Genomic DNA, 144,179 nt, shown 5'->3' on the forward strand with positions numbered 1-144,179 from the left:
CTTCCCACAGATGGGCTGAAATGTGTGATGGAGTGTTGAGAGGTGCGGTAGTGACAAAGTGTGAACAGGCAGGTGTAAAATCACAGAAAGGCCTCCTGAGAACTTGGAAGTGCTAACACAACAGCACAACCCACCCGCTTCCACAGCTGGGACAGAGCACCTGCCCACACATAGACAGACAAAGACACACACACTCACTCTCTCATATGTTGTCGGTTTAAATAGGATTTGCCAGTGTCATACCTCCACAACCTGTAGAGTAACAGCCAAGCATTTGCTGCCCTCTAGTGGTGGTTCAGTCTCCACTATGAAGGTCCATGTGTTTCCATTTGAAAGGTATCTTATGAAATACCTTTATTTGACTGATTATATTTTGGACCATGGAATTTGTCAATATAAAATTATTGTAATGATGTGTTGTTAAGGATTAACATCACAAGGGAGGATGCCAACAGGTTGAACAAAATTATAAAGAAAGCTGGTTCTTCCATCAGCACCCACATGGACAATCTAGAACCCATTCTGAATAAGCCGATCGTCAAGCAGCTCAAGAGCATAGAGACCAACACTAGCCACGCCCTCCACAGTATCTGTTTGGACCATTCAGTGTAATGTTAGACAGATTTATTTTACCTAGGAGTCAAACAGAATGTTTCCACGGATCTTTTTTTACCTTATCCTATGAGGGTTATTAACATGAACACTTACAGTACCAGTCAAAAGTTTGGACACACCTACTCATTCAAGGGTTTTTCTTTATTTTTACTATTTTCTACATTGTAGAATAATAGTGAAGACATCAAAACGATGAAATGACACATATGGAATCATGTAGTAACCAAAAAAGTGTAAAAACAAATCAAAATATATTTTATTTTTGATATTTTTCAAAGTAGCAAGCCTTGCACACTCTTGGCCTTCTCTCAACCAGCTTCATGAGTTAGTCACCTGGAATGCATTTCAATTAACATGTGTGCCTTGTTAAAAGTTCATTTGTGGAATTGATTTCCCTAAAGCGTTTGAGCCAATCAGTTGTGTTGTGACAAGGTAAGGGTGGTATACAGAAGACAGCCCTATTTGGTAAAAGACCAAGTCCATATTATGGCAAGAACAGACCAAATAAGCAAAGAGAAACAGCAGTCTATCATTACTTTAAGACATGAAGGTCAGTCAGAAAACAACAACAACAAGCGTTATGATGAAACTGGCTCTCACGAGGACCGCCATAGGAAAGGAAGACCCAGAGTTACTTCTGCTGCAGAGGATAAATTCATTAGAGTTAACTGCACCTCAGATTGCAGCCCAAATAAACGCTTCACAGAGTTCGGTAACAGACACATCTCAACATCAACTGTTCAGAGGAGACTGCACGATTCAGGCCTTCATTGTCCTAATTGCTGCAAACAAACCACTACTAAAGGACACCAATAAGAAGAAGAGACTTGCTTGGGCCAAGAAACGCGAGCAATGGACATTAGACCGGTATAAATCTGTCCTTTGGTCAGATGACTCCAAATGAGAGATTTTTGGTTCCAACCGCCGTGTCTTTGTGAGACACAGAGTAGATACACGGATGATTTCCGTATGTGTGGCTCCCACAGTGAACCATGGAGGATAAGGTATGATGGTGTGGGGTTGCTTGATGGTGACACTGTCAGTGATTTATTTAGAGTTCAAGACAACATAGCTACCACAGCATTGCAGCGATCCGCCATCCCATCTGATTTGCGCTTAGTGGGACTATAATTTGTTTTTCAACAGGACAATGACTCAAAACCTGGTCTCCACAATGAGATGAGATGAGATGGCTTGGGATGAGTTGGACTTTAGAGTGAAGGAAAAGCAGCCAACAAGTGCTCAGCATATGTGGGAACTCCTTCAAGACTGCTGGAAAAGCATTCCTCATGAATTTGGTTGAGATAATGCCAAGAGTATGCAAAGCTGCCATCAAGGCAAAGGGTGGATACTTTGAAGAATCTAAAATATAACCCTTTTTCTGTTACTACATGATTCCATGTGTTATTTTATAGTTTGGAAAAATAGTAAAAATAAAGAAAAACCCTTGAATGAGTAGGTGTGTCTAACCTTTTGACTGGTACTGTATGTGCTGCTTTTAGTGTGTTTTTAGTTGTGTTTTATTGTGTATTTATTGGCGTTCTCTGTATTGGCTGGTGTAATCAACATATCCCTTCTGGGGGATTAATAAAGTACTATCTTATCTGTAATGACCCTATAGGTGCCTTACGATCTCTCATCATACAATAAAGTATCTACAGCAACAATGGCTAATCACCCAACAACAATATCCTTATAATACATGTTTTGTTTCCCTGTAACACAGGATTTGGTCAAGTAATGGATTTTGCAAACGGATGTTTTTATTTTGAACACTATCTTATGTGATGAAACAAAGCACTTGCACTCCTTTACATTCATACCCAAAGTCAGAGCAAACATCTTGTGTCTTTAAACAGGAAGTGAACTTCAAGATTATAGGCCTATGGCAGACGATTTGCCTCAGTAACTACTGTAGGGAAAATACTATTTAACAATCTACATTTAATACATCTTACTACCTGACTCCATTTAATATAGTGAAACCATGTGCAATAAGATTAAGAAATGGTAATGAGAAGAGAATCCAAGGTATTAATTAGTTCTTCTCAATGAACAACTTTCAAATAGATAACAAACATGAATGCTATAGTATTATTCTCACACATTCCAATAGTCAGTCCGCTGGATACTGTAGAGAGAGAGAGATACATTTTAGGGGGGAAGGGCTGTTTTAGGGCAAATTGCCATGCAGCCCCAGGTGACGGAGAGCACGTAAGTTTGAGGCAGGGCCTACACTATCACTCTGCTGAAGTCATCTGTCCCCTCATCTGGACGTTCAATAGAAGTCAGCAGGTTGAGCATGCCTCTATTTCTGGTGTCATTTTCTGCACACCCATGGTCCATTTCTGGCCACCGCAAATGCTCTGTCCAAGTCACTGTCCTCAGCAGCATCTTTAAGCGACTGCATCACAAGGGCATTTCTCCTCCTTGTATCCTCCATTCTCACTGGGTTAGCTTCAGGGAAATGTTGAATTAATTCCTTCTTTCTTTCTTCTCCTGGGGAAATCACTGAAAACATTGTATATCCAACAACTAGTGCACCGACCAGCGCTGTGGATGCCAGGATAGTGACTCTGCTCATAGTGTTACTTGGTCCGCTCGGTTTTGCATATGACACAACTACTTAGACTTTTTTTTAAATGTTTTGTTTTCTGTTATCAATCACTGTTGTGTTTTTCCTTCAGCAGTGCACAATGTCCACCCAGAGGTTTTGTAAGTGGCTTTATTTTGGTCTGTTGACAGTCACAATGCATTCTGGGATGGGAACAGTACGGAAGCTGCCTCGCACAAAAAGCATCCACTGTCAGCCGTGTGATCCAAGCAAGAGTAAGAAGAACAAGAACGTGATCGCTGTGATTCCCTTTCAAAATAAAAGTCCCGCGATGAAACTGGTACATATTGTCAAAATTCGTACCAAAGATGTAGTAGTAAACGGGATATGCTTAACAGAGTTGGAATATTCTTAAACATGATCAACAAAGTAATTATTTAATTAATTTTACAATTATTATTATGGTAATGGTTCTCCATGTTCCATATGCATATCAGTGAGTAATAAACATAAGAGGATCTGAAATATGTAGATGTTTTTCAATCTGTAGGGAGGTTAAATGCCGGTAATGTAATAAAAGATTCTCCAGTACTTTTGCATACTTTTTAGCCAGTAGTTCTGAAAGTAGTGCTCACGAGTCAAAAGTGATCCCCGAAAATCGCGTACTATGTCACATGCAGATATGTGCACCCCATCCTTGGTCTCTCTCTCACTGCTGTGTGTGCATCTTGCTAGCTGTCGCTCTAATGTCGGGGAGCTAAGCTCATTGGCTATGAACACAAATTGTTAGGGGGCTGGCCCAGGTGGGGAAGAATGTTGGGAAAATGGCGCAGCAAAGCTTCCAGAAAAATAGTCGCTTTCAAAATAGAGATTCCGTGGCTAATTGAGGTAATACAATAATTGTGCTCATAGATTATGCATATATGAACTGCACATTGACACATCCAGCCTAAAGCGGGAGGTTTACTGGACCCATCTTGCACACATAATTTATGGTAATTAGGTTTGACATTTCACTCAAGAGCCTCAAAACCCCTTTTTAACATGGTAACCGGGGTACCATTAATGTGTGGCGGACCTCTCCAAATGCCTTTCTGATAAGCAAAGAGAGACTGAAAGGAAAGGCTGCTTTTCAAGGCTACTTTTCAAGCATGTCCATATTCACGTCCATTCTTTATGTGTGAGAGCAGCCCATGTACATTCTATTGTATTCACTGCAGATTCTACAGTATATGCCACCTAAACCTGCTTTTCCACTGAGCAAGCAAGGTCTTATACGTTGCTGTGGTTTATTATGTTTAAGTTCAATAACCACTGACAAGCAACGTCCCACCACACGCCTACGTACACTGAGTGTACAAAACATTAAGAACACCAGCTCTTTCCATGACATAGACTGGCCAGGTGAAAGCTTTGATCCCTGTTAAATCCCCTTCAATCAGTGTAGATGAAGGGGAGGAGACAGGCTAAAGACGGATTTTTAATCCTTGAGACAATTGAGACGTGGATTGTGTATGTGTGCCATTCAAAGGGTGAATAGGCAAGACAAACGATTTAAGTGCCTTTGAACAGGGTATGGTAGTAGGTGCCAGGCGCACCGGTTTGAGTGAATCAAGAACTTCAACACTGCAGGGTTTTTCGTGCTCAACAATTTCCCGTGTGTATCATGAATGGTCCACCACCCGAAGGACATCCAGCCAACTTGACACAGCTGTGGGAAGCATTTGCGTCAACATTGGGGCCAGTATCCCTGTGGAACGCTTTCAACACCTTGTAGAGTCCATGCCCCGACGAATTGAAGCTGTTCAGAGCGCAAAAGGTGCAACTCAATATTAGGAAGGTGTTCCTAATGTTTTGTACACTTAGTGTACATAGAGTATACGACACATAAGATGTAAAAGATACATCTGATGAGTCTGTGGACTGTAGAAAGAAGTTCAAGGCATGCTTGATCTAGACTTTTCTGGCACATTGTTCCAGGGGATAAAAATATTTCTTAGATTATTGTGATTATTTTTTCTCTTTTCTCTGGTGATGAACCTACTCATTGGATTGCTGAGCCTTAATGAGTGGTTCTGGCAGCCGTCCTTGAGCGTCATTCCTGCATAACAACTCCACGGCCCTCCCAGCATCATCTTGACTTTTTCAATCATCATCTTCAGATACTGTTATTGGCACATGAACAATGAGGCACACAGGGATATAACAACCACCTGTGGCTGTCCAAATAGGAGAACTGTTTTTTGGTTCCAGCTAGAACCCTTTGGGTTCCATGTAGAACTCTCTGTGGAAAGGGTTCTACATGGAACCCAAAAGGGTTCTACCTGGATCCAAAGGGATTGATTCTACCAGAAACCAAAAAAGGTTCTTCAAAGGGTTCTCTTATGAGGACAGCCAAAGAACCCTTTTAGTCCTTACAGAAAAACCACATGAACACGTTTTCATGTGATCACATGTGGCCTTATATGATAACATGTGACATGTAAAGCAACGGGATAACATGAAACTACACATGTGAAAACGTGATCACGTGAAGTGTTCAGAAATAAATTTTTTCATGTGATTTTCCACATGTGAAATCATGTTTTTTTCTGTAAGATACAGTAGGTTCTAGATATCACATTTTTTTCTAAGAGTGCATTGTCTATTTGAAGAAGCATAACCCAGGGGTGAATCGTGCCCTGTTCTGTGTTTACCAAAGGAGGCAGGAGAGGAAGAGGAGGAGAGCGTTCAGGAAGAGTAGACCGTTCAAGAGGAGGAGAGCGAGGGCTGGAAATGATACCACTGGGAGAGAGAGAGGAGGACCACAGGGGGATTTGGTGGGATGGGATAGGAGCAGGAGACCACACCCGTCACCTCTGTCTCACATCCTTATCTCCTCCTCCAGTTTCTTGGGATCTTTTTCAATACCGGTTCAATTTTATCTCGCAAAACATTGTATTTTGAGCCTGTGTATATGTAAATGACTGATTGAACAAGTTAAATAGTTCATGCAACATAGGCCTATTTAGGAAGGATAGTTTATCAACTGTGTTTGATGGTAATGTGCAGCTGTGTGTCTGCTGTTATCTTTGTCTGCTACTTTAAAAAATAAATGTTATTCTTATATGTACAATAGCATGCTTCCATCAGCTCTCTCTTATGCTAACAGATGTATAATACACCCTCTTTTATTGAGACACAATGTACAGGACATGTTCTACAGTGAAATGTAACATGCCGCAGCTTCTATCATGTTTTAGGGAAGACCCAGATGCAGACAGTGTCGAAGTAACACAAGTTGTTTTACTATAACAATGGGCAGGCAAAATGACAGGTCAGGGGCAGGCAGAGGTCAGTAATCCAGATCAGAGTCCAAAAGGTGCAGAAAAGCAGGTAGTTTCAGGGTAGGCAGAGGTCAATAATCCAGTGTGGTGGGGCAAGGTACAGGACAGCAGGCAGGCTCAAGGTTAGTGCAGGCAGAATGGACAAAACAGGAACTAAAAACAGCAAGGGGAAAAACGCTGGTAGGCTTGACGAAAACAAAACTAACTGGCAGACAAACAGAGAACACAGGTATAAATACTGTATGTGTGGGGTACAGAGATTAGGTAGGGGGTCAAAAATCTTGTTAAACACCATTATTAAACACAACTAGTCCATGCAACGTATTATGTGACTTGTTAACTCCTGAACAGTGCATTCAGAAAGTATTCAGACCCCTTGGCTTTTTCCACATTTTGTTACATTACAGCCTTATTCTAAAATTGATTAAATAAATACAAAATCTCATCATTCTACGCACAATACCCCATAATGACAAAGTGAAAACAGGTTTTTAGATTTTTTGCAAATGTATAAATGTAAAAAAATATATATATACTTTATTTATATAAGGAATCTCATATCTACAAATAACATTTTCTGGTCTGATGAAACCAAAATTGAACTCTTTGGCCTGAATGCCAAGCGGCACATCTGGAGGAAATCTGGCACCATCCCTACGGTGAAGCATGATGGTGGCAGCATCATGCTGTGGGATTGTTTTTAAGCGGGGGGGACTGGGAGACTAGTCAGGATCGAGGGAAAGATGAACTGAGCAAAGTACAGAGAGATCCTTGATGAAAACACGTTCCAGGGCACTCAGGACCTCACCGTCCAACAGGACAAAGCCCCTAAGCACACAGCCAAGAAAACACAGGATTGGCTTCGGGACAAGTCTCTGAATGTCCTTGAGTGGCCCAGTCGGAGCCTGGACTTGACCCCGATCTAACATCTCTGGAGAGACCTGAAAATAGCTGTGCAGCGACGCTCCCCATCCAACCTGAGAGGATCTGCAGAGAAGAATGGGAGAAACTCCCCAAATACAGGTGTGCCAAACTTGTAGTGTACCCAAGAAGACTTGAGGCTGTAATTGCTGTCAAATGTGCCTCAACAAAGTACTGAGTAAAGGGTCTGAATACTTATGTAAATATGATATTTCAGTTTTGGTATTTTTAATACATTTGCAAAAAATTCCCCAAAACCTTTTTTGCTTTGTCATTGTGGGGTATTGTGTGTAGATTGATGAACGGAAAACAACTTTTTAATCCATTTTAGAATAAGACTGTAATGTAACAAAATGTGGAAGAAGTCAAGGGGTCTTAATACTTTCCGAATGCACCGTGTTTAAGTTTGCCATAACAAAGGGGTTGAATACTTATTGACTCCAGACATTTCAGCTTTTCAGTTTTAATTAATTTGTAAACATAATTCCACTTTATGTTTATGTTATTTCATAGTTTTGATGTCTTCATTATTATTCTACAATGTAGAAAATAGTAAAAATAAAGAAAAACCCTTGAATTAGAAGGTGTTCTAAGACTTTTGACTGGTAGTGTATGTCCACAAGCTTACCTCAACATTCAAGACTGAGAACACACTTCTCAAGATGTCACCAAGGCAGGTTCCCGCCTTTCTAGGGCGTTTTTCCTAGCCACCGTCATACTACATCTGCATTGCTTGCTGTTTGGGGTATTAGGCTGGGTTTCTGTATAGCACTTTGTAACATCGGCTGATGTAAAAAAGGCTTTATAAATAAATTTGATTGATTGATTGAGAAAGGGACCAGTGGAAAATACTACTAAGCTATGTTTTAGGGAATCGTCTCAAAGCCCAATGTATGATTATGTGCTTATGTTCAGTGTCAGGAGAATTTTCCCAAATAGAACACGATAAGTCCACTCTGTCAAATGTCAAAGGCTTCCCATGTCCTTCATCCAGCCAATACTAGCATATGTTATATGGTTGTGCAGCCTTAAAACTCATTCTATAACACCAAGACACAAGTGGTTTTTGAGCAAAGAACAAAATGCATGTTTCATCATTTTTTGTGACGTATTGTAGGATAGGATTTACAAGAGTTAAGTATTTATTCAAATAGCTGCAGTTCATTCAAAGTATTTCCACCTCTACTTTGTGATAATAGTTTTTCTTAGGATACAAATCCAGTCTCCTAAAGTTAATATAAATTAAGTAATTGAGAAAAATAGAAAATGGTTATACAGTATATACAGTATATAGTGAAAAATATAGTTCTCATGTAATCAAACAAATATCATGGTTACAAATAGAAAAATACACACATTGACCCAACAAATGTCACCATCTACCAGCCGATAGAAATACTGACTCAGAAGAATACCTTAAGGCATAGCGTGGTTAATGGAAAGAACTATGATCTTTTCGGCAGGTTAAATATATGCTTTCTTGTAGGCTTGTAGGTTATCTTGTAGGTTTCTGGAGGAAATATCCCTAGCCAGCAGCATTCTTGTCATGACTTCCGCCGAAGTTGGTGCCTCTCCTTGTTCGGGCGGCATTCGGCGGTAAACGTCACCAGCATTCTAGCCTCCACCGATCTACGTTTCTTTTTCCATTTGTTTTGTCTTGATTGTACACACCTGGTTTCCATTACATTATCATTTATTCCCTATTTAACCCTCTGGTTCCCACATGGTTTTGTGCGTGTTTGTTCTTTGTTAAGTAGTCGCTCTGTTGTGTCGAGCTAGAATATTTTTCCCTGTATGGAATTTGTTTGTGATTTTCCGAGTAAAGTACGTTGTTACTCACTTCTGTGTCCTGCGCCTGACTCCGTCCTACCTGCTGCACACTGACTCTTGACAATTCTAAAGAAACAAGAATCAACACTGTGTCTGCACTTTAAGCAGATGTAAAGCTATATGGTTACATGGACATTGTTTACTGCGAGAAACTAAGCAAAACAATGTTACCCAGACCATGAGGTGAGACTACCAAAGGAAAGGTTTCCAAAACGGGTATTTAGTGTTATAAAGTTCTGTTTTTACGCTGAAATTTGCTGCTCTCAATAGCACATTATTATGCATTACTGCTACAGCACTATTGATCTATTTACATTTACATTTAGGTAACCATTTGTTCTTTCAGATTTCTCTTTCACAACAATATTGAAAGTGTTAAATCAACTCTAAAATTATAAAAATGTACACTGTCTATTGCCCCACAATACATGTTCATGCCTTCGAAAGTGTAAGCTTTTTAAAAATGGCAATATGTAACTTTTTGGGCGACTCAACCTAATTCACATAGAATTGGGAGTTACTGTGTCTGTAATTTCATTGAAAGCAAGTCTAAGAAGCAGTATATCTGTTTTATGTGCACTATTTCTATGCTTCCGGTTAAGTTTAGCTTTTGCATCTTTCACTTTCAGCTTTGTACAAACTTCAAACATCTGAAAATACAATATTGTTGGATATGGAAAATATGTTTCGCAGCGGTTTAGATGGTACAATGATTCTCTACACTATAAATGCTTGTTTTTTCACAAACTGAAATTAGGTGTAGTATTAGAATTTTAACAACCAGAAAATGCCATAGTGCACTTTTAACATTTTCACAGAGTTTATGTAACTCTGTAAAGTTTGGTCAACACTGGTTATTATTGCCTTCACTCTACATTGGTGTTAAGTGTTAAATCGATTTCATCTTAGTATTATTTTTTTATTTTTTTACTTACTACCATTTAACACGAGGGTGTAAACACTTCTTATTTAAATGATATGTCATTCAAGGGACCAGAGTGGCCCTGGTCCAGACGGTGAAGGGTAAAGTTGTCCCTAGAAGCTGATCTTGGGTCAGTTTTGCGTTTCCCCAACTAATGGTTAAGGTTATGATTGGCAGAGAGGAAGCCTAGATCAAGAGAAACTTCACCCCGGAGTGGTCTAGACATTGTTTGGCAGGGACACTTTGACAGTCTTTATTTCTGAGATGTGGGAGGACTTTTGGATGATGCAGCTGGTCGTGGTAATCCCTATGGCGCAGCACTGCCCCTGGGCCAAGTTAGTCAGAGCCATGGCAGCGTGGATCTCTCTCCACTCTGCCTCCTCCCTCCTCTGGCCTCTCTCACTCTTCCCCTCACTGCGAACGACGTAAAGGAGAGATTTAGAGATTTAGAGCCTACACCGTATCATTAATGCACACTCCCCAAGATGAAATCATCATTCACAACAGGGAGACTTCCTACTGACAGACAACAGCAGGGATCAATAGAAATGCATCATCCTAGACTGCCATTGTTTGCTCATCCCAATGTGGGTGTGCTACAGCGAAATGTTGCATTAGTACATGTTTATGAATAATACTACATCTTTATGCTGGACTGTGAATTGAATATGTCTTCTTTCTTATGCATCTGGAGCGCTTCTACTCGATATAAAGAATGGTACACTGGATAGAAGGGGTCCACAAACAAACATACTCTTACCTGTCACATCTAGTTGATGCATAGTTCACTGTGTCTGAAAACATGGAGAGAAAAAAAGCCCGAATTACATTTATTGTACAGGAAAGGCCAATTAATGATAAAGTATGGAGTTTCTGGAACCTATACTTCGCATATATTTATTTACATACAGTACCAGTCAAAAGTTTGCACACATTGTAGAATAATAGTGAAGACATCATAACTATGAAATAACACATATGGAATGATGTAGTAACCAATGAGTAGGTGTGTCCAAACTTTTGACTGGTACTGTGTATGAGTGTGTGTTGGCATTGTGTTTTCTATTCATAATTTTCAGTTTCTGTGTGCATTACAGTGTTTGCATATGTGTTCTCTCTCTCTCTGTGTGTGTGTGTGTGTGTGTGTGTGTGTGTGTGTGTGTGTGTGTGTGTGTGTGTGTGTGTGTGTGTGTGTGTGTGTGTGTGTGTGTGTGTGTGTGTGTGTGTGTGTGTGTGTGTACATGTGCACTTTAACTGCGCCAGAGGGCCTTAACTCACTGAAGTACTCCAGTCTGGCTGCTCATAAGCACTCCGGCCAAAACAAATGCAATTATGTTTCTCCTGTGCCTTTTCAGATGGAAAAATACAATATCTGTGCAGTGTCATGAACGCAGACACTCTGTTTCCAGGTCTCCAGAGCTCGTTTGCATCCAGAAAGTTTTTAGAACTGTTTTTCAATCCACCCTCTGCCCTCTCTCCCTTTATGTTTGGCTGAGTACTGCAGATCATCATACATCATAGAAATGTGTATGGGAGTATTGTGTGAATGAGCGACATGTACTGTAATACTCCCTCTGTGGATCTTTAGTGGGCAATGTCTCACCTTCTGGGTGTCTTTGGTTCCACTAAACGTATTGGGTTGAGCTCAAATGTTGGTTTATCAATCTACAAAAATGCACTTTGTTTATAGTTTGGGTGTTATCATCCTTTTTTTATGATTCGGTTTATGAATGAGTAAGAAATAGTGTGTTCATTTGCATGTTTGCGCACATGTTTTTCATGTGAACACAGCAGTAGGGCTATCTTTTTTGTTGAGACAAGTCAGAAAAGTCAAGTATATTTATCTTCAGGGAGCTGTGAGCAGGAGAATTAGAGGCCAATTGCGAGCATACAAAATGCCGCTTTCAATATTCACTGCCTGAAACATCTCAGACTCCTATTTCTATAACAAGGCCCAGGCCAAGAGCAACTATAGGCAGACAATAAATCATTTGACGCCTCTCACATTTTGCTACTGAATGTCTCTACTCGTTCTTGGTGGTTCTGACATTTATGTTTAAAAAAATAAAACAGTACTTTCTGGAAACCTATCACTAAATACAAATGCACATGTAAATCATTATGGGGAAATTGGACTCTGCTGTGTTTATCCCTGCGTCATTTATGTTTTACAAGAATTCTCCATTCATTTGACTGAAATAGTGTTTTGTACAAGACCTTAACAATCATGTTAGCGTCTCTCAGACCAAGTCTGACCTGGGACATCAACTACAACAAATATGAAATTCCTTGGCTTACTCTGAAAATAACATTTCCATTCTGATCATAGAAGTCATGAACTCATACTGTAGTGTTGCACAAGGGGATGCAGGGCAGATAGTTTTCACTTGCCCTCAAAAGTTAGTCAGAGCTGGATTGGCACTACAGATTCGAAATCAGTTGCTAATTGAGAGACAGGTTGAAACCAAGCTACCAAGAATTAGAACTGCTCATCTAGGGTATCAGAAAACGAGGAACTTCTGTCTCAGCATGAATGTTTTCATTTTGCAACAAACTAGTTTAAAAAAAAGTGTGCAGTGTCCTCACTCCATATAAAACATGAATCCAGTAAGATTTATTCGTCTCTGGCTCCTCGAAGGGAAAGACCACTTGTTATAGTTTAACAGCATATTTCAACGTCAAGATCCCCAGTGTGTAGACGCTTTCTGAAGACTTTCACTTGGCAGGCAGATTTAGTGTTTGATGACCTGTCGTTATATTGGACATCCAAGAAACAACACTAATTAGCATGTCCCAGATAGGCGTAGTGACTCTTTTACCCCTCCCTAGTGCAGTATAAAAAAGCGTTAACGTTCTGAGTTCTTTCGAGACTGCATCAAGGTTCAGCACTGCTCTCCACTCCCATTCCAGAGAAGCTCTAAGAACCCTCTAAATAGTCCAGGGACACACCAAAAAAATTGCTGTGTGCCTGTATAGAAAACCCGAAATGTTTCTTGATATCTGAATGTAATGTTCTGTTTTACCAATGTTCTGTTGGTAGCCTACCCTAAAACGAGTTATTTTGTGAAATAGGCTAATGAGGTAAGAAATTAATGTGATATATACTGTAATGTGTTTATAAACCAATTTGAGAAACTATACTTGCAACTTTGAGTGTGGATATAGTTATTTGAACTTCCAGAAGCAAGTCTGTGGTGCTTTAGTATTAGGGTCTAAGCAAAAATCCACATTGAAACGCCATTTGTACCAGAAACTTTGGCAAATGTCCTTATGTCTCACCTTGGGGACAATAAAATCTTAGACATTCTGTAATTGACCCTGAGATCTGCTATTTTCCACCATGGCAAGGAAACAACGCACTCTAGAATATGGATCATGGAAATCATAGGACCGATGAAGTAGTCTACTACTTTGTCTTTGGCTAAACAAGATCAAGGATTTTATAAGCATTGGATTTAGATGTCAGCACAAGTTCTTATTAGCTGTTGCTTTTGTTCCAGGACCTTCCTGGAGTTTAGAATTGTCAACCTGTGTCACGATCGTCTTCTGGTGAAAGAGTGGACCAAGGCGCAGCGTGATACGAATACATCTTCCTTTTTATTGACGAAGATGAACACGAAACACTTTTACAAACTAACAAAAAAAACGTGAAGCTACAAAACGAAAGTGCAGACACACGCTACTAACGTTTAGACATAGACAATTACCCACAACCTGTCTAATGCCTATGGCTGCCTTAAATATGGCTCCCAATCAGAGACAACGATAGACAGCTATCTCTGATTGAAAACCACTCAGGCAACCATAGACATACCTAAACACCTACACTGAACACAACCCCATAAACTCTACCAAAACCCCCTAGACACTACAAACACCCTCGACTAGACAAAAACACACAAACAACCCCCATGTCACACCCTGACCTAACTAAAATAATAAAGAAAACAAAGATAACTAAGGCCAGGGCGTGACAACCTAATTCAGGGCAGTGCTCCTAACTTCAGGTCCTGAAGTGCACCCAAGTGTCAAACATATCTCCCTCTAACCTAGTTGTGTCTTGTTAAAGCTTTCAACACTGACAGATAAGACCAACTGAATGAACAGAATTTCTGCAAACCTAAAGCGGCAAATCTTAAATCTGCAATATAACTTTTTGGACGACACGACCAAATGCACATAGAAATGTGAGTTATAGATCTGCCATTTGCATTAAAAGCAAGTCTATGATGCGGTAGATCTGTTCTATGTATGCTATATCTATGCTTTTTGTTTCTCAAAGCTTGCGAACTTGCAACATTATATCAACTAGCCTATTCCGGGCCCTAAGAGTTTCCACACCAGTGAGCCCCGGACAGACACAGCTGTTTATGCGCAAAATGAAACATGTTCAGGTAGGCAAATTTATAAGGTTTCCACTGGATATATGGGATACTCGGAGCATGACATTTTGCTCTTTCACACCGAAGCCTGGTGATTATCGAGGGGGAGAGTGTTGGAAAGATTTTTCAAATACGGTGAGGAAATATTGTTCACAATGGATTTTTTTTAAATTAACTAACTTGATTGAAAAAATTACTAAGAAGCTTAGCTTATTAGTGGTGGTGAGTTAAGACAATCAGAAATCAGACATCCAGTTAGCCTATGTGTGCTAATGCTCGCACGCTCCATCAACATTAAGAGGACAGAAAAATCAGACACGTGCTCATTGCTCACATGGAGCGCTTCAAACAAAATACAATGAAAACATTGACAAAACTCGGAAATGATGGTATGAAATAAACCAAAACGTGTTTCTCACAAGTGTAGCAGGTTGTGACGCTTTCACTCCAACTTCACAGTAAATGACTGTAGGCCTAATTAATCCACGCATTAACAGAAATGAATGTAACCAAATGACGGGGATTAACGATAAATTTACTACTGGTAACGTGTAATGGGGAATTTATGAAAATTAACAATCAAAGGGCAAACAATTAACACAAAACAATAATGTGCAAGAACTGGCAGGAGACAGCTGAGCCATTCTGGAGGGAGACTTGCCTATATCTTTGCCACACACACCCCTCCCCTTCTTCTTGTCTCAACATTTCAAATTATACTGAAGACACATAATCTTCACATATTTTAGATGTATTGCGGTTCACTGACAGCCACACCTTAATAATCAGCTAGACCTGTTGCCATTGGCGCTGCCCAAATTGAGGGCCTCCCAACTAGGCATAGGCCTACACGCTTGAGGTTTGAAACAATAAAACTTTAAAATAAGCTAATAAAGTCATGCTCTCTGGTGAAGTATTTTGAATAATTTTATTTCTGTATACAGTAGACAGGAGTAATTATATATTTTTGGCAAATGTATTTCCAATTTGTTATAACATTGCTAAATCTTCTCTCCGCCCCATAGCAAAATGTGTAGAAATGCAGCAAGCTTGCTGTAAAACAGCAAAATGTTCTCTAAATGCCATGGCAAATTGTGCAGAATTGCAGAAAATTAACTCTAAAATGTAACTTTGTGGCCCCCTGTCACGACTCCTACCGAAGGTGGCTCCTCTTCCTGTTCGGGCGGTGCTCGGCGGGGTCTACTAGCTGCCACCGATCCCTTTTCCCTTTTCTGTTGGTTATGTCTTATTAGTTACACCTGTTTCTTGTTTACGTTTAGTTGGGCTATTTAAGCTGGTCGGCCCGCCTGCTCTTTGTGCGGGCTTAATTTTTCCACTGTGTTTTGAGTGTGGTAGCGTGTTTCGTTTTGGGATTTCCCTCTGGACTATTTAGGTCCTGGTTTTGGGTATCGTGTTTGTTGCGCCCATGAGTGTTGGCACGCACAATTTTTTCCCTGTGCCTAATTAAAACACTACTCAGTACTTTCTGCCTCATGCGCCTGACTCCGCACCCACTACGCTTAAGTGCGTCACACACCCCACCCCCATCAGAGTTGCCCATCCCTGGTTTAGACGATACAATGATTCTCTACATAATGACTGCTTGTTTTGTCACGTAAACTAAAATTAGGCAAACTATTCAAATTTTAGCAACCAGGAAATGGTGGAGCTATTTCTGCATATTCTACCGTTAACCCTTGAAGTAAGCTAGTTGGTTAGCGTTATGCCAAGTCACTGAGCCACAACCGAGTCCAGTCATTGTAAAGCTACAGTACGTTAGCTAGTATGTCTGCATATGACATCTCTTATATCCTGCGTATGGCAGCGTTCTGTAGACTTTGTTCAGCGTTTCAAGTAAAGTGTCTCCAAAGAAACCTCTTACCCATATGGTAGAGAGAGTTTGCCTCTGCTTCAGAGGAAGAAGGCGAGACGAGGTCGTCGTCACACTCGTTGGAGCTGAACGACTCTGAGTGGTTCCTCAGGTGGGACTTTGTGACGTCATCAGAGGTTGCCATCACGTGTCGCAGGGTGTCGTTAAGGTACCGGTTCAGCAAGCTGCTCTTGTACTTGGGGGGTGGAGAGACATAGTCGTCACTGAAGGCAGGATCAGTCCTGTTCTCCTGTTTGATGACACTCTTAAGTGAGGGCCTGGAGAGCTCTGATTGGCTAGCTGGAGTTTGTAAGTGACACTCATCATCTGCAAAAAAATGTAATAATAATAATAATGTTTGTCCTTCGTGAACTACCTTTGGTCTCCAAAAGAGGCTGAATATCTCAAACATACATTTTTAAGTTTCAACTGCAGTGTTAAAAGGTCAGCAACTCTATTAGTAAAAAAAATACACAGAGAGTAGATTTTGCATAACATAAATTCAGTGGTGTAAAGTACTTAAGTTAAAATACTTTAAAGTACTACTTAAGTATTTTTGGGGGTACCTGTACTTTACTTTACTATTTATATTTCTGGCAACTTTTACTTTTACTTCACTACATTCCGAAAGAAGATAATGTACTTTTTACATTTTCCCTGACACCCAAAAGTACTCATTACATTTTGAAAGGAAAATGGTCCAATTCACACACTTATCAAGAGAACATACCTGGTCATCCCTACAGCCTCTGATCTGGCAGACTCACTAAACACAAATGCTTCCTTTGTAAATTATGTCTGAGTGAGTGTGCCCCTGGCTATCCATCAATGGAAAAAAATGACATTGTGCTGTCTGGTTTGCTTAATATAAGGAATTTCAAATTATTTATACTTTTACTTTTGACACTTAAGTACATCTTAGCAATTCCATTTACTTTTGAGACTTAAGTATTTTTTTAAACCAAATACTTTTAGACTTTTACTCAATTAGTATTTTACTGGGTGACTTTTACTTTTACTTGAGTCATTTTCTATTAAAGGTATTTTTACTTTTACTCAAGTATGACAATTTAGTACTTTTTCCACCATTGCATAAATTCACACCCTACAGTGTTTTTGTAGCGTGAATTTTCTGTTAATGGCTGGTGTTCATTTTCTACTTTTTACAGAGTTACAGAAATTTTAAAAAGTGTAACATTAACTCTGTGTGGTGACACTATAGACACTTGGGGAGTGCTAAAATGAACACTTAGAATTTTTGAGATTACATCCCCAGCTATAACCCTGCTTAGCCTACCCCCAGTCTCTCTTACCCTCAGAGCTGGTGTCTTCACTGCTGACACTCATTCTCTCAGCGTTGCCCTGGATGTATTTATTGTAGAGTTTGATCCGTAGAGCCCAACTCAAGTCTGGCTGACTCACTGTGTTCTTCAACCTCCGCCGGGCATTGGCAAACCAGTTCGAGACCTGCAACATAAGCATAAAGAAATTAAAAAAGGAACATTAATTTGATGAATTTCAGAACTTCAACTTGTCAGCTAAAAAAATGTCCGACCGGCTTCTGCTTTTACTTCCATGGTAGTATCCATATGACCAAACCCATACCTTGCTTTGAGGGGTGTGTGGTTTGCCTCAGCTCACCTGTACTAAAGTCATGCGGGACCCCAGGGAGAGCAGGACCTTCTCTGTCTTGGTGGGGTAGGGGTTGTCCTTGTGTTTGTAGAGCCACTGCTTAAGAGGCCTCGCCATGTCCTGAAGCGCCTGGCGCTTGTGGCAAACTTTGACCCCGCCCAGACAAGACCTGTGTGTAAGGTGATATATGATAGAACTACGCTTAATCTTCTGATGGGAGAGGAGTTGTCACCATTTCATGGTTTATTACAAGGATAGGGTTGCTGATATTTCAGGAACGGACTAGGACCAAAAATCAGCCCGCGCATAGCACTAACTTTGCTGATAACTTCGTTGAAAAATGTACTTTCTACGAATGTGATATGTAGTTGTCTCTTGGCGATCTTAAGATCCATGCACTAACTGTAAATCGCTCTGGATAAAAGTGTCTGCTAAATTACTAAAATGTAAATGTTATGTAAATGTCTTTTTGGTGGGAATCCATAGATGTCACTGTTGGGTTGTGTAAGCAATCTAAAGTTTGCTCACAGTGATGGGGATGTATGGGTCAGGTTCCTTAAATATACAGATATAACCTGGTATCTCCCAATTATTTCGAACATGCCTTTTGATCATGATCATATCTGTCATCTCCTTGCAATTTGAATAAGTAATGTCTAACATACACAACACTTACAATTTATTTTCCATATGACAACATTTTTGCAGCATTACAGACAATGTTCAATATATTTCATAAAATATAAAGTGTTTTTTTGTGTGAAAAAAAATGTATAGATGCAAAAAAGAGGCTGCACTGAAGATATTTAAACGTGTAAAAATACATCTGATCAATTACCACGTTTCCATCCACAGTTATTGTGAGAGTAAAGTCAAATTGTATATAACAAATCACGACAGCTGTGATGGAAACAGGTGATGCCGGTACAATTTTATAAATGCCGACAGAGAATTTGTTTGTTCGACATGATGGGATCTTTTTGTGTCTGTAAAATGAGTTAATGTGAGAAACGGTGGTGGAAGCACCTTCATGCGCAAATATTGATATAATAACCAGAAGTAAACTTGGAGTCACTCGGGGATATGATGTATGTTCCACTAGGACTCGGGAAACCGTGCAGTTTATTAGGCTACCGATTAAATAAATTATGGTGATGGAGCTTGATGCTCCTTTACAATATATATTTAGGGTCTTATTCTGGTGACATGACGATCGATACTTGACTACCATTTGACAAATAGAAATATTCTCGCTCTTATCCATAATAATCTCATCTGTATCCGCGAGCTGTTGGCTAGAGCGCACGTGCCAAGACCAGTCTTGGCCATTTGCCATTTAACTCGGAACAGTTTTTGTGACAAAACTTTCGTTAGAGTTGAACATGCACGGGAAACATGTTGAACTTTATATTTTTATTCGGTACATGAAAACTTAAGCGGAAAAGTACATTTTGTGTGCACTACATTTAGTGGAAACCCACTACTTGTGGGAAAATGTGCATAATTGGATGGAAACCTAGCTACAGGTATTTTTTATTTTGCCCTTTGTAAATTGCAATGTATATGACAAAAAAATAGAAATTGTGCTTACCCATACCTCCTATACATAACAACAGGGTTGTCTTCTATTGACTCTTGGCATGGTTGTAAGTCTGTATGCTGTCTATCTGTTACCAGACAGTCCACACCGCTTCTCCTGCGCTCCTCCAAAATATTTTGTCCATTTGACCTCTTCACAACAATGTTGTTCATCTTTTGATTGCTCGTTTTATCCAAAACAACATCAGACGCAACTGCAGAAGTTCAAATCCGAATACATGCAGTAGCTTTCCATCCTCACTGTGACATACAAGCAGAGAAGTAACCCAGAGGTCTCGGTGCGCTCAGGATTTAAGCCACCTGTCCAAAAGACAGCTCATCTGGAGGAGCCTCTTGGAACCAGACCTTTACAAACCGGACGCTGATGCCAGTCTTGCCTTTACCAATGAGAGAGTGTTGTCTGAGTAGTTCAAGTAACCTGCTCTCCTGTGTCTAACTGGCTATGGCTCTTTCAACATCCAATTAAAGTCAGATTTCTCGGCTCTGTGGAGGTAGCTGTTCACTGTATGTCGTACCAAGACTTGGGATGAATACCATGCAACAAGAACGCCAATAGATGAACTAGCGTGTATGGATTGTGACGGGGATCGGCACATCTTGGCCACTTTACTGAGCTCTTTTGAAGTTTGTAAGCATTAAGAATGTAGGCCATCATACGTTCTTAAGTCATCTGACACATGCTCCCGATATTTCCTTCATAAGGATCATGAAACCTTGTGTTTTTCCTCAACTGCCATGTCTGCGGATAACATAGGTTTTACGAAGGGATTCTGGGAATGTATAGGTGTAATGACACGGTTTCTAATGTCCACTGAAACCCCTCAGCTGTGTTTTGTATTAGCTCAACTGGGTCTATAACTGGAGATCAACACAAATCAGCATACGAGTCATCATAAGAGTGAGAGGTAGTTATGTTGGGCACTCACGATGAAGACAGTAGAAAAGGAACCATTTGACGGAATACTTTACATTAAGTTGCCCTTACGCCTGTGTAGTAACACTGTAATTGCACTAGAAACCATTTTTAACATGTTGTTAGATAGTACCAAAGCAATTACATAGAAATAGAGTTGAGCGGTTGTTGTAAGAGTAATAGGGGATGGTTCCTAATTTCACATGTAACTAAAGTACTATGTCAGATCAGTGTTACTGTAATAACAGCATTACTACACAGGGGTAAGAGTAACTCAATGTAGTGTTACCAGACATTTGAAAAACATATATACTTTCTTTTACAACATCGGTGCGCCGACCCCACCCCAAGCAACAGTGTGTGTGCATTAGTGAGAGCGAGTGAGATAGAGAAGAGTGAGTGTAAATATAGTGGTGAGCACACTTATGTGTAAAAAAAAAAAAAAAAAAGCAGCAGTATAATTGATAGTCAGCTGTGCGGTGATGAAAACTCACTCTAACAGAGACATTTGACTGTTCATAAGTTACTTTATGACAACCTTCAGGCTCTGTGCCCAGCACAATGTTGGGCACTTAGCTTTTACAGTAATCCCTCAAGTGAAAAAGAGTCAAATAAAAGGCCTGCAAATACTCCCAACATAAGCAGAAAATGTGTTTTTTCTCAATCGCAAATCTGTATTGCAGACAGCGCATACCTTCCACTGCAGTTTGACGCTAAAATAAAGTTTTATACCCAATTGAACACCAGATTACCAAAACACTACACGGTCCCTGTCTCTGCACTAGGCTACTTGTCACACACACTTGGAATGATAGGGCAGCTTGTACCAAAGTACAGGTAGACTTCCCATGACACTCAACCACACACATAATTCAGCAACAACGGGGAAGGTTCGGTTTAAACATCTCAAAGCTGAAAAACACATGCAGCATCTCCCATCAGGTAGCATACATTTCACACATGCATTCCTTAGCGGTAGTCCGAGAATATTACATGGCATCACAGCTCATAAAGTCCTGTCCCTTAGCGATACATTAGACTGCTCTTTCTTCATTCAGTAGCTTGGAGACCTGTGGAATAAACACATTGGGAATTGACTTTGTCTCTTTTTAGGTAGCTTGGAGCTGTTATGTTCCACAGTAAAACGAAGCAATTTGGTTACCTTACTTTTTAAAACTGTCTGTATGCTTTGAGAGCGTTAAGGACCTATCCTGCTCGGACACGGTTCAGAGGGTCAGAGTCAATTCCATTGAGGGGTCAGAGTCAGAGTCAATTCCATTTCGACTCGTTCAATTCTGAAAATGTAACTAAATGTAACATGTCCAATTGCCCTCTATTCTTAGTTAGGATCCTCAAAGAAGCATGACAGCATATACTTTTAGCTTGTGAAATATTGCACGTTTACAAAATAAGAATCGATCATATCACTGTGTATATTTAACTGTACTGAAATCAATGGTTCTAATGACCAGTCTACTTTATAGAGACATTACAAAGGCTCATACACACAAGTTATAAAGCATTATACCCGGATGCTTAAAGTAAAGTATTGCCCTGGACATTCCTTTGTGCTCTAAAATAGATCATAGGTGAACTGCGAGCCACAGTAAACAAAGAATAGAAGGATTTTCCTTGGATCATTACACTCTTTTTAATAGGATTGTTATGATGTCAGAGGGTGCCTGTGGATGCTCAATACGGTTATAAAATTATATTGCCACGCTCAGATGGATCCATGGCTAGTGTCTAGCAGCAAGGCTGCCACGGACAGTGTCCAAAAGTTTGGTATTAGACGGTCGGCAAGATTAGGAACCATAAACCACTATTTCCTCATCAAATAATTTAGCCGTTGAAAACATCCAACAGTAAGCCTGTATCTTTAACTTAGCAATATTTGCATTAAATCACATGATTTCCAGTGTAATAGTTGCCTTGTAATAGTTGACTTGATGGCAAGACAACACATTTTTTCTTAATATTTCTATTTCAATGCTTTTGGACGATTCAGCCATATTTTCATCAAACAATCTTATACAATTACTAAATTCCTAACTCCTAAGTGAGCAGGACCAATTGCAGTAAGGTCCGTGATTTGGTCATCTCAGTCTAATTCTACTTGTCGAGACTCCACATCCAATAAAGTATGGCTTTTTATGTTTCTAATACCTCTTACATGCTGACCACACAGCTAGCGTTGCAAAATACATGCTATTAAATCATTGCACCAACACTGCTCGCGCAAGTCAATGAGCGTCTGCGTAGTCAGGCGCTAAAATAGAACTTGGTTATATTTGTGACGCTTGACGCGATGCGAGTCCCATCTCTTCAATCTCCTCATTGGTTTTAGGAGCATATACCCACCTGGGTGATTGAAAGATGAACTGAAGTCCACACTCCAGTCCAGTTGGTGGTTGTAATGCACCTTAAAGTTGGTTGCCAACCACCATTTAAAGTCCAAAGAAGAAGAAGAAGCCTGAAGGAGGAGCGATTACTAAAGTCAGCAAAAAAAGAAACGTCCCTTTTTCAGGACCCTGTCTTTCAAAGATAATTCATAAAAATCCAAATAACTTCACAAATCTTCACTGTAAAGGGTTTAAACACTGTTTCCCATACTTGTTCAATGAACCATAAACAATTAATGAACATGCACCTGTGGAACGGTCGTTAAGAAACTAACAGCTTACAGACGGTAGGCAATTAAGGTCACAGTTATGAAAACTTTGGACAAAAAAGAGGCCTTTCTACTGACTCTGAAAAACACCCAAAGAAAGATGCCCAGGGTCCCTGCTCATCTGTGTGAACGTGCCTTAGGCATGCTGCAAGGAGGCATGAGGACTGACGCCTAAGACAGCGCTACAGGGAGACAGGATGGACAGCTGATCGTCCTCGCAGTGGCAGACAATGTGTAACAACACCTGCACAGGATCGGTACATCCGAACATCACAACTGCTGGAAAACGTACAGGATGGCAACAACAACTGCCCAAGTTACACCAGGAACGCACAATCCCTCCATCAGTGCTCAGACTGTAGGCTTGTTGTAAGGCAGGTTTTCACCAGACATCACCGGCAACAATGTCGCACAAACCCACCATCGCTGGACCAGACAGGACTGGCAAAAAGTGCTCTTCACTGACGAGTCGCGGTTTTGTCTCACCAAGGGGTGATGGTCGGATTCGCGTTTATCGTTGAAGGAATGAGCGTTACACTGAGGCCTGTACTCTGGAGCGGGATCGATTTGGAGGTGGAGGGTCCGTCATGGTCTGGGGCGGTGTGTCACAGCATCATCGGCAATCTCAGCGCTGTGAGTTACAGGGCAGACATCCTCCTCCCTCATGTGGTACCCTTCCTGCAGGCTCATCCTGACATGACCCTCCAGCATGACAATGCCACCAGCCATACTGCTCGTTCTGTGCGTGATTTCCCGCAAGACAGGAATGTCAGTGTTCTGCCATGGCCAGCGAAGAGCCCAGATCTCAATCCCATTGAGTACGTCTGGGACCTGTTGGATCGGAGGGTGAGGGCTAGGGGCATTCCCCCCAGAAATGTCAGGGAACTTGCAGGTGCCTTGGTGGAAGAGTGGGGTAATATCTCACAGTAAGAACTGGCAAATCTGGTGCAGTCCATGAGGAGGAGATGCACTGCAGTACTTAATGCAGCTGGTGGCCACACCAGATACCGACTGTTACTTTTGATTTTGACCCCCCCTTTGTTCAGGGACACATTATTCAATTTCTGTTAGTCATGTTTGTGGAACTTGTTCAGCTTATGTCTCAGTTGTTGAATCTTGTTATGTTCATACAAATATTTACACATGTTAAGTTTGCTGAAAATAAATGCAGTTAACAGTGAGAGGGACATTTCTTTTTTTTGCTGCGTTTAGAAACAAACTCGGTTAACCGTTTATCTGTGGATTAATTGTCGGAGTACAGGACAACTTCTGGTAAAATAACAACCCAATGTTTATATGCCAGGACAAATTAGCTAGAAACAGCAAGCTAGCTAGCTAGCTAAATTGCCATAAATGTTTAATGCTTTTCAACCTGTCCCCAAACAAATATTACTTTGATATTTCAACCTGCGTGTTCTGATCGCGTCTGGTGTGGGTGGACAAAATCAAAATGCTCGCGATAGCGCACGCAGACACAAGTTCGCGTGAGTGGTGTGGTCAGCATGTTAGGCGGCTCGAGAGCCTATATCGCCGGGGAACACATAACTGACTTCACATGACGGCGGTTTCGTCTTTAAGACATGATGGACACATTTACACTCTTTCACACCCAATTGACAGCATGATCCAAAAGAGGAAGGAAATCCCCCTGTACTCACAGGAATGCATCCATTAAATGGAATTACTGAAAGATTTACTGGGCGTGTTGTGTGCTGTATGTCATTCTCCTCATTAACCATGAAATATGTCATTGTTGAATGGAAATGTTTGTCAATGATATGTCACTTATGACAATTTTCTGACATTGTCTGTAATTATGAACTCTTGACAAGTGCACACTTCACAACTTTTAAATCATATGCTTTTGCTTATTAACTTTACACATGAACAGAAACAAATTCTAATTAGTTATCTTACAACGTAATCCTTTCACATTCAATCACTCCTACCACAATGTCTGTACAATTAAATTTTTATTACCATTTCAGCAACAAAAGCAATGAATCTGCTTCATCTTGTCCATGTTCCCTTGTTAACCTTTCCCTGTCAAAATATCTTCAATTAATTTAGTTTCGCCAACACTTTCTTCATATATTTTGTTAAGTGTTGACTATGCTTGTGTGCACTGTTTCCTTGTTCTATATGCAGCATGCTGTTAGTGTTGGTGAGTGTCTGGGCCGGGTAATATTTGCTCTGGGATACATTACAGTTAATTGAGGTATTGCAGCTGTCAAAGTAATTACATGCTCGTGTTTGTAACTTGGCAGGGGGAAGGTCTGTGTGACCACAAGCTTTTGGAGGTTTTTAATGTTTCGACCCTAATTGCCAATGTAGAATTGCGAACTCGAAGACAAGAAAAGCTGGCACGTAGGCGGCAGGGACCAATAACACTGTTTTGGACATGTAAGTACTATGGTCAGACAGGAGGCGTAGGGATTTCGATTCCTATAGTTCTTTAAGAGCTGTGCTCTGTGACTAACTTAAAGTTGGGACTAGTTATTTCTCATGAAGGCCGTCTAGACTCTGTCTACATATTACACATATAAATAATGATTATAGTATTTTTGATTTAATCGAATGAATCTGAGTTTGTACATCATTTTCTCTGCCTTGAGTGGTTCCCCTTACACTTCTGTATTCCTTCAGGGGTGTGACCATGTTCCTTGACATTTTCTCTGTTTTGGCAGGAGAGTCCTTTTCTAGTTTAAAAGAGGACATCTAGGATTCAAACAACAATAAAGGGGTCACCCCACAGGTAAGGGATGGGGCTTGAGAAATGTAACCACTCTCAATGTTGACTAAAAACAGTTGACGGCCATGTGTAATCTTTCAGTTTTTTTTTATGTGCGTCAAAAGGTGAAGTGAGTTGAACTTATGAAGAAAAAATGGATGTGAAATGCTCTCTCTCTATGTTTCTTCAGTCTCTGTTGCCTGAATCACACTATAGGGCCAAGCCTAGCTATACTAGGTTGGCCTGGTTATGCATCCATCAAAGTGGCTGGAACTGTGCTGTAAAGGAAAATGTGAAAACAAAATATCTGACCCCACACAGTACGGTTTGACACTATAGTGTGAGCACAGGTGGCCGGTGGCACCTTAATTGGGGAGGACCGGCTCATAGTAATGGCTGGAACAGAATAAATGGAATGGTATTGAACATGGTTTCCGTGTATTTGATATCATTCCATTCATTCCATTCCAGCCATTATTATGAGCCATCCTCCCCTCAGCAGGGGAATGAGACATGTATGACCAGGCTCTTAGTGTGATCAGCACAAGCTCTCTGTGTTCTGTTCGGTGTGACTGGTCCACTCCACAGGAATCCACTGAGGCGCCTCCGTCTCAAGCTTTTCCAGCTCCGCCCTCAGTTTGTTGAATGCCACGGCGAAATCGCCATTGACGACGACCATCTCAAACAGGTGGCCGTATTGGCTATCCATGGCTTCTGCTGAGCTAATCATATCTTCAAAGTCCTCTTCCTGTGAGAAACAGGAAGTAAATGTGTGAGTTCATAAATTCTACAGCTGAATTCTCACCTGTAGGCCAATTGTAGGTCATGCTTTGGAAGGATGGTAGTACGGGTATTTCCATCCAAAAACATGACCTTTATCACTGTCAGGTCATTGTCAGGTGACCCTGCCTTTAGCTGCAAAGGGGATTATGTTGAAAACATCACATCACGTGGCCAATAAAGACCAGCATCACATAAGGCAGGGATGGGCAACTTTGACGGGGGTGGGGGCCACACAAAACATAACTCATCATATGAGGGGCCACAGTCTGTGTACCCACATTTCATGCAATTCTACTCATTTTGCCTTGGGGCAGAGAGAAAAATTAGCAGTGTTACAGTTAATTTCCTGCAATTCAACACATTTTGCCATAGGGTTGAGACAAATGTTTGCAGTTTTTAATATGATAACTTATGATCAAATGGGCCCTACCTCAGTCGATAATTCAACCATGCTTACTACAAGTTTAGATAGCTGGCCGCTAGACTAACTTACAAATCAAAAGAAAATGAGCTGACATGGGATAATTGAGTGACTGCTGATGAAAAACCAAATTTGGAAATTACATCTTCTAAGTTGTAAATTAATTATACACCCTTGTTTTCAGTAATCCAGCACCCTCCCCTTGCGAGGATAACAAAATAGCCTTTTTCTAAACTGTTTAATGCTATTGGAGAACACATTGGGAGGGACCTTAGACCATTCCTCCATACAGAATCATTCCAGATCCTTGATATCCTTCGTCTGTGCTTATGGACTGTCTTTTTCAATTCAAACCACAGGTATTTAATGGGGTTCAAGTCAGGAGACTGGGATGGTCAATGCAAAATGTTGATTTTGTGTCCTTGGGGTTATTGTCTTGCGGCCAAATGTCAGCGTCCTGGCAGAGGCAAACAGTTTTTTTTGGCTAAAATGTCCTACAATGTACAGTCTTTTTTGCTAATTTTTATCAAGGATTCCAATCATTTTGGACACAACTGTATATGCAGCCCACCCCGCAGCCATTTTATTTGTGACCTTTTGGCCACTGGCTACTCTTATAAAGTCAGAGGGTCAACTATGTTTAAACTAAGTTGTGTGTAACCTCACACCACCTGATGCTGCCATGTTACAAGACCTGGGACACAAACATGTTTGATCATGTGTGTGTATACGACAAGTGAGAATAGATACATTTTTTCTGTATTCCCCTCCACCTCAATGATGACGTGTAGGAAAACTGCATTGCAGCAAAAACATAAAGAAGGGTTTCCATTCAAACATATGTAATCAAAAAATAACATAAAAAAACTGGGTAAAACATTTATTATGCATTTAAACAATTTGAGCACCATTTATTAATCATCGTAAATGTTAGTAAGCTAGTTATTTACAACGACTAACGATTAGGGAAATGATTTATAAGGATCTATATTAAACATCTTATGAATGATCTTAGGAATTATTAATACATGTGTGAATAACTAGCTTTCAAAGTAAAGAGAAACCCGTACATTTACAAATGTAGGAGTAATGATTAATAAATGATGTAAACTATTTATAAATGTCTTATAAATGGTTTGTTACTGAAAGTTATTCTAAACTGTTACCAAAAACAGTTTCACCCAGCCTTGACATTACCGAAAATGTCTTTGTCAGTTTCGTCATATCTTGGGTGGAAATGAATGTAGCTTTCCTTCGGCTAAAACGTAGCTCCTGAATCGATGGTGGCTTCACAAAAACAACACATGGTTTGAACTCGGTTGTGTGTAAGCGCTGTACAGTCTGTGGTATTGAAAAGAGGGAGAAAGAGCCAGGCAGAGGGATAGAGATAGAGACAAAGAGAGATTTGAATTCAATTAGAGTTAAGAAGCACATAAATTAGGCCCCATGTCACCATTGTCATGATGTGATCATAAAAAGACCAATAAATCTAAATCAATCAAATCATTGGCTTCTTGACCTGTCATTTACTGGTCTGGGATTGTGATTGGCCTGCTGGCCTGTCACTCACATGAGGCTGCACATCCAGTAGGCACACCTTGTCCTCCCTTATGACCTTGTGCACCGACTCCAGACTGGTCCCGTAGTAGTTCCCTCTGTGATCCCCATACTCTAAAAACCTGAGACACAAAACCGTACAGAAACACTAGTTAAACTTGAGCCAAACAAATATGAACTTAATGGAATACTTCATACAGTTGAAGTCGGAAGTTTAAATACACCTTAGCCAAATACATTTAATAAAATTCCCTGTCTTAGGTCAGTTAGGATCACCACTTTATTTTAATAATGTGAAATGTCAGAATAATAATAGAGAGAATGATTTATTTCAGCTTTTATTTCTTTCATCACATCCCCAGTGGGTCAGACGTTTATATACACTCAATTAGTATTTGGTAGCATTGCCTTGAAATTGTTTAACTTGGGTCAAACGTTTTGGGTAGCCTTCCACAAGCTTCCCACAATAAGTTGGGTGAATTTTGACTCATTCTGTTGCTTCAATATATCCACATAATTTTCCTACCTCATGATGCCATCTATTTTGTGAAGTGCACCAGTCCCTCCTGCAGCAAAGCACCCCCACAACATGATGCTGCCACCCCGTGCTTCACAGTTGGGATGGTGTTCTTCGGCTTGCAAGTCTCCCATTTTTTCCTCCAAACATAACGATGGTCATTATGGCCAAACAGTTATATTTTTGTTTCCTCAGACCAGAGGTTACTTCTCCAAAAAGTATGATCTTTGTCCCCATGTGCAGTTACAAATTGTAATCTGGCTTTTATATGGCGGTTTTGGAGCAGTGGCTTCTTCCTTGCTGAGCGGCCTTTCAGGTTATGTCGATATAGGACTCGTTTAACTGTGGATATAGATACTTTTGTACCCGTTTCCTCCAGCATCTTCACAAGGTCCTTTGCTGTTGTTCTGGGATTGATTTGCACTTTTCGCACCAAAGTACGTTCATCTCTAGGAGACAGAACGGGTGTCCTTCCTGAGCGGTTTGGCGGCTGCATGGTCCAACGGTGTTTATACTTGCGTACTATTGTTTGTACAGATGAACGTGGTACCTTCAGGCATTTGGAAATTGCTCCTAAGGATGAACCAGACTTGCGAAGGTCTAAAAATAAATATATGCGGTCTTGGCTGATTTCTTTGATTTTACCATGATGTCAAGCAAAGAGGCCCTGAGTTTGAAGGTAGGCCTTGAAATATATCCCCAGATACACCTCCAATTGACTAAAATGACTCAATAGCCTATCAGAAGCTTCTAAAGCATTGACATAATTTTCTGGAATTTTCCAAGCTGTTTAAAGACAAAGTCAACTTCGTGTATGTAAACTTCTGACCCACTGGAATTGTGATACAGTGAATAATAAGTGAAATAATCTGTCTGTAAACAATTGTTGGAAAAATGACTTGTGTCATGCACAAAGTAGATGTCCTAACAGACTTGCCAAAACCATAGTTTGTTAACAAGAAATTTGTGGAGTGGTTGAAAAACTAGTTTTAATGACTCCAACCTAAGTGTATGTAAACTTCTGACTTCAAATGTCCATGCTAAATGGAGACTTACATGGGGAATTGAACTATCCCTGAACTGAACTATCCCTTTAACTATTGGAATTTTCTTTAATAACATGTCATTCCTGATTAAGAAAAAATCCCAAATGATCTCGTTCCCTGTCGCTTGCTACCAGTTCTGGTTGTAATGAACTATCAACCCTTATACTTGCCTACATTGATGTCTTCGCATTAAGACACATAAAAGAAGGTTGAGAAAAAGGCAATCCATCCCAGGGAATTACTGGAATGCCACGTCTTACTCCTTTCTTCCTCTCCTGTCCTGGTTCAGCATTAGAGATAGTAAATGCCATGAAAACATTGGAATATCAGGCTCACTAGTTCTCTTTGAGCAATGGCCTAAACTCACCAAAGGCGAGCATGCAAGGCATGTGTGTGATTTATTTTAGAATCCGTTGTTTTGAATTATAATGACCTAACCGAAACGAAGTGGGCGGGATGTCCGCGTTGACGCATCCCTCAATTAGAACGTGTCTCTATTTTTGCATTTTAATCGCTATACAAATGATGAAGGTAAGTAAGGGTTGAGGCTTTACCATACATGCTAAAGTAGAACAATTTATCCACTTGAGGAAACACAACATCGCTACCAGCAAAGATGATTGGAGATTTAGACTATCCTGCTACCATACAGTCAACTACTCTGCCTGTCCCATCCTTTCCATCCACCTCACTCTGCTTGCGCCGCCAACCTGCTTCTGGTTTTTCGCTTAAGATATAGCATTTTGCAGAGCCCTGCCTGTTCCAAATATCTTAGAATGTTTGCGTTTCAGCTGATCTCCCTTGTTGCATATTACATGGAAACTACCTGCTTGTTTTATTGTTCAATGACTAGATGCCTGGATGTGTCTTATCCAAGGCTCTAGTGAAATGGAATGCCAACAAATGAAATGCTTGTGTGGTAGCACTGCACTCAACATGCAAATTTGCATCGTTGGTTAACACCTTACTGAAAAGGGTATAACTGGAGCCTCCCGAGTTGGCGCATCGGTCTCAGGCACTGCATCACAGTGCTAGAGGCGTCACTACAGATCCGGGTTCAATCCTGGGCCCAGCGTTGTCCGGGTTAGGGGAGGGTTTGGCCAGCGGGGATGTCCTTGTCCCAGCACGCTCTAGCGACTCCTTGTGGCGGCCGGGCACATTCACAGCTGTACGGTGTTTCCTCCGACACATTGGTGCGGCTGGCTTCCGGGTTAAGCGAGCAGTGTGTCAAGAAGCAGCGCGGCTTGGCGGAGTCGTGTTTTCAGAGGACGTATCGCTCACGACCTTTGCCTCTCCCATGTCCCTATGAGAGTTTCAGCGATGAGACAAGACTAACTACCAATTGGATATCACGAGATTGGGGAGAAAAAAAAGGGTAAAAAGTAACAAAGTATTAATGTAGTAACTGCCTTGAACCATATGGTGATCACTGCCCATTGCACAGCATAATCAGTAAAGGTCACTGGCTACTTTCTCTCCCATCAAGAAATACGTACTTGTGGTTGACGATGTCCATTTCAAACGTCTGCCTTGAGACAAAGTGGTACTCGACCCCATCTTTCTCCTGCTTCCTCTTCTCTCTGGTGGTGTCTAAAAAGGGAGTACTTTGTAACTTACATTGTGGAGTAATGTTGTGGGAAAAAGCATCACTGTGGGGAAGAAATAGAGGTGAATTTAAAATAGCCTAATTACAGTTCTAGAATCAGCTCGCCATACCCCCAATTCACCGTGACCATGAGGAGAGCAAAAACAACCCTGGCCCATCGATCCTGGCCTTAGGAGCAGTAGGAGTGAAACATGGTTTAGGATCCAGAGTTGTTACAGATCAAAAGGTCAGGAAAACTTCTGGGCCCTAATGTGGTTTAATAAATCCCCCCCTAGAGTTGATGTCCGCGCCTGCAGTGGAAAATGGCAGACCAGGAGACATCCCGAGAATCTGTCTTTTCACAAAAACACCTGTAGCGTCCGAACCGTTTGGGCTACAAACTAATATGATCCCTTTATGGGACTCTCGCGAACACGGTGGTGTTCTCTGTTTTGCTCTACGACCCCCACAAGCATCATGGGACTCATCTGAAGTCGGTAGCGGCGGTCTACCAACTTCTGTCTGTAGCGTACAAAAAGTTTGGGCTACAAAGTAATATGACCCCACCAGCGAAACGTGAGACTCTCACGAGCACGTACAGTACCAGTCTAAAGTTTGCACTAACCTATTAATTCAAGGGTTTTTCTTTATTTTTTACTATTTTCTACATTGTAGAATAATAGTGAAGACATCAAAACTATGAAATTACACATGGAATCATGTACTAAGCAAAAAAGTGCATTTTAGATTGCAGATTCTTCAAAGTAGCCACCCTTTGTTTCAGGACAGCTTTGCACACTCCTGGCAATCTCTCAACCAGCTTCACCTGCAATGCTTTTCCAACAGTCTTGTTGGTCAAATAGCCCATACACAGCCTGGAGGTGTGTTTTGGGTCATTGTCCTGTTGAAAAACAAATGATAGTGGGACTAAGCACAAACCAGATAGGATGGTGTATCGCTACAGAATGCTGTGGTAGCCATGCTGGTTAAATGTGCCTGGAATTCTAAATAAATCACTGACAGTGTCACCAGCATAGCACCCCCACACCGTCACACCTCGTCCTCCATGCTTCACGGTGGGAACTACACATGCGGATATCATCCGTTCACCTACTCTGCGTCTCACCAAAGGACAGATATCCACCGGTCTAATGTCCATTGCTCGTGTTTCTTGGCCCAAGCAAGTCTCTTATTATTGGTGTCCTTTAGTAGTAGTTTGTTTGCAGAAATTCAACCATGAAGGCCTGATTCATGCAGTTTCCTCTGAACAGTTGATGTTGACATGTGTCTGTTACTTGAACTCGGTGAAACATTTATTTGGGCTGCAATCTGAGTTGCAGTTCATTCTAATGAACTTATCCTCTGCAGCAGAGGTAACTGGGTCTTCCTTTCCTGTGTCGGTCCTCATGAGAGACAGTTTCCTCATAGTGCTTGATGGTTTTTGCGACTGCACTTGAAGAACCAGATTGACTGACCTTCATGTCTAAAAGTGATGATGGACTGTCGTTTCTCTTTGCTGATTTGAGATGTTCTTGCCATAATATGCACTTGGTCTTTTACCAAATAGGGCTATCTTCTGTATACCACACCTACCTTGTCACAACACAACTGATTGGCTCAAACGCATTAAGAAGGAAATAAATTCCACTAATGAACTTTTAACAAGGCACACCTGTTAATTGAAATACATTCCAGGTAACTACCTGGTGTAGCTGGTTGAGGGAATGCCAAAAGTGTGCAAAGCTGTCATCAAGGCAAAGGGTGGCTACTTTTAAGAATCTCAAATATAAAATATATTTTGATTTGTTTAACACTTTTTTGGTTACTACATGATTCCATCTGTTATTTCATTGTTTTGATGTCTTCACTAGTATTCTACAATGTAGAAAATAGTAAAAATAAAGAAAAACCCTTGAATGAGTAGGTGTGTGCAAACTTTTGACTGTTACTGTACATGTCGGCTGTTTTGCTCTAGGACGCCAACATGACTCACAAGACTTGTCTGAAGGTAGCCCAGTACCAGTTAATGGAAGTACAGTATATGGAAATAGTTTAGTTCCAGAAAAAGGTCTTAAATATGGGTAAAAAAACATAGTAATTTCCTGCTCTTTCTTATATCGCTCAGATATAGAGTTGAACAGACACTTCAAAACAAACTTCCTTTTGACCATCTGTTTTGCCATGTATGAATGTTATTCAATGTGTTTCTATGGGCTAACAGCAATAAAGTTCAATAAAATAAAATAAAAAATGATATTTCTTTATGCCTACAGAGGTCCAAAAATGCTAAATCAAATAGCAAAAATGATGTACGGTATGATCATCTTAAAATAATTCCATGTGTTAGCTTAGTATAACCCCTCCCCCCAAATCCAAAAGGCTCAGACTTTTAGGTGTTTTAACTCACGTGGAACAGTGACGCCGTAGTGGTCAGGGTCAGAGAGCAGGAGTCTCCTCTTCATCTCACTCAGCCCAACTCCACTGGGACCTAAAGGGTTAACCACAACACATTACAGGGCAGCAGCTTCATTGGGCCATAATAAAATGTTAACTACCACAACACATTATATCAACAGCACTTAAAACAACAACAGTCAGCATATTCTGTACAAAAACGCTCTCAAATCTCTTCCTTTGTCAACCTGCACTTTTCCTCCATAATACCACCCTCTTAAATTACAAAGTGATCTTTCATTCACATAAAAACATCAGAATGAACAACCCTCGAGATGAAATAAGTCCCTTATCCTAGTGATACAGCTGTGATTCAAATCATTGAGAGGATAAGTGTGTGTGTGTGTGTGCGTGTGTCCGTGTATGTGTGTGTCTGTGCTTGTGTGCGTGCGTGAAAGAGAGATGTTGATGCTATTTTGATTTTAGACTGTGACTATACTGCTCCAAAGACCCTGCTTCTCTATCCAGGCAGTTCAGTATCTGTCCACAGATGCTCTGGAAAAGCAATATCGCCCCATCTAGATGAACTGATGCGATTCCTTCAATGACTCCACATAATATCAATGTCATGGCACGTCTTTGGACAGGATTACATACACGCACACGCAGCATCTGGGAACATCTTTAGGGATCTGGGTTGCGCTCAGAAAAGTAGTAGAGTGCAACGTACTGAGCATTTCTGTCACAGATCCCCAGGGTACTGCTGCTCATTCTGTTCACCAGTTCCGGAGGTCACATCACCGGCCTTCTAGGCTGTACTGAACTGTGTCGTTACACACACCTGCTTCCAATTCCTCACTGATTGTGTTTGTATAAATGTGCACTTTGTTTCCCCATTGGGCTGTCGATTATTGTTCCCATGTCCGTTGGTCGTGTGAGTACCTATGTGTTGTCTCAGCCTGTGCTGCGTGTTTTGTGCATTGTCTATTACGGGTCTCGTCCCGTGTCATTCTATAAGGTTTACCCTCGCTCTTTTGTTTGGGTACATCCCAGTGTTTTGTATATGTGTTTGTTTTGGGTGTATTAAAAACCCAGATGTATTCCTGCGCCTGTCTCCAAGTCCTTTATACCAGTGTGACAATTTCAGATAGAAACCCCATGAATTTACAGTAGCTGCCATGATAACCTACCTAAACAATGTCGGAGAGGCATGACTGTTTTATGTAACGTATTTCTATCTGATAGTTCCACAACGCTGTGCTCTACTGAACATTGCAGACAGAAAAAACATGAATAAAGCTGCCATGATTTCTTACTGTACATATGAGAGGCATGTCTGTTCTATGTAAATATTTATATCTCCGCTCTCCACAACACTGTGCCCTACTGAATGCTACCCAGGTCGATGTCACCGAGTATTGTCTCAAAGTAAGATTCAGAAATACATGCCATCTCGATCACCCGTTGCATGACTTCAGCACATGCAGTCTTAAGTTTGCAGATCAGTTTAAGGTTTTTATTATGCTTTTCACAACCGCTTATTAAAAGGTGGATGTGGAACCACGAGCAAGAAAAATATACTTTACTCCCCCCTCACATATCTGATTCTAGATCAGATAGGGAACTAGATCATTTGGCCCAGGTTTCCCGGGTGGGAGGAGTTTTTACCAGGTGCATTCATTTGCAAAGGGCGCTCCTCCCTCAACACTTTTGCCCGTTCACATCATGGGCCATAGACCAGAGCATCGCGGTTCAGCTTAATCGAACGCTGCCATTTACTTTGGAAGCTAGAAAGATTGAGAAAGAGAGAGCATGCTTGTGCATGCACGTGTGCATGTGTCTGTATCCGCTCATAAATATCTAAATGAAACAATTAGCAAACCTGATCCATCAATAAATGTGTCACTTGTGGATTTGTGACCAGGCAAGGTCTTCCCACTCATAAGAGATATATATGGTTCATTTATCTCCCTCCCCAATGATGACTTCTGGCAATGGTGGATGGTGACTATATGACATCAAACAGAAACTGGCGGTGGAGTTGGTCCAACTCAATTACAGGGTGAAATCTGTATCAACATTTTTTGATTTTCTTTACATCCCTTACTGTACGTCTGGATGATGAGCTTGCCTGTCATTATCTGTGATCCTGTTCACAGTCCAGCCCAGACCTGGGTTCAAATAGCATTTGTTTTCTTACAGAAACTGAGCTCGATTGAGCTTGTCTGGCACAATGGAACCAATGGAATAGTCCCAAAAGTGGCGCTCCAGACAGGCTCAAAGTAAATTATTCTGTATGTGACACAAAATAATATTCCCTCTTCAGTTACGACCAGAGGTTGCCAATGGAGATTACATTACAAAGAGCTCTCAGCAAAGCCTATGTCTGAACCCCATTGAGAGAGACATAGTAAAAGATACATACACCAGACTAGATTCCCTGGCCGTAGGAAAGCCCTGAAGGTGAGTATTTATATTTACATTAGTATGGAAGCAGAGAACTGGAGTGCTTTCTGACAAAGACCATGCATTTGGTTGCCTAGATTTTATTGATTGAGTCATTAATTAAATAGACATTAAATAAACATCTGATCAGAGCCAGAACTATATATGTGAGTGTAATTTAAGAATGATGACAGCCATGGATCAGACATCAGACAGGAAACAGTTATCCACACCAAGATTATGGCAAGGTCAATGCGAGACTAAAAACCAAGGATGACCGTAGAGGCATTCTAAATAAGTGAAAACTTTAAGTAACGTTCCTCAACATTTCCTTACATTTTTTTTTACATTATATAAACTATATTTAACATTTATTTAACTTCTTGGTACTTGGTCTGGATTGCTTAGCTACACCAACACATTTAGCAAACCTAGCACTCTCCAAATTTGGAGAGTTGCCCTATTGTTTAATTGTGGTCTTACACAGAACCAGCAACCCATTCTTTAGACCAGGGTTTTCAAACATACGGCCCCGCGAGTTTTAACAAAAAATATCTATCTATATATGTGACTAAACTTTTTTTGGCAGAAATGCCTTCTGGAACGTGAGCTTTCATGTGCCGTATTAACAAACTTGTATGCCATCTGTAAATACAAATACAATTCTTAAATTACGAGCCTAGTTGGTTTAGCCACGGAAAAAGAAAGAAACATTACCCCTAGCCATGAGCAAAAACATGAGCTGGTCAGTATGTCCAGGTAACCCTTTCTAGCACTGATATTCTTAAAGATATCACGTAGTAGAACTGCATAAGTGTTGCTCTCCACTTTCTGGAGGACCAAGTTTTTAAATCAGTGGAATTCGAGTATGATAGCTAGGAGATTGAGAAAATTCTGCCATTTGATTACAAATATGCAGACGGAGTTGAAAAGAGAACACACAGAAGGCTGTTGTATAAAACGCCTGTCTACGGATTACATCTTCAAACTACGGGCAACCATGGCATCTGTGACAGAGGGAGAAGCGTCCATCCATGTATACAGGTAAGATAGTCTAGCTAGCTACATTTTGAGATATTATACATTTCTAATTGTCAGAAAATGGTCAGAGTGAGCTGTTCTCTCATTTGTGCCTGGAAGTAGCTAGCAAGCTATCCAACCTTAGCCAGTTAGCTTGGGTAACTGCTGCTGTTAGGTCAGAACGCTCGGATCAACTCTACTCCTTGGTCAGAGCATTCACTGTGCGCTCTGAACGCTCCAAGAGTGTTACGTCTACTCCTGCTCCTCCCCTCCGGCGTTCAACGTCACCAGTATACTAACCACCGGTCTTGGGATCCATCATTACGCACACCTGGCAATCAATCATTATGCACACCTGCATGTCATCCATTACCTCACTTATTAACTCCCCTATATCTGGCACTCCCTTAGGTTCTTTCCCCAGTCAGTATTGTTCCTGTGCTTATGTGTAGACGATACTGTTATGTTGTCTCATTCCATGTTTGTTGTTTTATTAAACGTTGCACCTGCTTCTCGACTCTCAGCGTCTCCGTTACAGAATACTGACTCCAACAATGGAAGCAGCAGGAAAACAGAATATCTCCCAGATGGTCGACGAGCAGGGATACCTTCTAAGTCAACACCATGACCAGCTGGCACAACTGGGGACGGCTATGGAAGAGGTTCTTCGCAGTGTGCAATGTCTCAAACATACCCGGGTGGCGTTTCCGTTATTAGCGGAGGATACTCTACACCCAGTCGAACCAGCACAACAGCCCATTCAGCAACCCACTCAGGTCAGCAATGCCTGTTTGTCTCTCCCGGATAAATATGACGGCACCCCATCTAAATGCTGTGGCTTCCTACTTCAGTGCTCCCTCTTCTTTACGCAACAGATGGGAGCTCCCACCATGAGAGGTCCAATTGGAATGGGCCACGGCCGTCTGGGAGAGAGGAGAGGAGGAGCTAGATTCATATGAGGGGTTCATGGCTCTGTTCAAATGCATCTTCGATCATCCCCCAGAGGACGGCTGGGGGATGATCGAGGTCCAGACGGAACTGGCCAGTCAAGATGACAACCTCTCCTTGGATGCACGCATTGTGATGGCCATCCATCTGGATAACCTATTTCGGGAGCGTCGGTACTCTCATCGCGTCTCTCCCTCCCTCAGTGAACACTCTGGATCTGAACCCATGGAGGTATGGATCACACGCCTCCCCGCGGTGGAGCAACGCAGATGGAGTCAGCTGGGGCTCTGTCTGTATTGTGGTCAAGGAGGGCACCAGCTCCAGTGATGTACGGCACTGTCTAATCCAGGATCTACAAGAGCAAAGGGATGTTCACGTGATCTTCCACCTCCTGGGACAGGAGTGAGTATTCCATCTTCATCACTTTCTGCTGAACACTTTTTGATGTCCATCAGACTAGTTGACTGTTCCTCATGTACTGTGTCTACAGCGTTACTGGATTCCGGTGCCGCAGGGAACTTTATTGACCAGACCCTTGCCTCCTCTCTTAACATCATCTCATACCCGCTCTCCTTTCCCGGTTCAAGCCCTCGATAGTCGGCCACTAGGATTCAGAACCATCACACACATCACCCAACCACTAACCCTGACCGTGGAGTCCATTCATCAGGAGAGCATCCCTTTCTTCATCACCAGTGCACCAGTTCACAAGATCATCCTCGGCCTCCCTTGGCTTCCACGCCTAACCCCACCACCTCATGGTCGAGAATGAGATTTACAGACTGGTCATCCGAATGCCAGAGTACCTGCTTCCCCATCCCATCCCATCGGTTGAGAGTCACGTGGTTGCCCTTCACCCCAACATCCCGGAGGCATACCAAGAACTGCGAGAGGTATTCTCCAAGACCCACGCCACCTGTCTTACTCATCATCACCCTTGGGAGTGTGCCATCGACTTACTGGGTCTTGCGCTTCCGCGCAGACGCATCTACCCTCTGCTGGTGGCTGAGACCCAGGCCATGGAGGATTAGAGAAGAGAAGCTCCAACAAGGTTTCATCCGCACTTCCACTTCTCCTGCATCGACTTGTTTCTTCTTCGTAGCCAAGAAGAATGGAGGGTTACGTCCATGTATTGATTACAGAGGACTCAACGAAATCACCACGAAGTACCGTTACCCTCTCACGAACAGCTACGACGGGCCCGGTTCTTTAGCAAACTGGACCTGTGGAGTGCATACAATATCATCCGCATCCGGGAGGGGGATGAGTGGAAAACTGCATTTAGCATGATGTCTGGCCACTACGAGTACTTGGTGATGCCATTTGGCATAGCCAATGCTCAATCAGTGTTCCAGGCATTCATTAATGAGGTGTTCAGGGACATGCTCGGACACCAGGTGGTCATCTATATCAATGACATCCTGGTCTACTCGGCTACCCTGGATGATCACATCACTCACGTTTGAGCAGTCCTGGAACGCCTCCTGTCTAACCACCTGTTCATCAAGGCTGAAAATAGCCAATTTCATCAGAAGGCTGTCTCCTTCTTAAGCTACCGAATCAGCCCACAGGAAGTGACGATGGACGGCAAGAAGGTAGATGCGGTCAGGTCATGGCCAGTCCCAACCACCATAAAGGGGTTACAATGGTTTTTGGGGTTTGCCAACTTCTACTGCCATTTCATCAGGAACTTCAGCTCCGTCGCCGCCCCTCTCACCTCTCTCCTCAAGGGTGGTCCCCGTAGGTTGGTGTGGAGCCCAACAGCCGACAAGGCCTTCCATCTACTCAAGGGACGTTTCACCTCCACCCCTTTGCTCAAACACCCAGATCCCACGATATCCTTTGTGGTGGAGGTGAATGCTCCAGAGGTGGTACTGATCTCCTTTAGACAGTTCTGTCTAAACGACAGTGTAATCTACGGTAATTGTATCCGTGTGCATATTACTCAAAGAAACTTTCCCTTGCAGAGAGGAATTACGACGTCGGTCATCGAGAGCTCCTGGTGGTGAAGTTGTCATTAGAGGAGTGAAGACACTGGCTGGAGGGCGCCAAGGAACCATTTGTCATCCTCACCAACCATCGGAAACTGGAGTACATACGGACAGCGAGGAGGCTGAATCTGCACCAAGCAAGGTGGGCCCTTTCCTTCACAAGTTTCGACTTCACACTGACCTATCGCCCAGGTTTTTAAAAAACATGAAGGCCCTGTACCGTCTCTATGATTCGAGAGAGGGTCCTGTCCAGAATACACCTATAATCCCATCCTCCCGAGTTGTAGCTCCTATGGTCTGGGACGTAGATGTGGACATTCACCAGGCTCTGGAGATGGAGCCCACACCCACTAACTGTCTTCCCGAAAGCATCTACGTTCCCACGGGGATAAGGGATCGGCTGCTTACCTGGGCACACACAGCGGTCGTCGCTGGACATCCAGCTATTTCTCGCACTAACCAATCCATCTCTTAGAGGTACTGGTAGTCCACCTTGGCGCAGGACGTCACTCACTACGTCAAGTCCTGTTCCGTATGTGCCCAAACTAAATAACCCCGGAACGCTCCAGCAGGGAAACTCCTTCCCCTTCCTGTGCCTCAGCGTCCCTGGTCCCATCTATCCATTGACTTTGGTACTGATCTCCTCTCTGACAGTTTCACCATCATTTTGGTGGTTGTGGATAGATTTTCAAAATCCTGTCGTTTAATCCCTCTTTCTGGTCTCCCTACTGCTCTCCAGGTCGCTGGGGCACTATTCCAGCATTATGGCCTTCCGGAGGACATCGTCTCCGACCGTGGCCCCCAATTCACATCACGGGTCTGAAGAGCCTTTATGGAGAAGCTCGGTGTCACAGTTAGCCTCACTTCCGGGTATAGCCTCAGTCCAACAGGCAGGTGGAGAGGAGGAACCAGGAGCTGGGGAGGTTCCTGAGGAGTCATTGTCAGTACCGGTAGGGAGCGTGGGCTCGATTCTTTCCATGGGCGGGGGAGTATGCCCAGAACTCGCTACGTCACTCCTCTACTGGGTTAACCCAGAACACACTGGAAGAGGGTCTTCAGCCAATCCTGGCTCCGTGGACCCCGGGCCAGACCGTGTGGTTCAGGCATGCAGAAGAAGTGTGGAGTGACGCTCACGTGCGACTCCAGTGTGCCATCCACCATCAAAAGGAGCAGGCAGACCGCCACTGCTGTGCGACCCCCGTGTACCACCCTGGGGATCATGTCTGGCTCTCTACCAGGAACCTCCCACCCCGCCTGCCCTGCAAGAAGCTGAGCCCCCGGTTTGTGGGGCCATTCAAGGTTTTCAGATTCAGAAAACTTTAATGTCCTCAAAGAGGCAATTCATCTTGCAGCAGTCATAAAACATATAACATGTAAAAATATAAAATAAATAGCAAAGGATATTTACAAACAAATAGGCAGGGTAAGTGCAATTTCATAGTGCAAGTGCTAAGTGCAATTAATCCAACATTTGTTAAGTTGCAGAATTGCATTCGGAATAACAGAGAACTTGGCCCTATTTTTTTTTACCTTAGGTAGTCTGTACCTGCATCCAGAGGGAAGGAGATGGAATTCAGGGTGGAGTGGATGGGAAGAGTCAACCTCTATTTTATTGGCTCTGCCCAGGTAGAGAGTTGACCGTTCTTGCTGTTGCTGCCCCATGATTTTTCCACAAGTCCTGACTATCTTTCCCAACCAATATTTCTGTGCAAACTTGATATTCCCAAACCAGCAGGTCAAGCAGTAGGACAGATTGCTCTGATTTATGAAAGAGAACCATGACGGTTAGATCAATGTTAAAAAAGTGCAGTTTCTTTTAAGGAAATACAGTCTCTGTTGGCCTTTCTTAAAAATAGCGTCAGTACACTGATCCCAGGACAGCTTGTTGTCAATGTCTATCCCAAGGTATTTGTACTCCTCCACTATTTCAATGGGCTCACCTTTTACCAGTGATGGTTTATTAACTTTCAAAGAAGAATTACTTTCCCATTGTTCCTCAACTCTAGTGTATGATATACCATTTTCTAGCTCTGAATCTCTACTTTTATCCAATTTAAAAAACGGCATTTCAAATTTTGCTACATTAGACCGAATAGAGCCGGTCGGTCACTGAAATCGGTCTTATGTAGCAATTACATTTTTATTTATTTTTTTACAATGGATAAAAGTAGACTCAGAGCTACAAAATGGTATATCATACACTACAGTTGAACAATGGGAAAGTAACTTTGCTTTGAAAGTTGGTAGACTTTAAGAAAATGGCCTTTGAATATTTTGGTACTACTACTGGAGTCCTTTGTCTACACCCATTCTGCATCGTTCACACCATCTTAAGCTTTAACCCCACTCATCCCTTTAAGGGTTGATCCGAATGTACTAACAGCAGTCAAGCACCCAAGCTAACTTGCTAGCTACTTCCAGACATCTAAGTGAGAGAGAACAGCTCACTGAACATTACTCGTCCTAGCAGAGCTGGTTAGGCTTTTATGTTATCCAGAGCGTTGGTGGCTGCAACTGTGCTGTCAGATTGTCCGTTCGTAAATTCACTGGACGCTCTGGCCGATGAGTAGGGTTGATCCGAATGTTCTGACCTCACAATGGCAGTCAAGCACCCAACTTAACTGGCTAACACTGGCTTGCTTGCTAGCTAACTCCCCACTCGGATCATTTTACTCACCCTAGCAGAGCTGGTTAGGCTGTTTTCATGTTATCCAGAGCGTTGGTTAGTAGAACTGTGCTGCTGGCAACAATTGAACATTTACTGACACTTGCCATATTCAACGGGTGTTGGGCGTTCGTAAATTCAGTTGTTCTGCGCTCTCTTGCACACTCAGACGAGAGTCATCTGAAATTGGAGTAGATGGCCAGACTGAATTTACGAACGCACCCAAAATGGTTACTTGCATAGTGGTGTCTTTTGTTAAGACATGTAGCTAGCTAGCTAGCTAGCTAAACAATGAAGCATAATCCCAACTCATGACGTTACTACCCTGCATGAATATGCGGGTAGCTAAACAACCAGGTGCAATGTTAGCTAACTAACATTAGGCTATAGCTAGCTAAGCAAATGGCTCTGAGATATGTTTAATAAGGTCATTTATGTAATGTTAGCTAGCGAGCCAGCCAGCTACTGTTAGCTAGCTAGGAAGACAATGAAGCATAATCACAACTCATGATGTTACTACACTGCATGTAGCTAACCAACCAGGTTCAATGTTATCTAGCTAACATTAGGCTATAGCTAGCTAAGCAAATGGCTCTGAGATACGAATAATAAGGTCATACACGTAATGTTAGCTAGCAAGCCATAATCACAACTCATGACATTACTACCCTGCATGAATCTGGAGGTAGTTAACCAACCAGGTTCAATGTTAGCTAGCTAACATTAGGCTATAGCTAGCCAAGCAAATGGCTCTTTCTGTCAAAATTAGAAACGTGTAATATCTGAAAATATAGGTAGCTAGACTATTTTACCCGTATACATCATTCATGGTTGGACACGTCTCCTGTCGGATGCCATGGTTACCCTCAGTTTGAAGATGTAATCCGGAGACAGGTGTTTTCTCCATCTCCTTAGCTATCATACTCGAATTCTACTGATTTCAAAACTCAGTCCTCCAGAAAGTGGAGAGCAACACTTAAGTTTTAATACACAATACAATAAAAAAGCAGCGTTAGACAGGATTACCTAGACATACTGACCAGCTCAAATAGACAGAAGCATGCTACAGTGGCAAGAAAAAGTATGTGAACCCTTTGGAATTACCTGGATTTCTGCATAAATTGGTCATAAAATTTGATCTGATATTTAAGTCATAACAATAGACAAACAGTGTGCTTAAACTAATAACACACTAATTATTGTATTTTACTTGTCTATATTGGATATATAATTTAAATATTCACGGGCATGTCAGTTCTCACCAAACTATCTCCAATATTGCGACCACGTTTATAGACCACCAGTGGGGGTTCCTTGAAGGGGTGTGCCATTTTTTGGTCCGATTGCAGAATTTGCCAGTGCTTTTTCAGGATTGCTTTCATTTTCTCCGAACCCTTGGTGTACTTAATGCAAAAGACGATTGCGTTGTTTTTCTTCTTTGGTTGAGTTTTTAGTAATTCCTCTTGGTTTTTGAGATATTTTCATCATGGCAGCATCAAGACTTTTGTCCTTGTAGCCTCTCATTTTGAATTTCTGTCATTTTTTTCGCATTGTTGTCAAAATCTGACTGGTAACTGCATAACCGGCTATATGGTCGACCATTCTTAAAGGAATGCATACTATCCGCACATAGCAAGGTATTGCGATCTGTGGGCTTTGTGTATAAGTCTGTGTGTAATGCGCCATTCCTCTTTGATAATCCATAAGTCCAGGTAGTTTATTTATCTCTCATCAGTCTGCATGGTGAATTTGAGGTATTCAGAGCTCTCGTTTAGTAGAGTTTGGAATTCATTTAGTTCCTGCTGACTTCCTTCTCAGAGCACAAAGACATCCTCTATGTATCTCTTCCATAGGAGGATTTTAGAAAGTAAGGGGTGTGTCTCTGTTTAAAAAGGAATGCTTCTTCAAATTGTCCCACATACAGGTTTGCATAGTTGGGGGGGAAAAGGGGAGCCCACGGCTACACCCCGAATTTGAAGGAAAAAGTCTAACTCAAAGACTAAGTAGCTATGGGATAATATTAGTTCAGTAAGTTGTAAGATGCAATCATTGGATGGAGCAAGGGTAGAGTCTCTCTGCTGAAGGAAGTGTTGTAGCGCCTGCAAACCTCCAGTGTGTGGGATGTTAGTGTACATGCTCTCCACATCAAAAGTGGCCAGCAGAGTGCCCTCTGGTATCCTTCCTAAGCCCTTTATCAATGAGATCAATTGAAAAATTATTTTTACAGCTTATTAGCGTAGACCTAATATGTTCCCCCTGTTGATGATGCTCATTATATATTAAGGTTGAACCAAAAGATTACATGTAACAAAAATGAAATAAGAAATGATTATGTGAAATTGAATGAAACAAGAATGTATGTTGATGCTAATATGATGTACAATATTCCATTATGTTTTTATATGATAACAATAGCGTAATATATTTCATATGCCATATACTATTTTTTAACAGTTTCACTAATTCATTTTAATTAACTTAATCATTATGACACACCCCTCACTACTGTCATTGGTTACACTATTTGCACTGTGTGTCTACATAACCTGGTTCAAGTATTCATGACATTACTCGGAGGAAGGCACAGCGATGCCGAAACGTTGGTAAATACTTATTAAATAGCTGGGAGATTATATGTGGAGTGTGCGACTTTATTTTGATAGTTAATTCGCCGTTAGTCAGCATCTCCACACAAACTATTATTCAGGGTGTGCGCCAGCTCATGTTTTTTTTATCCAGTATTTATTATTAGAAATATATAATTTGTTTGCGGAGGAGACAAACTCAGTATACTTCAAAATTACTACAACCAAATCGAAACAATGTAGAAATTATAATGGACCTACATTCATAGTTTCTTGACTATGTTCTGCTCGCTTATAATCACCGAAATGAAAGCTAGAAACAGCCAGGAAGCATAATGTCACGTTCCTGACCTGTTTTTCCTTTTTCTTGTATTTATTTAGTTGGTCAGGGCGTGAGTTGGGGTGGGTTGTCGATGTGTTATTTTCTGTGTTCGGCCGGGTATGATTCTCAGTCAGAGACAGCTGTCAATCGTTGTCCCTGATTGAGAATCATACTTAGGCAGCCTGGGATTCACGTGTGTTTTGTGGGTGTTTGTTCCTGTGTCAGGTTTTGTGCCACACAGGACTGTTTCGGTTTTGTCACGTTTGTTGGTTGTTTTGTATTTTGAAGTGTTTTGTTGACTTTCAGTAAATAATGAACACTAACCACTCTGCGTTTTGGTCCTCTCCTTCTGTCAGCGAGGACAGTCGTTACACATAAACAAAATGCCAAAACTTATGGATAGAGGACTATTTTTTCGTAACAAATTTTCAGTGCAGCCCTCCGGACCTCGTTGAAGAGCGAATGTGGCTCTCAGGGAAAAATGAGTTTGACACCCATGCTTTAGGCATATAACGATTTTGGAGTGAGTATGTTACAATTTCATTCCAATTCCACTGTAACCGCCCATGCCGTTTGATGCCTGCTATACCATAGCTGCTTTTTTTAGCAACGTTTGTGTATTTACTCTAGCGTTGCTCCCTATTGGGTTAAATACAAAATGTCCATGGGAAGCCAAAAGTTCAATAAAATTCAATTTTAACTTACTGTGCCAGTGGGCAGGAAGGTTGGTGCTTAAAACGGCGGAAATTTGAGTCAAAATATCTAAAGGAACATATTATTAAAACAGACTTTTCAAAACGTGGTCCTCTCTGCTTACCTCATGTTAAATTTAAAATCCTGCAGGTGTGCCATATGTGCACAAAAAAATGAATAACTTGGAGGGGACTTTTATTTTGACATGAGGTAAGCAAAGAGGAAGTTGGTCTACAACAAACCCACCTTTGGAAATAAGACTGACCTTTAGATATTTTGTCTCAAATTCGCCCTGTTTTAAGAACAACCGTCCTGCCCACCGGCACAGTAAGTTGACATTTAATTTAACTTCTGGCTTACCCGGACTGTTCAGTTTTTTTCAACCCAATAGGGAGCAACACTACTGTATTTTTATTTTGACCTTTTTTTTAAACTAGGTAAGTCAGTTAAGAACAAATTCTTATTTACAATGACGGCCTACACCAGCCAAACTTGGACGACGCTGGGGCAATTTTGCACCGCCCTATGGGACTCCCAATCATGGCCGGTTGTGATACAGCCTGGATTCGAACTGCTTAGACCGCTGTGCCACTCGCCGTTGCTAAAAGCAGCCAGGAAAGTTCACATTTGGAAAGTTTTCAGACCCCTTGACTTTCTCCACATTTTGGTATATTAAGCCTTATTCTAAAGTGGATTAAATAATTTTTTTCCCGTATCAATTGAAGGTTTCTAAAAACCTGTTTTGTTTTTTCATTATGGGGTATTGTGTGTAGATTGATGAGGAACACATTTTAGAATAAGGCTGTAACGTAACAAAATGTGGAAAAACAGAAGGGGTCTGAAAACTTTCTGAATGCACTGTATACCCAAGCATGAACAAGCTTTATATGGCTGTGTTGGTCTTCATATGGCTGTGTTTGTCTTCATATGGCTGTGGTGGTCTTTAGATGGCTGTACTGGTCTTTAGATGGCTGTATTTCTTGGTATATGCTTATCTCCTACTCACCAACCAGCAGGACCAGCCGACGTCCCTCTTTGGGGTCCCTGCAGTACGGGGCCACCTCCAGGTAGGTGGGTGTCTGTGTGGCTCCTCCCATCTCCTGGCTCTTCCTTTTAGACTCAACACTCCCACTCCTACCGCCCCTCCTGCCCAGCCGGAAACTCCTTCTCAGACCAGCTGCAGGGATAGAGATACCTGTCACACACCTGTCACTGTGTGCATGTGTGTGGGTGTGTGGGTGTGTGTGAATGTGTGTGTGAATGTTATGTCTTTACTATTATTCTACAATGTAGAAAATAGTAAATCAAAATAAAAACCCTTGAATGAGTAGGTTTGTCCAAACTTTTGACTGGTACTGTACATGTCATACATGAATCCTACTGCATATAGTCACCATATTTAATGTAAGATGAGCAGACTGGTGGATGTCTGCAATTACACAAACAGGGAGCAAAATAAAAGCGGCTCTCGAGTGCTGGGTATGATGACATACAGCAATGAGAAGGAAGAACTGCAGACAGGCAAATGTGTATGAGATTTAAAAGAGCATCACACAGAACTGTCACCAGTCTCACCACCAAACCTGTTGACAAGCACTGTCGACCATCTCAACTCCACCACTCTGAGGAGACTAAGGAGAGGACAACATACGATTGAATGTTCTTTCATGCATTCGCTTGAATGAAAACAGAGCCTATGCCATGTGTATGTGGTCTGGCCCGGATTAGCCTGTCCTCCATGGTGTAACTGCCTGCTATAGATGTGGGTCTTACATTGCTTTGACATCAGTTGCAGTTTAAATCAGTAAGCAGAACAGGATTTTGGGCCTGTTTTCCTTGTTGCATGCTACAATTACTGTCATTTTGTCTGTGTTGACTTCACTTTTAAAGAATGAGTTTACCTGACTTTATCAATCAGCACAGTTGGAAGAGGGTGGCAGAGATCGAATTAAACCAATATCAGATTTGATTACAGTGACAACAGGATATTCATGTAGTTTAAGGAAATAGGATATTGAGCATGCTGAAAACAATCTCACAAGACGCTGTCACCAAGAGTCAGTCTGAAATTATCGACAGAATCTAAAATAGGAAAAATAATTATGTGTTTCTCTTCTAGCTGCCATGCCAAACACCCTCCATATAGTACTGTACTGTTCTGAACATACTAAAACCTATGCAGTCAGTGTGTGTATTATTTTGCTTCACTTTCAAATTCAAACTTCCTCCTACAGCACTAAACTACTATGAAGTGCACACTACATCCTCCTTCACTCTGAAGTTTACCTATGTTCCTTTCCCCCTAAATAATCTAGAGTACTTCAGTGCACTTCACATGTAGTGCACATGCATGTGATACCACACCAGGTGGTCCTCTCCAGTATCTCCTCTTCCAAATTCTGCAGTTTTCGACTCTCTCTCTCCCTCTCTCTAACCGCACCTGCTGTCTCGACCTCTGAATGCTATGAAAAGCCAACTGACATTTACTGAGGTACTGACCTGCTGCACCCTCTACAACCACTGTGATTATTATTTGACCCTGCTGGTCATCTATGAACATTTGAACATCTTGAAGAATAATCTTAAATGGCCACGTACTCTTATAATCTCCACCCGGCACAGCCAGAAGAGGACAGGCCACCCCTCAGAGCCTGGTTCCTCTCTAGGTTTCTTCCTAGGTTCCTGCCTTTCTAGGGAGTTTTTCCTAGCCACCGTGATTCTACATCTGCATTGCTTGCTGTTTGGGGTTTTAGGCTGGGTTTCTTATAGCACTTTGTGACATCTGCTGATATAAAAAGGGCTTTATAAATACATTTGATTGATAGCGTGCTGTCAGTCGTGTGGCATCCATTAAACAATCAATAGCACTTTGGAGCTGAGACTCAGAGAAAGTACAGAGCGCTACCACATCCTGTTCTGGAATCTGGACAGACACTACCCATGCGCAGTACAAAGATATGACATGCTGTAACTTCAGTAGCCAATAATAAACAACACCTGACACTTAACTCAGTCACAACTAAAGCAGGAGTGCAAAATGATACACGAGGATTCCATTGACATCAAATTTGCAGGTATCTATTCAAATATGCAGGTTTCTATTCAAATATGTGGGTATCTATTCTTATCATGATTTTGCTGCTTGAAACCTAATAATGCACTGGTGACCATGAACAAGGATCAGGCAGCTACCCTATGTTTCTATTATTCTGTCTGGGAAATGCATTTTAAGTTTCGATAAAGCAAAACACACACACACACACACACACATTCTCTCTCTCTCACACACACAAACGCACTGACACACACACTATTGCTAAACCGACATCAAACACATCCAAGGGATCTGAAGAAATGGGGAAAATGATCTGGCTGTTTAAAACTCATTATCTTTCCTTGGCTTCCCCTATATCTCTGGGGAGTACATACGGATTGAATAATCTGGTTTGTAAATAGAGCTTCTTTTCAAACCAGAAACAGACTGGCCATATGGCAGTTCGGGATAATGCCAGATGGGCTGGTCCATCTTTAACCTAATGGGTCTGTCTAGAAATGGGCAGGTATGTTAGAAATGCCCGGGTCGATTTTTGGTTCTAGTCCGTCTCAAGTTCAACCCCTGCTTGGTTTTTCATTCCGTGTCTGGATCTTATTGGTAAGTAAGGAGGTGATACATTTTCCTCATCCCTATCCCTGGAAAAGGTAACATCTCACCGATGTGGATTCCAGTAATAGCTCCATAGTCTGCATCCTCCACCACTGTAGAGAGAGAGCAGAACACTGGAGAGAGGGAGGGAACAGAACATCATTTTAATTCCTAATCAAATCAGTACAGTACATTACTTTTTTTATATTATTACTTTGAACACAGGGGGTAATTTTTTTTTTTTTACATTGTTCGATAGAACAATAAAGCAAAAGAAGACCAACAATGACAAGCAAGCAGTACCTTCCTCCTTTTCTGAGAAGCATGGATACAAAACAAGAATAGTGAATCATGGGGACAGTAGTTAGTTATGTCTCTACACTTATAAAACAGTGGTTCATAAATAGGCCCATAAAGCAGGGGTTGGCATCAGGCAGTCTGCAGGCCAAAATCAGCCCACGAGTGATTTTTTGGGGGGCGCGAAAGTTTTTAGTAACAAAAAATAAGAATACAAATGTTTTGGGTAAAAAAAGACTGTAAAATCACCAGGAATTCAGCTAAAAATGTGTTTAATTTAGGAAATCTATTCCCAAGTATTCCCACAAAATAAAAAAAGAGATATGTGATCGTGTCTCAATCAAGCTATAAAATTGTTGTTATTTTCAAATACAATCTCATTTGGGCTTAGTTATGTTCAATTTGCAGTATCGAAATTATAATATTTATTTTCCCGGCCCCCAAACATTCGCTCAGGTATTTAGAACCATTTAATGTGTCTGAAGGTACAAACTCTGCCTACTCGGCATGCCCGGAGAGCAAATCAAGTGCACCTATAGACCTACCACTAACCAATCGGATTGCTTAGATCAGTGTCAAAATAAATTGATAATGTGATTTAAAAACGTCTTAAACCTTGACTAGAGACAGACTATTAAGGAATACAGCAAAAAGCTGCTGTTTTTGAGAGTGAGTTCATGTTTAAGTTTTATTCAGCACTGTCAACACTTTTTATTCAACACTTTTATAAGCCATGAAATGTGCTCCTACACTTATGCTGCATCCAGCATTGCAGCCTCAATGAATGAGCAGCAAAGTGTATCGATAGGCTTGCATTATTATTATTAGCGACTATGTGTTTTTAATATCAAGTGATATTTTACTTTCTCTGGTCAAAGAAGTAACATACATTTGTGCAAGCGCCCGCATGCTTCCCATCCGAAACAGTTCGGAATAGTTAATGAAAACTATATTGTGATGACATTTTGTCACGTGTTTGTTCGTTTTGGTCTTTGGCAAGGGATTTTTTTGGTTGTTCGTGCGCTCAAAATATTTTCTCAGGGCAAGCCGAAGTTCGGGGGCTGAAGTCTACGCCCCTTCGTCGGTCATTGGTAAGGATTCTTCAATTAAGTATTTGTTGTCATTCAACGATAGACGACTTGTTTCCATACACATTTTCTCACTTGAGAAATACTGCACCAAACATATTAGTTAGATGCAAAATTGTGTGACTAAGATCTCCTTAACAAAAATGTCAATTTATAATTTGTGTGTTATCTTAGAATAATTCTGACTACTTTGAGGAAGTGTATACTGGCTATGGCATCTCAAGATGGACAAACAGTACTATTGACACTTAAAAGAGCTTCACAGCTTCACTTTCACTTGCTCTGCAAGGGCCGCGGCTTTTGTGGAGCGATGGGTAACGACGCTTCGTGGGTGTCAGTTGTTGATGTGTGCAGAGGTTCGCGCCCGTGTCGGGGCGAGGGGACGTACTAAAGTTATACTGTTACATATGCAAGCACATTTGTTCGGTTCGCCTAGCCGCCTTCACCCTCTGATGCTCGCTCTCCCTCCGCTGAGACTGGCAATCAGATGCAGGCACAATCAGTCCAGTAAAATAAAGAAAGCACATAATTTATATTTATGCTCACTCAGCTTTGCCTCACAAGTAACACAACAAATGATGATCTATCTATTACCGGTGTGATCATATACCTCAAGTTTTGAAATATAATTTTTAAATGGTATAAGAAGAACAACATTGGCAGGGCAATTCAAGCATATCCAATATGCAGTGATCATGTACTGGGCATATAGCCTACTACAAATGTCATTGCTACAGAACAGTTTTTAAGTCATGTTAAAACAAATCTGAGCAGATCTCAGCCTTCATTTTGACTCAGAAGTGATCTCGGCTCAGAAAAGTTGGGGACCACTGCCCTAGATGAACTATTCAAGACCCATCAGTTGCTACCATTTGGGAAACACTGACATAGTACATAGTGCTTGAGTATGTTAACTGATTAACTGAGCTACTCCTTGTGAAAATTTGATAAGTAATATGGTATTGCAGTATAGTATTTCAAACCCAGACCTGGACCTTTATCCAAACAGAATAGAACATTGGTTGTAAGTGCTGAGAATCCTCTTATGGGTAAAAAATAAAAGCTATGTCTTCAAACAGGTTTTAACAGGATTCCTAGGACCTTTTCTGAGATGCTTTATGGATTGACCTTGGTGCGGTCCTAAGGGATTCCCTTCCACATGTGGCATTGCCCTGACGTGTGACTTTCACCTTGACCTTCAGGTATGACCTTAGACCTTCAGCCTTTGTCCTGGGAGAGTGTTAAATGACTGTTTATTCCCTGCAGGTGGGGGTTTATTGGAGAGATCATCACCTGTCACTTTTTTGGGGACTCTCTGAGGTTTAAATAAGGCTTTGGGCCGCTGGAGAGCGACTCTCCTAAAGGAAAGAAAAAGAGAACAGTTATGCCATTGTATAGAGTACCATTTACCTGAGTGAACAATTTTGGTGCCATAATGGATCAGACTAGGGATAATGTTCCTCAAACCTCAATTTGTCTAGTTTCAATTTATCAAAGGGTTCAAACTCCAGGTTGACCCCCCTTCAACACAGATTTTTATTTCATTTTACTGTTGTTAAAACCTTTCTGGAGCATCCTGCTTGACTGAAAACATTCACATTTTAAAGACCATAGAAACCGGGGACTTTACTGTGTTCTCATCTTCTAATTGAACATTCGTGTACTGTTCTCGTGTTTGAGATGTCATCTCAAAGTGATATAGACGTACAATAGCGGTTTGTATTGCTGTCAAATAACTTTTCTCGAGTTCAGAAAATGGTTAAGATTGGAGTTAAGAAAACTACACAACCAGTCAAACTAACACAAACGCTGATGTGAGGGTAGTTATGAATGGCTGTGCATAGATTGACCATGGACATGGAGGCCCACCTCTCCTGAAGTTGCCTGGAGGGGATGAGTCCTGCTCGGGAGTTGCTGTCACCATGACGACAGGCTTGCCACCAGGTGTCGTCCTCCTGGTTAACGATCTGAAGGATGTCCCCCCTCTTGAAGCCCAGCCCTGCCTGTCTGCAGGGGATGGCAGGGTCCTCCTCAGGATTGTAGTCAAAGAGCGACCGCACAAATAACTGAGAACCACAACAAAAAACACAAGAGCTTTACTTCATAATTTTTTTTTACCAGATACGTGCAATGAAATATGTTAATTTACATAGTCAGCAATAACAGTACGGCGCCCCTGGATCAAATTAGGGTTAGGTGCTTTGATCAAGGGCACATCGGCAGATTTTTCATCTTGTCTCGGGCTCAGGTATTGGAACCAGCAACGTTCAGTTACTGGCCCAATGCTCTAATTGCTAGGCTACCTGCCACCAATGATTCAACAATAGCGTCTTGAACATCCTAGGAGAAAGTGCTGTGAAGGTGGTATATGGTTGTCATGTTGCTGTCTCATACTCTGATACTGTTATTTGTCTGAAATGCCAAAGAACCAATAGAAGCAGAGCACGATAGCTTTACCATAGTCTCATTGGCTGACAGCTCTTCCTTGATGCCAGATACCGGTATCACTTTAAACGTCACCTCTCCCTGCGATTGAGCCTGGGACAAAAATAATCACAGAATGTAGACTTGACTGACACACAGACAGGTACACATTAGACCACACAAACACATCAGTGATGTGTGATGCAAGCAAATACATACAATGATCCAAGCTTACAAGCAGCTAGCCTCTTAAATGTAAAGTCCAAAAACAGTGCATTTATCACATGCAGACACTTTGGAGAGGTTGAAAGGACACTTGAATGTACCCTATAGACCCCATAACACCACCACAATGTTTGAGTGAGGTTGATATGGTAGAAATTGTGTTTTTATACTGAACAAATAGCATTTAGGGATTGTAAATGTGTAATAGCACTGGAATTAATAACACTGACACCACTTAAACATCTGCCCGTTTCTAGTTGTTAGGTCTATCAATCCCAGTTTTTTCTGATATTGTTCACATGTTGTGGAAGCCATCTGATGTGTTTCCAGCTCTGGGCATCAATAATTCATTTATAGGTTGTCAATGAAAGATTACTTTAAAACATTTAAAAAAAGGATTGTTTTGTGTGTGCTTGAGCTTGTGTATTCTGAACTATGTAACTCTTATCTATCTTCTGATCATTTCCTCATAATCTCCCAGATGTCTTCTTTCCAAATATACCAAGTTTGGGCATGTCAGAATCATGTATTTACACACGAATAGCAGTTACTTTTGGGTATGTCTATTTAGGCGGAAATCAAAATGTTGACATTACATCTAAGCTAGACACTAGCCTCACTTGGTGTTAGGAATTTTATGAATAATGACTAAACAATGTCTACATTTAGATAAAACTATAATTAATTGATCTCTACCCTGTATTATTTAATCTGATTAATAATGTTAATTCATAAGGAAGGGATTATGTAGCATGAACAAGGAGTAATTAAAACATAATAAACACCATTCCAACTTAGTTAAAGAGGTATGTGCTGTGGGTTATTAAGTAAGCAAAAAGGAACGTTAACCTATGGTTGAACCGACTCAACTTAGACCTGGGATGTTTAGATAAGGCAGCGAGTGACTCCTTAGGTCTTCCATTATCTTGAGCTGTCTGCTAAAGTGGTAATAAATGATGGTGAAACTTCAGGAGTTAATCTAGTTATATTGTGTGTCATGTGTGTGCGCTGGGGAGTTGGACTGAACTTTTGAACCTGTTTTGTCTTGGTCGAGAGGAGGAGCTTCATTTTGTGACCAACGATGTCATATTTTGTATATAAACTGTTGTTCGTGATTCAATGGGAGCGTGCTCCGAGAATAAATACTATTATCTAATTTTAATAAGACTGGTCCCTGTCTATTTTATACAAATAAGAATCTTACAAATTCTTATAAACAGACAGAGTGATGTTAATTAATGAACACATATAGGAATTATGAAATTCCTGTGACACTTGGCCAGACTTACAGACTTGAAACAGACCGCACACTCACACCATAATAGGAATGATTTCCTCCGGTGTCTTATCCTCCATTTGGACTCCATTGACTTCCCTTAGCTCATCGCCCTCATGAATCAGACCTGCAAAATATCTTTGATTAAAGAGCACTAATTTCTCTGTAACGTTTTATAAATGTATGATTACACTGCTATTACATTGCATATATGTAAACGACATCACTCTGCTTGCTTAGTGAGTACCATTTCCTCCTGTTTCGGCCCATACCTGGCAAGAACTCGGGACCTCTGCCTTGCAAGCACACGTGACCACCCTCCTGAAGTGTCTTACCAATTGGTGCCACTCAAAAAGCTAGCTATTTGCTGGCGCAAGTGGGGACACTTCAGGCTGGGGAGTAAGCTTCACACATCCCAATGTAATATATTATCGATACAATTTCATTGTTCATCAATTCACTTTTTAATTATTTTTACCACTTCTGTCTGCAGCACCCCCTCTCATGATCCTTGCTACAACTATAGCTCCAGTGGATTCATCTCTCTTTATGGTGGCCCCCTGAAAGAGAGTGAGAGAGAGAAGACAGCTGGATAAGGTGAATGCACCAATTTGTAAGTCGCTCTGGATAAGAGCGTCTGCTAAATGACTTAAATGTAAATGTAATAAACAAAGGGAGCATGAAGAAAAAAAAGGAGGGATGAGAAAGTGAGTGAGGGCCACAACGATAGACGGAATGGTACAACAAGTTCTTCATTGACGTTAATAACAGAGAAGACAATCATGTCTGCTCAACGTTTGCTGCTCCCAATAAGCAATCTTCGAATAAAGCCATGACCATTGATGCTGTTACCCCAGGCCTTAAATGTCACTTATTGCCACCTCAATTTTAGAGACAGAACCACTTTGGGAGTGTGTGATGGACACAATCACATAGCTGGAGAGGTTATCACACCTTTTTTATTTTTTACCAGATGTTATCAATGGGGGGGGGGGGGACGGACACATTGGAAACACAATATCTCATGCCATTACCAACAATCAGGTCACGTCGGGGTGGAGAACTTTGCATTACGGTTCAGAAAAATGGTGGCACATTGCATCAATAAAACAGATCCAGAAACTTCCATACGTGTAAGTTTGGTAATAATTATCAGTCTGCATAACGGTATGTTTTCTATTATTGGCCGGAAATACCATCCAACCGCGATTGTTCACACACACAGAGAGAGAGACCCACACACAACAATGCTCAAACTCTGCAATGTGTCACTGTAGATAGACTACAATAAATTGACAATAGGAATGTTCTTAAAAGCTATTTTCTATGGCTTTAACCCTCAGCACATGTCCCATATTGTTGCAGCATGAGCCAACCTGGCCTCAGGGCAATTCGTATGATTTGGTTGGCTTATTTTACCCCTTTTATATGTAGACAAAACCTGCAATCTTTACCATACAAACTTCTCTATACCGCCTTTTCTTTATATCTGAAAGGTGTAGGGGGTAAAAATCGCGGTACAGTAAAACACGCCAAGGGACGTAGACATGATTGCAGTATTTTCTTAAAAGCGATAATCGAGAAGTAGCATTGGCACACACTAGGCTCTTATGTGCTGGGACTCTGACGTCCTGACGCACAATGATCACTTGGGTGTACCATGGCAGGCAACATAGCCCCAGTGATGTACTGGGCCGTACGCACTACCCTCTGTAGTGCCTTGCGGTCAGAGGCCGAGCAATTGCCGTACCAGGCAGTGATGCAACGAGTCAGGATGCTCTCGATGTTGCAGCTGTAGAACCTTTTGAGGATCTCAGGACCCATGCCAAATCTTTTTAGTTTCCAGAGAGGGAATAGGCTTTGTCGTGCCCTCTTCACGACTGTCTTCGTGTGTTTGGACCATTCTAGTTTGTTGTTGATGTGGACACCAAGGAACTTGAAGCTCTCAACCTGCTCCACTACAGCCCCGTTGATGAGAATGGGGGTGTGCTCCGTCCTCCTTTTCCTCTAGTCCACAATCATCTCCTTAGTCTTGGTTATGTTGAGGGATAGGTTGTTATTCTGGCACCACCCGGCCAGGTCTCTGACCTCCTCCCTATAGGCTGTTTCATCGTTGTCGGTGATCAGGCCTACCACTGTGTCGTCTGCAAACTTAATGATGGTGTTGGAGTCGTGCCTGACCATGCAGTCGTGGGTGAACAGGGAGTACAGGAGGGGACTGAGCACGCACCCTTGGGGAGCTCCCGTGTTGAGGATCAGCGTGGCAGATGTGTTGTTACCTACCCTCACCACCTGGGGGCGGCCTGTCAGGAAGTCCAGGATCCAATTGCAGAGGGAGGTGTTTAGTCCCAGGATCCTTAGCTTATTGATGAGCTTGAACGCTGAGCTGTTGTCAATGAATAGCATTCTCACATAAGTGTTCCTTTTGTTCAGGTGGGAAAGGGCAGTGTGGAGTGCAATTGAGATTGCATCATCTGTGGATCTGTTTGGTTGGTATGCAAATTGGAGTGGGTCTAGGGTTTCTGGGATAATGGTGTTGATGTGAGCCATTACCAACCTTTCAAAGCACTTCATGGCTACGGACGTGAGTGCTACGGGTCTGTAGTCATTTAGGCAGGTTGCCTTTGTGTTCATGGGCACAGGGATTATAGTGGTCTGCTTGAAACATGTTGGTATTACAGACTTAAATCAGGGACATGTTGAAAATGTTGACACCTGCCAGTTGGTCAGCACATGCCTGGAGCACACGTCCTGGTAATCCGTCTAGCCCCGCAGCCTTGTGTATGTTGACCTGTTTAAAAGTCTTACTCAGGTCGGCTACGGAGAGCGTGATCACACAGTCATCCAGGACAGCTGATGCTCTCATGCATGCCTCAGTGTTGCTTACCTCGAAGCGAGCATAAAAGTGGTTTAGCTCGTCTGGTAGGCTTGTGTCACTGGGCAGCTCGCGGCTGTGCTTCCCTTTGTATTCTGTAATAGTTTGCAAGCCCTGCCACATAAGACGAGCGTCGGAGCCGGTGTAGTATGATTCAATCTTAGCCATGTATTGACGCTTTGCCTGTTTGATGGTTCGTCGGATGGCATAGCAGGATTTCTTGTAAGCTTCCGGGTTAGAGTCCCGCACCTTGAAAGCGGCAGCTCTACCCTTTAGCTCAGTGTGAATGTTGCCTGTAATCCATGGCTTCTGGTTGGGGTATGTACGTACAGTCACTGTGGGAACAACGTCCTTGATGCACTTATCGATAAAGCCAGTGACGGATGTGGTGTACTCCTCAATGTCATCGGTAGAATCCCGGAACATGTTCCAGTCTGTGATAGCAAAACAGTCCTGTAGTTTAACATCTGCTTCATCTGACCAATGTTTTATAGACCGAGTCACTGGTGTTTCCTGCTTTAATTTTTGCTTGTAAGCAGGAATCAGGAGGATAGAGTTGTGTTCAGATTTACCAAATGGAGGGCGAGGGAGAGCTTTGTACGCGTCTCTGTGTGTGGAGTACAGGTGATCTAGAATTTTTCCCCCTCTGGTTGCACATTTAACATATTGATAGAAATTTGGTAGAACTGATTTAAGTTTCCCTGCATTAAAGTCTCCGGCCACTAGGAGAGCTGCCTCTGGGTGAGCGGTTTCCTGTTTGCTTATTTCCTTATACAGCTGACTGAGTGCGGTCTTAGTGCCAGCATCTGTCTGTGGTGGTAAATAAACAGCCACGAAAAGTATAGCTGAAAACTCTCTTGGTAAGTAGTGTGGCCTGCAATTTATCACAATATACTCTACTTCAGGCAAGCAAAATCTAGAGACTTCCTTAGATTTTGTGGACCAGCTGTTGTTTACAAATATGCACAGACCTCCCCCCCTCGTCTTACCGGAGTGTGCTGTTCCATCTTGCCGGTGCAGCATATATCCCGCTAGCTGTTAGCATTTGTGGCTAATGTATCGAGAATTCACGTATCGGTTAGGAGAATAAGGAAGGTTAGAAAACGGTAAGGTCAAATCATACAGTTGTCCCCGACAAGATTCAAACATACAAACTTTGGGTTGCCAGACAGTCACATTATACTCCCACCCATCATCCCCGACCAACATCCTTTTATTTAATTTGTAACGTAACAAAAATGTAATACATCATACTAAATGGAGGTGCACAAATATCCTACATATGGCACTGATTTCAGGCTGCATGAGCACAATCCTAACTAGAGATCTCAATTAAGGATTCATCCCTACGACCATGATCCACTCACCAGTGGCTCCTGGCTTTTGAACAGGCTTATAATCTTCACAGAGTCCTCATCCTCTTCTTCGATGTTATCAGGTAGGGGTGGCAGCTCGGGGTCATAACCTTTCTGTGCTACTATGTCGTGAACAGAGAGAAGGCCCTGGACAGAGGACGTTAGAAAACAGCGAGAGTAGCTTTTCATATACAGCGACGTCTGAATTTATTGACACCCTTGATGAAGATGAGCAAAAACAACTGTATAAAATAAAGAAGTCAAATATTGAGCTATAATGTATGTTAAAAATGTTATACTAATACAGTTGCTCAGATAAATAGATTTAGTTTAACAAGTAATATTTGTATTTCTCAAAAATGTAGGGGTCAAAATGATTGACACCCTCGTTTTCAAAACCTCACCATGCGACGGTTAACGGCACTGAGCCTTTTTCTATAATGCATTTTTATTTCGAAGTCAAACCCACCACTGGTGTGCATGGCCGAAGAGCTCTATTTTCACGTCATCTGACCAAAGCACCGGTTGGGCGCCGAAGACGTGGATGTCGATTAAAGCAGCCCTCTGCACCGCTCTGATTCAGAAGGGGTTGGGTTAAATGCGGAACACACATTTCAGTTGAACAACTGACTAGGTATCCCTCTTTACCTTTCCCTTTATAATCCAATTATAAGCCATTTAGCAAACGTCAGGCGTTTACATTTGTTGGATGACGTGAAAATAGAGCTATTTAGTCACACCAGTGGTGGGTTTTGTGTGGAAATGAGAATGCACGAGCAGAAAAGAACCCCATACCTACTGTAAAATATGGTGATGGATCTGTGATGTTATTGGGCTATTTCACTTCCACTGTTCCTGGGGCCCTTGTTGAGGTCAACGGCATGAACTATACATAGTACCAAGATATTTTTAGCCAAAAATCTGGTTGCTTCTGCCAGACGGCTGAAACTTGGCCGCAAGTGAATCTTCCAGTAAGACAATAACCCTAAGCACACGTGAATTATTTATTTTCTACTTATCATTTTTGCTCATCTTTATCAAGGGTGTCAATCATTTTGCACCCTGTGTCTATTAGTGACGGTCGGTCCAGGTAGGAAGAAGAGAATACACATACAGTATCTATCTATCCCTCTGTCGGTCTCTTTGTGATACGTCTGTCCATAGTGATGAGAATAAAAAGGCCAATACAATACTGATCAGTTCATAACAGGTTTAAAAAACTTAAAAAAACATCCAGTAACGTTAACAGTAACACGCATACGTGTGTGCCACCAAGTGAGAGCCAGGAACAAACAGGTCGTTAAAGCTATCCAAATAAATCTGCAGTGAAGTCCTGGGTTGTCCCAAATGACAGCTTTTGCCCTATATAGTGCACTACTTTTGATCAGGGCCCATAGGGAGTAGGGTGCTATTTGGGACGCATTCCTGGGCTGCCAACAATCCCTCGTTAATAAACGAGCTCCACTGCAGCCCTGGAAAACCAGGTACTCTGTGTGTCTGCTTTTTAATTCGACTGAACGGTTCCAGAATATTAGTGCTTCTGAGATGCTGTCAATAGGATTGAATAGAAACACATGCATTAAAAGGGCAAAATGGGATTCAAACAGGTTGTTATTTTTCAATAATCAATTGGTGTAAATAATTAACTTAAGTCCAAAAATTGCTGCACCAAACCTAGATTGGCCCTTTATTCGCTCAGTTTCTTTCTCTGCCCGATGCAGACTGGCTGCAGTTGTAATGACAATAATGAACATGATTGGTTATGTTACCTTTGCTGCTAATGATGCTAATTTGAAGATGCTAATAGCTTTGTGTAAAGGGAAGATGAAGGGAGGGGGAAACAAAACTACATTTCACACCTGGATACATTTTTCGCCAACTACATGGGCCGTGTTAGTAGTAATTATAGGCTATACTGAAACAGCACCTGTTGATTAGTCAGCAGAGGTTGTGTGTGTGTGTGGGTGGGTGTGTGCGTCCATGTTTGTGTTTACATGCATGCAATAACATTGGCAGGAGGAACAGATTACTTTAAGGCCAGGCACCACAGACTAAAATTACATTTTTGCATCTACTTATTCTTTGTATTTTGGTCCATTAAAATTTGTATTTTCAAAAAGTAATTTTTGGGGGATAAATGTATACTTTCGTTAGTTTATCATATTACATCAAAATGTTGTAACGGCTGTCGCTCTCCTCATCCTCGGAAGAGGTGAGGAGAGAAGGATCTTCTGACCAAAATGCAGCTTGTGGGAAATAAGCCATCTTTATTAAAAATACGATGGCCACACGAAAACGAAACAAAACACTTTCAAACTACAAAACAAGAAAACGACGTTGACGAAACCTGAACATAAACTTACATAACTAAACATAAACTTACGTACAGGAAACAGACGACATCGAAACGAAACGAAACAAACAAACGCTACAGTCCAGTGTGGCACGAACATACATACTGACACAGGAGACAATCACCCACAACGAACACTGTGACAACGCCTACCTAAATATGACTCTTAATTAGAGGAACGCCAAACACCTGCCTCTAATTAAGAGCCATACCAGGTAACCCAAAACCAACACAGAAACAGAAAACATAGAATGCCCACCCAACCTCACGTCCTGACCAACTAACACACATAACAACTAACATAAATAGGTCAGGAACGTGACATTACCCCCCCCACAAGGTGCGAACTCCGGACGCACCAGCACAAAGTCTAGGGGAGGGTCTGGGTGGGCATCTAACCACGGTGGTGGCTCAGGCTCCGGGCGCGGTTCCCACCCAACCATAATCCATCCTAACTTCCTCCCTCCAAGAATGTCCACCCTCTTTTTTCCCCCACAAAATCCTCTTAATAATATACCTAATAAGGACAACACCGGGACAGAGAGATAAATCAAGACAGAGGGATAGATAAGAATATAGAGGTAGATAAAGATAGAGAGGGAGATCAGGATAGAGGGGCAACTCCGGACTGAAAGGCAGCTCCGGACAGAGAGACAGCTCTGGACTGATGGGCAGTTCTGGGTATCTAGCCTTTTTAGGCTGAAGGGCAGCTCATGGCTGACTGACGAATCTCGACGCTCATGGCTGGCTGACGGCTCTCGACGCTCATGGCAGGCTGACGGCTCTCGACGCTCATGGCAGGCTGACGGCTCTCGACGCTCATGGCAGGCTGACGGCTCTCGACGCTCATGGCAGGCTGACGGCTCTCGACGCTCATGGCAGGCTGACGGCTCTCGACGCTCATGGCAGGCTGACGGCTCTCGACGCTCATGGCAGGCTGACGGCTCTCGACGCTCATGGCAGGCTGACGGCTCTCGACGCTCATGGCGCTCTGACGGCTCTGGCTGCTCATGGCGCTCTGACGGCTCTGGCTGCTCATGGCGCTCTGACGGCTCTGGCTGCTCATGGCGCTCTGACGGCTCTGGCTGCTCATGGCGCTCTGACGGCTCTGGCTGCTCATGGCGCTCTGACGGCTCTGGCTGCTCATGGCTCTCTGGCGGCTCTGGCAGATCCTGTCTGGTTGGCGGCTCTGGCAGATCCTGTCTGGTTGGCGGCTCTGGCAGATCCTGTCTGGTTGGCGGCTCTGGCAGATCCTGTCTGGTTGGCGGCTCTGGCAGATCCTGTCTGGCTGACGGCTCTAGCGGCTCCTGTCTGGCTGACGGCTCTAGCGGCTCCTGTCTGGCTGACGGCTCTGTAGGCTCATGGCAGACGGGCGGCTTTGCAGGCTCATGGCAGACGGGCGGCTTTGCAGGCTCCTGGCAGACGGATGGCTCAGACGGCGCTGGGGAGACGGATGGCTCAGACGGCGCTGGGGAGACGGATGGCTCAGATGGCGCTGGGGAGACGGATGGCTCAGATGGCGCTGGGGAGACGGATGGCTCAGATGGCGCTGGGGAGACGGATGGCTCTGGCCGGATACGGTGCACTGTAGACCTGGTGCGTGGTGCCGGAACTGGAGGCACCGGGCTAAGGATAAGCACCTTCCTACTAGTGCGGGGAGCAGGGACAGGGCACACTGTACTCTCAAAGCCTACTCTATCCCTGATGCGAGGTACCGGCACTGGTGACGCCGGGCTGAGGACAAGCACATCAGGATTAGTAGGGGGAGAAGATACAGTTTGTACAGGGCTCTGGAGACGCACTGGTAGCTTAGTGCGTGGGGCCGGAAATGGAGGCACCGGGCTAGATACACGCACTACAGGGAGAGTGCGTGGAGGAGGAACAGGGCTCATGATACGCACTGGTAGCCTAGTGCGTAGTGTAGACACTGTAGGTACTAGGCTGGGGCGGGGAGGTGGTGCCGGAAATACCGGACCGTGGAGACGTACTGGCACTCTTGAGCATTGAGCCTGCCCAACCTTACCTGGTTGAATGCTCCCGGTTGCCCGGCCAGTGCGGGGAGGTGGAATAACCCGCACCGGCCTATGTAGGCGAACCGGGGAAACCATGCGTAAGGCAGGTGCCATGTATGCCGGCCCGAGGAGACGCACTGGAGACCAGACGCGTTGAGCCGGCCTCATGACACCTGGCTCAATACCCAATCTAGCCCTCCCAGTGCGGGGAGGTGGAATAACCCGCACTGGGCTATGCACTCGTACAGGAGACACCGTGCGCTCTACTGCGTAACACGGCGCCTGCCCGTACTCCCGCTCTCCACGGTAAGCCTGGGAAGTGGGCGCAGGTCTCCTACCTGCCCTTGGCCCACTACCTCCTAGCCCCCCCCCAAGAAATTTTGGGGAATTACTAACGGGCTTTTTTGGCTTCCGTGCCAGACGCGTTCCCTCATAGCTCCGGTTCCTCTCCCCGGTAGCCTCTGCTCTCCTCAGTGCCTCCACCTGTTCCCATGGGAGGCGATCCCTCCCAGCCAGGATCTCCTCCCAAGTGTAGCAACCCTTTCCGTCCAAAACATCGTCCCATGTCCATTGCTCCTTTCTCTCCTGTCCCTTACTCCGTTTAATTTTCCCTTGCCGCTTGGTCTTAGCGTGGTGGGTGATTCTGTAACGGCTGTCGCTCTCCTCATCCTCGGAAGAGGTGAGGAGAGAAGGATCTTCTGACCAAAATGCAGCTTGTGGGAAATAAGCCATCTTTATTAAAAATACGATGGCCACACGAAAACGAAACAAAACACTTTCAAACTACAAAACAAGAAAACGACGTTGACGAAACCTGAACATAAACTTACATAACTAAACATAAACTTACGTACAGGAAACAGACGACATCGAAACGAAACGAAACAAACAAACGCTACAGTCCAGTGTGGCACGAACATACATACTGACACAGGAGACAATCACCCACAACGAACACTGTGACAACGCCTACCTAAATATGACTCTTAATTAGAGGAACGCCAAACACCTGCCTCTAATTAAGAGCCATACCAGGTAACCCAAAACCAACACAGAAACAGAAAACATAGAATGCCCACCCAACCTCACGTCCTGACCAACTAACACACATAACAACTAACATAAATAGGTCAGGAACGTGACAAATGTCATGAATTGTAACCACTTAAAATGGACATACTTCCATACTTCCAAGCTTGCTATATTGAATCACACATAATTTAAAAGCTAATTTTCATGCCAACTAATTTTTCTCAGCCTCAGAAGAATCTGCATTCCCCACAATTTGTGTGGTTATCATAAGACTTCTTTTTTACAGATAGAGAGTTGATAAACGTAGTACTATTTATACACAATCGGCTATGTGTAAGTTCAGTCCTGGAGTGTCTTGACAACATGAAACCCAAAAATGTAGGCTGACTTCATCTAGTGTCCAGAAAAAGGTATTTGCGTAATGTGCAAATACAGTATATACAAATATCACCAAATTTGAATACAATATTTCAGAAGAATTGCAATCCCCAAATTATTATATTTGTGTCCACATTCTGGTAAAAGTTGATTGTGAAATGATTAAGAGAGGGGAAAAATACCTTATTAGGGTGTGGTGCCTGGCCTTAATGTGTCTCTAAAAGAAACGGAATGAGGCGTGTGTTTGACTGAATGAGAGAGTCTGACATTATTTACTTTCATATCCTTTATGGGAGACTCACCTTGATGTGCGGGTTGGACAGCAGGCTGATCAACTCTGAACATTCCGCACTAGCCACTTGAGTCCACAGCTCCTCAGCCAACTATGACACACAGACACACAGTATGCAGCCTCTGATATAACAATGAGGATGGTGTGTTTTGTGGTAAGATGTCTAGGGGGATACTGTTGTAACTTATTGCTTCAAGACAGTTGCAATGTTTCCCCATAGATGCATCCAAGGCAGATAAGAACAGCCTCCAGTGGGGGGGAAAGGTGTATCTAGAATCTAAAAGGGTTCTTCGGCTGTCCCCATAGGAAACCGTTTGAAGAACCCTTTTTGGTTCCAAGTAGAACCCTTTTGTTCCAGGTAGAACCGTTTTGACTTTCATGTTGAACCCTTTACACAGAGGGTTCAACCTGGAACCAAAAGGGGTTCTACCTGGCACCAAAAAGGGTTCTACCTGGAACCAAAAAGGGTTCTCCTATAGCAGTGGTTCCTAAACTTTTTATAGTCCCGTACCCCTTCAAACATTCAACCTCCAGTTGCATACCCTCTAGCACCAGGGTCAGAGCACTCTCAAATGTTGTTTTTGCCATCATTGTAAGCCTGCCACACACCCACTATACGATACATTTATTAAACATAAGAATGAGTGTGAGTTTGTCACTTCCCACGAGCCAGGTTGTGACAAAGAGCTCTTATAGGACCAGGGCACAAATAATAATAATCAATAATTTTGCTCTTTATTCATTTTCCAAACAGTCTGTGCCTATATTTAGATTTCATGCTAGTGAGGGCCGAGAACCCACTCTCACACAGGTACGTGGTTGCAAAGGGCATCAGTGTCTTAACAGCGCGATTTGCCAAGGCAAGAAACTCTGAGCGCAGCACTATCCAGAAATCTGACAGGGCTTCTGATTAAATACATTTTTTACAGAACCGCTTGTTGCAATTTCAATGAGGCTCTCTTGATCAGATATCGGTAAGTGGACTGAGGGCAGGGCATGCAAGGGATAACGAATCCAGATGTTTGTGTCGTCTGTTTCGGGAAAGTACCTGCGTAATTGCGCACCCAGCTCACTCAGGTGCTTCGCTATATCACTTGACATTGTCCGTTAGCTTGAGTTCATTTGCACCAAAAGAAATCATACAATGATGGAAAGACCTGTGTGTTGTCCTTGTTAATGCAGACAGAAAAGAGCTCCAACTTCTTAATCATAGCCTCAATTTTGTCCCGCACATTGAATATAGTTGCGGAGAGTCCCTGTAATCCGAGATTCAGAACATTCAGGTGAGAAAAAACATCACCCAGATAGGCCAGTCTTGTGAGAAACTCTTCATCATGCAAGCGGTCAGACAAGTGAAAATTATGGTCAGTAAAGAAAACTTTAAGCTAGACACTTGTTTTTTTTTTTTAAACGTGTCAATACTTTGCCCCTTGATAACTAGCGCACTTCTGTACGTTGTAAAAGCGTTACATGGTTGCTGCCCATATCATTGTACAGTGCAGAAAATACACGAGAGTGCAGGGGCCTTGCTTTAACAAAGTTAACCATTTTCACTGTAGTGTCCAAAACATCTTTCAAGCTGTCAGGCATTCCCTTGGCAGCAAGAGCCCCTCGGTGGATGCTGCAGTGTACCCAAGTGACGTCGGGAGCAACTGCTTGCACGCGCGTTACCACTCCACTATGTCTCCCTGTCATGGCTTTTGCGCCATCTGTACAGATACCAACACATCTTGACCACCAAAGTCTATTTGATGTCACAAAGCTGTCCAGTACTTTAAAAATATCCTCATGTCCTGGTTTCCAGTGGTTTGCAATAGAGGATGTCTTCCTTAGTTGACCCCCCATAAACGTAACGGACATATACCAGGAGCTGTGCCAGGCCTGCCACGTCTGTTAACTCATCCAGCTGTAACGCATAGAATTCACTTGTTTGTATGCAAAACAGTCATTTTTTCAAAACAACTCCTGCCATGTCACTGATGCGTTGTGAAACAGTGTTGTTTGATGAAGACATTGTCTGTATAGTTTTTGGGGCCTTTTTCCCCAGCATTGTCCCAGCCATATCCTCAGCCGCAGGAACAATTAAGTCCTCCACAATAGTATGGGGCTTACCTGTCCTAACCACTCGGTAGCTCACGATAGACGCTTCTAGCCCCTTCTTATTAAATGGTATCTGTTGCTTTCATACATGTCTTACTAGTCGAAAGTCCTCTTAATTCTCGCTCAAAAAACTCCTTTGGCTTATTTTTCAAATTGTCATGTTTCGTTTCTAAATGTCTGTGCATGAGTGAAGGTTTCCCGCGAGAGAGTAACAGTTAATGTGATTGGATGTTAATTATTTGACTAGACTACCTGTATTTGACATTGTGTTATTTCGCTGAATACTAGATGGTTTAATTTTATTTTTTGGCAGTGAAACGAGGCAGCTCAGGCGAGGAAAAAAAATCTCACCCAAATGTATAGCCAGTTGGAAAATATAAATGTACTGTTTGAAAATGTGAAGAATGATTTATTTTTTCCAAATGTGAATCACGTTTTTAAGTTGGCATACCCATGACGGCATTGCGCGTATCCCAGTTTGGGAATGCCTGTCCTATAGGGACAACCGAAGAACCCTTCGGTTTTAGAACCCTTTTTCTAAGAATGTGCTTCAAGCTGTTATGTGCACACACAAAAGAATTCATAAGTCTGCCTGAAGGTCATTACTTTCCCGCTGTGAGCAAACAGAAGCCATTTTGAAGAAAAACAGCTCTTTTGGTTTGGCCCCTTCAGTAGACATTGACGATTTAAACCAGGCCTGGAGTGGCTGTCAGACATGACCTTGAGTAAGGGGACTGGGAGGTGGAACAAGGATAGGGCATAAGGAAAGAGGAAAAGGGATTGGAACTATAGTGAAATCAAATGAGGAGTCACTGACCGCAACTGTATCTTTTCCACCGGTTTACTGAACTCTGCATGTTAGACACAAGTAAGGATGCCCACATTGGACATACTACAGAACAGTGGGGTAGGGGAGTGAGATAAGGAAAGGTACTTAAAAGGGGAGGTTTGAAGTAGAGGATTATGGGAGAGTGTGAATTCTCAGTGTCACTTTATAGAGTTGACATTAATGGTAGTTCAAGGCTGAAACATTACACTTGGGGTGAAATTATTTTAACACCTTAATGCTGAAAACTGTCCCATGATGTCACTCTGTATAAAGGAGATATGTAAAATAATATCACTGTAAAACAAGGCTTTGCCTCAGTTGCATAGTCAATGGATGTCATGAAAAATATTCACTTTGTCACAAAGTGTGAGTGTTGACCAAAAAAAAGACAATTCAATTTCAATCTATACAAAATACTCTAATGTCAAAGTGACAGAACAATTCACACACAAAAAAGAACACAACATTCATAACTACAATATAGCGTCAGCCCCTTTGTTGAGGCAAGGCTAAAATAATTCAGGAATAAAATGCTTAACAAATCACAAATCACACAATAAGTTACATGAATTCATAAATAGGGGTTGATTAGATTTTTGAATGACTAACCCTTTCTCTGTCCCCCATACATACAACATATGTAAGGTCCCTTAGTCAAGCATTGAATTTCAAGCACAGATTCAACTACAAAGACCAGGGAGGTTTTTGAAAGCCTCATAAAGAAGGGTGGTGATTGCTAGATGGGTAACAATAGCGAATCAGACACTGAATATCTCTAAGCACGGTCAAGTTAATAATTATGCTGTGGATTATGTACTAAACTACCCAGACACATCAAAGATAGTCATCCTTCTGAACTGAGCTGCAGGACAGAAAATAAACTGCTCAGGGATGTTACCATGAGGCCATTGGTGATTTTAAGACAGCTACAGAGTTCAATGGCTGTGATGGGAGAAAACTGAGGATGGATCAACAACATTGTAGTGACTCCACAATGACAGAGTGAAAATACAAATATACAGAATAAAAAAATATTTCAAAAACATGCATCTTGTATGATACAAGGCATTAAAGTAATACTGCAAGAAAATGCTATATGGGCCTGAATGCTAAACCTTATGTTTGGGGAAAATCCAACACAACACGTCACTGAGTAACTGCCTCCTTATTTTCAAGCATGGTGGCGGCTGCATCATGGTATGGGTATGCTTTACGTCGGCAAATACCGGCGAGGTTTTCAGGATAAAAAGCAACGGGACGACGCCAAGCTCAGGCAAAATCCTAGAGGAAAACCTGCTTTACACCAGAGATCGGGAGAGGAATTTACCATTCAGCAGGACAATAACTACACTGGAGTGGCTTACCAAGTCAGTGAATGTTCCTGAGTGGCCAAATTACACTTTTTAACTAAATCTGCTTGAAAATCTATGGCACGAAATGAACATTTCTGTCTAGCCATGATCCCCCAACATCTTGGCAGAGCTTGAAGAATTTCGAAAAAACATTATGGGCAAATATTGCACAATCCAGGTGTGCAAAGCACTTATAGACCTACCCAAGAAGACTTACAGCTGTGTTTGATGCCAAAAGGTGTCTGACATGTATTGACTCAAGGAGCTGAATACATATGCAACAACTATGTTTTAGTAATTCCTTTGTTATTAACCTTAAATACAATTTGACATTACAGAGTTTGTGTAGTTGACAATTAAGTCCATTTTAATCGCACTTTGTAACACAATAAAATGTGAAGAAATCCAAGGGGTCTGAATACTTTAGCAAGGCACTGTATGTAGGGACACTTGTGCAAAATATCTCTTCCTTTATCTATATTTATAACCAGCCATCCATTCATCCATCCATCCATCCGAAGGAAGAGTGCAAAGAGAAAGACTTACGTTACAGGCCAGACTCTTTGCATTATCCCGGACCGGGACAGGATTCCTTGATCCAAACCGCCTCAACCTCGCGTGGATCTGAGAAAGAGAACGAGTCAGGCTATGACACTGGGGGTTACTATCACAGTGCATCACCGATGATGTACATCTGTTGTATTCATTAGTGCACACCACAGCCAAACGTTCTGCAAGGGAAAATGAGGAAACAAGGCGACTATAATTTGGCCACTCAGGAACATTCCCTAGGCGGCTTCCACCCGATTACGTAACCCTGCACCTTAGAGGCTGCTGCCCCATATACATAGACTTGAAATCACTGGCCACTTTAATAATGGAACACTAGTCACTTTAATAATATTTACATACTGCTTTACTCTCCCTCATATGTATATACTGTATTCTATTCTACTGTATTTTAGTCTATGCCACTCTGACATTGCTCATCCTAATATTTATATTCCTTAATTGCATTATTTTACTTTTAGGTTGTGTGCATTGTTAGATATTACTGCACTGTTGGAGCTAGAGACAAAACGCATTTCGCTACACCCGCAATAACATCTGCATGTGTATGTGACAAATAAAATTTGATTTTGAAAAGTTCAGGTAGTCCCTCCCTGTTTCGGACCGTTTGCTTCCGATTAGTTCCTAGTGAATATTACCCAGTACATCCCTCTTGCATTTCCATAGCTACACACTATGACATACTGTAATTGTACATGATAAACTCTCAGATATCATTACTATAACTGTAGCATTGTCATTACATCACAGTAGTTAAAGCCAGTTTCACCTTGACCAGTAGATGGAATCTCCTTTCCATGATCATGCTTTTAAGAAACGTAAAGTCCTCATTTCTGTCCATTATAGATTTCATCCCAGAGATCACCAAGGAAAGCAGTTCAAACACACCTGAAGTAGAGGAGAAAGGAGTTAACAAACATGCCCACGCACACACAGACTGTACCAGTCAAAAGTTTGGACACACCTACTCATTCAATGGTTTTTATTTTTTACATTGTAGAATAATAGTGAAGACATAAACTATGAAATAGCACATATGGAATCATACAGTAACCCCCCAAAAAAGTGTGAAACAAATCAAAATATGTTATATTTTAGATTATTCAAAGTAGCCACCCTTTGCCTTGATGCCAGCTTTGCACACTCTTTGCATTCTCTCAACCAGCTTCATGCGGAATGCTTTTCTAACAGTCTTAAAGGAGTTCCCACATATGCTGAGCACTTGTTGGCTGCTTTTCCATCACTCTGCAATCCAACTCATCCCAAACCATCTCAAATGGGTTGAGGTCGGGTGATTGTGGAGGCCAGGTCATCTGATGCAGCACTCCATCACTCTCCTTCTTGGTCAAACTCATTCCAACGCCCGCCCAGTCAGCAGAGAAATAACTGTGGCAACCTTGGACCTCTCGGTGGTGGGAACACCCATCTTGTGTGTAAAGTAGAGGGAGCACTGAAGTAGGAAGCCACAGCATTTAGATGGGGTGCAGTCATATTTATCCGGAAGGGACAAGCAGGCGTCGCTGACCTGAGCGGGTTGCTGAATGGGCTGTTGTGCTTACACTCTACATCCAGTCGACCCAGTGTATGTTCTTTGAGATGTTGCACACTGCGAAGAACCTCTTCCATAGCCGTCCCCAGTTGTACTAGCTGGTCATGGTGTTGACTTAGGTTTCCCTCTCGTCGACCGTCTGGGAGATATTCTGTTTTCCTGCTCCTTCTGTTGTGAGTCAGTATTCTGTAACGGAGACGCTGAGAGTCGAGAAGCAGGTGCAACGTTTAATAAAACAACAAACATGAACCGAGACAACATAACAGTAGCGTCTAAGCATAAACAGAGGAACAATACTGACTGAGGAAAGACCAAAAAGGGAGTGACAGATATAGGGGCGGTAATCAGGAATGTGATGGAGTCCAGGTGAGTATCATGATGACGTGCAGGTGCGTGTAATGATTGATGCCAGGTGTGCGTAATGATGAATCCCAGGACTGGTGGTTAGTATACCGGCGACGTAGGGGAGGAGCGGGAGTAGATGTGACACACACTCAGACGCAGTCCACCTACTCCTCTCCCTCCATTTACAAGAGGGTCAGTGGGAGGGTCATAAATAGCCAGTCAGAGGACAAGGTCAGGGGTCATGTGGGATGAGTCAGAGGTGTCAAATGTCAAACCAAGGGTGTGGTGAAAACATCAAATAGGGGAGCCCATATAAGGTATTCCCAGACAGATTCTCTTCCACATCTACATTTCAGTATGCCCAAATAGTCTTCAATGTCTTCCATTCCTTTATTCCATTTTCTTCACAAACACTGATCTGGCCTGACTTTTTGGGAGAATACTCATAATGTGCAGGTCGCTCCATCAGACAAACACACACCTTCAAACTTACCTCCTGGTCCAAAAGAAAGACTCAGCATACTCCTTGTCTGTGGAAACCCATATCGAAAAGAATCATGATTTTTTTTTGTTGTTGAAGTAATCTAATAAGGATCTGGTATGTTTTTCCTTATATCTCAGTTGTGTATTTGTATATATTTGTGTTAACCCTATACACTGAATTGCCCTACAGAGCATTCAGAAAGTATTCAGACCCCTTGACTTTTTTCACATTTTGTTATGTTACAGCCTTCTTCTAAAATGGATGTAATAGTTTTTTCCCCCTAATCAATCTACACCCAATACCCCATAATGACAAAGCAAACACAGGTTTTTAGAAATTTGTGCAAATGTATAAAAAAAAGATCACATTTTCATAAGTATTTAGACCCTTTACTCAGTACTTTGTTGAAGCACCTTTGGCAGTGATCACAGCCTCAAGTCTTCCTGGGTATGACACTACAAGCTTGGCACACATGTCTTTGGGGAGTTTCTCCCATTCTTCTCTGCAGATCCTCTCAAGCTCTGTCAGGTTGGAATGTCACTGCACAGCTATTTTCAGCTTTCTCCAGAGATGCTCGATCGGGTTCAAGTCCGGGCTCTGGCTGGGCCACTTAAGGACATTCAGAGACTTGTCCCAAAGCCACTCCTGCATTGTCTAGGCTGTGTGCTTAGGGTCGTTGTCCTGTTGGAAGATGAACCTTCACCTCAGTCTGAGGTCCTGTGTGCTCTGGAGCAGGTTTTTCCATCAAGGATCTCTCTGTACTTTGCTCCGATCCTTACTAGTGTCCCAGTCCCTGCCGCTGAAAAATATCCCCACAGCATTTTGCTGCCACCCATGCTTCACTGTAGGGATGGTGCCAGGTTTCCTCCAGAAGTATCTCTTGGTATTCAGGCTGGCCACTCTACCATAAAGGCCTGATTGGTGGAATGCTGCAGAGATGGTTGTTGTCCTTCTGGAAGGTTCTCCCATCTCCACAGAGGAACTCTGGAGCCCTGTCAGAGTGACCATAGGGTTCTTGGTCACCTCCCTGATTGCTCAGTTTGGCCAGGCGGCCAGCTCTAGGAAGAGACTTGGTGGTTTCAAACTTCTTCCATTTAGAAATGATGGAGGCCACTGTGTTCTTGGAGACCTTCAATGCTGCAGAAATTCTTTGGTACCCTTCCCCAGATCTGTGCCTCGTCACAATCCTGTCTCGGAGTTCTACGGACGATTCCTTCGACTACATGTCTTGGTTTTTACACTGACATGCACTGTCAACTGTGGGACCCTATATAGACAGGCCTTCCAAATTATGTCCAATCAATTGAATTTACCAAGTTGTAGAAACATCTCAATGATCATCAATGGAAACAGGATGCACCTGAGCTCAATTTCGAGTCTCGTAGCAAAGGCTCTGAAAACGTATGTAAATAAGTTTTTTTTTTTTTCTACGTTTGCAAAAATCTATAGAAACCTGTTTTCGCTTTGTCATTTTAGAATATTGTGTGCAAAACTATTTTTTTAATAAGGCTGTAATGTAACAAAATGTGGCAAAAGTCTAGGGGTCTGAATTCTTTCCGAATGCACTGTATATGAATAGGGCTAAATTAAATATATTCTTACTGAAGAAATATGAAAACCATACGCGTAACCATGGTAGCAATTGAAAGGGAACAGTTTGGAGACATTGGGAAAAAATATTAGACCAAAGGTGAGTACACAACAGTTCACCTGACAAGACGGAATCAAAACATTACACTGTTGATTTATGTGCATTTTATATTTACTGTACTTTGACGCATTTGTTGATAACGAAATCTGAAAAATATACTCTGCATACATTCAGTAACATGATGACTATTCCTGGAAAATGTGGGGTAGTCAAAACATATATATATATTTTTTTACAAGGGTTTGAGTAAGAAGACTAACTGGTGTCCAAGTGGCCACAGATCTCTGCAAAATACGACATTACAGTGTTTGGCTTTCACAAGGCAATTCAGAGAAACAGATTGTAATTGGGGTTCGCATAGAAAGGAGTCATGAGTGCATTTAAGTGTGCGTGCCGCAGCAAATTTTCGACATAACAAACAAACATATGCTCATTCTGTTCAGAACAACCCAGGGTATGACGACAGTAATCTTGTAACTGTACATCAAACATAGTGTCAGAAATGTTGACACTGTATATACCACAAGTTTTATGATTTAGAAACGTGAAGAGCACATTTGGACTCATGGGTGTTTGGCTTTTTTTTTTATAACATCCAAGCGGTATTTATTATAATCCTCAGCATATTATCTTTCAAAATATATTGAGCCATCTTAATTTACAGCATTTCCCTCACTCAGACAAGAAAACATTTGCAAAAGTTGCCTTATTACCGGGAGGGATCGGGTCTACTTGTCGCTCAGTGCTCAAGTTCAGATCAGCTGTCAGTCAAAACCCACACAGTGCTGTGAAGCGCAGAGCCAGAACTCTGACGTCATGTATAGTATATTGTACAGCCACCACATAGGAGCTTATTAGTGCCCAAATCTGCCATTTTCAGTACGTACACGTGTTTAAATGTAAAGGGATACTGTCACGACTTCTGCCGAAGTCGTTGCCTCTCCTTGTCCGGGCGGTGTTCGGCGGTCGACTTCACCGGCCTTCTAGCCATCATCGATCCATTTTTCATTTTCCATTGGTTTTGTCTTGTCTTCCCACACACCTGTTGTTGTCAATCCCATTCATTACCTGTTGTGTATTTAACCCTCTGTTTCCCTTCATGGTTAACTACATGGTTAACTACTCATAACCCCACTGTTTCTTGGCCACAGAGGGCTCTCACGGGGTGGTCGCGAGAGTGCTCAGGTAGGTGTGTAGGGGTTTCCGTTGGTGCTACTACGGTGGAAAGTCCAGACCAGGTTTCCACCGTGCGCATTCCCCCAGAATATGCCGATTTGGCACTCGCCTTCTGTAAAAAGAAGGCGACTCAATTACCACCCCATCGACAGGGGGATTGTGCGATAGATCTCCTGGTAGACGCTGCATATCCCAGGAGTCACGTGTATCCCTGTCACGTATATCTCTGAATCCCTGCGTCAGGGGTTCATTCAGCCATCCATTTCACCCGCCTCTTCGAGTTTCTTTTTTGTGAAGAAGAAGGATGGCGGTTTACGCCCGTGCATTGATTATCGAGACCTTAATAAAATCACAGTAAAATATAGTTACCCGCTACCTTTGATCAATACAGTAATGGAGTCAATGCGCGGGGCCTGCTTCTTCACAAAATTGGATCTCAGGAGTGCGTACAATCTGGTGCGTATTAGGAGGGGTGATGAGTGGAAGATGGCATTTAGCACCACCTCAGGTCATTATGAGTACCTGTTCATGCCATATGGGTTGATGAATGCTCCATCAGTCTTCCAATCATTTGTAGATGAGATCTTCAGGGACCTGAACGGGCAGGGTGTAGTGGTGTATATCGATGATATTTTGATATACTCTGCTACACGCGCCGAGCATGTGTCCTTGGTGCGCAGGGTGCTTGGTCGCCTGTTGGAGCATGATCTATATGTCAAAGCTGAGAAATGCTTGTTCTTCCAACAATCCATCTCCTTCCTAGGGCATCAGATTTCCACTTCAGGAGTGGAAATGGAGAGCGACCGCATTACAGCCGTGCGTAATTGGCCGACTCCAACCACGGTAAAGGAGGTGCAGCGTTTTTTAGGGTTTGCCAATTACTACCGGAGATTTATCCGGGGTTTTGGTCAGGTTGCAGCTCCCATTACCTCACTGCTAAAGGGGGGACCGGTGCGCTTGCAGTGGTCGGCCGAGGCGAATAGGGCTTTTGGACAACTGAAGGCTCTGTTTACCTCGGCGCCTGTGTTGGCTCATCCGGATCCCTCTTTGCCATTCATAGTAGAGGTGGACGCATCCGAAGCTGGGATAGGAGCAGTGCTCTCTCAGCGTTCGGGTGTGCCACCGAAGCTTCGCCCCTGTGCTTTCTTTTCGAAGAAGCTCAGCCCGGCGGAGCGTAACTATGATGTGGGGGACCGAGAGCTGTTAGCTGTCGTAAAAGCCTTGAAGGTGTGGAGGCATTGGCTTGAGGGGGCTAATCACCCTTTTCTCATCTGGACTGACCACCGCAATCTGGAGTACATCCGGCAGGCGAAGAGACTAAATCCTCGCCAGGCAAGGTGGGCCATGTTTTTCACTCGTTTTGTGTTTACGCTTACTTACAGACCAGGCTCCCAGAACGTCAAGGCAGACGCATTGTCTCGGCTGTATGACACAGAGGAGCGACCCATGGATCCCACTCCCATACTCCCAGAGTCGTGTTTGGTGGCACCAGTAGTGTGGGAGCTGGATGCGGACATTGAGCGGGCGTCACGTGCAGAGCCCTCTCCTCCTGAGTGTCCAGCTGGTCGTCTGTACTTTCCGTCTGCTGCCCGCGACAGATTGATTTATTGGGCTCACACATCACCCTCCTCTGGTCATCCTGGGATAGGTCGGACGATGCGCTGTCTTGATGGGAGGTACTGGTGGCCCACTTTAGCTAAGGACGTGAGGATTTATGTTTCCTCCTGTTCAGTGTGCGCCCAGTGCAAGGCTCCTAGACACCTGCCTAGAGGTAAGCTTCTACCTTTACCCGTTCCTCAACGGCCGTGGTCGCACCTGTCAGTGGATTTTTTGACTGATCTTCCACCTTCACAGGGTTACACCACGATCCTGGTCGTTGTGGATCGGTTCTCTAAGTCCTGTCGTCTTCTCCCTTTGCCCGGTCTCCCTACGGCCTTACAAACTGCGGAGGCCCTGTTTACACATGTTTTCCGGCACTATGGGGTGCCTGAGGATATAGTGTCTGATCGGGGTCCCCAGTTCACGTCAAGGGTCTGGAAGGCGTTCATGGAACGTCTGGGGATCTCGGTTAGTCTTACCTCAGGTTTTCACCCTGAGAGTAATGGGCAGGTGGAGAGAGTTAACCAGGATGTGGGCAGGTTTCTGCGGTCCTATTGCCAGGACCGGCCGGGGGAGTGGGCGAAGTTCGTGCCCTGGGCAGAGATGGCCCAGAACTCGCTACGTCACTCCTCCACTAACCTTACCCCTTTTCAATGTGTATTAGGGTATCAGCCGGTTCTGGCTCCTTGGCATCAGAGTCAGACCGAAGCTCCTGCGGTGGACAATTGGTTTCGGCACGCTGAGGAAACTTGGGAGGCAGCCCACGTCCACCTTCAGCGTGCCATAAGGCGCCAGAAAATTGGCGCAGACCGTCGCCGCAGTGAGGCCCCGGTGTTCGTACCAGGGGACAGTGTCTGGCTCTCGACCCGAAACCTGCCCCTCCGCCTGCTCTGCCGGAAGCTGTGTCCGCGGTTTGTGGGGCCGTTTAAAGTCCTGAGGAGAGTGAACGAGGTATGTTATAGATTACAACTGCCCACTAATTACCGTATTAACCCCTCGTTCCATGTGTCTCTCCTCAGGCCGGTGGTGGCTGGCCCGCTCCAGGAGGCTGAAGTGCGTGAAGTTCCTCCGCCTCCTCTAGACATCGAGGGGGTCCCGGCGTACTCTGTTCGATCCATTTTGGATTCGAGACGTCGGGCGAGGGGCCTTCAGTACCTCGTGGACTGGGAGGGGTACGGGCCGGAGGAGAGATGCTGGGTTCCGGTGGAGGACGTTTTAGATCCTTCCATGTTAAAAGAATTCCACCGCCTCCATCCGGATCGCCCTGCGCCTCGCCCTCCGGGTCGTCCCCGAGGCCGGTGTCGACGCGCTGCTGGAGCCGCGCGTCAGGGGGGGGGGGGGGGTAATGTCACGACTTCTGCCGAAGTCGTTGCCTCTCCTTGTCCGGGCGGTGTTCGGCGGTCGACTTCACCGGCCTTCTAGCCATCATCGATCCATTTTTCATTTTCCATTGGTTTTGTCTTGTCTTCCCACACACCTGTTGTCAATCCCATTCATTACCTGTTGTGTATTTAACCCTCTGTTTCCCTTCATGTGTTTGTCAGAGATTGTTTTATGTCAAGTGTTGTTTGATTGGTGTATAGGTGCGCGACGGGTCCTCGTACCCATTTTTATTTGATGTATGTATATTTCTCGTGTTTGGAGCATGTCATGGTGATTTATTAAAAGTCTCCATCTACACTTCATTTACTCTCCTGCGCCTGACTTCCCTGCCACCTATACACACGACGTTGACAGATACCTTATTGACATACACAATTGAATGATTGTGGTGCAATTCCTACAAAGATATGATATGACATATTTGAGACAAAATATATTAATTAAATGTTATTTTCATTTATTAATATAAGATATGTTTCTCTCTAATGTCACTCAATTAGCCACGTCAGGTAACAATGTTTGCGTTGTTATCTGACATATATTTACAAAATATATATTGTATATGGGGGATTAGAAATTATGCAATTACTTTGATGGAAGCTACAATCTATCTGCAATATTAAAGCTGATCTACCCCCAAAAATAAAAACATGTTTTGCTTTAAAAGTGCAAAAAATGATCTCTGCCCCATGGAAAATGAGTATAATTGCATGAAATTTGTTATAATATTGCTAAATGTTGTCTTCGCCCAATGACAACATTTGTAGAATTGTAGAAAACGTGCTTTAAAACCGCAATAATTTCTCTCTGCCCCATGGCAAAATGTGTGGAATTGCAGGATATTAACCTTAAAATGTTTCTCTCCACCGTCAAGAGGGGAGCCACAAAAATGTTTTGTCACAAGGTGGGGGGCCCCCCAACCAGATCTCGCATAGGGCACCAAAAGGCTATATTATAAGAAAAGTTGATGTACGGGGTATGTTCTGGGAATGCATTCCTTATATGTTTCACGTTTTTTTTAAATAAATCAACTCATAAAAAGAAACATGACAATATCTCTAAGAAAAATACATTATTTGTATACCCAGGGTTTTAACCAAGCACAGTATTTTGATATGCACCCTGTGTATTCTACTATTCTAACCCTCAACAGTAAGTTGAGACCCAGACTGAATTCCTAAAATAAATGGCTTATGCCGCTTGTGCCTGGAGCCGCCTCTGCCATAGAAGACTTAGCTTACATGGCTCTTGTATGTTTTTCATACAATACATGCATACAGGCAACAGCTTGCTATTACTATGATCCAAGTGCTTGAAATTTGAATGTCTCATGTATGTGAGACCTTAGAAGGCTTATACAATACATTCAACATTTCTGTTATGTCTAAATGGTAACCACCCATATAAGTCAGATATTAAGAGAATCTTGTTTGAGAAATTGCTCTTGCTAAGAAGCTGTTTTGTTTATTTTTTAACATTTTGATTGAAAACAATCACAGTAAGGTGCCCAGAAATTATTTGATATTGAGATAAAAATGGCTGCAATGGGCCTTTAATGGAGTAGAAAAAGAAAACCCCTATGGTCCGAAAACATGTTCTGTTTTATGGTATTACTGCCACCAAGTGGATAAGATAGGTTAAATGTTTGCAATTTAGCAGATTTGACATGTCCTTTTTTGAAGATCTATTATGTAGTTCAGTGTAGGACCTGACTGATTTCAGATAGAAATGTGAGTTATAGATCTGTGACTCATTGAAACCAAATCTTTCAATAGTCCACATTCTTTCTACACTCCACCTAGTGCCATGTTATTGAAGTTGTAAGTTCTCTCAACCAATTATACAAGTATATGCTCTCTCACCACAGAATCATAGCTTTTCTGTCCTTCATGTGACATCATTGATTGATGTACACAGATTGAACGTACACTGAAACCGATCAATCAAATGCATCTGTGGGATACATGAAAGCAAGTATATGGCTGCGATCTACATTCCTAAGCAGTTGACTAACAAGCAACTGAGTCAGTTTGTGACTTTTGTGGACAATAAGAATATGAATATTGTACTGTGTGAGTGGAAAATGACTCAATACTTTAAAGAGAACGGAAACAACTAAAAATGGTGCTTGATAAATCAGATGAACTGTGTTGAATTTAAAGAAATCTGCACACTGTTTGTGACCAAAAGTGCTGAATTTATTCTTAATAAAAAGAGCAGATGGCTTTTCCATCCCTAACAGTTTGTTTATTTGTTTTACAAACCATCCTCTACAGCTATTGGATCAAAATAATGTAAATAATGATGGTGTCAATATGCAATTCAGCAAGCTCAGCACAGTACAAATTAGGTAACACTCACCAGAGAGAAAATGACTCCATGGACGTTTCTCCTTCTAAAACGTGAGATGTTGGGTCCATTTGAACATCCACACGTGAACAAAATAAGAGACAAACATAGAGTAAAAGCAATAAGAGCCAGTCTGATCCAGACAGTATTGGTCCATGTGACTTGTCACCAGCTCTGACCCAAATTTACCAGGCAAGCGTAAAGGTTCAATAAACCTTTGGTGCAAATGTCCCCCTCGCCCTACACGTTTCCCCATCAGTTCTATATCACGAGGTCGGTTCATTCGGATCTGACTGGACCATAACAGGCATTGGAAAGCAGAGGCCAAACAAAGGCATGGTCTGATGTCTCCTTGCCATTATATAGATGAACAGACAGACATACTAGACAGACAAGACAGACAGCGATACATAAAAACAGCATTGGTCCTGATTGGTAGGCTATCCAGACCAGGATCAATCCCTGAAAAATATGGGAAGTGTTCTTACTGGTCCCGAAGGACCACAGTCTATTTAGGCTTTTGTCTCAGCCTAGGGCCCCGTGTGGCTCAGTTGGTAGAGCATGGTGCTTGCAACGCCAGGGTTGTGGGTTCGATTCCCACGGGGGGCCAGTACAAAAAAAATATGAACGTATGTACTTGTAAGTCGCTCTGGATAAGAGCGTCTGCTAAATGACTTAAATGTAATGTAAATATAGTGCTGTGAAATTCAACAAACTATCGCTTTGATTAGATTGGGTAATGCTTTGCAAAGCCCATGGATGAACTAAGAACACTAGGGGAAGGGGATAGTGATTGATTTATAATTTAATGTTGCATTGGGCACCTTGATTGTTTTTTAGACTATCGAAATAGGCTACTGGGGTAGGGGAAAGTGCATATGCCTATCACTTTTATAATTACTTTTGTGAACCTTGCTTTCATCATCTCCTTTTCTTAGCCATGTGCATTAGCAGTTAGGTGGGCTGTGTTGTTATTTCAACCACTGTATTTCCTCTGTGTCCACCTTTCTTGGTGAGAAAGTTATTTGTAAGACTGCGTTGCAAATCATAATTTTTAAAGGGTTTGCGACTCTTTTCCGACATGGGAGTATCCCGGAAATAGCTAAGACATTGGAGGCGGGGCAGTTAGCATTGCTTCGTCTGTTTCCTTGCACTGAACCGGATAGATTGTGCAGTTTAGGCGAGCAAATAATGTACCAAAGGCCGTTTTCAACATAGTGTAGCTAGCCACTGTACAAATTTAGTTGCTAGCGTCCCTAGCTGGCTAACTAAATACAGAGACATCGCCAAGACCAAGTTACCAAAGACGAGAATACTATTTTGTTGTCCATAGTTCACCCCCTCGCGCGCACACACACATCAACACGGCATTGATGGTAATGCATGCTAGGAAACAACCGAGACTCAGCGATGGGTAAACGACAATACATTTTATTGCCACTTCTCATTGACGGCTCCTCCACATATTTAAAATAATGCTGCCAACTAGCATGTCTAGCTAGTTACAGCTAACTCGCTTTTCGCTAGCTAGCTACTTGTAGCATATTTTGCAGCGCGAGCAGAGACGGCATCAACATTTTAGATGTGTGCCCTATAACTTGGCTAACTTTATTTTCCTATATTTCAGGTGCAACGACCGAAGGGATTCCCAACCCTATCAGGTAAATAGTGAATACAGGCTAATTAGCTAGCTGCCTGGTTAACAAGTATGTTATCTAGCTAACTTAGTTAGCTTCTATAAATGGTTAAAATAGCCACCTAATTAACTCGTAAGCTAGGCAGGCCTCAGCCTGGCTTTGCAACTCCCAAGCCATGGCTCAGTTTTGTGCAAAATTACGTTACTGAAGATACGTTGGCCTACATCTAACGTCAGCTATTTACACTAGCTAACTAACTACGTTAATGTGTTTAGGAACAACTGATGGTTAACTAGCCAGCTAACTTAACTAACTGCTGGCTGGTTTCCCGTGACGTAGCTAGCTAACGCTAACCATGTTTACCTTTACGAGAGAGCTTGAAATTGCAGGCCTTGATAGCCAGCAGGATAACGAATGTAGCATAACCATATCGTATATAACTAACTAAATAGCCAATCTGCTAGCTAGTGTAGCTGGATAAATATATTCTGCCAGGTAAATGTTATCTGGCTAACGTTAGTAAGAGCTAACTATAGCTAGGTCTTTATCAATAAAACGTCAAGGTGCAGAGCGCTGAACCCATTGACAACTACATGACGTTTTCAAGGGATTGTTAAATAAATATGAACTATTTGGTTGTAATAACCCTTTGAAGAGCATAGTCAGAAATACACATTTCCGATTATTCCATGCAAATCAACCACAATTAATTTGATATATGTGAACGATAGCTACCTGACAAGCCTTTGTGCTTTGCCTGTCAAGCAGAAGGGCGCATTTGCCGACGTAGGCCCTACTGTTGGCTGATAATGTTTATTGTGCAAGTTACCGGTAGAAATGTTGTACAGTTGGCTAAACAGTGTGGTAAGTAGACCTACTAACGTGAGTGTACTTTTTTCTCTCCAACCAACGTAGCTCTGTTACCTAGCGAAGTTAGATAACGCTATCCCATTTTCAACATTGTTTTAAATAGTGTTTAATCACAATTGCTGACAGACATGATGGGCTACATTGATTGATGGACCACATCAAATTGGCTAGCTAATCACATATCACGTCAATAAGGCTAGTTTAACAAGCTACCTTTGAGGGGATAAACAAGATGGCGATATCCAAATACTGTTTGATCTATGGTGGTGATGACAGTAGTCCGACTGACAACTTTTTACCAGGATGAGGAGTTGCAGATGTCAAGCTCTTTCCAAAATCCCAATCGCTGATGAAGCAAGCAAAATGACACATTGGTTGTTTAGCTAGCGACGTGACAAATGGATAGGCTACACTCACGTATTTGAAAATACATTATGCATTGATGTTTAGCCACTGACCATGAAAAGCATGATGCTACTTGCAGTATAACTCTTACAGAGCTAAATGTGTAGTTCTGACTATGCTCTTCAAGAGGTAATGATATTAAAACCGTAGCTGTCAATGGTTTTTGCAGAGCTCGGGGTCTCCTTTTCCCCCCCAGCAGCCAAATCGAACGCTCTTCACAATGTTGTGCAGAACCGTAATGACAAATGCAGGCAAAAATAATTGGGTTAAGGTTAGGGAATTAAAAAAAACAATACAAACGGTTGTGCATACATAGGCAGGAATGAGAATTACAGCACAATGTCAAGAGTGGATAATAGGCCTACAGTATAATGTCAGGTGTTTATCAAACAGAAGAGGTGGCTTTGTATTGATATGTTGACTAACACAAGTCTATTTGTATTGCAGACTCACAAATCCCAGCCAAAGAGTCAATCTACCACCCTTCACGGTCACGATAAAATGCGAGATGGGTTATCAGATCCTACACCGCCCTACAAAATGCTCCGGCGCTCTGATGAAAGTCCGGTCAATAAATACAGCGACGGGCACAGCAAAACAAAAACATTTCACACACTCCGAGGCAAAGATGGTGGTAAGCCCAAAGAGAACCGAGCTACACACAAATACAGATGTTCCCTTCTCTGTATGCTTGTCAACAGTACTGTGTGCACAGAGAAGCTTGTACGTTTGTTCAGCCAGATGAGAGCTTATCCTGGACCTAGGTATGTTTGTTCTGTTTAGCCAATTCCTGTGGTCTTCGTTATGCCAAGCATCCTTTTGGAGTTGGCTGTATCTGGGACCAGGCTAGCGAGATCCTACATCAAACTAAAATAATATATATACATCAAACTGCTTAAAATATATATACACTGTTGATTGGGTTATTAAAATCACTTGGACTTCTGCACACGTCACCTGCTCAAAACATGCATAGATACTCGCGTACAACAAGACATTGACCGCTGGAAATATTTAAATCACTGAAGTCTAGTCTAAGGTCCAATTCCTGACTGAAGATATACACACAACTGTTGGTCAAGTCTATACACAGACATCAATGCAACATTAACATAAGAAGTTATGTAGCTGATGTTCCACAAGTGCTAGTATATGGTAGCTTGGGCACCAGTTTTTAGATAGTTAACTTGTTACTGTCTTGCCAAATGAGCAAGCTCTGTAGAATGCTAAAACTGACATGCACCTAGGCGATATTAGTATTATTCTCTTGTGCACTAAAGTATACATTTTCGACATACTGTACCCGGTACTTCATAAAATGGATAGCCGCTGTAAATTCCACAAATATTTTGTTCAATGTATGGGTAGCCTAACTTGTCATGTCTATCATTTCTAATTCTGTTTTATTTCTCAGAAGTGTTCTCATCATACTGTTTTAATTTATAGGTACCAGCTGCTCTCCGCAAGAGAATTTGCACAACCACAGCTCCAACTCCCACTCAAATCAAAGCAAGGCATCAGACACAGTAAGATACTTATTTCTTCTTGAACAAATTATTTCTGAAAGTAGGCATTCACCAGGCTATGGTTATAATGATACATCATGGGCCCCTGAGCCACAGGACAAACTCATATACAATACATAGGCAAGTTCTATAGCTGCGCTATTGAGAGCATCTTCACTGGCTGCATCACCGTTTGGTATGGCAACTGCTTGGCATCTGACAGCAAGGCGCTACAGAGGATAGTGCGTACGGCCCAGTACATCACTGGGGCCAAGCACCCTGCCACCCAGGATCTCTATACCAGGCGGTGTCAGAGGAAGGCCCTAAAAATTGTCAGACTCCAGCCACCCAAGTCATAGTGTTCTCTGCTACCGCATGGCAAGCGATACCGGTGCACCAAGTCTGAAACCAACAGGACACTGAACAGCTACCCCCAAGCCATGACACTGCTAAATATTTAACCAAAAAGCTACCCGGGCTATCTGCATTGACTCTTCCCCCCTTTTTGTACTATAACTCTTTTGACTCAAGACACCAATTCAAATTTTATTGGTCACAGACACATGGTTAGCAGATATTAATGTGAGTGTAGCGAAATGCTTGTGCTTCTAGTTCCGGCAGTGCAGTAATATCTAACAAGTAATCTAACAATTTCACAACAACTACCTTATACACACAAGTGTAAAGGGATGAATGAGAATATGTACATATAAATACAGTATATGGATGAGCGATGGCCGTGCGGCATAGGCAAGATGCAGTAGATGGTATAGAGTACAGTATATACATATGAGATGAGTAATGTAAGGTATTTAAACATTATAAACTGCCATTGTTTGAAGTGACTAGTGATACATTTATTACATCAATTATTAAAGTGGCTAGAGATTTGAGTCTGTATGTTGGCAGCAGCCACTCAATGGTAGTTATGGCTGATGGCCTTGAGGTAGAAGCTGTTTTTCAGTCTCGGTTCCAGCTTTGATGCACCTGTACTGACCTCGCCTTCAGGATGATAGCGGGGTGAACAGGCAGTGGCTCAGGTGGTTGTTGTCCTTGATGATCGTTTTGGCCTTCCTGTGACATCGGGTGATGTAGGTGTCCTGGAGGGCAGGTAGTTTGCCCCCGCTGTTGCGCCTTCTTCACCACACTGTCTGTGTGGGTGGACCATTTCAGTTTGTCCGTGATGTGTACGCAGAGGAACTTAACTTTCCACCTTCTCCACTGCTGTCCCGTTGATGTGGATAGAGGGGTGCTCCCTCTGCTGTTTCCTGAAGTCCACGATCATCTCCTTTGTTTTGTTGAAGTTGAGTGTGAGGTTATTTTCACTACAGCACACTCCGAGGACCCTCACCTCCTCCCTGTAGGCCGTCTCGTTGTTGTTGGTAATCAAGCCTACCACTGTAGTGTCGTCTGCAAACTTGATGATTGAGTTGGAAGCGTACATGGCCACGCAGTCATGGGAGTACAGGAGAGTGCTGAGAATGCACCCTTGTGGGGTCCCAGTGTTGAGGATCAGCGGGGTGGCTATTTTGTTTCTTACGCTCACCACCTGGGGGCGGCCCGTCAGAAAGTCCAGGACCCAGTTGCACAGGGCGGGGTCGAAACCCAATGTCTCGAGCTTAATGGCGAGTTTGGAGGGTACTATGGTGTCACATGCTGAGCTACTGCATACGCTTCTGCTTATTATCTATCCTGTTGCCTATTCATTTTACCCCTTCCAATATGTACATCGACTTGGTACTCGTACCCCATGGATATAGCCAAGTTATCGTAACTCATTGTGTATTTATTTCTTGTTATCGTTCTAGTTTTTTTCTCTCTGCATTGTTGGGATGGGCCCACAAGTAGGCATTTCACTGTTTAGTCTACACCTGTTTACAACGTTGCAAATCAAATTTGATTTGATTTTACGTCGACATTTGAATGTGTAGTCCAGTTTCGTGTGACAAATGACCTCAATTGGCTCTGTCCGGATGACAGAGCCAATTTTTTATTTATTTTATTTTACCGTTATTTTACCAGGTAAGTTGACTGAGAACACGTTCTCATTTGCAGCAACGACCTGGGGAATAGTTACAGGGGAGAAGAGGGGGATGAATGAGCCAATTGTAAACTGGGGATTATTAGGTGACCATGATGGTTTGAGGGCCAGATTGGGAATTGGGAATTGAGGTCATTTGTCACACGAAACTGGACTACACATTCAAATGTCTATGTAATAAAATAAAATAAAATGAAAAAATCTAATCAAAGGAGGAGATTTTGGTTGGTTGTTCTCTGGTGTTCATCTCCATCAAGAAGTTGATGGTGATGATAATCAGTCGTTCAAGAGGATATTCTTTCTGCAGCTCACCACAGTTATACATACATACATACACAACCAAAAACAAACCCCCTCCCTTCTGCAGTGAAACAATGGGGTAGAGTTACTTTTGCATCGAGATATCAGCCTCTCGAGCCGAAGGGTTAGCTCAGCATGCATTTCAAGTCTTTCAACACTGTCAAGAGAACACCTGTAAATGACTTAAATGAATGCCTTGGAGCCTGGCCCACGAGCCGAGTATTACTGCTAGCCTTGTTGAGTATGTTCTCTGTGTAGACAGGATAGTCAGTGTAACGGGGATAAGCAGAGAGTTTCAGCATATAGGCATACACCCTGCATACAGGCATACACATTTGACCGAGGCAGACTAGCCTAAATAGTGTGCGGGTTTAGGTAACTTGCTCTTATCAACCGTGCGAAGTCTAGGCCTATATTCTCACATCCTGTATTTATTTCCTGTATTGTATTTACTTGATGCCTTCTAACATTGCTTTTTGTATGTTGTAAAAGAAAAATGTATTGACCCATCCAAATTAGACTAAAATGTGTTTTTCTAGATAAACCATCGGTTGCTTCTTATAGAATGGTTCTAAGCATAAAACGAACATTAGGTCCAATACTTGAAGCAAGGATCCCCACACAGGATTTTACATGTGAATCTGATCACTAGCCTTTCCCCTGATTTTCCATGTAGTGCTGATCACATCCCCGAATGTAGGCCTACTTGATCTTAAAGCTAGAATCCTTAGTTGGTGATACTGCCACGTCCGTTTGGGATATTACAACAAAGAAGTTACTGCAAACAATGAGCACTGATTTTCTTCCATTGCATGCATGTTAGATCTGTACTACGGAAAAAAACATTCCCACTGCCTGACACCCCTCTCCTAAGTTTCATCAACAAAATAAAAACAATTGGAAAAGTGCTAGGTAGAACATTAGTGCTGTTTCCCCAAATGCGGACTCGAACTTTGTTTGCACTCTGCAAAACCTACCCTAGAGTGTTCGTTAACCTATTTGTCGTGCCTTTTTCCCTCAGCCTCATGAGCCTGCAGACGACTGGTCCGAGCACATCAGCTCCTCCGGCAAGAAGTACTACTACAACTGCAGGACTGAGGTCTCTCAATGGGAGAAGCCCAAAGACTGGCTGGAGAGGTAAGGCCTTGAATCATGGAAAAAGTGTCACTCCTAAGCGCCATACTCTTCTCCTCTTTTCCCTCAACTCTTCCGTTTCTACCCTAAAACTCAATACAGAATCCACAGCCGCGTGGCTGCCGTAGTCCGCCGGCCCATTATAACATATTTATGAGCCTAATTTCATTGATTGAATTATTGTAGTGCCCTATAACATCCCTGATGCGGAAAACGCAGACGGAATCGCTGAATCCAGACATTAAACGGAATTCAACAATATTAAATGTATTAAATTTGCCAAAAATTTTCACGCGACAAGAATCAAAATGCATCAGTAATTAGTATTTTCTTTCAACCTTCTGTAGAGCAATGTGGGAATTCCCCTGTGTTTGTGCGTGCATCTGTCTTTGTGTATGCCTAGCCGTTAGCGATGATGCTAATGACAACGATGGAAAGGCTTTCCCAAAACCCTTTTCAATTAAATTTTCACTACGAGGTAGAAGTTGACCGATTATGATTTTTCAACGCCGATACCGATTATTTTTTTTAAATATTTTTATACATATTTTTTTATATACATGTATTTGTAATAATGACAATTAAAACAATACTGAATGAACACTTATTTTAACTTAATAAAATCAAAATCAATAAAATCAATTTAGCCTCAAATAGATAATAAAACCAAATGTTCAATTTGGTTTAAATAATGCAAAAACAAAGTGTTGGAGAAGAAAGTAAAAGTGCAATATGTGCCATGTGAGAAAGCTAACTTTTAAGTTCCTTGCTCAGAACATGAGAACATATGAAAGCTGGTGGTTCCTTTTAACATGAGTCTTCAATATTCCCAGGTAAGAAGTTTTAGGTTGTAGTTATTATAGGAATTATAGGACTATTTCTGTATACCATTTGTATTTCATATACCTTAAACTATTGGATGTTCTTATAGGCACTTCAGTATTGCCAGTGTAACAGTATAGCTTCTTTCCCTCTCCTCGCCCCTACCTGGGCTCGAACCAGGAACACATCGACAACAGCCACCCTCGAAGCAGCGTTACCCATGCAGAGCAAGGGGAACAACTACTCCAAGTCTCAGAGCGAGTGACGTCACCGATTGAAATGCTATTAGCGCGCACCCTGCTAACTAGCTAGCCATTTCACTTCGGTTACACCAGCCTAATCTCGGGAGTTGATAGGCTTGAAGCATTGCGAAGAGCTGCTGGCAAACCGCACGAAAGTGCTGTTTGAATGAATGTGTACGAGCCTGCTGCTGCCTACCAACGCTCAGTCAGTCTGCTCTATCAAATATCAAATCTTAGACTTAATTGTATAATAACACATAAATACGAGCCTTTGGTCATTAATTTGGGCGAATCCGGAAACTATCATTTCGAAATCAAAACGTTTATTCTTTCAGTGAAATATGGAACTGTTCCGTATTTTATCTAACGGGTGGCATCCCTAAGTCTAAGAAATTCATGTTAGCAGGCAATATTAACTAAATATGCAGGTTTAAAAATATATACTTGTCTATTGATTTTAAAGAAAGGCATTGATATTTAAGGTTAGGTTTGGTGCAATGACAGTGTTAAATCATCACCCGTTTGGCGAAGTAGGCTGTGATTCGATGAGAAATTAACAGGCACCACATCGATTATATGCAACGCAGGACACGCTAGATAAACTAGTAATATCATCAACCATGTGTAGTTAACTAGTGATTATGTGAAGATTGATTGTTTTTTATAAGGTTAATGCTAGCTAGCAACTTACCTTGGCTTCTTGCTGCCTTCGTGTAACAGGTAGTCAGCCTGCCACGCAGGCTCCTCGTGGAGTGCAATATAAGGCAGGTGGTTAGAGCGTTGGACTAGTAACCGGAAGGTTGCAAAAACGAATCCCCGAGCTGACACAGTAAAAATCTGTCGTTCTGCGCCTGAACAAGGCAGTTAACCCACCGTTCCTAGGCTGTCATTGAAAATAAGAATGTGTTCTTAACCAACTTGCCTAGTTAAATAAAGGTGTAGAAAAATATATAATAAAAAAATTCTGCCAAATCGGTGCCCAAAAATACAGATTTTCGATTGTTATGAAAACTTGAAATCGGCCCCAATTAATCGGCCATTCCGATTAATCGGTCAACCTCTACTACAAAGTATCCTATGCCTACCTGGCAGAATGATATCATGATTATTGTAATCAATCCAGTGGCAATTTGTTTAGCAAACTATGCAATCACATGTGTGCTACAGAAACACCGCTAACCTAACAGTCTCTTGCGAACTTGATTTAAAGGGTTTTTCCAGATCTCAAAAGTGGTCTCCTGATGTGGTTTATGCATTGTTGTGGACTTGGAACACCCAATTTTGTTTTTCTATTGAAGTGATTTTGGGAGCGAAAACCTGAAAAAAATAGAACAATTCTAAATGGGAAAAACCAAACAGGCAACAAATAAAACTGAGTTTTTGGGCCCTACTACAGCATGCTAAAATGTCCCAAAACGGAGATTGGTAGATTACACATTCTGACAGAAGTCTGAACATGAAATTACATTCCCAATCTGTATTCAACCAGCAATTACACTCCGTTTAATTCAACTTAAACCTGACAGTGACCTTGCGTTTGTGTTTCATTGTGTCCAGAGAGCAGAGGCAGAAAGACCCATCTAAGAGGGAGTCCAACACTTTCCCCAAAGACCGGGACTACAGACGAGAGTCTGTCGACACAGAGTATGAAAACTACAGAGATAGAGCGTATGGGAGGCGTAGTCTTGGTTTCAGATGCAGCAGTAACATCTGGATTTTGACTTGCCTGCCTATTTAAAGAGTACCTTTTTGTTGTGATATTATGACTATACCTGTATATGAAATCATCTACAGTCTTATAATATGGCCAATGTGTCAATAGTGAGAAGTTACTTATTTTCCTTGTGTCCTCTCCTTCCTCTGCACTGATCTGAAAAGACTTGACAATTCTATGCAGTATGGCTATCACCTTTTCAATGTGTGAAAAAAGTTGAGGAGGAAAGGAAGTCACTATGAACTATAGAGGTGCATCCTATGTTTGTCAAGCCAGTGTCCGCAGTCCTAACTTGTTGTTCTTTTTGCCCCACAGAGGGCACTTCAGGGGACAAGTCCTCCAACTCTGCACCTTCTCAGTCCTCTTCCTCCACCAATCCGGGCCTGAACCAAGCCTCTGGCTCTAACCCCACCCCTTCATCTTCCTCCTCCTCCACGGTCCCGGTGTCCCCCTCTGTCCAAACCCAGGCCTCGGGCCTGCTCCAAGACCCCGCCCTCCTGCGGCAGCTCCTCCCAGCGCTGCAAGCCACCCTGCAGATGAACAACGGCAGCATGGACATGGCCAAGATCAATGAGGGTGAGTTGGCCAATTCCACATTTCTCCTTCTTGATCTTTAGTGTACCTGAGTTCAAATGGCTCACCGGTTGAAAAAGGCTTAATTGGCACAAGCCCCAAGTCACAAAATATGACTTTGGGCTCAAAGGGCAAATCTGAGTGTCATGTTTTCTTTGTAAATGTTCATGGAGCATAATTATTGTTAAAAAAAATAAAATAAAAAAAATGGACCTTACCCCCCCTTCCCCCCACCGCTGTACTGAAATGTGAAACACACATTTGGATTTTCTGATATCTGGAGTTATTATATGACCACAAACCCAATGTGGATTTGATCTTCAGTCTGATCCCATTTGGTTTAGAGTTTCTCTTACTCCGAGCAGATATTGAATAGGCTCAATTCACGATATAGGGAGTAGCTTAATCGAGGCGAAGGGTTGGTGGGTTCTATTGTTGTGGATGAGTGATCCTGAGAAAATGGATTCTTGCCTACCTACCAATGGGTTGTAAATATAAAATCATCAAATTAAACCACCCATTCAATGACAGTTTTGTATAGCCTATATCATGTCTGCTCACCTCCTTTTCACTGTGTCACTCAACAACCCCTCTCCTCTCTTGCCCTTTGTTAATGTATGTGTATGGACCCATTTGTGTATGTGTTACATACATACACAAGTCTGTTGCCTTATATCTGTGTGTACGTATCTGTATTTTTCTCATTGTCCTGTGTGTGTTTTCCCTCCTACAGTCCTCGCGGCTGCTGTCACCCAAGCGTCCTTGCAGTCAATGCTTCATAAACTCCTCACTGCTGGACCGTCTGCTTTCAACATCACTTCTCTGCTTTCCCAAGCTGCTCAACAATCCTCCAACCAAGGTATGGCCGCTGTTATGTCACCTTTCGGGTGATCTTTTTGATGCCTTTCTTTTTGTTAGCTAGACTGGTTTTACAGATTTTTCAGTGTCCTGTGGTTGGTAAAAAGAGCTATGCTTACATTGCACTCTGACATGTTATTTAGAAAGAAATACATTGTAAGCATTCTCCTATTAAATGTTTTCATGGAAGCTGTTATTGTTCAAATCTGTAACTGGAAATGTTACTTATCTCTCAAGAAGGACTATGGGCGTCCTTCAGTTCAGGTCAACATCTGATTAGGTTTTCTGTTGAATAATCTAGAAAACTTTGCTATTGACGCATTTAACCAGGGTAGTCCTCAAAGCAACAATAGCCACTGAGTTTCACAAAGTTTTGGATGCATAAGAAAAATAAAACCTTTAAAATGACGGTCCTTATAAGCATATTTATAATTTATATACTGAACAAAAATATAAACGCAACATGTAAAGTGTTGGTCTCAGACTGCAAGAATGTCCACCAGAGTGGTTGCCAGAGAATTGAATGTTAGTTTCTCTATCATAAGCTGCTCCAACATAATTTTAGCGAATTTGGCAGTACGTCCAACCGATCTCACAACCGCAGACCACGTGTAACCACACCAGCCCAGAACCTGTACATCTGGTTTCTTCACCTGATCATCTGAGGGGGAGGGGGTGGGGGGGGGATTTCTGTCTGTAATAAAGCCCTTTTGTGGGGAAAACTCATTCTGATTGGCTTGGCATGACTCTTCAGTGGGTGGGCCTATGCCCACCCATGGCTGCACCCCTGCCCACTCATTTGAAGTCCATAGTTTAGGGCCTAATGAATTTATTTAAATTAAATGATTTCCTTATATGAACTGTCAAATCTTTGAAATGGTTGCGTTTATATTTTTGTTCCGTATAGTAATAACCTTTGTATGTGAGATTAAGGTTGCTATCATTAAAAATATTTCCTCCTTTGTCCTATTCCCCTCCTGGATATGAACCAATAGCGGCCCAGCAGGCAAGTCAGTCACCCATATCTCTAATGTCGGACACCTCCTCACCCCGCTCATATGTGTCACCCAGGAACGGCACGCCCCAGACCAACCTCCTTAACCAGAAACCTGCACTCAGCATGCCTCCTGCCTCCTCCCAACCAAAGGTCAGCACCTCCACGGAAACTGTAAACTTGTCAAATAATATTGTTATGATTGGGGGTGTATTGTTTACAAAAAAAATAAATAATAATTTCAACCCTGTGATCTGTGTTTCTTTCTCCCGCACGTCACCATTCTTTTATCTCCATTCACCTCTGCTCTCTTCTCTCGTTCCCGGTTTCTTGCTTTATTTTTCTTAATTGTTTTCTTATCTCTTACACTCTACACTCCCTTTTTAATGGCTTACTCTCTCCATCCCTCCCTCTCCCCTCTGTGCCTCTGTAGGTTACCCCAGTGAAACCAGGACCAGTTTCTCAACAGGCTTCAGCAGAGAAACATCCAGAGGACCCCCGAACTCTCCGACAGCGGAGGTAGTTTGAAATATAGAGGCACTTGTGTATATCTGGAAGGATTAGATGTATAAAAGCTCTTTTGTAGTAGCCACCTATCCAAACCTTTCCAATCAACACAAGTGTGTAGGTGGTAGACTGGAGGTTGTTTCTGGACGGAGCCTTACTCTCCTTATAACTACTCTGCTTTCTCTCTTGTCCAGCAGTCAGGGGAGTCCACCATCAGGACCTAACGGCAACGCCACCGGCGGCCATTCGGTTCTCAATGTCGCCTCAGCCCAGTCCAGCACTCCCGGCTCCTTCACTCCCTCGCTGGCCTCTCACTTTGATGAGAACCTCATCAGGCACGTCCAGAACTGGCCCGCCGAGCACATCGAGAAGCAGGTAGGGAGCTCCACTGTTAAGTGCGATAACGGGATGATCAACATATGGGAACACCGAGTTAGTAGTTTGTATGTTAATATCTGTCAACTATATGACTAAGATTTTAATGGGTTCAATATTAATCATGAAAATAATACCACACTGTGTGGATATAACAGGAATACACAGAAGGTCATATTAGTTAAATTAAGATTTATGTGATCGCAATTTAGTAGTCATGCATTGATGTTAGTAGGATATGTGCATGTCATTGAGTTGTGTGCATATTATTAAGTAACAGCAGTTTAAAATAGCACTACTATACAATCACATTTCGTACCTACAGTTGAGGTCGGAAGTTTACATACACTTAGGTTGGAGTCATTAAAACTAGTTTTTCAACCACTTCACAAATGTCTTGTTAACAAACTATAGTTTTGGCAAGTCGGTTACGACGTCTACTTTGTGCATGACACAATTCATTTTTACAACTATTGTTTACAGACAGATTTTTTCACTTATAATTCACTGTATCACAATTCCAGTGGGTCAGAAGTTTACATACACTAAGTTGACTGTGCCTTTAAACAGCTTGGAAAATTTCAGAAAATGATGTCATGGCTTTAGAAGCTTCTGATAGGCTAATTGACATCATTTGGGTCAATTGGAGGTGTACCTGTGGATGTATTTCAAGGCCTACCTTCAAACTCAGTGCCTCTTTGCTTGACATCATGGGATGCAAATCAATCCCAGAACAACAGCAACGGACCTTGTTAATATGCTGGAGGAAACGGGTACAAAGTATCTATATCCACAGTAAAACGAGTCCAATATCGAAATAACCTGAAAGGCCGCTCAGCAAGGAAGAAGCCACTGCTCCAAAACCGCCGCCAAAAAAATACAGACTACTGTTTGCAACTGCACATGGGACAAAGATCGTGCTTTTTGGAGAAATGTCCCCTGGTCTGATGAAACAAAAATAGAACTGTTTGGCCGTAATGACCATCGTTGTGTTTGGAGGAAAAGGGGGGAGGCTTGGAAGCTGAAGAACACCATCCCAACCGTGAAGCATGAGTGTGGCAGCATCATGTTGTGGGGGTGCTATTCTGCAGGAGGGACTGGTGCACTTCACAAAATAGATGGCTTCATGAGGAAGGAACATTATGTGGATATATTGAAGCAACATCTCAAGCCGTCAGTCAGGAAGTTAAAGCTTGGTTGCAAATGGGTCTTCCAAATGGACAATGACCCCAAGCATACTTCCAAAGTTGTGGCAAAATAGCTTAAGGACAACAAAGTCAAGGTATTAGAGTGGCCATCACAAAGCCCTGACCTCAATCCCATAGAAAATTTGTGGGCAAAACTGAAAAAGTGTGTGTGAGCAAAGAGGCCTACAAACCTGACTCAGTTGCACCAGCTCTGTCAGGAAGAATGGGCCAAAACACTTATTGTGGGAAGCTTGTGGAAGGCTACCCAAAACTTTTGACCCAAGTTAAACAATTCAAAGGCAATGCTTACAAATACTAATTGAGTGTATGTAAACTTCTGACCCACTGGGAATGTGATGAAGGAAATAAAAGCTGAAATAAATAATTCGCTCTACTATTATTCTGACATTTCACATTTTTTAAATAAAGTGGTGATCCTAACTGACCTAAGACAGGGAATTATTACTGGGATTAAATGTAAGGAATTGTGAAAAACAGAGTTTAAATGTATTTGGCTAAGGTGTATGTAAACTTCCGACTTCAACTGTACATGGCAGTAGCTATACTCAAGGCCACGCTCAGGCAATTTCATATTGGGAGTTGATTGAATACAAAAAAGCCAAACTCGCCTTTCAATGATCAAATATTTCAGTTACACCTGCTCATGGAGACCTGATGGATAGAAAAGAGACATTATAGTATTATTATTATAGTATATATTTAGCCATCACTTCAACTACAAAGAGCTGAACTACCAAAAAATGCTGGAGATGGCTAGTCAGAAGCAGCAGATAAGTTACTACTGAAACACATTTCTGATTGGTGATTTCCTTCTGAAGAAGCTTATTTTTACTTTCTGATATTTGCTCCATGCTAAAAGTTAATTTGTGTTTTGGTGCACTCTCTCAACCAGCTCCGCCTTTCTCTTTCAGGCAGCACGGTTACGGGAAGATGCCCACAACATGGGCAGTCTCTACATGTCTGAGATCTGCACTGAACTCAAAAACCTCAGATCATTAGTCAGAGTGTGTGAGATCCAGGCCACGCTGAGGGAACAGAGGTGAGAACATGACAAGCGAGCACACACAAACACACATCATAATTGTCTTGTCTAGGAATTGTGTCTATATGTCACACGATAAATTGCTTATTTTCTTAAAACTGTGTCCTTTTCTTTCTCCCAGAATACTGTTCCTTAGACAGCAGAGCAAAGAACTGGACAAGCTGAAGAATCAGAACTCTTACATGGTCTGAGAACCTGTGTGGGAGACGAAGGACGGTGAACTGCTTAACACTGCAGTCGAAGCCCTCAACGCGGTCCTCTGTGCCCTGGACTGAACACTTCTGTAACGTCATGAACCAAAGGGCAAATGAGGAATACGGAAAAGAGTCTGGGCCTGTTGAAGACGTCATGGGCCAAGCAATGAAGCGTACCATTGCCGAAGCCCCTGAAAGTGTATATTTTATTAGGCGTCCAAGATTACAATTTTCTATGAAACTGCAGGCTGAAAGAATACGAAGCCTAGTTGAGCGTTTCATGGACACCCAAACCGGTCGATTCTGAGGAACATACAGGTCATAACTTTTTCTTACCTGAGAAACAGCTGCCGCCTTTTGGAATCGTGGACTGTTTGTTGCACTGGAGAAACTGAGAATCTCTCGCTTTTCCTCTGGAATAGCCAGTTTTGGTTGGGAATGTGTACTTTTCTCCACTGACTTGTGGCTGAACTGAAGTTTCTAGCGTGAACTCAGATTGGCTTGAGATGTATGAATCAACTGATTCATGAACACTTCTTGAGCATAGACTTGAAGGAGTGCAAAGAAGATTCTTGAATGAGCCAACTTTGATTCCTTCCAGACTCATATAGTAAGGAATCATGAATTTAGCAGTCCCAGGATCATGGGTTCATTATTAGGAGTACTTTTTTAATGTGATCTGACAAAGATGCATAGCTGCTTGATGGAAGTTGTCTGTCTGTCCATGCTCTCTCCCCACTTTCCTGCTGGATGGAAATAGTCTGTAGACTTCTTAACTTCCCACCCCAACATGACTATGGCCCCCTCTAACGTTGGGCCAGGAGACTTCTCAGAACATGCCTCACCATGGAGTAACCTTCTGGTAACCTCCCAGTCCCTATCACTAAACCCTCAACAGAATCCTACAATAAAGGGCAACGTTCTCGTCCTCCACACCCTCTGAATACCCTCCGTAGACTTAACCCTGCATCTAAACTCCCATTTAATCTGTACTTGATTATTTTCCCAGTTTCCCCTGAACTTTGATGTTTTGTAAGCTTGTCTGTTTTGTCTAGCTTGAGTCTGCAGAATAATTCATTCCTTATAATGTGCAGTTTCTTGCGAAATTGTTAAAGGGTCTTTAGTTTCACGTGGTTATGTAAACCTAAATTATTGCACATTATTCATTGTGTCCTTGTGAACAGGATGGGATAATTTTTTCATGGGACTCACCTTTCTCTTGACTATACTAGCTAAGCCAGTACAGCAGTAATTAAATGGACTCCGTAGTTAACTTTTGCAACATTTTGTTTTACCGGAGTTAAACTTTTTTAGGCCTCACTAAATAAAGTAACTATTTTACAATGAAACGTTCACACGACAATGCTGTCTCACTCTTCCACGTCCACAAACTTAGCTTCGCCTTCCTTCTCCTAAGACCTCTCTGATCAATAAGTGGCATGCTGAAATTGGGAAGGCACTGGCCAAAGCGTTGGTTTGTAGAACTGGAGTGACGTACGCACTTTTCAGATAGTGGGGGACCAGAGGTTTTTGTGAGGATGGGGCGAAAATAGCTTTGTATATTATTTCTTTAAAAGTATATCAGAATAAAATAAATTATTCTACCACAAATCTCTTGATATTCTCATTTTATTTATCACTGTTATACGGATGTTTACAAGCAGGCATATGCATTATTCCAGAGATGTGGTTAAAAGCTAAATGGTACCTTGCCTCCAACTGCAAAACCTGCCGAAGATGACACAAAACACCCCAATCCTTTAAACCAGTGCCCTCCATGACAAAGCACAATCTTTCTTCTTTCTGTGTGTTGTAAACATGCTCGTCATTTTAATGATTGCTGCATGGATTCAGAAATGTTGGTCGTACTTAACCTGCAAACACAAAAGTACAGTTGTGCTAATTCAAACGTGATGCTCAGTTGCTCCTGTCATGTGACACTAGATGGCAATATACAGCTGGAAATGGCAATGATCATTCTGTTCTGTGGCTTGTCTCCTAGATTCCCTTGTAGGCATTTAATTAACATTTTGCATATTTCTCAATGGTTACTGAATAGACTTCCCTGTCATTAGCAATCAGCAGTGAAAGAGAGGTATCTGTTCAAGCTGTCTGAGCTCATCAAGTTTTGCATTGTGATAATCCTCAGAATTTTGATGGATGTTTTAATCTAGGTTGAAGATATCTTCAACCTACGTTTCAATCAGGAAATATGAATCCAATCAGTGGACCTCAGCAACTGGATACATGCATGAATAGTGGCCCTTATTAAGGATTTGATGGTGCCTAAAGCAATGAATCAGAGGTTATCTTTCATAAGCATTTACATTCTTCACTAGCAATTGTGTATTTTTTTTTTACTATTTATGGTATAGAGCACCATGATTTGAAGGTTGAGGTATAAAATACATATTTACATTTCTCTGTCATCGTCATAATTTTGTTCAAGAGCCTTAGCAACATTAGGAAGTGGGTCGTAACATTGAACAGGAGATGGGTAGGTATTAATTTTCTATTGGGGCCTTCATAGGCAGGTGTTTTGGCCAGCATTCTGTCATTGACTTGGTCTTTTTTTTCTTCTCAACCAATAAGTGTCTGTTAACTAGCAAACCAACACATGCAACCCTCATGCCGATCATGTAAACACTTATTGTATCAAGTCCCTGAACAAGGCACTTGTCTACTCTAGAAATTCCTCAGCACACGTCTATTGGTACTATTGACTACTCATATGGACCTGACTAGTCTCTTGTGGTTCCCTGACCCTTTCAGTGGCCAATAGCAGCATGATAATATTTTGTTACTATTTAGTCTTAGCACTATAGACCCTCCAGAATGAAGAGCTTAGTTATAATTGGTCCATGAGCAAGTGACGCAATGTACATGGAGGTCACCCATTGGCTCTGGAGGTGGGTTCCCTGAGTCACATCAAGAAGCCACTGCTCACATTACAACAATTTGCACTGATCTCCAGTTTTTATTTAAGCCTCAATGTTGGCATAGAGACAAGCACATTGAAACTTCTTTGAGCAAGTTTTTACTAGAATACAGATTTATTCAGTTTGGGGATTGCATCCACCAAGTAACTTTGTCCAATGATAAGGATAAAGGCCCTAGTCATCAAACCCTGACTGTTTGGCTAAATGGGAGCCAGCAAATGTCCAAAGGGTGACTAGCCTGCCACACTCCTGAAGTGTTTTGGACACATTTGCTCAAACCTACCCACGTCCCTATCGTAGCAGCTGATCTTGTTTACAAACTACTGCTATGTGAAATGGCTATCTGACAAAGAAAGCATATCTGATGACATTTTACATTTGCTATAACACATTTTATTATTTCACAGACACAATATGTGACACTGACATAAAGCCATCTAGGCAATAAGCTTTTTGTCTGTGCACAACTTATTATATTGAATACTAATGTCTCTAATGCTAGAATCCACCTAACAATTGAAACGGAACAGGTTATAGATTATAGAACTAACACAAGTTTAAAACATCTGGTGCACCCTTTTAAAAATGTACTAATTTTAGAAGCTACTTATTACCCCTCCCCCCACAGTCCCCAGTCAGAGGGCAATGTATGCCTATAGAGCAGTCAGGAAAAAGTCGCTGCAGCCCACCCAACTCTATATATCACCCTTCAGGTCCTGCACAATCTCAGTGTCTACTAACTCCAACAGAGCGACGTCTCCTTTCCTCCAACTCTCCCATGTCGGGATACAAAAGAAACCCGGAGAAGGTGGAGTCGTTGGTGTTGTCAGCATACACCCCCCCAAAATCCTCATCTCCGTAGATCTGCAGCCAAACCTCGTCCCCAGACTGCAGCCTCAGTATGAGGGCCCCCGAGGCCTGGTCCACGTTGCCCTCGTGGTACTGGTCGTAGGTGAACATGACGGGCTTGTCGTTCTTGAACAGGCTCACCCGAACATCTTTGGTGTAGACTGTGAGGTGGTATGTGAAGAAGTAGACCCCTGGGAGGAGGCAATGGAACTTTCCGCTCACGTCATTGTAGTGGTGCTGCTCGTTGTGGAAGAATTTGTTGAAACGGATGGGAACGTTGGTGGCGGGGACGGGATCTGTCAGGCCCACGCTGAAGGAGGAGTGATATAACAGGGCGCTCTCGCCCTGTGCCCCCTTCAGACCGGGGTTGCCCGGGAAACCGCGATGTCCCGGAGCACCGTTGTCGCCCTTTTCGCCGGGCTCTCCCTTCTCACCTGGTTCACCTGTACACACAAAGACATCACCAGAGTCGGGGCGAACTTAGAGGCCTGTACTGGTGTTCGTTGACGGTGCCTCATGCGGGTTACTGTGATTAGATTTACTGTGAACTTTGGATGTTGTAGCAACAGCAAAGTACAGTTGGTCTTCTTACCTGTGTCTCCTTTATCACCTCGAGGGCCATCGTGCCCGTCTCTCCCGTCTCTCCCTAGGTGCCCACTGTGCCCTGGAGTGCCTGGCACTCCTCCCATCCACATGGCACAAGGCTGCCGGTCGTCAGTCAGGCCGGCTTCTGTCCCAGGACCCTCAGGCTCTGCCACCTCCACCGCCGCCTCTTCAGTGTCTGCAGCTGCCTCTTCATCTTCTACAGCTGCCTCCTCGGCTGGTTCCTCTGCCTCTTCTCCATCTTCCTCCTGAGCCACGCTAAAGCTCCCAGCCAGCAGCAGGCCCAGCAGCAGCAGGCTCCACAGTAGCTTCATGGCACTTTCTATATAACCCCTCAACCTGTATAACCTTTGACACTGATGGAACAATAAACACACATCAGTATCACACAGGTTAGTGCTATCAAGGCTGTATCACAACCGCCCGTGATTGGGAGTCCCATAGGGAGGCGCAAAATTGGTCCAGAATTGTCCTGGTTAGGCCGGTGTAGGCCGTCATTGTAAAGAAGAATTTGTTCATAACTGACTTGCCTAGTTAAATAAAGCTTAAATAAAGCAAGCGTTCTCTCACTTTGGGTCAAGGCTAGGCCCCATGCCCAAGGCATGCAATGTCCCTGAGAGTGAGTGCTTGTAAATTGATATTGGATAAGGAGAAACCTCTGACAAGTTCCACCTTTTAGTATTTAGTTCAAACTGTATGACATATTGAGGTCACTTGGTGGTGAGTCCATCTGCAAAGTGCTTGCTTTGAGCAAAGGACATGTATAGTGTCGAAGAAGTTTTACTGCATCTTTTTTGGCAATATTACTGTAATCTGACCCATATTTGACCTCTGACCATTTTTTGACTGGCATTATTATGACAACATGGAATACTTCTAAGGCATGGTAAGACCCCAAAACTTTTTTATGCCTGCTACATGTACGCTAGAAAAACATTTTTGGGGTCGTCTGGACATGCACTAAATGCTGTGAAACGTATAGTTCCAGAGCGCCCGGCAGCTATTGATTGTAAGGCACACGCTGTACAGCCATGACTAGTTTTCTGCCGGGTATTTAACGTCTAAATGAAAGACGCTATTGCAGTTAAGAGGCGAATGAACAAAAAGCTATACATATAATGCTCTTGGCCAAAATCATTGCCATCTACCAGCAAAGATACAATACAACTTCAAAGAAAATAACTCAAAAGTTGTATGAAATAAGATTCAATTCCAAAATAGGTTAATATCAATTTTTTATCCAAAATGTTTACAGTGAATAGGTAAACAGTGTTCCCCTGGACAGTTGACCCACTCTCCCTAGCGATAACATCATCTGATCACATGCTTTGCCAATACCTGTAAACCTGCCACAAAGGTCAGAGGTTACAGTCCCTTACCTTGTCTATGTTTTTCCCCCTCGGAGAGGTGAGTGTTCAGTGGCGTCCCCTAAGAAAACCACCCTCACTCAGCGCTGCAGTGTGTCACAGTCCAGTTGTCCTGTGGCCAGTGTCCTTGGGGGACATGTGTAACTTATTACTGATTGCCTGTCACACTATATTTATCTCTGTCCTACTTTATTTATGGGCCTGCTGATCCAAAAGGGCAGTGGGGATTAGAGTGCCCCCTCCTTCCCTCCCCCCTAACCATGGCTGTCCACTCTGACTCTCTGCCAGTCTGGTCACAGTGTCACTTAGAGAGGGGGGGGGACTTAAGGTGAACAATTTCTCTCCAGAAACAGCATAATCTCTTTTTTTTTCACCTGGTGAAATCTTTGATCAACGAGGGCTAATGTTTATTTTCCATTCCAAATATGTGTGGCACAAAAGTCCCTGACGTGAATCATCTCGTTCCCAAGACAACCGATCCACAAAGCTATCTTTACTTGTTTGCCTTGTCACGTAGACATGGTGTTGTCAGACACACTTAACACATTTGTGGTGGAAATTGTCTTCTGAAAACATTTGTATCATTGTCCGCTATCAACTGGACATGTTAACGCCAGTTATTTGAAAAACCTGAAATGTCGGTTTATTTGTTCTCTGGAGACATCAACGTATTAGTAACTGAAAACTGTGAGTGTGTGGGGCTTTATAATAATGTGGATACAAATCTCAAATTTTCGACAGTCATGAGGACCTTAGAACCGATTACTCAGTCATCTGATTCACACCTGGAAGAAGAAGCCTCGACAAATACAAGTTAGAGAAATGTTACTTTGCCCCTTACAGCCACCGTATCAGATACACTCCCCTACAAATGTATTTGAACAGTGAAGCTAAAACTTTTAATTTGGCTCTATAATTTGTGCAGAATGTCACCTTTTATTTGAGGTTATTTCCATACATATCTGTTTTAACATTTAGAAATTAATGCACTACGAATCTAGTCCCCCCATAGAGTGCCACGGTATGAATCATACTGCCCATAAAACCTAGCGGTCAAACAAGGAAATAGTTGCAATAATTTTTCCACCATTCATTTTTCCCATAGGGGATTTTAAAAACACTTAAAATAAGGGCTGTGTTTTGTGTAGGCTTACTCTGGTGTGACGTTTTGATAACTGTGCAAATCTCTCTAGGACAGGGTGACTTTTATCAATATATTCGCTTGTATTTACCCCCCCAAAATGAAATGTTAATTAGCTGCTAATTTTAAGTGTTTCTAAAATTCCCTATGGGGAAAAATGAATGATGGAAAAACTGTTGGAACCATTTCCTTGTTTGACCACTAGGTTTTATGGGTATTATGACACCACCACTGTGGGGCTCTATTTGCAGGTGCCATAAGTATTTGGCCAAATTCACTTAGTGTATTACATTTAGTCAAGTATTTTCTGCCATGTTCCTACAGTAGCAAGCAATAACTTCAAGCTTGTGACTCTACAAACTTGTTGGATGCATTTGCAGTTTGTTTTGGTTGTGTTTCGGATGTCCCCAATAGAAATAAATGCTAAATAATGTATGGTGTCATTTTGGAGTCACCTTTATTGTAAATAAGAATGTAATATGTTTCTAAACACTTATACATTCATGTGGATGCTGCTGTGATTACGGATAATCATGAATGAATTGTTAATAATGAGTGAGAAAGTTACAGATGCACAAAGAACATGCTAACCTCTCACCATTACAAATAACACTAGAGGATGGCATTTCTTTGGGGGTATGATATTTATGCGTCTAACTTTCTCACTCATCATTATTCACGATTAATTCAGGACTATCTGTAATCATGTTACCATGATTAGCAGAAACATTTATGTTCTTATTTACAATAAAAGTGACTCGAAAATGACACAATACATTATGACACACTACATTATTTACCATTCACCTTCTGTACTGTCGCCTTATAAAACATTTTGGGCTCTATTTTTGGCTGGCGCTAAGGAGGCGCAGGTGTGAAACGCAAGTTGGTTTGCAATTTCGTAATGTAAAAACTGACACACTGGTATTTTCCAGCCTTAACGCAAGGTTGGGTAATTTACCTGTATCATCAGCTCACTTGCGCTAAGGTAATGGCATGGATTTTGAGGGCGGAAGCACAGCCTAACCTGCCATGACGCACAGTGCCCATGGAAGAGAGATGTGCCTTTTATGCCATTGAATCTCATATTTGGAAAATTATTGGTTCCCCCCCATTCTGTTTAATTTGATTAAAAACCAAGCATAGCCTACCCTCCCCTTAATCAAGGCTGGTTTAGCAGTATTGCATAAGGTGCTTATTTTTACCCTGGCCATTAGCCAGGTAGCCTATGAATAAAGAGGTTTTAAATGGTCTACTGAGAGTGCCTTGAAATGTTTGAGGTTTTTGCATTCATGCGTTTTCATTATTCACAATTCCCAGAACTGCTATCCGTCCCCGTTTTCAAAGAGCGCCCCTTGTCCGATTACCAAAGGCTCCTCCAAACTATTCAGTCCTCCCTCTAATGGCATATCAACTGCAGATTTAAAAGAAAAATCTGCCTCGCACATAGGCAACAATACAATTGACAGAAGCCTAGTATCCGGGTTCCTTGGGACTTCCTTACCCCATTTGAAGTTGACATTTAAAATGTTTAGGGTTTAGGGTAGGGACGTCCCAAAGATCCGGGCGTTGCACTAACCCAGCCGAATAAGAGTTGATGACAACACAAAGACCGTCAATAACCTACAGAAGTTGAGACAAATGCATTCAGTATTAAGCCATGGAGCTCATTAATTGCCCAGTGAATGGCCAAGCCTTCATCAGACCTACAACTTGTTTATTCATCAAAACCCAGTCCTTTCGCGGCCCTGCCAGCTACTGCACTTATAATTCCGGCTGTGAAAATAGCAAAAATATTTCCTGGACCTATAGAGCCAGTGCTTAGATCTACCATTCCGTTAGGTTTGTTAAAATAGAGCCCTTGATCTCAAATCCAAAATGTTGGACTATAGAGCTAAATAAAATGTTTAGCTTCACTGTCCAAATAAATAACATAGGGAAGTGTAGATGACCTTCCAGGACAAAGACTATGAAGCACCGTCATAAACCTTTTCTGCCAATTATAATCAGAGAACTCTCATATTTGCTATTCATCCAACACAAATATTCTCTGATACACCATTCAAATCACAACCTCTCCTCTGTGGGTAAGGAGCTGCTCCAATTGCAAATAAATGCACCCTCACTGTCTGAATCGTTAATTTATTTATATTATTTTCCCAAACCAACCATAACCTCAGTAGAAAAGTCATCTATGAACAAGTTGATTGCTGCTTTTCTAACTGACTGTTGATAAATAAGCAAAACTTTTACTTTCCTCTCAATTCTGACTCGCTAAATATAATAGCTCAGCACAATTCACTGAGGAGCACTAAAGAATTGGTTAAAAACAAGTTTCACTCATAAAGTTTTAATCTAAAACATCACCATCATGGTTAATATACCGGAAAGTTTGAAAACCAATTGACAATTCCCTGGGTACAGAGATGGGTGGGATTGAGTCCTATTTCATTTCCCCCAAGTAGGCAATGTCATTTAAATAATACAATAAGCAATTTACTGATGTAGAGGAGGAGGGGGTGCTGAGGAGTATTTCTTTCTGTAATAAAGCATTTTTATGGAGAAAAACTCAGTCTGATTGGCTGGGCCTGGCTCCCAAATGGGTGGGCCTATGCCCTCCAAGGCCGAACCCATGGCTGTGCTCCTGCCCAGTCATGTGAAATTCCATATATTAGGGCCTAATTAATTCATTTAAATTGACTGATTCCTTCTATGAACTGTAACTCAGTAAAATCTTTGAAATTGTTGCATGTTTCGTTTATATTTTTGTTCAGTATTTATACACTAACCATAGTAAAATTGCACTAACACAAAATCACCACAGGGGGGTGCTCTGCTAACGTGAGAGTCATGATTTCATAACCTGGAAAACTCCCAAATAAATAGTTTTATTCAGGTCTACAGTTCAAAGGAATAAAATAACTAGTTCCTAAAGATAAAGCACAGGATCACAGTAATTTTTTCCAAAGCAAATGAAATGTTTTATTGTAGAGACAGTCCTCGAATGCTTGCAGATCATAAGACTTTTTGGTAAATTGTTGGAGACCTTTTTATTCGAATCCCATATTGACAAGTTAGACATACCCAAGTCTCCCAACATGTTACAATTCACAATGAAACAATTACTCAAAGAAGAATAAATAGGCTGGATAAAGACAGTATACACACATCACTTGTAAATATGATGCCACTTCAAAGTTAGCAAAGAATCTGCAGAAATAAATACCCCTTGCACACTTGTTGCAGTCTTTGAAATTCTCAGTCTCTTACTCACTCCTTTCACTGGTCCTTACCAACAGGTGGGTGGAGGCCAAGGCATTTCCACATAGGTGGCAAAGCAGTTATGAGAAATTCTATTTGCATACGTTATCACCAAAAGGCCAAGATGAAAGAGTAGCGAGGCTTTTATAAAGATGTCAAACCTGTCTGTCTGTAATTACATTTATTAAGGCAAGGTTGTGTACAGCTGAGTCAGAAAGTGAATATGGACAAGAAAATAATACAGGCACCCAGAAACCTTTACCGACCCTGGGAGTCTGCACGATTGTTCTGCCCTCTTCTAATGAAGGTCACCTGTGAAAACTTCCAGACAATATTACGAATGTGATTAATCGCAGGTGAAATACGTGGCATTTCTATAACCTTTCCAAGGGGGTCATTAGAGGCCACATAGTTTATGTAAAACATAAGGCGATTTATTGGCTTGTGGCCAAGGTTCCCCAAGTGCCAATGAACTGGGGTGACCTCTATATTACAAGCTCAAAACATGAGATGTAGGCTTTCCTTTTGTCATTGATTCAGCGATTTGTAGTAACTTGTCAGTTACATATTACAGTAATTGGATAGGAGTTGAGCGATTTGTGTAATTACACAAGAGAAATAGGTCATGTTATTCCAAAACCCTTGTTCCATTACTATGCAATTACAAAAAAAGAGAACGAGTGGTGCGCGTTTTGAGAAATGTTGGCTGTATCCAAGGCTCAGCCAATCATTCACATAACAGAATGCAGCGCAGCACGAGACTGAAGAAAGAAGAGACAACCAATTGAACAGTTACAGCATCAGCGCGCCCTCTGGAAAGGCAGCTTGTCAGTTACAGCATCAGCGCGCCCTCTGGAAAGGCAGCTTGTCAGTTACAGCATCAGCGCGCCCTCTGGAATGGCAGCTTGTCAGTTACAGCATCAGCGCGCCCTCTGGAAAGGCAGCTTGTCAGTTACAGCATCTCGTCCCTGAATGATAACGATGAGGTAACGTTAGGAGAAAAGCCTGACCACGGGCACGGGGTGAGAAGGTGATGAAGTGTACTTCATGAGCTGTAACCGAAAAACCACTGGCATTTGGATAGTTTGAGGTGAGGGAGAAAGTGTGGTGGAACAAGTATTAGCATTGTTAAGTATCTTGCTAGCTGGATCGAATTCACAGTTAGCTAACCAGAGAAATGTTGAGCAACATTAGCCAACTTATCTGATCAAATAATTGAGTTTATGGTGTGAAAATCAGCTTACTAATAAAGCCAGACAGCTAACGTTAACGTTACAACATCAGATGAGCTAACATTAGTAACATAACCAATTCGCTATAACTGGTATACGACTCCTTGCCGTTCCTCAAATTATAACGCGTTAGTTGCTTACTGGACCCTGGCAATCTGTGTGAAATGTTAACTAGGTCATTAGCTAACGAACTAACCACTATCTGTTAAGCAATGTTTCCCTACACAGTATGTGGTTAATTTTTTAGAATGAGGGAATTAAGTGAAAATGAGGCGTTGCTTACTAAACAAGTGTAGCTGGAGCTTGGGCCTGGCTTTAGCTGGATGCCACTATAGAGGTGAAAGGAACACCACACACTTTCCCTCTTTCTCACTTTTGCTGGCACATTGTAGAACACATGTCCACAGGCAGAAAGTGTACAATGTAATAATGTGCAGTGTAGCCCAAATATATTATTTTGTTGTGTTGAACTTGACTTTTTCTCAAGACTTTAGTGTAATTTGCAGTAAAGTCTAGGCAACAAATAACACTGGATTGCTTTCTTTACATTTTTTAGCTGTGAGTTAGGTTCACATGAACCACTTGTTATTTTACACACAGAGACTGATCATGTAGATCATATTCTTTGTTGTTTAATTAGTTAAAACCTGCATTTCCCCCTAGCAGGGATTTTTTGCATGTTTCAGTGCCCTCAGCAGTTTGCATCCCTGATTGTAAGGTTTTACCGCTACTAACAACAAATAATAGCGAAGTCCTCATCTTATATGACCACAAATACACTTGAACTATTATGGTGATCTTCATTAACCGGGAAGTCCCAAGAGATTAAATATCTTAACTGAGACTTGCAAATACGTATTGGTATAACATTAGAAGGGATGAAGCAATGTCTGTATTCCACATTTTGTTGTGTTACAGCCTGAATTGAAAATGTATTAAATATATATTTTTTCTCACCCATCTATGCACAATACCCCATAATTTTTTAGAAATGTACTGTACATAAGAATTCACATCCTTTTGCTATGACACTCCAAGTTGAGCTCAGGTACATCCAATTTCCTTTGATCATCCTCGTCACTACAACTCGATTGGAGTCCACCTGTGGCCAATTCAATTGTTAGGACATGATTTAGAAAGAAACACACCTGTCTATCTAAGGTACCACAGTTGATAGTCAGAGCAGAGCAGAATCTATACCATGGAGTTCAAGAAACTGTCTGTAGATCTCTGAGATAGAATTGTGGTGAGGCATGTATCTGGGGAAGGGTATAAAACAATTTCTAGAGGGTTGAAAGTTTCCAACAGCACAGGTCTTCATCATTAGGAAATTGAAAAAATATGGAACTACCCAGACTGCCTACAACTGGCCGTCCGACCAAGCTTAGAAACCGGTTAAAAAGGACCTTGGTCAGGGAGGTGACCAATGACCACTGACGGAACTACAGAGTTCCTTGGCTGAGATAGGAGAACGTACCAGAAGGACAACGGTCTCTACAGCACTTCACTAATCTGAGCTTTATAGGAGAGTGGCCAGACGGATGCCATTCCTGAGAAAAATGCACATGACAGCACGCCTGGAATTTGTAAAAAGGCATGTGACCGATTCTGTGGTCTGATCAGGCAGAAATGTAACTCTTTGGCCTGAATGCAAAGTGCTTTGTCTGGAGAAAATCAGTCACAGCTCATCACCTGTCTTAATACCATCCCTACTGTGAAGAATGGTGGTGGCAGCATCATACGATGGGGATGCATTTCAGCGGCAGGGGCTGGGAGACTGGTAATGATAGATGGAGCAATGAATGGAGCCAAATACAAGCAAGTCTTTGATGAGAACCTGCTTCAGAGTGCAAACATCCTTAGACTGGGGGGCGAAGACTTACATTCCAACGGGACAATGACCCCAAGCCAAAGCAACGCTGGAATGGCTTCAGAACAAGAATGTGAAAGTCCTTGAGTGGTCCAGCCAAAGCCCAGACTTAAATCCCATTGAAAATCTGTGGAAAGACATGAAAGTTGCTGTTCACTGCCGCTCCCCATCTAATTTAACAGAGCTTGAGAAAATCCCCCAAATCCAGATGTGCAAAGCTGATACAGACATACCCAAGATGACTCAAAGCTGTAATCGCCGCAAAAGGTGAATACTTACGGAAATAATATTTCTGTATTTAATTTTCAATACATTTGCAAACATTTCTATAAACATGTTTACACTGTCATTATGAGGAAATATTTGGTATTTCTCTTATGGATTGAATTTGCTAAACATTTGACCGTCATCTTTTGCAGAAGCATCCGCTACTCTTCCTGGGGTCCACAAAACATGACAAGTAACAAAATACTGATACACTGATAGACAAGGACAGTCACACAAATAAAAAATATAACGATACACAAACAATACAACAACAAAGTGTCTGTGTCCCGTCTTGGTCCCCGCTGTTCCATTAGATGGTAGATTTTTTTGTAATATGTACATTTCTTTAAATAAGTTTGAGTAATTTGAGATGGAAGGGAGATCCGTGTGATCATGGCTCTGTATAATCCTGTGTGTTGACGTGACTTCGTTTTTGACTGTGAAGAGACCCCTAGTTGTATGTCTTGTGGGGTATGTATTAGAGGTTGACCGATTATGATTTTTCAACGCCGATACCGATTATTGGAGGACCAAAAAACCCGATACCGATTAATCGGGCATTTTTTTGGTAATAATGACAATTACAACAATACTGAATGAACACTTATTGTAACTTAATATAAAACATCAATAAAATCAGTTTAGCCTCAAATAAATAATGAAACATGTTCAATTTGGTTTAAATAATGCAATACAAAGTGTTGGAGAAGAAAGTAAAAGTGCAGTATGTGCCATGTAAGAAAGCTTACGTTTAAGTTCCTTGCTCAGAACATGAGAACATATGAAAGCTGGTGGTTCCTTTTAACATGAGTCTTCAATATTCCCAGGTAAGAAGTTTTAGGTTGTAGTTATTATAGGAATTATAGGACTATTCTAAAGGGTTGCGTCAATCGAATCTGGTATCAGGATAAAATGTGATTCAGAGTCACCGATAAGCAATAAATGGTAAATGCAATTTTCGTATATACGGGCTCACTGTATCACCACGCAGGGTAAAGCAGAGAACTGACTGAAATAGTACAGACATCTTCTTTTATACTGTGACAGATGTAGTTCCAACTTTAGAGTTGGCCTGTCACAGTAGAGGCTTAGCGTGGTTTAAACTTGCTAGCCTATCGGTGGTGCCCAGGCTGGTCCCAGCCTCACAGCACACAGGATCCAGATATCCGGAAGTGTTTGTTGTGAAGTTTGAGCTGAGTTGTCGGTGGCTACACTGCTCAGTTCCTGTTTTCTTGTTATTCAGCATTTTTCCATCTTGTCTCAACATTCTGGTTTGCACAGTCGACACCCTAGATTAGCAACAGCTTTTCTGCAGTCACGCTATGTTTTGTGATTAACATGTCCTATTTCTATAAGGCATATATTTTTGTTAAAAAGAGAACAAAACCATCCTTCACACTATTTCTCTCTATACGATTTGTATTTCATATACCTTTGACTATTGAATGTTCTTATAGGCACTTTAGTATTGCCAGTGTAACTGTAACGGTCGTCTTGTGGTGAATGAGCGGACCAAGGCGCAGCGGGTGATGAATACATAATGAATTTAATAAAGAAAAGAATAACGATGACGAAGCACACTTTAGAAATTACAAAATAACAAAACGAACTAAACAGACCTGAACATGAGAACTTACATAACACGAAGAACGCACGAACAGGAACAGACTAAACAAACGAAACAGTCCCGTGTGGTGACGAACACAAACACGGAAGACAATCACCCACAAACAAAGAGTGAGAACAGCCTACCTTAATATGGTTCTCAATCAGAGGAAACGTCAAACACCTGCCTCTAATTGAGAACCATATCAGGCAACACATTAAACCCAACATAGAAACACATAACATAGAATGCCCACCCCAACTCATGCCCTGACCAACTCAACACATACAAAAACAATGGAAAACAGGTCAGGAACGTGACAGAACCCCCCCCCCCCCTCAAGGTGCGAACTCCGGGCGCACAACCAAAGTCTAGGGGAGGGTCTGGGTGGGCATCTGTCCACGGTGGCGGCTCCGGCTCCGGACTTGGTCCCCACCCCACCATAGTCAATCCCCGCTTCCGTAGCCTCCTCCCAATGGCCACCCTCCAAATTAACCCCACTGGATTAAGGGGCAGCACCGGACTAAGGGTCAACACCTGAATGAGGGGCAACACCGGAATGAGGGGCAGCTCCGGACTGAGGGGCAGCTCCGGACTGAGGGGCAGCTCCGGACTGAGGGGCAGCTCCGGACTGAGGGGCGGATCCTGGCTGGCTGGCTCTGGCGGATCCTGGCTGGCTGGCTCTGGCGGATCCTGGCTGGCTGGCTCTGGCGGATCCTGGCTGGCATGCTCTGGCGGATCCTGGCTGGCTGGCTGGCTCTGGCGGATCCTGGCTGGTGTCTAGACTAGATTGTGACCAGATAAACGTGAAGCTGCAGCTGCACGTTTAAAGTGGTTTGAACTTTGAATCACAACACGAGGTGGAGACGATAAACTCACTTCCCGGACAATCACTAGTATGGCTGATTAGCTGTCCTAAGTAAAGTATCTTCGAAAGTGAATTTATGTAGGACCATCCTGTTGCTCAAACCATCGATACGGCTGGCTATCTTTATCGATACAGCCTATCTTCAAAGAAGCATCTTCAAGAGAGAATGGAACTATGTAGTTCTGTTCAAGACTACAGGACAAGTCACCAGATACCGGACAACTACAGAGGACAACAGTAGAAGACTTGTTGGAACCATTTTCGACAATCAGAGCCTTACAAGCGTGCCGCAAAAAGGTCCAACCCCCTTTTCAAGGCTGCCCTGTCCACCGAGAGATCCCCGGCGAACCCAGGCATTTCACGTAAATACATTCATGATTTCTTACTCAAAGTGGGCGGCAGTTCGTGTGCAGAGCATATGGTTACTGTAGGTGAGGGTAGTTTCTGAATGTACCAATGTAAATTGTGTCTGTCCCTCTCTCCCTCTCCATCTCTTCTTTACCAAGCAGCCATGTTGTTGTCATTCCACTAGGGACCTGTTTTAGCATATTAAATCTCCAGTCAATAACCAGTGCGAAGTGCGTATGTTTATCCTGTGTTCCCATTTAATTAGCTAGTAAATAAATAATTAAACCAATTTGTGGCGAGAACCCCTGGGTCTCTCTGAACTGTTGTGTAGGTAGCCAAGCGTTTGATGGATGACTCTTAATTTCCTGTCAGCCATGAACTACTTTTATGTTATCTTGATATCTACTTCATATGCCTTCATTCACTTGTACAGTCCGGAGATTTTTAGGAAAGAGAAAGAGAGAGAGGGAGAAACGTAAGAGAGAGAGCATGTGTATCAATTTAAACATACAGTGGGATCTGAAGTTATTGACACCCTTGAGCAGAAATTTCTATATAAAATAAATAATTCAAATACTGTGCTATTATTGTATGCTAAAAAGGATTGGAAATTATTTTATACTAATTGTAACGGCTTTCTAGCTCTTCCTCCTCCTCGGACGAGGAGAGGAGAGAGGGATCGGAAGACCAATGTGCAGCGAGGTATGATGACATGATGATTTATTGAACAAGACGAAGACGAAACGAAATACACTTTAACAAACTACAAAACAACAAACGACATAGACGCACCTGAACATAGGAACTTACATGACACGAAGAACGCATGAAACAGGAACAGACTACATAAACCGAACGAACGAACAAACAAACCGAAACAGTCCCGTGTGGCGTAACATACAGACACTGAGACAGGAGACAACCACCCACAACAAACAATGTGAAACAACCTACCTTAATATGACTCTCAATCAGAGGAAACGCCAAACACCTGCCTCTAATTGAGAGCCATACCAGGCAACCCATTAACCCAACATAGAAAACACATAACATAGACTACCCACCCAAACTCACGCCCTGACCAATTAAACACATACCAAACAACAGAAAACAGGTCAGGAACGTGACACTAATACAATTGCTAAGAGAAATAGATTTTGTTTAACAAGTAAAAACATAAAATTCTCAAACAGATAAGGGTCAAAATTAATTGTGTTTAATACCTTTCAATACCTCACCTTGCAAGGACAACGGCACTGAGTCTTTTTCAAAAAAAGCTTGAGTTGGATAACACATTGGGAGGGGGATCTTAGACCATTCCTCCATACAGAGTCCTGTCAGATTCTTGATGTCCTTCGTCTGCGATTATGAACTGCACTCACAGGTTTTCAATGGGTGTCAAGTCCGGTGACTGAGCTGGCCATTGCAAAATATTGATTTTGTGGCAAATGAACAATTCTTTTGTGGATTTTTATCTGTGCTTGGGGCTATCGCCTTCCTGGAAGATCCACTTGCAGTCAAAGTTCAGTGTCTTGGCAGAGGCAACCCGGTTTTTGGCTAAAACATCTTGGTATTGGGTAAAGTTCAGGATGACCTTAACAAGAGCCTCCGGGCCTCTCGGGTGGCGCAGTGGTCTAGGGCACTGCATCGCAGTGCTAACTGCGCCACCAGAGTCTCTGGGTTCGCGCCCAGGCTCTGTCTCAGCCGGCCGCGACCGGGAGGTCCGTGGGGCGACGCACAATTGGCATAGCGTCGTCCGGGGTAGGGAGGGTTGGGCCGGTAGGGATATCCTTGTCTCATCGCACTCCAGCGACTCCTGTGGCGGGCCGGGCGCAGTGCGCGCCAACCAAGGGGGCCAGGTACACGGTGTTTCCTCCGACACATTGGTGCGGCTGGCTTCCGGGTTGGAGGCGCGCTGTGTTAAGAAGCAGTACGGCTGGTTGGGTTGTGCTTCGGAGGACGCATGGCTTTCGACCTTCGTCTCTCCCGAGCCCGTACGGGAGTTGTAGCGAGGAGACAAGGTAGTAATTACTAGCGATTGGATACCACGAAAATTGGGGAGAAAATGGGATACAAATTATAAAAAAAAGAATTAAAAAAAAGAAGAAAAAAACAAGAGCCTCCGGATCAGTGGAAGCAAAATAGCCCCATACTATTAAAGATCCACCACCATATTTTACCATAGGTGTGGGGTTATTTTCTCCTGATGGATTCTCATGTCGATGCCAAACCCACCACTGGTGTGCGTGGCCAAAGAGCTCTATTTTCACGTCATCTGACCAAAGCCCTGGTTTCAATCCAAGTGCCAATGCCGTTGAGCAAACTCCAGGCGTTTAAAATTGTCGGATGACACACAAAAATTATAGCTCTTTGTGCTCGCACACCAGTGAATTGAGTTATCAAATGTTATTTTATTCATCACATGCTTCTTAAACAACAGGTGTAGACGAACAGTGAAATGCTTACTTATGGGCCTTTCCCAACAATGCAGAGAGGAAAATAATAGAAATATAATGACACAAGGAATAAATACACAATGAGTCACGGTAACGGGGTAACAGTACCATGTCGGTCGAGTTAATTGAGGTAGTTACATACAAGTGGGTAGGGGTGAAGTGGGGTAAAGACTAGGCAACAGGATAGATAATAAACAGTAGCAGCAGCGTGTCCAAGACATCCTAAGTGTCTTGGGTGAACTAAGTTGACTCAGTATTGGGGATTGAAAAGATCACATGATGTTGACATTTCATAACTTTGTCATTGGGAAAGAAGTAATATCTTTCCAGAAAGATGGTGTAAAAACTGTTGGTGAGCAGACAGTGGTGCTGTTTCTACAGGCTGATATTTCTATAGCACAGGGAGTTAGTCTACCTGGTTACAGTTTTTTCCAACTGCTTACACACAAAATCTTTTCATGTCACACGATTTTTAAAGTCCTCTCACTCAAAATGCAAAACTACACACCAAATATCCAAAACCATAAGCTATTTCTCAGCCTTTGACTCAGTTGTCAATTGCATAAAACACTTTTTTCAAAAAACTACACACAATTCTCTACCTAAAACACAAAAATCTATCAGGAAGTGACTTGCTTTCCTTTCCCAAACACAACCAATCAAAATGCTACACTTATTCACCAGGTCACACACACACTCCTCAAATGTGCAAACACTAATAGCTTAACTTATCACTAACCAATTACTGTTTTACAGTAGTATAGGCCTATAAATAGGTCAAAGGTCAGATTACCTGTTTTGAACAATGGATGCCAACAATGGACAGAGAGCACGAGGAGTAGGAGGGAGAGGAAGAAGAGGACGGGGGCAAAGAAGAGAAGGAAGGAGAGCCATCTCTAATGAGATTAGGGCAACACTTGTTGATCATGTGATCAACCACGGTTTGACCATGAGAGAGGCTGGACTGAGAGTCCAGCCCAACTTGAGTCGATTTACAGTGGCGTCCATAAATCGAACCTTCAGAAATGAGAACAGGTATGCAACTATCTAATGACTATTTTAGCATTACAGTAATGTACTGTAAAATACGTATGACTGCATAGTATTGCATAAACATTTGTAACTCTAAGCCATCCATTTACTGCACTGCATTGAATGAATGAGGTTGGTTATCTTGCTGCACTACATTTTTTTGTACATTGTTTACAGTTCCTATGCTGAACACATACTGTGTTTGAATTCTGTACAGAGTGGAAAGGCAAAGACATCATGGAGGACGAGGACGCTTGTTTACAGATGTACAAGAGACTGCAATTATAAATATGGTTTTGGCCAACAATGCAATTAGGATTCGAGAGATAAGAGAGCATATCTTGAATAATGACACCATATTTAACAACATCAATGCTGTAAGCCTGTCGACCATACAACGCATCCTCCAACGGCACCGAGTGACGATGAAACAACTTTACAAGGTGCCATTTGAGAGAAACTCTGACAGAGTCAAGAATATGCGACATGACTTTGTAGAGGTATGTATGCAACACTACTTCCAGTACTTCAGACATACCATATTTACTCATCTGTATATCCTTTTGTCTGTTACAGAGAGTATTGGAGCTGGATGCCCATGTAATTCGCCATTAATTTATTCATGTGGATGAGTTTGGCTTCAACCTCACCAAAACCAGGCGCCGCGGAAGAAATGTAATAGGACAGAGGGCAATTACCAATGTCCCTGGAGTGTTCTGGTCCAAAACTGGTTTGCCACCCATTCACAATTTGTAGTTTTGTACCTACCCCCATATTCACCTTTCCAAAATCCCATAGAGGAATTCTTCTCAGCCTGGCGCTGGAAAGTGTATGATCGCAAACCCTATGCCCGCATGCCGCTTCTCCAGGCAATGGAGGACGCATGTGGGGACATAGAGGTTGCCTCTGTCCAAGGTTGGATACGCCATGCTAGGAGATACGTTTTCTCTTGCCAAACATCGAGGGTAGTATCTTGTGATGTGGACGAAGTAGGCCGGAGAAGAGATGAAGCGTAGCTTAGCACTGGTGATTGCCCCCCCCCCCCTACCAATTCCTGGACTGCCCCCCCGGGACCCCACGCACACACAATTGTGTTCTTTACTGTATTCTAAAGAATATACTTTTGGTTTACATATGTTTATGGTTTTGTTGTATGCTACTGTATACAACAGTAATGTTTGGCCTAATAAATATTTCTGTTTCTACATTGCATTGGTGTTTACAGTTGTTACCCCTCTTGTTACCCCTCTCAGCAGATTACTTTCACTGTAGAACATTGTATTGAAATGTAGATATAAGCCTATGAAAGACCAAAGAGCTTTAGATTTAGAACAACAGTGTTTACATGGTATATCCAAAAATGTGCTATTATGAAAGCAGTGTTTGCCATTTGATGCAAATGCTTCATTCTGACATGTGTTTATGGCATTTTGAATGCAGTGTTACATTTTGAAGGAGATGTGAGGCATTTTGCATTTTGTGTGTGCAGTTTTGGGAATTGTGTGTAGAGTTTTGAAAAAAGGAGACTGTTTTTAAAACATTTGTTTGCAGTTGGAAAAAACTGTAAATAAAGGTGAAATATATATATTTTTAAAGTATGCTCACCATGGCTACGGTAGATATAAGGATAAGAAAAAGTAGGTTTCCAACCACTAAACAAAGATTGAAAAGATTTGTGTCGGACATTTTATTTTGTTTGAAGTGTTTTGTCTGGTGTTGAGGGAGAGATGCATGGGCCTACTGTGATTGTTTTGGAATGCAGGTCCTGGCCTTTGTCGTAAACAAAATATTTGAAGATATTGTTTTTGGACAGTCTAAAATAGTCAAATCTCTTTTGATTGTTCTTTGGATGGATAGTCTGGTTTATTGTTCCTGGAAAAAAACTTGTTCAGTATTACAGTTTTTGAAAATTGCTGACACATGCTTTCTGATACTATGTCTCCTTTTCTCTAGACTCTATACACAAAACCCCAAAACACACACACACACAACATGCAAAACGTCACACATCTCTTGCAAAACCAAACACTTAATTCAAAACTATTGTAACTGTTCTCAAAATGCAGTTTGCATGAAATGATTAGCTCTTATACACGCTAATTACACATGGATGTGACAAATGTAAAACACTACTACTATTACATTTCTTGTGTCTTTTGCATGTTCAGTGTGCAGTGGAGTCCACGACAGTTTGTCATACCACTCACACGTACATGTATGTGCACAAATATATACAGTATGTATGCATATTCAGTATATATTTACACTATAAACAGAAATGCAAGGGGAGAATTTTTTTAAATGTATTTCTTTCTCAAAACATTGTATTTTCATCCATATTTCCGGATGAACAGTAACAAGACTAAACAAATAAGCTTGTTACTATAAAGAAAAAAAGTATTAGGGTGCATCCTGTCTCCTTTTTGTGTCTGGCCACAGCGATGTTCTCTCTGGCTAAACAAGTAGCGTCTGGAGTGGCGTACACAGCCCTGGCATGCCCCCTCATCTATGTCACCACAGGCCTCCTCCTCGTCCTCCTCCTTGTCCTCATCCTTGTCCCCGTACCCCTCTTACTCTCACTCATCTTCCTCTAACTCTCTCTCCAAAATTGGCCTCCTTTGTTGTCCAAACCAAGAAAGACAACCTGAAGCCTATTTATAGTGCTCAAGCTCTGATTTCTAAGTGAAGAAATGAGCTATAAGTGTTTTCACACGTGAGCACTGGGTGTAGGTAATCTGTCAATGAGTGTGGCAATTGGAATGGCAGTGTTTTCCAAATGAAACACAAGACCGGTTAGTTTTGAATGATGAGTCTAATGTAGAGAACTGTGTTTAATGTTTTGCTAAAAGTGTGTTTCGCAATTGCAAACTGAGTGTAAAGCAGATAATGTGCAGATAATGTGCTTTCAGTTTTGCAGACTTGGTCTGAATCTAGGTACATGAGTTAATGGTTTCACTGAGTGTGCCTCAAGTACCACTTTTAGTGTGTAAGCGATTGTATAAAAAAAACTGTATTATGTTCAGTATGTTTCAGTCATGTTTCATTCGATACTCATACCATTATTAGCAGAGCAAAATAAGACGAACAACAAATGTCCGTCTAAAACTTTATGAAAGCGGCTCCTGCCAAGAGCAAATCAATATGAAAGACTTGTAAATATCCCATTTGTGTGCCAGTTGCATAGGCTTCATGCTTGATTTAGCCATTGAAATGTTATTCATAGACCTGTCTTTAGACAGTTGACATCAGGAGACCTGTCATTGCGATGCCCCAGGGCCCTATGTGCTGGTGTCTCTTCTCAGACAGCCAGGTCTATCTAAGTAGAAAGGTGTGTGATTCAATGGTCTCGCTATGGCTCTAAACAAACAGCTGTGTCATCTGCAACAACCCTGACATCTTCCGGGGTTTCGGCAAACCGATGCGCCCGAGGTAACAAACACATCTCAGAAAACAGCCTCCTCCTGACACTTGTGCTCGTCAGCTACACGCTCCAAGAACTTCACAAATCTAACGGCTCTTGGCCAACCGTCAAACCGAGCGCAACCGCTCCACTTCGAACGAATGACACACACGGGGGGTACCAGACACAGGTGACCATTGTCTCCAAGTTTGTTTGCGGGGTCAGTCCGGTTCAGCTGCTCTGTGATAGTGCCATGTGTACACACAGATGGGGTCTTAGATACAGTAGGTTGTTCGATGTCGTCTGCTAATGTACAATTTACACTAATGTGAAAAGGCTGTCCCATAAATAGATGTTGATGAAAGAGGTGTAGGCCTAACTGGTTACTGGCCCAAACTATTTGAACCCAGGTCTGCCAGTACATACACTGAGTGTAGAAAACATTGAGTTGTACCCTCCCCATTTTGACCTCAGAATAGCCTCAATTGGTCAGGGCATGGACTATACAAGGTGTCGAAAACATTCCACAGGTACTCCGATGCTTCCCACAGTCGTGTCAAGTTGGCTGGAAGTCCTTTGATATACACTGGAAACTGTGTGAAAAACCCAGCTGCGTTGCAGTTCTTGACCCAAACCGGTTAATAATGTTTTGTACAATCAGTGTATATGTCAAATCAAATTTTATTGGTCGCATAAACATGTTTAGCAGATGTTATTGCGGGTGTAGCAAAATGCTTATGTTCCTATTGCCAACAATACGGTAATATCTAACAATACACACACATATATTAAGAAATATAGAAATATTAGGTTGATGGATGTCGGAGTCCAGAGTATAAATATATATATGATGTGATGTATAGACATTATGGACAGTATGTGGATAGAATATACAGTATATCTGAAGAATACGCAGATAGAATAGTATATGTACAGCAATAGTTAAATAGGATAAACTTGACTAGAATACAGTATATACATATAAAATAGGTAAAACAGTATGTAAACATCATTAAAGTGACCAGTGTTCCATTATTTAAGTGACCACTGTTCCATATTTATGTACATAGGCCAGCAGCCTCTAAGGTGCAGAGCTAAGTAACTAACCGAGTGGTAGCCGGCTAGTGACAGTTCAGGGCAGGGTACTGGGGGAAGGCCGGCTAGTGATGGCTATTTAACAGTCTGATGGCCTTGAGATAGAAGCTGTTTTTCAGTCACAGCTTTGATGCACCTGTACTGACCTCGCCTTCTGGATGATAGCGGGGTGAACAGGCCGTGGCTCTAGTGGCTGAGGTCCTTGATGATCTTCTTGGCCTTCGTGTGACACCGGGTGCTGTAGATGTCCTGAAGGGCAGGCAGTGTGCTCCCGGTGATGCGTTGATCAGACCACACTGCCCTCTGGAGAGCCCTGCGGTTGCGGACGGTGCAGTTGCCGAAACCAGGCTGTGATACTAACCGACAGAATGCTCTAAGTTGTGCATCTGTAAAAGTTTGTGAGGGTCTTAGGGGCCAAGACAAATTTATTCCGCCTCCTGAGGTTGAAGAGATGCTGTTGTGCCTTCTTCCCAACACTGTCTGTATGGGTAGACCATTTCTGAATGTCAGTGATATGTACGCCGAGGAACTTTAAGCTTTTCACCTTCTCCACTGCGGCCCCATCGATGTGGATGGAGTCGTGCTGGATGGAGAGGATGGCTAACTTATTTCTTTACATCATGTTGCTGCTACCGTCTCTTATGACCGAAAAAAAACTTGTGGTCATCAGAACAGTGATTACTCACCTCAATCTGAAAGAAGCTTTTTCCTTTAACGAGTCTGACGAGTACAACGTAAAGGATATACTGTTTCCTGGGAACAGGCCCAAATCCCTGTCAACTGCAAGAAGAAAAGACGGAGAAAAGGGGGGCAGAGGTCGGGTTGCCTTCTGAGAATTTGTGGCGAGCGAGTAAACTCCCACTGCCATCCGTTCTATTGGACAATAAAATCGATGACCTACGATCAAGATTGTCCTACCAGCGGTACATGTAATATACCATAATATCTTATGTTTCACCGAGTCGTGGCTGAGCAACGACACAGATAAAATAGAGCTGGCAGGATTTTCCATGCACCGGCAGAACAGAGAAGCTACATCTGGTAAGATGAGGGGTGGGGGTATGTGTCTATTTGTCAATAACAGCTGGTGCGCAATGTCTAATATTAACGAAGTCTCGAGGTATTGCTCGCCTGAGGTAGAGTACCTTTATGATAAGCTGTAGACCACACTATCTACCAAGAGTGTTCTCATCTATATTATTCATAGCCGTCTATTTACCACCACAAACTGATGCTGGCACTAAGACTGCACTCTAAAAGCATAAGCAAAGAAGAAAATGCTCATCCAGAAGCGTCAAAGGGAAACTTAAATCCGTTTTACCTCATTTCTACCAGCATGTCACATGTGCAACCAGAGGGGGAAAAAAACTCTAGACCACCTTTACTCCACACACAGAGATGCATACAAAGCTCTCCCCAGCCCTCCATTTGGCAAATCTGACCATAATTCTATCCTCCTGATTCCTGCTTACAAGCAAAAAATAAAGCAGGAAGTACCAATGACTCGCTCAATACAGAAGTAGTCCGATAACACGGATGCTACGCTACAGGACTGTTTTGCAACCACAGACTGGAATATGTAAAACATTTTAAATGTTTTATTAATCCATTATTTTACCAGGTAAGTTGACTGAGAACACATTCTCATTTACAGTAACAACCTGGGGAATAGTTACAGGGGAGAGGAGGGCGATGAATGAGCCAATCGTAAACTGGGGATTATTAGGTGACCGTGATGGTTTGAGGGCCAGATTGGGAATTTAGCCAGGACACCGGGGTTAACACCCCTACTCTTACGATAAGTGCCATGGGATCTTTAATGACCTCAGAGAGTCAGGACACCCATTTAACATCCTATCTGAAAGACAGCACCCTACACATGGCAATCACTGGGGCATTGGGATATTTTTTAGACCAGAGGAAAGAGTGCCTCCAACTGGCCCTCCAACATCACTTCCAGCAGCATCTGGTCTCCCATCCAGGGACTGACCAGGACCAACCCCGCTTAGCTTCCTTCAGAAGCAAGCCAGCAGTGGAATGCAGGGTGGTATGCTAAATTCATCCAATGGCATTGAGGAGTATACCACCTCAGTCGTCGGCTTCATCATTAAGTGGATCGACGACGTCGTCCCCACAGTGTCCGTACGTACATATCCCAACCAGAAGCCATGGATTACAGGCAACATCCGGATCGAGCTAAAGGTTAGAGCTGCCGCTTTCAAGGAGCGGGACACTATTCCGGACGCTTATGTCGTGTCTTTGCTATGCCGGATTAAGTGATATGATATGCTATTCTATAAAAGCATTTCTCTGTAAGTAATATTACCTGATTGAACTAATCATGTAAATGTAATTAACTAGAAAGTCGGGGCACCACGAAATAATGTTTATAGAGCTGTTATCTTCCGAATAAACTCTTAAAGACCTGGTAATCTTTTACATCAATAGCAGTCAATTCTTAATTGTCAACTTATTCAGTCTCATCTGAACATTGTAGAATTCTTAGTTATCTTCACAAACCCTGGCTAACAAGTTGAAACAGCAATACAAAATTTGGTTTAATTATTTATTTACTAAATACCTAAATAATCACACAGAATTACATATACACAGGATGGATCATACATTGATTACTAATTATGTCATACGGAACATATGATATGACGGCTGGTTACACAAAGAAAGGGGGTTGGGTTTGAATGAAAGCGCGGGAGACTAAGGAACAAAAGAATAAGGGTCTCTGATCGGACCTTGTGAAGCTATGCTATCGTAAATACAGAATCTTATGCATTCTAAATAACCGCCCATTTGGAAAAGGAAAATGCAAGAAATATTTACTCTGAGCTGCGCTTCAATAGGTTGGTCGTAGATGGAAGGCCGGGTTGCCCAGCAGGGATCTCTTGTCCTCTGAAGAATGTCTGGTGGTAGAGTGGATACGTTGTAGTACCGTCGTCGTGTGGTAGAACAGTTACTTTGTCCGTCCTTTCCTAGCCCACGTTTACAGCTGCTGCCGCTAGCTCAACGGCTAGGAGGTATCACTTCTTTAGTGAATAAGATTTCAAAGTTCATAACAAGGTGCCATACTTTGAGCTCACGCTGAGGTTGGCTTAGTTCTGTAGTTGATATTAGCCCTTTTAACATCTGGACAGCAGTCCTCACGTCCTCGGGAACACAAATGTTACATTTTTGTAAAGGGCTTATATAGTGGTGGAGAGAAGGGCGTGTTTCATAGTTTACAACCAATGTCTGTTCACTTGGTCGGGGCCACTGAGTGAGCAGAGCTTTTACTCTATGAAAACCATTCTCTAATGTAGAAGCTAAAATTACATTTCATCTTTTCACAAATAGTTTCACATTTAAACATTTAAATTGCACAACAATTCCATGTGAATCTGATAACTAGAATGTGTAGACTTTCCAAGATACAGTTTATGTTATCCTATCATCAGTAATAATGTCTCAGATGACAACTGATCTGACAACTGATCATATTCTTTAAGTACCAACGCATATTTTCAACTGTTTGGATTACCGAAATAGGCTTCTGGTCCCCACCCTTTTGAGGTTTTCAGACTCTATGTTTACAAAGGGCTTTCCAAGAGTCACTCTATAGAGTAGAGAGAGAGGAAAGGGGGAAAGGTATTTATGGGGGTCATAAACCTCACCAACAGGCCAACGTCATGACACTTATAAAAAAAACGCTATGCCCTCAGACGAACCATCAAACAAGCAAAGCGTCAATACAGGATTAAGATTGAATGTTAACGGGGCTAACATCGACGGGCTGTAGTGGAGCGGGTCAAAAGTTCCTCCTATTTTTCAAAAGGTTCTACAACTGCACCATCGAGAGCATCCTGACCGGTTGCATCACTGCCTGGTATGGCAACTGCTCGGCATCTGACCATAAGGCGCTACAGAGGGTAGTGCGTACAGCCCAGTACATCACTGGGGCCAAGCTTCATGCCATCCAGGACCTATATACTAAGCGGGGAAAGCCCAAAAAGGAAAGCCCAAAAATTGTCAGACTCCAGTCACCCAAGTCATAGACTGTTTTCTCTGCTACCGCACTGCAAGCGGTACCAGAGCACCAAGTCTAGGACCAAAAGGCTCCTTAACAGCTTCTACCCCCAAGCCACAAGACTGCTAAACAATTAAACAAATGGCCACTGGACTATTCACATTGACCCCCCCCCCCCCATTTGTTTTGTATACTGCTGCTACTTGCTGTTTATTATCTATGCAAAGTCATTTCACATCCTACCTACATGTACAAATTACCTCGACTAACCTGTAACCCCGCACATTGACTCGGTACCGGTACCCCTGTATATAGCGTCGTTATTGTTATTTTATTGTGTTACTTTTTATTATTTTTTAATTTAGTTTATTTGGTAAAAAAAAAATGTAACACTTTTTTTTCAAACTCTTCTTGAACTGCACTGTTGGTGAAGGGCTTGAAAGTAATCATTTTACGGTAAGTTCTACACTTGTTGTATTCGGCGCATGTGACAAATAAAGTTTGATTTGATTGAGTTGGAGGAGTGCATGGCCACGCAGTCATGGGTAAACAGGGAGTACGGGAGAGGGCTGAGCAGGCACGCTTGTGTGGCCCCTGCGTTGAGGATCAGCATAGTGGAGGTGTTGTTTATGACCTTCACCACCTGGGGGGCGGCCCGTCAGGAAGTCCAGGACCCAGTTGCACAGGGCGGGGTTCAGACCCAGGGCACCGAGATTAATGATGAGCTTGGAAGGTGTTGAAGGCTGAGCTGTAGTCAATGAACAGCATTCTTACATAGGTATTCCTCTTGTCTAGATGGGATAGAGCAGTGTGCAGTGCGATGGCGACATCTGGGGCTCTATTGGGGCAATATGTGAATTGCAGTGGGTCTAGGGTGTCAGGTAAGGTGGAGGTGATATGATGCTTAACTAGCCTCTCAAAGCACTTCATGATGACAAGTGAATGCTATGGGCGATAGTCATTTACTTTAGTTACCTTCGCTTTCTTGGGTACAGGAACAATGGTAGACATCTTCAAGCAAATGGGGACAGCAGACTGGGATAGGTAGAGATTGAATATGTCCATAAACACTCCAGCCAGCTGGTCTGCGCATGCTCTGAGAACGCAGCTACAGAGGCCGTCTGGGCTGGCAGCCTTTCGAGGGTTAAATGTCTTACGTCGGCCACTGAGAACGAAAGCTCACAATCCTCGGGAGCGGCCCGTGTCGGCGGCACTATTATCCTCAAAGCAGGCAAAGAATGTGTTTAGCTCGTCCGGGGGCAAGACGTCGGTGTCCGCGACATGTCTGGTTTTCACTTTCTACTCCGTGATTGTCTGGATTGTGATTGTCTGGAGTCCCTGCCATATACATCTTGAATTGCGACTCCACTTTGTCTCTGTACTGATGTTAGGCCTGTTTAATTGCCAAACGGAGGGCATGACTGGACTGTTTGTATTCGATCATATTCAAATCAAAGTTTATTTGTCACGTGCGCCGAATACAACATATATTTCACCTTACAGTGAAATGCTTACTTACAGGCTCTAACCAATGACGCAAAAAAGTATTAGGTGAACAATAGGTAAGTAAAGAAATAAAAAGTACAGTAGTGAAAAACAGTAGCGAGGCTATATACAGTAGCGAGGCTACATACAGACACCTTTTAGTCATGCTGATTGAGGTAGTATGTACATGTAGATATGGTTAAAGTGACTATGCATATATGATGAACAGAGAGTAGCAGTAGCGTAAAAGAGGGGTTGGCGGGTGATGGGTGGCGGGACACAATGCAGATAGCCCGGTTAGCCAATGTGCGGGAGCATTGGTTGGTCGGGCCAATTAGGTAGTATGTACATGAATGTATAGTTAAAGTGACTATGTATATATGATAAACAGAGAGTAGCAGCAGTGTAAAAAGAGAGGTTGGGGGGTGGCACACAATGCAAATAGTCCGGGCAGCCATTTGATTACCTGTTCAGGAGTCTTATGGCTTGGGGGTAAAAACTGTTGAGAAGTCTTTTTGTCCTAGACTTGGCACTCCGGTACCGCTTGCCATGCAATAGTAGAGAGAACAGTCTATGACTGGGGTGGCTGGGGTCTTTGACAATTTTTAGGGCCGTCCTCTGACACTGCCTGGTGTAGAGGTCCTGGATGGCAGGCAGTTTAGCCCCAGTGATGTACTGGGCCTTATGCACTACCCTATGTAGTATCCTGCAGTCGGAGGCCGAGCAATTGCTGTACCAGGCAGTGATGCAACCAGTCAGGATGCTCTCGATGTTGCAGCTGTAGAACCTTTTGAGGATCTCAGGACCCATGCAAAAAAAAAAAAATTCCTGAGGGGGAATAGGTTTTGTCGTGCCCTATTCACGACTGTCTTGGTGTGTTTGGACCATTCTAGTTTGTTGGTGATGTGGACACCAAGGAACTTGAAGCTCTCAACCTGCTCCACTACAGCCCCGTCGATGAGAATTGTGGCGTGCTCGGTCCTCCTTTTCCTGTAATCCACAATCATCTCCGTGGTTATATGTGGTGTTGCTGCTAATTGCAGGTTATGACAAAGTACACCTATCGCACCATTGTTCATATAGTTATGTCACTTCTTAGAAGCAACAACAAGTTTTTCTCCTCCAGAGAAGTTGAGAAGCTGTCTAATGAAACTTGGGGCTACAGTTCCATGCTCAGCCTCACCTTTGATTCCCTAGTCCCCTGAAGTTTTACAACCTTTTTTTCTCTGACAGTTTTGCTTCTGGCCCTGTGACTTTCTTTTAGAGAATAAAGACACCATTAATCACACAGCTCATCAGTCAACTTCGTCAGGGGGAGTGCGTGATGAGGTCTATGTGGCCAGGTGCCACCCAGGTCCAACATATATACTCCCTCTCCCCTCCAAGGACGTACATTGTTACTAGTGAAGCATCGGGCTGTCTACAAACATTAGAGCTCTGGTTTTCATATTACTGTTGGACTCTTCCCCCCACCTTGTCTCTGACCCTATAAAAAATGTTTCTTTCATTTGGGCTTGATGGATGTATGCTTTCTCCTTTCTCATACTTTGGCCCCGACAAAGAAAAAGACAGGTTTAGGAACTAATAAAAGTTTAAACAAGAAGGTAAACTTTTAAATATTTAGAATGTTCAGACGTTGGGCTTGGTTGTTTTTCCCCCCGCAAGATCAGGTAGAAGGGAGATAACAGGATGCCAAGAGCATATTGATTAGGTTGGCCATCCTCCAGGACCACCCTGATATGCACCAGAAAAAGATAATTGTTCTCTCAGAACCACAGAACAGAGAAAATATCCCCTAACAAAAGTCAAAGCGATAAAATCCTTGGACCCAACCAAAAATGGTGTTCTCCGATGTTGGCCAGTCGTTATTATTGTTGACTTAACGTTTATTGATGAACCTGTTTGGGTTGGAAGTTGTGTGAAGTGAACACCTAGGGGAGGCAATCCCCTGCCCATGCCCATGATACTTCATCATGGTCGAGGATATTGTAGTATATTGTATGTTAAGTTAATGGAAGTCTTTGTGTCAGTTGTTCAATGTGTTCTGAAACCCCCAGATAGATGCCCATTTGGTTGTCATTGTAGCATGACCTGAAACATTGATGTTGTTTGTTTGTTTCTTCTGGTTGAGACAGCAGATGGCCTCGTCTATTCTTCGGACGGTCGCACAGACATCACACTTGGACACCTCAGCTGTGGACTCTGACGAATGTTTCATTAGGAGAGGGAGAGATTGATAGAAAAAAAAGAGAAAGAAAAGGGAGATGGGAGGCTCAAATGTCTCTCTTGAAATACCCTTATGGATAGAGAGACGGATTGAGAAACCGAGAGAGAATGAGAGATGGGCCACGTAGAAGAAAGACAGCGGGAGTTCTACTTAAAGTCTCGACTGAGTTATAGCGAAAGCTGTGCCTGCGTGCCTAGATACTGCTTCCACCTAGGCTGGGCACCTAGGTTGCAACCAACCTGGAGGGAGCTTTCAAGTGTCCTCACTAAAAAAATCACAATGGATTATCCAATATAGCTCCCATTTGGGACCTCAACATATTCATCAGCAAGATCTTGTTTGGAAGGCTCTCTTCGCAGCAACTGTAAGGGATAGGGTCCCAAAGACCCTCCCCATTATTGATTAAGGGGACTTTAAGATTCATATGTTTTGCTGCAGGCCTTATATTAGATACTGTTGCTATGTGTCTAAAACTCTGCCACTATACGTTGCACAAGCCATCTATATTAGTCTTTGTGCTTAAGCCCTAGCTATTGCAAGAGTGTGCTTGCAGGCTAGGTCTGAGTCAGACCGAAACAAGATAAAGAGAAGTAATCACTGTCTGGTTTTGACATTTTGATCTTGTGTGACAGTGGACAGTTCTAATGAATTCAGAGAAGCTACTGTTCTAAGTTACCTTATAAGGTAACCTCAGCTTATTGCTGCACACATACATTGACGTAGGTGATTATACCACCAGGTAGAACTTACTCTGAAACATACATGCTGTGTTTCCATTGTCAACTTCTGTCTGCAATTGCATTAATAAAGGTTTGATTGATTTACTTAAAGAAGATATTGTCTGACTGCTGATTTCACCAATAAGCCAATGATTGACAAGGAACAAGGAACCTACCCCGATACAACACTGACCTAAACAGTTTCTTATTATCCAGAGTCTGTCCTCACCACAGGAGGTTGGTGGCAGCTTTATTGGGGAGGATGTGCTCGTGGTAATAGCTGGAGCTGAATGAGTGGAATGGTATCAAATACATCATACACATGATTTCCATGTGTTTGATTCCATTCCATTCGCTCCGTTCCAGCCATTATTATTAGCTGTCCTCCCCTCAGCAGCCTCCACTGGTTCTCACCGTTGCCTACCCTCACAGACTGCTGGAGGATTTTGCGAAAGCCCTTCCTCATGAGAAAGACGAATCAGCGAAGGGCAGTCGTTGGATGATGGATGATCCAGCAGAAACTGCGAGGCGTGAATTATTTTTACTGAGTTGACTGATTGGTGACGGAGAAGGTGAAGAAGAACAACTGAAGAGAAAGAACAGAACTGAGGGTGAGGAGCACTACTTTTTTCTCGACCCATCAATCTACCAAACGAGTGACAAGTTACAGAAATCAATAGGATAGAGGTCCATGATGATGGACTTCAGCAATCCCAAGTCCATTGTCGAGTTCAAACTGACCATCGGGGTTAAAGGGTAATCACTAAGCACGCTTAAATAGTCCCCTTCTACCCTATAATATCCCTGATTGAATAGAAATTAAATGACTTAAATGTAAATGTCTTGGGTATCAACTGTGAAATATGAATCAAAGTTGTTTGTAGTGGCATTGTTTTGTCATAAGATTATTTTCAAAAGCAAATTAGGTAAATACAAGTATTAAAATATTGTAACGACCCTGGGTTTATAAGCGCGGATATCGACTCTGCTGCTCGAGCATGCTTTTGCAGCACAGTCGATAGCGCGCTGGACTTCGGGCTAGAAGGTCGTGGGTTTGATGCCTGTTTCATTACAATATTACCAAACTAGTTCAGGTGCCCTACTTTAGGTGCCCTTTTTTTACCTCATACAAAGTTATACATGACATTAGATTATAATATAATCCCTACATCTACAGGATTTACTGGTATACTTCTCTTGTACGGTCTTTTATCACTTACTGAACTTCTTGATCTTATTCCCTCAAAGTTCGTTGTTGCCCTAGAAGTGGCAACAGAGTTAGGATAACTACAACAGTTGTGTCTCTCATAGCCGCCCTCTTCACAGCTTATTCTATCCCTTCCTAGTTCATTGCTAAAACCACCCCCTCACAATGCATGATAGCATCATGCTAAAACAGCGAATACTTCGATGTCCTCCAGTGATTTTTGAAAACTTTTACTGTAGAAAAGTGATATCCCAAGTATAAATACAGTTAAGTGCACACACTAAAGGGTAAAAAAATATGTTTTGCGCAAAGTAGTGTTTTTTTAAACACAACTGCAAACGTCAAGGAGTAGTGCGTTCAAGGAGTTGGTCTGAATGGAGTCCGTGATGTATTTGGCCTCCCCCTTGCTTGAGGAACAATAGAGGCGCAATAGAGAAGAAAAGAGGAAAGGCACCTGTCATGACATACCTGGACTACCTATTGAGATGTGCCTTTTGTTAAGAAAAGAAAGTGCTGTGGCCTAGGGTGGTCTAGCAGTCTATGCTGCTGCCTCTGGTGCACATACAGTATAGTATACCACTGCAGTATGGGTTTGAATTCGGCCCACTGCTATTTCAGCAATCAGCAGTCTTATGGCTTGAGGGTTAGAAGCTGTTAAAGAGCCTTTGTCCTAGACGTGGCGTCTATCTCTCTCCATCCAATAAACATACAAAGACTTAAAAAGATATATTTTCAAGTAAATCAGATGTTAAAGTGTAAGAAACGAGATGACAACTGTTGCTGTATGCTGTATGCTGTATGTTCACTGATGTGAACATTCCAGCGCACTACATTAAGACCCAGTTGTAAGCTGCTTTTCTAAACCTTTTCTACACCTCCATCCATTCATCCTCTCATCCTCAATCCCATCCATCCCTCTTTACAGGGATGAAAAAATGAAAGCTGGTCCACTCAAGTAAAAAAAAAACTCTTCCTGACGGTAATGCGTTATTAAGTGCTAGACAGTGTTATTCATCGTTGTTACGAGTCCCCACGCTCCCTCCCCTCGCCTCTTCTATTCACGTCTACATCTTTATCAGCTATCACATACAGTGTGAGCACAGTATGACCAAATGATTGTATTCACATACAGTACCAGTCAAAAGTTTGGACACACCTACTCATTCCAGGGAGTTTCTTTATTTTACTATTTTATACATTGTAAAATAATAGTGAAGGCATCAAAACTATGAAATAAAACATATGGAATCATCTTCGTAACCAAAAAATTGTTAAACAAATATTTTTTTTTTTTTTTTTTAGATTCTTCAAAGTTGCACACTCTTGGCATTCTCTCAACCAGCTTCATGAGGTAGTCACTTGGAATGCATTTCAATTAACAGGTGTGCCTTGTTAATTTGTGGAATTTCATTCCTTCTTAATCAGTTGTGTTGTGACAAGGAAGGGGTGGTATAAGACCAAGTCCATATTATGGCAATAACAGCTCAAATAGCAAAGAGTTAGGATAACTACAACAGTAGGATACACAAGTAGATTTTTGTATATTGAAGGTGCTCTTTGGTGGACCAAGGCACCCAAGCCAACAATGTTGTCAACGTCTGACCTCTGTGATTGCCAACAAGGGTTGTGCCACCAAGTACTAAATCATGTTTTGCAGAGGGGTCAAATACTTTTTTCCCTCATTAAAATGCAAATCAATTTATAACATTTGTGACATGCGTTTTTCTGGATTTTTGTTGTTGTTATTCTGTCTCTCACTGTTCAAATAAACCTCCCATTAAAATTATAGACTAATCATTTCTTTGTCAGTGGGCAAACGTACGATCAAATACTTTTTTCCCTCACTGTATGTGTATTGTTATTGATATCTTTATTGAGCTTCATTGATATTTCGTCCTCCATTTATTTCTGGACTGGCATAACATGTTATAATACTTTCAGTTGATCTGTACAACGTCATTAGCCGGCTTCCGTCCAAACCATAAAGCGTCCAGAGGCAGAATTTCCTGTCCTTTCACAGTGTTAGACACAGAATAATTTGCGGTTATATAAGCCAGCTTTCAGTTTGAAATACAGACAGTTATGCAGATATGCAGAGTTTCTCAGCTGTGAAAAAGGTATTTAGGATCTTTTTATTTGCTGTTGCTTATATATACTACAGCAACAAGCAGCAAACCATATAAACCACTATGTGAATAACTCACTTCACCTGGGTACTGTATCCCTTTACACTCGTAACCATATGCGGGTTAACAATTGCAGATTTGGGTACTGATAAATGCCTACATTGGAACACCGTGGCTTGACAGTAACATGCTAGATACTGTACATGACGTCAGACCTGAGGCTCTGTGCTTCACAGCACTGTATGGGTTTTGACTGACAGCCGTTCTGAACTTGAGCGCCACACACGACAAGAAGTTGTTCCCATCCCTACCGGTAATTGGAGGAATGGGGGCAAATGCTATAAATTTATTTGCCTAAATAACAACAGTAATTGTGTGACGGTGGGGGTGCAGGGCTGGGTTCCAAACAAAACAACTACAAGTGTACTTGTTCTGGTTTCTCAACGCCACAGCTAGGATTCTCAAAAAAGCACCTTATAGTTGAAGACTCTTCTTTAGCCCTATTCGGACGGGATTCGTTTTACTGGGGAGGTTGCCAATTTAGCATCTTTGTTGCTAGATTTAGCAACTTTTCAGACTACCCCGGCAACTTATTTTTCAAACAGCACCTAGCAACAAATTTAGCTACTTAAAAAAATGTATTTGGAACTTTTGAAAAGTGACTCAAATGCTAAAATGCACGCATTTTCCCTCTAAATGACACAAAAACAATTTTCTCTGTCACACACTCAGTCACAACACAAGTGCCTGGCTGCAAAAGTGCATCATGAGTGACGTCAGCAGCAGGCGCTCAGCTCGTGCACAGGCAGCAGCAGGCCAGCAGCAATTTCAGCAAATTGCAAATCAGTGTTGGCTGACTGCAGCAGCAGTAGTACGGGTTCGACGAGCCAAACCCAATTAATATAGTTAGTCACGAATGTTTGATCTTGAACAGAACTTACAACATCAATCAACATGTTTCAATCAAAATTGTACAGCCAGAAGTACAGAAAAGAGTGGGAGTCTGTACCTGAACAAATGTGAAATCATATTTTTTGCTGAGCCGGCCAGTCAATTTGAGTAACGTTATTGTGTATTCTACGCAATGACACAGTTTTACGTTATCACGCAATGACATCACAATGTCATTTAGCAACAAATCAACCTGCCTCTAGCAATTTACCCTGAAAATTAGTTGGCAACACTGGTGGGGTATTGTAATTAAGTGCACGAGCACAATACACATGTGTAATTTTAACATGGCAGGAGAGTAACAATTGTAGCCAGAATAACCTACTATTTCTTGGCAAAGTCCTCTGATAATACTAGTCTCGTGTGAATCGACATCCCTGTGTTTTGAGAGCAATGTCTGAGTTTGACAGGTGTTGCTCGCAGTTTGAGCAAGAAAACTAAAACTATAATTTAACGAAGCGCTGCACATGGTATGAAGGGACTACATGTATCGACTTTCATAGTGAAAGCTTTTGTTTATATGTTACGTTCGAATGAATTGAACATCGGTAAAAGCATCATAAAAAAGCATTGTGCATATTTAATGCAACCATTGCTGTTAATAGATCGCAAAGCATCATACAACTGAGCCAAACGTTTGGAAATGACAAGTTCGCTTTCTCATTCATAGCCTAGAAATGGATCTCAAGTGCAAGTGCACTGTTTAGCTCACATCTGAAGGCTGGGGAGCATTTAGGACGTCTTCTATAGTGGATTGCTAAAATATCCTAATGATTATGATCACACTTCCTCAATTCAAATATTATGGCTACACTTTACCAAAGATGGTTTGGTTTAGAAACTTGGGAACCAAACTCGAGCTATCATTGTAGCCTGTTATCGCCCGGACTTCTTGAAATATCTTCATGCCTAGAAAAAAAACTCCAGGCTTCCGTCATAACTATGCCAGCAGCATACCACCCTGCATATCACTACTGGCTTGCTTCTGAAGCTAAGCAGGGTTGGTCCTGGTCAGTCCCTGGATGGGAGACCAGATGCTGCTGGAAGTGGTGTTGGAGGGCCAGTAGGAGGCACTCTTTCCTCTGGTCTAAAAAATATCCCAATGCCCCAGGGCAGTGATTGGGGACACTGCCCTGTGTAGGGTGCCGTCTTTCGGATGGGACGTTAAACGGGTGTCCTGACTCTCTGAGGTCATTAAAGATCCCATGGCACTTATTGTAAGAGTAGGGGTGTTAACCCTGGTGTCCTGGCTAAATTACCAATCTGGCCCTCAAACCATCATGGTCACCTAATAATCCCCAGTTTACAATTGGCTCATTCATCCCCCTCCTCTCCCCTGTAACTATTCCCCAGGTCGTTGCTGCAAATGAGAACGTGTTCTCAGTCAACTTACCTGGTAAAATAACGGCAAATGAATAACTGTCAATTTTTATATATACATTTTTAAAAATGCCAGGGGGCAGTTTGGAAAAAACTAATCCTGTGCGATCGTCCTTTGGAATAACGGACATTCTAGGGTAATAATCTAACGTCTACATAGATCCCCTGAACGCAGCTCACTTTCCAGCCCACTTTCCAGCTCACACTCTCAAACACATAGATCCCCTGAACGCAGCTCACTTTCCAGCCCACTTTCCAGCTCACACTCTCAAACACATAGGTCCCCTGAACGCAGCTCACTCTCCAGATCCCAATCACCTGAAATCTGATCACCTGTTCACACACCTGTATGTCATTTACACACTCTATTTAGTTCAGTTCTTTGCACCTCATCATTGTGAGGTATTGTTTGTATTGATACACATTCTAGTCGGAGTGCTGTTTAGTTCTGTATTAGTCTTCCCGTGTATCGTAGTTATTTGGGCCATCCTCACTAACAATGCTTTTTTGCCTATTCCCTGCCTGTACTTTTGCCTATCAGATTTCCTGTCATCAACCTCTTGCCTGATCTCCCGGACTACGTTATTAGCCTTTTCCCTGACTGTACTGTTACCTTGTTGGAGTCCCTGTGAATGACTTTCTGCCTGCCCCTGGAACCAGCTACCTGCCTCCTCCTGTGGTACTTTCCTAATAAACACCTGCTGCGCCCTGCGCATGAAACCAGCACTCTGTCTCCCATCGTACTCATTAAAAATAAATACATAACCAACATTCTCTAGTAATACTAGTCCCGTGCGAATAGGGCTTTTGAGTCATACAAGAGTATTGGAATTACTTAGGAAATGTGCACACTCTGGAGAGGTGTGTGTCCACTTGTAAACAGACATCAGTTAGTCCTCTCACTCAAACCTTTTTCATTTTTTTGACTTATGTTGCACCTACAACACATTATTCAGGAATATTCTTATAATTTTACAGTATTTTCAGATTTCGTGAAAACAGAAAATGGTGAAAAGTACAGTAAATGTAAAATGGATTCAGTCTTGTCTCAGGTGAACTATTGTGTCATCACCTTTGGTCTAATCATTTTCCCATGAACTCCAAATTGTTCCCTTTCAATTGCTGCCATGGTTATACAGTACTTTCTTCTTTAAGAAATATTTACATTTAGCCCTATCCATATAGGTAAATTCCCACGAGTCTAATGGGTAACTCAACTGTTTTCAGCCCTACCTCTCCCTCCCTTCAGCCTCAGGGACCTGGGAAATTAAATGACTGAAAATTACAGGCTCTCTTTCTCCCAAGTTGCCCCAGCGTTGGACCTTTCCCCTAACACCCCAGGGACGACACATTTCCCAGCTGTCTAATTTCCTCGAGCCATGTCTTCCAGGGGAAGCTTTTTAGCTTGAGGGGGCGCAAGAGAGAGGAATGAATGAGCGGGCGGATGGGAGGGCGGATAAGGGGCACAAACACTCACTGTCAGTGAAGGCCCTTTAACCCTATCACTCCTGAGACCCCAGTGACAGTCGACTTTCCATTTATCTGACTTTTGTTTATCTCCATGTCCAGCCCTTATATTTAGCCTCACAATTAAGTGTTTTATGATTTTCTTTGCACGACAACCAGGGCTACAAGTAGAACACAAAACACAGACATAAACAGTTCCATTCTTGAGTTTAAATGACAAAAGTCAGCCAAAGCAAAAAGCTGATAGAAAATGAATTAATATCCAAGTGGGAAATTAATATCCAACTAGTCAGTGACAACTGTGTGGAGTTTGGAGTTTGTGACAGCAACTATGTGAGCTTATAGTTTGTACCCGAAACCATTCTGACTCTACAGACGTTTTTGTCAAAAAGACCCAGACCCGGTCCCCTTCGGGATCCGCCCTTGTCTGACAAGTATCGCTCTAGCTCAGCCCCCATTCATCACACAGACTAATGGTTGGTACCAACGGATGCAGAATAAATAGACACATCCTATGGTACAACCCAGTTGATAACCCACAGCGCCATTTCCTAGGCATCCCCTCCCTTTTCTGATGTTTTTTCCTGGCTCATCGAGGAAGGTCACCCAACAGAGGAACGGACCCCTGTCGCCACAATTATACTGTCTTGTTGCCTAGCTTACTTGTAATAGGCTGCATACTTCTTATGGGTTCATCTGATGCGCAAACCACAACGACAAATAGAAATACACTCACCGGCCAATTTATTAGCTTGTTCACGAAAATGGATCGCACCAATACAGTGAGTCACATGGCTTGCTATATATAGCCATGGCTTCCTATATAAAGCAGGCAGACAGGCTGCGAGGCATTCAGTTACTGTTCGATTAAACGTTAGAATGGGCAAAACGGGTGACCTAAGCAACTTTGAGCGTGGTAGGAACATCAGTGCCAGGCGCCCCGGATCCAGTATCTCAGAAACGGCCGCCCACCTGGGCTTTTCACGCACGACAGTGTCTAGGGTTTACCAAGTAAGGTATGACAAACAAAAAACATCCAGTCAGCGGCAGTCCTGTGGGCTTAAACAGTTCATTGATGAGAGAGATTGAAGGAGAATGGCAAGAATCGTGCAAGCTAACAGGCGGGCGACAAACAGACAAATAACAGCGCAGTACAAAAGTGGTGTGCAGAACGGCATCTCGGAACGCACAACTCGTCAATCCTTGACAGAAATGGGATATTGCAGCAGACGACCACACCGAGTTCCTTTCGCATCAGCTCGAAACAAGAAGATGCGGCTCCAGTGGGTATGCGATCACCTATACGATCCAACATCTGATGAATCCCCGGTCCCTGTTGCGTCGTACTGATGGCAGAGTCAGGATTTGATGTGAGAAGCATGAGTCGATGGACCCATTAAGACTGGTGTCAACGTTGCAGGCTGGCGGCAGCGTCCAATCTGCGGCAACTGCATGATGCCATCGCGTCAGCATGGAACAGCATTACTATGGAACGTTTCCGGCTTGTAGAATCTAATCCCCGCAGAATTTGGGCTGTTCTGGAGGCAAAGGGGGGTCCGACCTGGTATTAGATGGGTGTACCTAATAAACTGTCCGGTGAGAGTATATTCAGTTGATCAAAATAGTGAGTATGTATTTAGGTCTTAGATTTGTTGTATAGATGTTGTGCTATTGTATGTGCAGGTAGTTTTTAACCATATGTGCCAAGAACTTTACGTACATTATTGAAGGGTTATGAAATGACTTGATTAACAGTTTAAAATTGTTAAATAAACATACTAGTATTGTGTTTTGATTTTAATGACCATTTCAGTGAAAGAGTCCTTACACTTAACTCTCGATTGACAGCTCAAAGAAATCTTGCCTGCCTCCTCACACTGTAATTACGAGAAATACGTAAATACCCAACAAGAAATACATCACATTAACTCTGCAATTAGTCTGTTAGAGGGAACAAGCCGCTATTAAATACATCAAGGCTTTGTCAGCCAATGATGTAATAATTAATTTTAACCAACCCTAGGTGTGCTGCCATGTTAGTTAGATTTGCAAAAATAGCCTATTCTTTTACATTTTGTCATCCTACTCTTCGGCGTAGGTGAGAGGGTTTTCTTGCCATGTCATCAAAGGGGCTACATATTATTAATAATGTCTGTGACAAATGACATTGTTACACTATGACAGATGATGCCTTGTGACTCATGGCATTGACAGGCGTGTAAAGAAGTTCAGGTCAACCATGTATCATATAGATGCTGCTGCATTTGGATATAATAATTAGCGGATATTCTCCATTTGTACTTGTGGATTTACTTTTGGACTTGTTTTGAAGTATTGTAGTGTCTGCTTAGTACAACTCAAGTGACCTGATCAAGTGGTTCTGAACTCCTGGTGTAGGTAAGCTGTCAGACGGCAGAGCCTTTTAGTCTTTTAGTAGAAGCTCCTATCCAAAGCGACTTACAGTAGTGAGTGCATACATTTTCATTACAAAATAATAGATAGACCCTGAATTCACTAAATTGGTGTCAGAAATGAGAATGTGCTATGTGATATCATTAGATTGCAGCACAGAGAAACTTAAGGATAGGTTAGCATTTGTCTTTTGTCCTCTCTCTTTATTTTGATTAGCAACGATAAAAGTATCTCTCTGTAAAAAGATAACAGGCTGCCTTTGAATACGGCCTCTTTTCTTTGATTAAAATGAGGATATAATGGTGGCAATATTTATTCACTAAATAACAGTAAATTGTGATGCATACTCCTTCACGGCGGCTGGACCGCAGGATTTTATGGGTAACACTTTAGTTGACATCCAGCTTCATAACACATTATGACACGGTCATAACCATGTCATAATGTCATAACAGCTGACATAACTTCCCATAATCATTCATAATAACACTGTCTTGACACACATATTTAGACCTGTTGTGACATATATTGCATTATTTTATTGCTGGTGATGACACCTACAAAAGAGTGTCAAAACCCATAAAACCTACCACACAAGGCAAAACATCCCATTACACTATATTCTACTTGTCAACAGTATGTTTACGTTAACCTTTAAAGAAATTGACCATTAAATGTTCATTGTAATTGGCTAACATTGATGTCAGAAATGCATTTACCCTAATGCTCGATTTCTGATGACTGGGATGAATGCAGGAGTAGATTTCAGGAGCAGGACAAGACACGTCTTTGTGACTGACATAAGGGCTTGTATGTGATAGGCCTATTTGGCTATATGATTATGATGGTCATAATGCTCCTTGACAGTGTCATAAAGTTTATTTTGTTAGTCCAAGTAAAGTGACACAGGATGGTCATCTACATGGAACCTATGGGGACAGCCGAAGAAACCCTTTGTAACCCTTTTTTCTAAGAGTTTAGCCTACATCGAAAAGATGCATTGCTATTTTTGTTGCTTCCTAAGTAAATGAGCAAATTTGAGCAATTTCTACATAACAAAAGACCAGTAAGCCTATGCTAATTGCGATGTTGTGGCTACTGTCTCTGTCTGTCGGGAGAGAAATCCGCTGCGGCTGTGTGACAAAATGTTACAGTAACTGGACAGATTATTTCAAAACAAGTCTTTCATGTCATCAGGCTCAAATCAAAGTCCATTGAAGCGAAAGAGCTGTCCTACTGTAAAGTGTAGCCTAAATGGCCAGACAGGGCTTCTAATGGGACATAACCTCTCCTAATGCCGGCACTTAAAAACCTCTTCAGGATCCGCCGCTTTTTTTCAAATTTTAGCTTAAAATGACATACCCAAATCTAACTGCCTGTAGCTCAGGACCTGAAGCAAGGATACGCATATTCTTGATAACATTTGAAAGGAAACACTTAGAAGTTTGTGGAAATGTGAAAGGAATGTAGGAGAATAACACATTAGATCTGGTAAAAGATCATTCAAAGAAAAATATTTTTTTGTACCATCATCTTTGAAATGAAAGAGAAAGGCCATAATGTATTATTCTAGCCCAGGAGCAATTTAGATTTTGGCCACTAGATGGCAGCAGTGTATGTGCAAAGTTTTAGGCTAACCCAATAAACCATTGCATTTCTGTTCAACATTTTGAAATCAAGACTGCCCGAATGTGCCTAATTGGTTTATTAATTATTATTATTATTATTTTTTCATTTTACCTTTATTTGTGCCTAATTGGTTTATTAATTATTATTATATATTTTTTTCATTTGACCTTTATTTAACTAGGCAAGTCAGTTAATTAAGAACAAATTCTTATTTTCAATGATGGCCAATGACGGTTAACTGTCTTGTTCAGGGGCAGAACGACAGATTTTTACCTTGTCAGCTCGGGGATTCGATCTTGCAACCTTTCGGTTACTAGTCCAATGCTGTAACCACTAGGCTACCTGCCGCTCCCATGAACATTTAACTTGTGCACTCTCCTCAAACAATAGCATGGTTTTATTTCACTGTAATAGCTACTGTAAATTGGACAGTGCAGTTAGATTAACAATACTTTAAGCTTTCTGCCAATATCAGATATGTCTATGTTCTGGGAAATGTTCTTGTTACTTACAACCTCATGCTAATCGTATTAGCCTACGTTAGCTCAACCGTCCCGCGGGGAACCCACCGATCCTGTAGAGCAGTGGTTCCCAAACTTTATAGTCCCGTACCCCTTCAAACATTTAACCTCCAGCTGCACACCAGGGTCAGGGCACTCTCAAATGTTGCTTTTTTAGATTCAGATCATTCAGGCGAGAAAAAACATCACCCAGATCGGCCAGTCTTGTGAGAAACTCTTCATCATGCAAGCAGTCAGACAAGTGAATATTATGGTCAGTAAAGAAAACTTTAAGCTCGTCTCTCAATTCAAAAAAATGTGTCAATACTTTGCCCCTTGATAACCAGCACACTTCTGTACTTTGTAAAAGCGTTACATGGTCGCTGCCCATATCATTGCACAGTGCAGAAAATACACGAGAGTGCCTTGCTTTAACAAAGTTAACCATTTTCACTGTAGTGTCCAAAACGTCTTTCAAGCTGTCAGGCATTCCCATAGGAAAGCAAGAGCCTCTCGGTGGATGCTGCAGTGTACCTAAGTGGTGTCGGGTGCAACTGCTTGCATGCACGTTACCACTCCATTATATCCCTGTCATGGCTTTTGTGCCATCATTACAGATACCGACACATCTTGTCCACCAAAGTCCATTTGATGTCACAAAGCTGTCCAGTACTATAAAAATATCCTCTCCTGTTGTCCTGGTTTCCAGTGGTTTGCAGAAGAGGATGTCTTCCTTAATTGACCCTCCATAAACATAACGGACATATACCAGGAGCTGTGCCACGTCTGTTGACTCATCCAGCTGTAACGCATAGTATTCACTGACTTGTATGCGAAGCAGTAATTGTTTCAAAACATCTCCTGCCATGTCACTGATGCGTCGTGAAACAGTGTTGTTTGAAGAAAGCATTGTCTGTATAGTTTTTTTGGCCTTTTCCCCCAGCATTGTCCCAGCCATATCCTCAGCCGAAGGAACAATTAAGTCCTCCACAATAGTGTGGGGCTTGCCTGTCCTAGCCACTCGGTAGCTCACCATATATAATGCTTCTAGCCCCTTCTTCTTCATGGTATCTGATGCTTTTATACATGTCTTACTACTCGAAAGTCGTCTTAATTCTTTCTCAAAAAACTCTGGTGGCTTATTTTTCAAATGGGCTTTTTTTATTTCTAAATGTCTGTGCAAGAGTGAAGGTTTCATTGAGTTGTGAGATAGTACTTTTGCACATATAACACACTGTGGCTGAGGAAAGGCACTACTCCCAATATAAGTGAACCCCAAATCAATGTAGTTCTCATCATATTTGCGCTTCTTCGATGGTCCAACGTCCCTGTCTTTTGTTCGGTGCTTTCCCGGGTAAGAGGGCAGTAGCTCTTCGGCTGCATCAGATTCACAAGTGTCCATGCTAGCTGGTCTAACAACAAATGTAGGATTACTGATGCTAGCATTGGATGTGCTCGTGGAAGCAGACAACTTGTGTCGTCCACAGGTGCAGGTGTAGTACTGCTGAGAGTAGCAGTACTACCAGTAGAGCTGGTATGTGTTTCTATGGACTCGGGCCTTACTTTTTTTTAACCATTCATCATTTTTCGAGCAAACGAAATGAGCAGCAGCTACGTTTGGCTACATACGGACCTTTAGTGGAATTCCCGCGAGAGAGTAACAGTTAATTCGATTGTATGTTAATTATTTGACTAGGCTACCTGTATTTGTATTTGATATTTCGCTGA

The 144,179-nt window shown here is 42.3% G+C and overlaps 4 protein-coding genes and 1 non-coding gene across 5 annotated transcripts; 2 read left to right on the forward strand and 3 right to left on the reverse strand.

The window, feature by feature from the left end:
- Positions 1-10,236: 10,236 nt before the first annotated feature.
- On the reverse strand, positions 10,237-19,804 carry LOC129814611 (homeobox protein Mohawk-like). Its single transcript, XM_055867784.1, has 6 exons — positions 19,644-19,804; positions 18,062-18,221; positions 17,734-17,887; positions 16,433-16,747; positions 10,929-10,962; positions 10,237-10,582 (listed from the first exon to the last, which is right to left on the reverse strand). Exons 1-6 carry the CDS (start codon positions 19,802-19,804, stop codon positions 10,387-10,389), a joined length of 1,020 nt encoding a protein of 339 aa, XP_055723759.1. The 3' UTR covers positions 10,237-10,386.
- Positions 19,805-25,191: 5,387 nt separating this feature from the next.
- LOC129813525 (MAGUK p55 subfamily member 7-like) lies at positions 25,192-72,465 on the reverse strand. Its single transcript, XM_055865814.1, has 17 exons — positions 72,436-72,465; positions 71,809-71,976; positions 71,016-71,093; positions 66,199-66,279; positions 60,134-60,268; positions 56,370-56,451; positions 55,933-56,018; positions 54,424-54,504; positions 53,836-54,032; positions 53,260-53,324; positions 50,650-50,694; positions 47,945-48,115; positions 34,283-34,363; positions 31,787-31,880; positions 28,741-28,849; positions 28,368-28,511; positions 25,192-26,714 (listed from the first exon to the last, which is right to left on the reverse strand). Exons 1-17 carry the CDS (start codon positions 72,463-72,465, stop codon positions 26,505-26,507), a joined length of 1,857 nt encoding a protein of 618 aa, XP_055721789.1. The 3' UTR covers positions 25,192-26,504.
- Positions 72,466-82,109: 9,644 nt separating this feature from the next.
- Positions 82,110-82,185, forward strand: trnaa-ugc (transfer RNA alanine (anticodon UGC)). Its single transcript has one exon. It is a non-coding gene; the product is annotated as a tRNA-Ala (tRNA).
- Positions 82,186-82,674: 489 nt separating this feature from the next.
- LOC129814439 (WW domain-containing adapter protein with coiled-coil-like) lies at positions 82,675-99,607 on the forward strand. Its single transcript, XM_055867552.1, has 13 exons — positions 82,675-82,989; positions 83,203-83,236; positions 84,935-85,121; positions 85,934-86,013; positions 89,355-89,470; positions 92,089-92,219; positions 92,573-92,821; positions 93,552-93,677; positions 94,672-94,823; positions 95,104-95,189; positions 95,375-95,552; positions 97,672-97,799; positions 97,924-99,607. Exons 1-13 carry the CDS (start codon positions 82,949-82,951, stop codon positions 97,991-97,993), a joined length of 1,578 nt encoding a protein of 525 aa, XP_055723527.1. The 5' UTR covers positions 82,675-82,948; the 3' UTR covers positions 97,994-99,607.
- Positions 99,608-101,311: 1,704 nt separating this feature from the next.
- On the reverse strand, positions 101,312-103,878 carry LOC129814612 (adiponectin-like). The gene is made up of 3 exons (XM_055867785.1): positions 103,767-103,878; positions 102,377-102,743; positions 101,312-102,227 (listed from the first exon to the last, which is right to left on the reverse strand). The coding sequence occupies exons 2-3, from the start codon at positions 102,699-102,701 to the stop codon at positions 101,662-101,664; spliced, it is 891 nt and encodes a 296-aa protein (XP_055723760.1). The 5' UTR covers positions 102,702-102,743; positions 103,767-103,878; the 3' UTR covers positions 101,312-101,661.
- Between the last annotated feature and the right edge of the window lie 40,301 nt (positions 103,879-144,179).

The sequence above is a fragment of the Salvelinus fontinalis genome, chromosome 17 (assembly GCF_029448725.1).
Source record: "Salvelinus fontinalis isolate EN_2023a chromosome 17, ASM2944872v1, whole genome shotgun sequence".
NCBI lineage: Eukaryota > Metazoa > Chordata > Actinopteri > Salmoniformes > Salmonidae > Salvelinus > Salvelinus fontinalis.

Bases quoted from the DNA above. Each gene is read 5' to 3' on its own strand.
- LOC129814439 (XM_055867552.1), top strand. From the start codon at position 82,949: ATGGTAATGCATGCTAGGAAACAACCGAGACTCAGCGATGG. The intron at 85,122-85,933 runs GTAAGCCCAAAG...TTTAATTTATAG, and splicing joins ACTCCGAGGCAAAGATGGTG to GTACCAGCTGCTCTCCGCAA. The intron at 92,220-92,572 runs GTTTCAGATGCA...AGGGCACTTCAG, and splicing joins GTATGGGAGGCGTAGTCTTG to GGGACAAGTCCTCCAACTCT.
- LOC129813525 (XM_055865814.1), bottom strand. From the start codon at position 72,465: ATGGGTGTTCCCACCACCGAGAGGTCCAAG. The intron at 60,269-66,198 runs GTGAGTCTCCCA...TCCTCTGTCCAG, and splicing joins TGTCCAACCCGCACATCAAG to GGCCTTCTCTCTGTTCACGA. The intron at 31,881-34,282 runs GTGAGTTAAAAC...CTCCCTTTTTAG, and splicing joins CTACGGCGTCACTGTTCCAC to ACACCACCAGAGAGAAGAGG.
- LOC129814611 (XM_055867784.1), bottom strand. From the start codon at position 19,804: ATGAACAACATTGTTGTGAAGAGGTCAAATGGACAAAATATTTTGGAG. The intron at 17,888-18,061 runs GTGAGCTGAGGC...CTTATGTTGCAG, and splicing joins CCCGCATGACTTTAGTACAG to GTCTCGAACTGGTTTGCCAA. The intron at 16,748-17,733 runs GTAAGAGAGACT...ATTTTTTTGCAG, and splicing joins TGAAGACACCAGCTCTGAGG to ATGATGAGTGTCACTTACAA.
- LOC129814612 (XM_055867785.1), bottom strand. From the start codon at position 102,701: ATGAAGCTACTGTGGAGCCTGCTGCTGCTGGGCCTGCTGCTGGCTGGG. The intron at 102,228-102,376 runs GTAAGAAGACCA...TTGTGTGTACAG, and splicing joins AGGTGATAAAGGAGACACAG to GTGAACCAGGTGAGAAGGGA.